General features: G+C 43.3%; 2 protein-coding genes across 2 annotated transcripts; one reads left to right on the plus strand and one right to left on the minus strand.

Moving 5' to 3' along the window:
- Window positions 1-2,162: 2,162 nt before the first annotated feature.
- PSTPIP1 (proline-serine-threonine phosphatase interacting protein 1) lies at window positions 2,163-63,049 on the plus strand. Its single transcript, XM_026109460.2, has 15 exons — window positions 2,163-2,737; window positions 22,036-22,136; window positions 26,235-26,309; window positions 38,401-38,435; window positions 40,142-40,248; window positions 42,152-42,214; window positions 44,172-44,270; window positions 46,087-46,132; window positions 46,945-47,024; window positions 49,842-49,940; window positions 50,673-50,769; window positions 53,836-53,920; window positions 55,443-55,513; window positions 58,038-58,138; window positions 60,728-63,049. Exons 1-15 carry the CDS (start codon window positions 2,705-2,707, stop codon window positions 60,857-60,859), a joined length of 1,224 nt encoding a protein of 407 aa, XP_025965245.1. The 5' UTR covers window positions 2,163-2,704; the 3' UTR covers window positions 60,860-63,049.
- Window positions 63,050-74,943: 11,894 nt separating this feature from the next.
- TSPAN3 (tetraspanin 3) lies at window positions 74,944-101,385 on the minus strand. Its single transcript, XM_064517572.1, has 7 exons — window positions 101,183-101,385; window positions 87,348-87,539; window positions 86,199-86,273; window positions 82,586-82,687; window positions 81,550-81,702; window positions 81,161-81,244; window positions 74,944-75,886 (listed from the first exon to the last, which is right to left on the minus strand). The coding sequence occupies exons 1-7, from the start codon at window positions 101,243-101,245 to the stop codon at window positions 75,794-75,796; spliced, it is 762 nt and encodes a 253-aa protein (XP_064373642.1). The 5' UTR covers window positions 101,246-101,385; the 3' UTR covers window positions 74,944-75,793.
- Between the last annotated feature and the right edge of the window lie 1,266 nt (window positions 101,386-102,651).

Below are 102,651 nucleotides of genomic sequence, written 5' to 3' on the forward strand. Positions count from 1 at the left end.
GCCAGCAATGCCGGCATGCCCACCTTGCGCTCAAACGTACGCTGTGGTTAGACTGTGTGCGGTAAAAGGGGTTGCAGGGAATTATTTATCTTACTGGAGATGTATAACTGTCCTAGCAGAAACATCCATTCTAATGGCCTCTTTCTTTTTCTTTCATTTTTTTCTTTTAAGAGGATCTTTGTTCTCTGAAGCTCTTTATTTCTCCATCACTACTTCCCATCACTCCTTAGAGAAAAAGCTGAATAAGAAAGAGTCAGACCTTGATTCACAACAGCTGAGAAAAGCTTACTGATTCAAGAAGGACCCGGGTTCCCAAACCTGCCCGTGACCCCGGCCCTGCTGTCCCTTTGGCTCTTCCGCAGCGGTCAGCGGAGGCTCCCGGAGGGCCGGAGCTGCCGGACAGCGTGCTGCCGCCAGCTGAAGAGCTCGCTACCAGCCGCTCACCAGCGCTGCTCTTGAGCCTACTGATGGCGTTTTTACTTCTGCCATTAGAAACCTGCTCCTAATCGCATCCTGCAAACCAGTATTTGTAGTAGTCCAGCTCAGTGCTAAGTTTCTTAGATACGCGCTGTAAGACTTTGAGACAGTCTTTGGTGCTTTGGCTTACGGGAGAAAAGGAATTTCCCCCGGGACAGCGTCGGACAAAGCGCGTGCCCAAGAGCCCCGCTCCATCGGAGCCAGCGGCTGGCCCTCGCGCCTCCGGCCGCAGCAGCCCGGCCAGACGCTCGTGCTAGGAAGGCAGACGCTCTGGAGGCTGCTGTGGCCGGCGGAGAGGGGCAGGCGCTCGCGGAGCAGACCTGTCCCCGGCGCAGCCGCCCGGCCGGAGAGGAAGCCCCACCGCTGCGCTCCGCCGGGGCTGCCGGCCCGCCCAGGCGTCGTGCGTGGGACAGACCCCGCGCTGAGCACGGCGCTAGACCGGCTCGGACGGTTGGCTGCTTGGTGGGGGGCCACGCTGAAGAGGATGCAAAAACAGCAAATCATTTTGGACCGAGCAAAACACATTTTCGCATTCACCTAACGCATTTTTTTATAAACGCCAGCAGCAGCAAAACTCTGTTTCAAAACAAAGCTGTAAGTTGGAAATAAAATGATGAATCCCGTGGGTTTAGAAAGACTTAGATAAAACATTCTTAAAAAGACTTTTTTTTTTTTTTCCACAGATCAAATACTACCACTATTTCCCGTGACCTCAAAATGCATTTTTTCAGGGCATTTGTACTCCTGGAAGACAGCTTCACTCATTTCTCCTCAACACCCTTTGCAAGCGAACCCTTGCTTTTCCCTCGCTCCCTCGCTCGTGTGACGGTGCTTTTCTCCCGCCGCTCGTGGCAATCAGAGCAGGTTCACACCTCCGGCCTGGCAAACGCCTCCCTCCTTTCGCCCCCCTCGCCTTTCCCTTGGTTTTCCACCGCGAGGCCGCTGCTCGCTCCCGGTGCCCGGCGCCGCTGCTCTGCAGCCCCTCGGGAAGGGGACGTGGCCGCCCTCCGTTTTCCAGGGTGTCGGTTACAGCAAACTGCCGGCGCAGCGCCGACGCGTAGCTGCAGCCGCCGGCGGCTGTGGGATCTCTCTGCGCAGAGCCTCGCGCCCAGGCGGAGCGGGGGAGCCTGAGGGACGTCCTCGCCCCCAGGAAAGCTGCCCGGGGCGGGCGCGGCGGGGAGGCACGGGCATCAGCACGGGTTTGAACTCGCTGCAGCTACCTAAGTCCTGACGTGCTGTTGGCGTGGAAGTGAAGCAAACACCACGAAGACACACTTCTTCATAGACAGCTAAGGTGGGAGGCTTCTCCTTCCTTTTTTCCCTTTCATTTTTCCTGCCCTATCAAAATTCACGTAAAAGTACAGAATCCTTAAAAAATTCTGCGGGGGTGAAGACAGACACCCCCTCTTGCGGGACGGGCGCGCTGCGGAGGGCTTCGTGGGAGCACTAGACGTGTCTCGCTGCTGTCGCTTATCTGCAGACGCACGGCGACGCAGCCGTCGGCCTGCTCAGCGAGCTGTCGGAAACGCGGTGCCCGCGCGGCGCCGGGTGCGGGGCCCGGGGGCTCGGCTGCAGCCCTGAAAAGCGTTTTCCGTTGCAAAGTGCAGCTCTGCAGCTACGCTTCCTGTGCGTGTGCGTGTGTGCATACATGTACATATATCTATACATATATATATGAGCCTCTACCCCCCTCAGAAGGTGCTGGAGAAATGTGGAACGTACTCTTTTAAATCTTTGTAACACCACAGGGTCATACCACAGTTTGACTCTGATTTTATCTGTTTGCGTTGTGCTGGCTCCGTCTGCATTTTGATCGCTCCCTCTCCTCCCGTGGCTGATCAAAGCGCATCGCTGCGCTTCTGCCTTTCTGCGCCAGCCGCGCACATGCACACACGGCAAGGAGCAGACTGGCATCACTTGACATCTCCCGGCTTCCTCATTTCAGTATCAACTGTTCACCAGAAGAGAAGCAGGTCTGGGGCTAGGGCGCTGAGCGGGTGCACGTCTCCGTGCGCGAGCAGGAGGTCAGCGCACGGAGCTGCCTGAAACTGCCCAATGCTATTTTTCACCAGCTTGGCTTTAGAAGAGACAGGTCTGTGGATGTGTTTCACTTTCCGCTTCGGCTGGGCTGCAGCAACAGCTTCAAAGCTCACGGCTGGTGCTGCTGCTCTCCTCTGCGAACAAACTTCTTGCTGAAGGATTCCTTCCCCTCCGTAAATCGATAATAATGACAGAGCTGCAGTTTAAAGATGCATTTTGGGTAAGTGAGCATTTCCTCTACATTTCCTCTGTTAAATGTGCCTATATTTAAAAATAATTTAAAATACAGCTTAGCTTTAAATAGAGTTTAAATCTAATTTAATACTTTCCTGTATTTTAAATTTAGCTTAGTAAAAAAGCAAATTTGCCTCCATGCAAAAACACACTGTCCAGGTAGTGTAAGTATTTGGTGTTAAACAGAAGGATGCTTGTAAAGAATGATGTCCAGCTCACACTCACTACTGACACTCCTGATCTCTAAGCTATGTCTGAAAACTGTTTTTGGAGCGGACATGGATTTGTCTGTCTCAGCGTCCTAACAGCACTCGCTTGCAGGGGGTACCCCTGTTTTTTAGGAGTGGCTCCTCCGAGCAGGTGACCTGCTGCTAATTACTGCATGAACTCTCTAGTTCTAGTGCTCGCACGCAGGATTTAGCGGCACCAGCAAAGCCAGCCAGCGTCACGCCAAAGGTCACTGCTCACCCGCGCCTGTTTTTACACGCAGAAGGGTGTGCGGGAGGCCTTTAGGTGTCCAGGAGTCCCGCGGCACCGTAGGTGGAAAAAACTGGCAGTGAGGTCCGAGCACGAAGCCCGAACGCTCACAGCTGGCTTAAAAACAGCGACTGCTAAAGCATGCGGGTGCGTTCGGTTCTTGTCATTCGACTTGCAGTTGCAGGATCTTTGGGCGTCATGTTTTCGCGCTCTTTCTCTGCAGTTACAAGAGGGGAAAAACCCTAGTCGTTCATCTTGCAAGTGTAACCTGAGTCTCTTGTAACTGCTTCTGGAGCTGGGGTTTTAAGGAAAAACCCAGCCAAGTTGGGAATACGGGGTGTTCCACGGGTGCCTCCCGTCCTGGCAAGCCTTTTTCCGATGCCAGGGACTGGCATATAAAAGGACACGAAGGCAGGCGAATTCCTCCTGCCATCTGCGCAGTAAGCTGGGTCGAACGGACCCTTGCCGGCGTACGTGCTTTTGTGCTGTTCTTCCCGTGCGCCCTCCCTCCGGGATAAACTCTCTCCTGCTAAGCAGACGGGCAGACCCAGGACGCGTTTCAGTAAACCACCTCCCTTCAGACGCTTCCAGGAATCCTCCCCGCCTCCCCTGCAGTGCTAGGCTTGAGCGGCTAAAAATAATGTAATGAGGAAATGCCGAAATTAATTTTCATTAGAAGAGCATTCACGGGTTCATTAGTTTCCATTGTCACCACACCTACAAGAGATTCTGCACACCTGTTCTTCCGCGGGGCTGCTGACCGCGCGGGCAAAAACACGGGGCAGCGGATAAAACGTCACCCAGCGCTGCCACAGGAACTGCAGCTTTTGCGTTTCTCCACTTCCTTCCAAGTTGTGCAATCTTACTTCAGAACGGATACATTTTGTATAGTTGCTGCGTCCAGTCATGGTGGCGAGAGCATAATCCCTGCTCAGCCCTGAGGTGCATGCCGTCTGCGAAGGAAAGCATCTTCGTTTCTAACGTTGTGTGGCTGGAAACTTTACATTGCCAGGCTTGATCAAAGCGGGTATGATGTACCCGCTGCACTATGGTAGTCATAGCTATGCAATAAACAGCATGTTTAAATGAAAACTTACAGGATATTGCACAATGTGGCAAAAGAGTACAGCTCTCCCCCCAGATCGCAAGATCAGCAGTTATTTTTGCATTAATAAGACTCTGTTGCACCCGTTAGTAAGACGGAAACGTATTTGCTCAGCCTGCTTCGGTGAGTAATTACTTCCTTTATTCAATCTCTATCATGAATGGAGACTATCTTTATGATTAAAAAACAAAAAGTATATTTGCATCGTAGTAGATCACTCAAAACAGATCCCCGATCTCTACAACCTGCCTGAGGACAACACTACCCCCGCCGCGACGCAGCCTGGCTAGGTATTCCTGGGCGACCACTCCCTGCTTTTATCCTCAGTAGGCTTTTAGACAGGCAGAAGTAGCCCGCGTACCCATCACACCATAAGATATGTACATTTTTGCAGTGAACACAAACCGTAAAAGCAGCAGATCTTCCCCGACTAGCAAAGCAATTGCATCCTTCATTCTCCTCCAAAGTCCCTGAAACTTCAAGAATAGGGCGTGCCGTCTCTCAGGAAAATGTAAGCCATTGCTTGTAACTGGCGTAATGCTTAATTTCTCTTTTCCCCTACTAAGTGTAGCAATGATAGGAGTGTACTAGAAGTTTTGCACTTTATCATGGCCTGTGCAAAAAATGCTGTATTTTTATGCTTTTTTTTTTTTTTTTTTTTTTTTTTTGCTTTTACATCCTCCACACACTCAGTAATGGTTTAAGGGAAGGTAGCTCAAAGCCCCCACTAAAATGTGTTCCTTCAGTGGAAGTTTCCATCCTCTGATAATATTTTTTTGAAAATTTTAGGGAGATTAAAATAAGAATCAGTTCTGATAGCCAGTGCAGGGCAATTACTAATAGATAAATATTCTGCTGTGCTGCTGTATAAATGCAACAGATGTTACCTGTCTTCTCTACCATCATATTAGACAGGTAGGCAAATTCCCACATTAATGAGGAGCATGTCTGCGATACCAGCTGAGTTTCTTGTTAACAGGGTGATGTTACTAGGCGGAGATCTGAGCAATGTTCAGTTTACTGTTACCAAAAACGGTAACCAAGATATTTTTTCCCCTTCTGTCATAAATACTGCCGATCTCCTTCTTGGCCTTGTTCCACATTCTGGTACTGGCCATTTGCTTTTCCACTGATTTTTTTTTCATTGCCTTTTCCTTCTATTTCCTTTTTCCCCAAGATTCTGCTCAACACCCCAGTTGCAAGCCTGTGAAACCTAACTGTTTCGGGCCAAGAGGTGGATAGGGCATTTACTGGCATCCTTCATCGCTTTCTCTTAGCCTTTTGGGAAGAAGGAATGAGGAAGACTTTTGGAGGAGGCATTTGGTTTTTGGGCAGGATCCAAAGTGCTCTGAGTTCAGCGGGAGCAAATCTATTCCCTTTGGTAGCTTTGAATGAAATGTGAGTGGCCAAGTCGATTCTGAAAATGTGTTATCAGCTCTTAATGCACTTACGATTTAAAAAAAAATATGCTGCACAGTGTGAATGCGTTTTCTTCCTCAGCTGTGGAACAAGCACAGGACTTACGGATTTTGATAGCTCAAATTTAGAAGCACTAGTGAGCTGGAGATATGGGCCAGCAAATAGGACACAGGCCTTGAACCTGAGATAGGAAGATTATTTCCTTGTCCTGCTGTGGACTTCTCTTCTGGCTTGGGTCAAGTTGCATTCCTTACCTCTCAAATAGCAGGACCCTACCTCCCTGAGCACTCTAAGATAAACCAGACCAAAGATTATCGTCAGATACTCTAGTAGTGGGAGCTGTCTAACTTCCTGAGATAAACAGCCTGTTATAAACAAAGATGCTTTCTTAATCTCTCTTATTTTGACTTTAGAGTATGTTCTATGGCAGGTTCAGCACAAAACCTGCTTCCTAGGTGAATCTTCCAACTGTTACTGTAGCTTTTTCACACAACGGTATGTTATACATGCCCCAAAAGATGTAATTAGTTTCATGAAAATTTTCACTTCTAATGAGACTGTAACCTGTGATACAAAAGCACAGAAATGACCATAAAAGATCCATAGAAAGTTATAGCAAAACTATTTTTTACGACTTACTATGCAATATACCAAAGAAATACAATAACATCAACGTTTTACTTAGAAAAGGAAGTCCTTTTTATACCAGGAGCCACTGCGCTCCCCTGTAGAGGCTGTATTGAGTTCAGAGCCCTGCAAACGGTTATGTTTAGTGGGGCTGCTGCTTGGGGCCGGGTCTGCGGGGCAGGTGGCCTGGCAGGTCTGTCGGCAGGTTGGGACCGGGTGCTGGGCTGGGGTCCTTCCCAGCCTCCGTCTCGCGGGGGGGGCTGAGCCCTGTAAGGGAAGGACGTCGTTCCCAAACATTTTTGTGCTGGCATTTAAGCCTTGCAAGTGGTTCGCCATTAACTTCTATTGGAATTGGAGTCTACCAGTTGTAACCGTATTTACTGACATGCGGCAAACTAAAATAAGTGATGTCAGGGCACGCTGGCGTACAGGCAGCCAGACGCTGTTGTCGATAGGTGCTGCGTCTCTCTGGACTGGAGAAAGCGTGACTGGGGGCCGATCTGTGGCCGTGCAGTGGCCCTGCTTATATCTAGAAGATGCCATTGGTGGTAGAGGTGTGTGGAAATGGAGAAGAAAGTGGGCACTGACTTTGAAAAGCAGAGCTGGCTGTCCAGCCGAAGGCTGTTTGTTGTGGGGTCAACTCCATCTCCACGGATTCTGCTGCTCTATCCATGTTTTACATCAACTTTCTTCCTACATTCCCCCACAACGGGAAATAGCTGATCTAGGAAGGATCTTTGCTCCCTGGGACAGCGAGAAGCATCCTGCGAAGGCGATTGCAATTTCAGAACAGTCACTGAAACCACGAGAAATCACAAGAAGGAAACTTGATTAGTTGTTGTGGCTATGGAAATACTGGTGCTTTCAGGAATCACTTCTGAGCAGAACACAACAGAACAGCTGAAATGAAACTCAAGTGAACCAGCGCTCCCAGGACAGGTATTAACAGTGAGACAAGCACACCGACGGCTACGTCAACCTCCCACATTCCTAAACCACCACCTAGGAGGGTGTGCAGGGGCCCGAAGTGCAGCACATCTAGGGTGGTTCACAGAATCACAGAGTAGCCGAGGTTGGAAGGTGCCTGTGGGACCGCCTGGTCCAACCCCGCTCAAGCTGGGTCAGCTAAAGCAAGCTGCCGGGACCCTGCTCAAAGTCTCCAAGGATGGAGATTCCACAGCCTCTCTGGGAAACATTTCAGTGTTTGACCATCCTTACAGTAAAAAAGTTTTTTCTTATGATTAAATGGCACGTCTTGGGTTTCAGTCTATGCGCGTTAGCTCTCGCCCTGTCACTGGATGCCACTGAGAAGAGTCCAGCTCCATCTCCCAGCGCTCTCAGCCTCTCCTCGTAGGAGAGATTCTCCAGGGCGAATCTCAGATTCTCCTTGTGAATCTCATTTCGGCGTATTTTTTCTCCCAGGATTGGGTGATTCATTGGCCTTCCCTTTCCTCCCTCGAGCCTTGCACAACGCAGTGGAGCAGAGCAGAACAGCACCAACCCTCTTTTGTCAAAGTCTGCAGTCGCTAACCAGGGGCACGAACCTTTCGTTGCTTTGCAGGCATGGTGGAACGCTCTGAATTTCAATCCAGTTAAATTTACTGCATATTTGTATGGAAGGCAAAATAGGCTGCTTTGTAAACAGAATTTTTTGTTTTGTTCTTCAGCTCCTTTGAGCTCAAAAGCACCTTGTTCTGACTTTACTTTCATGCCACAGTGCAGCAAGGTATTTTCTGGCTGGCAGATGGCACATAAAACACTTGTTTCATCCCCTGTTTTATCTAGTTTTTGTAATAAAATATTTCTCAGCAGCCGCAGTTCAGTAACACATGAAGTTCAGGGTGTTGTACAGGCAGAGTTTCCGGATTCGAGTCTGGGATGGGGTGAGGGCCGGGGTGCAAGGCTCTGCGCTGGAATCAGCGTAGCTTAGGGTGTCAAGAAAAATAAATGTTGAAAACATGCATCCAGATCCCAACATCTTTTCAGTTCCCCAAAGAATTTCTCCTTTACTAAAAAAGGAGTTCAGTACTTCTTCAATGTAGTGGGAAAACGTCACTGAACAAGATTGAGGAATTGAAAAGTTCCATAGCTGTTGGTAAAGCGCTCTTGGTGCAACCTCATTTTTGCTTCAAACGAAAGATCAGTGGTTGCTGATAAGCTATAAGCCTTGAGAATTAAAGACTGAGCAGCAAAGGGTTCAGGCTGATTTAGAGACACTAGCTCCTGTTTTTCTATTTAAATACAAGAATAAATTAAAACCAACCAACAAACAAACTTTTTTCCTTTTAAAAAGCAGCTTTTCAAACCGAGATGCTGTCCAAGCCTAATTAATTTCTAAAAAAGAAGAAAAATGAAAAACAAAGGATGGGGGAAAAGGCAAGAAGGACTGGGTAGATGAAAGCTGATGGAGGAAGAGGCAGAAGGAGAAGCGTCGTGCCCTGGTGGCTGCTGCTCGCGGGAGGGAGAGCCCAGGAGCATCGGGAAGCCACCGGCAGCCCCTGGCCCTCCTCGGCCCGGGGCACGTGCAAAGGGAAGAGCTGACGCAACTGAGCTGCTGCGGGCAGAGCTGGCCAGGATTTGTGCTTCTGAAAAAATGTTTTGCGGAGAAAAGACCTCAGACGAGGCAGCAGCCTGGTGTGCTAGGTGCTCCGCGGGAAGGGGGGCGCGTGGCTTGGCCTGGGAGCTGGAGCTGGTGCTCCTGCAAGCTGCCTCCCCCGGCTGGAGCTCGGGCAGGAGCTCTCCCTGCTGCGGCAGGTATTCCCTCATACACTAGTAAAAGAGCTAGCGAACAGAGAGATTAAAATAAAACCCCTCCCTACATAGACAGCAGACGGTGGCGAGGGTGCCAGCTCAGGCAGGGGGATGTCCCAGCTGGAGCTGCCTGATCCACAGCAAGTTTTATCTTTAGAGCAGTGTGAGATTCTGCCTTTTTTTTTTCTTTTTTGGTCAAGAGGTGAAGCATGGACATTTTAAACATTAAAAAACCAATTGCAGGGCATGAGATCTGTTTTTCAGCCTGCTCTAGTAGCGATAGCAGCTCATTTCAGGCGAGAGAAGCTTACGGGAAAACAAAACACGCCTAAGGCACGTAGTGCTCAGTGAAACACAGATTTCCTTCTTGCTGGTTAAAACACCAGGCAATTCTGCGTGAACGAATACCCTTGGCCTCGCCGTAGGGCTAAGGCAATAATTTTAAGAGCTTAAATGGTATGAAAGTAAATGTGGTTAGGCTGGTGCAATCTCTTAGTGTGCATCCGCTTACACAAGCCGGGCCCATTTTCTGTAGCCTGGGAGCTCACGGCAGAGTGGGGTACATCCAGCTGAATATCTCGCTGATTGAGAAATCCCTATCAAGACAGAACTAATTTATTTTGTATTATTTGTGTATAAGGCAGGAGAGAAATTTATGGAGACTGTGCTTGCAATCACAGAGAAGTATCTTCCAGAAGCAAATATAACACTGATACAGTTGTCCCATCTGGACAAACTGCTAGAACTGAATTAAATGAACCCCCTTTGGGAGCTTCTACAAGTCTAAAGTTGATTTTCTTCTGTCAGATTGCACAACCCCTCCACCCCAAGTCTGTGATATGCCATCCTAACAAAGAATATGTTGCATCATATTGAGTAACAGGATATGTTGAAAATGATTGTTTAGGTGGTAAAGATCTCTTGTAAAATGGAATTGGCAATATCTAGCTATCCAAATAGTCCTCCCTAAGAAATGAATTAAACCTTTAATTTGTTCCCCTTGCACAACAAGACTCTGGGAAGATCTGCTGACGCTTTGTCCTTCCCCTGCACCAGGGAAGGCCACCAGCAGAACGGCCGGCTCCTCTTGCCAGGGAACCGGGGAGCGTGCGTGAAGCAGCATGTTGTATTCAGTGGCTTTTTCAGGACTAACAAGAAACTTTTGTAAGTTTTCTAAGACAGGGAGGAGGAGGGCAGATAGGTTTGGTACTGAATTAATGAGCAGCTAAGCAGGTCTGGTTCTAGCGGCTCTACATGGCCTTTAAACTCTTGTCTGTGGACCTGAACCACCGTGCGGTGGTTTGGGCCTGAGCCCACAGTGTTTGCAGGAGGAAAGAAGCTCTCTCACAAAGCAGAAGAGACCTGCAAGCAAATAAACTAAAGAGGAATAGAAACAGAAATGTAAAAATGATTTTAAAAGTCCTATAAACTCTGCCATTATTTTGTATAAAACAGAAGTATCCTCTACTTCCAAAATTCTGTTTCTCTTTATTTTGCTTTCAGTTTCTCTCATGTAGCTAATGTTATTCAGTAAGAGACTCGAGAAATATCTGATCTCACCACTGACATGTTTATCTATGTGACTCGGGAAGGCACCAAGGCAAACCAGCACAGTGCTTCAGCCTCTGACTACAAAAGAAAGGTGCAAATGCTCTTGGCAGGTCTCTCTGTTCCCCTACTTTATGAGTTAAGCTGATGCCTAAAGTCACCACACACGAAAAGTTAAAGGGATGCCACCACTTCCAATAGGTGCACTATAGACCCTTCAAGCTCCGATTTAAAACTGGTGAGGGATTTTGTTTCCTCTTGTTCCATTTCTCATTATCTCCATCATAAAGCTGTTCCAGAAGTCTTTTATACCAGAATTTCCTGAATGGATTCTTAACATTTTTGTCCCACTATTTTTGTGCTGCACATCTGGCTGCTGGCCTCTTTGTCCTGTTGCTAGCACAGGAAAACTGCCAGGGGTCTGGACTGCTGGGTGACAGGAGCACGTCGTGCCCGAAGGCGGTAGGGAACATCCGGAGACCCTCGAGACCTGCAGGAACTTCAGGTCAAGGCCAGAATCAGTGGAAGCGGAAATGGGCAAATAAAAGCATAATCCGAACCTGCTAGAACACATGCAGCTCAAGAGAGGCTGCATTACGTTTTCCCTGGCTGCTTTGTAACACAACGCATTTGGAACAAAACAAGACACGACAGCATCACAAAACAAAAAACGATGCACTTCTTTGTGCTTCTTTACTCTTTCTCCTGCTTAGCACAAAGCAGGTGTTCTTATGAGAAAGGTCAGCGCAAAGTTTCCACTTCCTCACTTTGCTGGTGCTCTTTGTGGATGATTCACAAGTTTAGGCATTAGGAGAGATGGGCAGGTGGGTAACCGAAAGGATGTGATATTATGTCATGTCTCTGTTTCTGCCTTCCAAAAGCTCCCTCCACGTAACATTTGGAAGAAGCTGGAAGTTCAAAGATCACCCTGTCACGTTCTCCACTCCTCCGGTAAAAACTGGGAGGACTGATTTCATGGTTAATGATGTTATGAAATTAAAACCACTCCTATCCAAAAAGAAACAAAACAAACCAAAAAAACCTAAAAAACTAGCAATCTTTACAAAAAGAACAAAAATTAACCAGTGGTTTTTCTTCTCTAGGAAACTTTGTGCATTCTCAGACTGTTATTCAAAGTATTAAGAGAGAAGGCTAAAACACAGGTAATGAGCTCACGCAGAGTCCTTATTACACAACGGCACTGAGACTTCCCCAGTCTGTTCCCAGTTTGCCATCAGCTCCCAGCCAACAAACAGCCCGCAAAGGGCGAGGAGGCTCTTGAGAACTGTCACTTGGTAGCTGCGCAACCAACAGGGTGATTAAAATTTGAAAAAGCCAGACTACATACTATGACTATAAGAATGCCTCATACACGAGACATGAGCAGCCCAGGACGCGAGCGAGGCGGGGGAAGGCTAAGGAAGCTGAGGAGTGAATTCCTCCGTCAGCAGAGGTCTAAAACAACAATTTCCTTCTCCGAGCAAACCTGCAACGTCCCAGAGAGTGAAACACCACTGGGAAACTAATAGTTTGCTCAGTGCTGCCAATTTTGCAATGCTGCCATGAAGTTTGTGAAATATCAACTTAAATTTGTTTCTGGAAATCTTAGCTCCTGCAGATTTGGAGTCTGATGAGAATCTCTGCTTTCATTTTAAGATCTCTAGCCTAGTTTGTTATATAGAGAAGTGCAAAACTGTAATCTAGCAACTCAGCAACTGGAACGGTGCAAATCCGCAAATCCCATGCTTTTTCCACCTAATTTTTGAAGGCCTCATTCAAGATTTGCGTCTGTGCTATGTTTGGCAGCACTGTTTGCTCCCCATGAAACGTACTGCATAACAGATTAGGTAGCAAAGGCTGTAGTGTAACTGCAACCTAAGCCTCGTGTTAAAAATGCCCAAGTCAACCTCTGAAATTAGCACAAAAAAGTCTCCAGATCGTCAGCTACATCCTTCACACACACCTATGATTCTGAGGTGCAAGGACTGAATTTCCAAGAAATGAAAGTATTTGCGACGTTAGTTCACCCCGCTCCAGCCCGCCCACTGCTCTTTGCTCTTTTCAGCTTACGTGAAAAAAATATTTACTTTTAGAAGAAGTATTGTTTTTTAAATCTGTGTAAAAGCTGCCGTGACTTCAGTCTTGGAAAGCACGGACAGCCGTGCCCTTTCAGCCGATTCCAACTAGCTCCAGCCAGTGGGAAAAGGAGCTCCCATGCTGTAAAGCAGCAGGCAGCATCGACACGTGCTTTCAGACTCCCTGACTGGTTTCCACCACACGACGATTTGCACCTAAGGGCTTGCAGCACGCCAAGCACGGCCCGGCGGAGACGGCCTCGGCTGCAGGCTCCCGCGGCAGCGCTGCTCTGTCCTCCGCGCTGGTAACCGCCCCTTGACGTGTGCTCGCCTCCGAACGCGATCGCACGGCTCGGTTCTCAGCTGCTGACCCCTTCCAGGACGGGGCAGGCGGAGGACCCGGGTTTCTGCTGGGCAAAGAGGCTCTCTGCCGCGTGGCGCGAGGCGGCGCGGAGCAGCACCTCGTGGTGCGGGAGGGAGGCAACGCCCCGCGGCTGCGCGTGGCGGCCCAGGCCCAGGCCCAGGCCCAGGCCCAGGCTGAGGTCGAGGCGCCCCTCCTCAGCGCCGCCTCGCAGGCCGGGGCCGCGGCCGGCATTTGAACGGTGACTTGGACATCGCCTGTTCTTGCTGAACTTGCTTCATCCATCTCCACGCAGCTCCAGGGGTGCTGCACGCTACCCGTGTTGCATCACAAGCAGCGTAGTCCGAGGGTGGCCCAGGGAAGGAGCAGTGCATTTCCTAAACCACCGACACGGGGCGTGTTGTCATGTGAATAAATCCCTAGCAATGCTAGGAAATTTTAAAGCATCCCAGAAAAACATACAAAACAAGTGATTCACTTACAGTGGAAGACCGTGACAGGATAGAAAACATCCAGCCCACTCGAATATACTTTGAGATGACAAAGCTCGTTTGACTGCTGGCTATGAAATGTGTTTGCTGCTCTCCTACGGTACGTACCCAGGCCGTGGTAGAGCACCTGAAGGGGAGAGAGGCAGAAAAAGAGATCAAAGTCTAGAAACACTCCTTTGAAGCAGTGCCATTAACAGTAATACAACAGAGTGATAAAATTCACTGATACAACTCCGAGAGAGCAGCTCTCCATCTCTGCAGCCTGTCACTGAGCTATCGTGTACGACACAGCTGCGGGCAGCATGGATTTTCCCCTGACGAAAGGAAAAGGTACCGGCAGGACGATGCTTGTTCAAACTCACTGTCGCCAATTCTCTCTAAACGTCTTTCTCACAGCCAATAATTATTGCATTTATAAGCCTGTAAAAACGAATCTTGACGTTTTGTTGTACTAAAATGGTCAAGATTTGAATCGTCACCTAAACCAGATAAACTATGATGCAAACAAGAGTGGAGTGGAGTTAAAAAAAATTTCTTTCTTTCCTTTTTTTTTTTTTTTTTTAATTTGTATGAACACTTTATTGAGATGATTTAGCAACATTTTTCATTCTCAGTCTAAAACCCATCCTGGTAATACTTCTGATAAAAGTCTTGGGAAAACGCCAGTAAAAACAAAGAGTAGCAATGCCCTTGTAGAGGTAACTATTTTCAAAATTAAGACTTTTTAAAAATAATATTTGCAGATAACAAATTTCAAGTAATTCCTAAATGAAGGACAGTTAGGCTAAGAGAAAATCTGATGTCTGTGCTGTAACTGTCAGGGTTAGTGCTGTCACTGGCAGCAGTCCGACCCTCCCCTAGACGCACAAACCAGCTCCATGCAGCTTTCGGTATCCTCTTTACCGCCACGGTAGCTCAGCGCCATCCTGCCATGCATCACGCAGCGCAATGGGGGTCTGCCATGTAGATCTTTCTTTTCCAGCCCTTCTTTCCAGCTGCTTTCCAGGAAGGGCAGTGCTGTGGCCCTGTCGCATCGTGGGGGTTACTCTCCCTGCACGCCAGCTAGGACGCAGCTCCTTGCAAAAAGCAAGGGAGCAGAGAAGGGCGGGTGGAGGCAGCGAAGAGGCCGCTCTTGCTGACAGCCAGAGCTGCAGCTCCGCTGAGCAATGCAGCAAACGGGGCTGAGAGCAGAGTGTCATTCCCCAAAGCACTTCCCGGGGGAGATGTTAAGGTGCTGGTAAGCCAGCACGTCTTGCGGGAGCAGGCAGAGGTGTGAATGGCGGTGAGTAAGCTATCTCTAGAAAAGCTCTGGGTAGGCATGCCAGGTCACTGGGACGGCTTTAGAAATGCTCTGACAAAACCAGAGCAGCCCCCAGTCCTGACAGCACAACCAGAACGACTTGATCGATTCACATCACTTTCTGAACATTAGTAGTCAGATGAGCAAGTCTTCCAGTTTAGCTAGTGCTTTGCACAGGAACCTGGATATTTTTGCTTCAATTCAACTTATTCTAACAGCCATGTACCAAAACCATGTTTTAATTACCAACAAAGTATTTTTAGTATTTTCTACTCCGTATCACTGCAATAATACCCTTCAAAATTTCAAAACACAGACGCTTGCTCTTCAAAAAATCATGATGCAGTCACCTTCTAAGCACCCAGCAGCGTAAGGCACAGAGAATAGAGCCGTGAGGCTCATTCTCAGTTAGCTAAAAACACAAGAATTAGCACAAGATTCCTCAGCTTTAGGCCACCAGGAGGTAAGAAAACCTCTCAGCTATCTTCATACTGAACTTTCTAACCTGTGGGCAGGGAACTGACACCATCAAGCTTCCCACTTGCAGCCTTCTTCACATAATCAGAATCCTCCGAGCCCCTCTCTAACGAGTCCATATATCATTGCACACCTCAGAGCCACTGTGAATAATCTTTCCCACAATTAACTCCTGGGGTTTACCTGTGTGATTGCCTACGCAGATGGAAAACCATGGCTGCAAAGCACCTTTCTGCTCTGGTACTAATGTGCAGGAGCAGCAGCATCTTTAAGCTGCAGGGAAAAAAGAAATGGAAAGAAGAAAGTCTATCCCAACGTGTTATCGACACCTCTGCTTGCAGTCTTCCATGCTTCCTCTCACATCCCGAGGAAAGGCTATTCTGGTTAAAGTACAGCATAAAATTTGTGCTTTTCAGTCTCATGCTCCCTTTCACATCTCTCTCATCTCCGAAGGGAACAGCATTGCTCATTGCCTTGGAGGGAAGCAACTCTTGCAAACACAAACAGGAGAGGAAATAAATGCTGCCTCTCCATTAGCTGTGATTCTCCCTGTGAGGAGAAAAACCCTGGGCTCTAGTGCAGAGACCAAAGTGCATACAAAGTACTAATGGAAAAAACCCAGAACAGTACAAATCTGCCGGTAACACTGAAATCCTTTTGTCACGCACTTTTGTTATTAGTGATTACAGGTCTGTTGGACAACGCAGCTTAACTAATCCTTTTTGTTAAAATGACAATGAGTAAATCCTCTTTCATATTCATGCGTGTTTTGACTAAGTGGAATCACTTTCTTAGCAATGAGACAAATTACTGATGGTGATTCAAATCACTCACTTCCAGGCCACTATTAAGAATTTGTTGCAAACAACATTTTACACGTTTAATTAATTTATTTATTATCTAATTAAACCGTTTTTCCATTTTCTAAAATAAATTAAGTAACTCAATTAGTTCATCATTTTAACACAAGGAAGTATATAACCATCCCAGAGAAGTAATGATCTCTATAATTTTCAATTAAGAAACAAAACTATTATTCAAGTATATCTGTTCCATTGCTTACGCCATTGTGAGACTAGCAATTGGAAGCAGGAACTCTTAATGTAGTGAGGTAGGTGGATCTCCTAGCACGTTATTGGCAAGAAAGTTGATCAGTTTATTTTTATACTGCATATTAAAGGATTAGTTAATATTGAGCACCTGGACAATTTAGAGTGACTTTATGAATGAATGATTTTTGGACATCAGTATTTTGTCATCCTAACTGTTTATCTTCAACATCAGGCTGACTATTTACAGGCTCTGCTCTTCATCTCCCGTTCAGGAACTTCAGTCAGAGATCTGAAAACCAGGGTGGGGACTATAAACTCTCTCAACGCCCACAAAAACTTGAGAACCCCAGGCCTTCTTTGGCTGTATTCTGTACACATAAGCTTTAAAAAGTAACTTCACAACCAATGCACTTCAAGCAAAGGTGGCTGCGGAGAGCAGAGTCCCTTCCCCCTGCTTCTGCTTGCCCGGTCTCCTTGACGCAGGCTGGGGAGCCTGTTGGCCATGGTCCGCTCCTCTTTGGCTACTCGCTAGTTCTCGTCATCACCACAAAGCCGCAGCTGAGAGGTGCCCAAGCACTGGGCAGTGTGGCTTTAGCAGGCTTTACAAAAACAGGTGAAGCAAATGCTAATTTTGAAAGAAAACGGAAAATGGAAAAATAGAATAAAAGCAAGAGAGCTCATTAGGGCTGGGTAGCTGGTTAACTCGAAACCACCTTGCTGCCTTCAGAGTTCTGACAAAGGAAACGTAGAGTCTATTGGGCTGCTACGTCGGAAATCCTTAAGAAACTAGATGACAATCACAAAACAGGACTCTGAATAGACAAAGCCGGAGAGCGAGAACGGTAATGTAGGTAAGGAGCTTGTTCTGGGGGAGATGCTGGTGGCTTGTGCTAAAATGGAAATCCCTGAACTGGGGGAAGGGACCTCAAGAGCTGATCTCAGGACTGTTTTTATTCAGTATATCCACTGGAGACACTGGTATAAGATGTTAATGATATGCTGACCACATTTGTTGTTAAGACAAACATAGAGAATGAAATATTGTACAGGAGGTATCTGATAACCTGAAAGCCTAGGGTAAGAGATAGCAGATAAAATCAGTTTTTCAAAGTGCAAAACCAGGATAAGGGGCCAGTAGCAAAAAAGTCTGATACACTCTGGGACCTCATTAGGTAAAATGGCAGGAGAGGAGAAAAATCCAGGTAAAGTGATAGATCATAGAACAATTAGGTGCCACTGCTATGCTTTGACGATGGAAGAAAGCATATATGAACCTCTGATCTATCAAAAAAGTATTTCCTAGAGAGAAGACATTAATGCCACAGTACAAAGCATCAGTTAGACTTTACTAGGAGTAGTGTATCACCCATGTTCAAAAGAGATTATTTCAGCCTCGAACAGGTAATATAGGAACACACAAGAATCACACAAGAATCAAAGGAATGAAGAAACAGTATCACGGGAAAGGGCAAAAGAGATTCATTTGTTGAGGTACAACAACAGGTTGAGTGAGGGTTCATTTATGAAACATATTACAGAAGAAAAAGATTTTTCTTGGCCGTGCAAGAAAAGGAAGACCTAAATGAACGATGGCTATGTTGTGGTTGGAAATTAAGAAGAAACGTTTCAGGGTGTGAGACCACAGCAGCTTAAACCCAAGTTGCCACCGAGCTGCTTGCCCTCCCTCCTCGCTCTGGTGGCACACACCGTTCAGCGTTCAGCCAGATCAGCTCCCTGCAGCAGCTCCCTGGGGGCCGAGGCAGCCCTGGTTCACAGTGATCTCAGCTATTGTGACTTCTTCAGGAACACATAACGAGGACAATAAAGCAAGTTTTGGGATGGAGCCCTAAAAAATGAAGAAAGGGATTAAACAGATGCTTGCAGTGGCAAGAGAATTGATTTGACACTGGAGGTCCTTCATTCAGCAGAGACCTGCATTTAGCTGGGGCCAAGTCCCTCTACAAGGGCCAGCTACTGGGACAGAAATCAAACAGCTCCAGCAGGCAGGAACCGATGCATCAATCAGAGCAGATTCTAGCTCATTCATCTGTGGCTGCGCTAGCTCCATTTTTAACATGTTCAAATCATATTTTTGTTCGCAGGCGACAAACAGGAAGCAGCTCTGTTGAGTAAGGCGCTGGCTTCTTTGTTTTTTGCATGCATACGCACACACAAGCACACAGGATGAATAACGAGAACACTGCTTCCACATCCTGCCTGGTAGAAAGCCTGTGATCTAGGAATGTGCAAATGCTATTACAGATTTTGCATTCATACAGAAATCTTTCTATTTGCATTAAAGGGTTTGCAGAACTCCAAGAACTCCAGGCCACAGCACGCGACGCTGACTACCCACGTCAGCGTAGCTTTGAAAGGATCCTTTGATTCAGACTGTGACAGTATCGGTTTAGACCTGCTGCAAAAATCATCCTCTTCCTGGTCACCAAGGCAGAGGGGACAGTGACGTGGTTTTTAAGATGGCATTGCTTCTTCCCCTTCCACGTTAATAAGTCAGAACAGAGAGTCCAAGCGGCTGAATCAAGCCCGGCAGGTAGTTTTGTTGGGTCCCTAGAAGGGTTGCTGGGGAGCAGGCTGACCCGCTGGGTACTGGGAACTGCTGCGTTTCTGCGCCTGGGTTTTTTGGCTGGCGATAATGAGTAGGTGTTATATTCTCTGTTCAGGGAATTTAATAAGTGATCCCCAGATGCAAGGAATTGGCCATCATTTCATTATAGCAAGTGCTGCAGTTTAAAAGCGGGCGGGGGGGGGGGAGATATTGAGTGAATTTTAGCACTTACTACAGAAAGAGATATGTTGAAGAGACATAGCAGAGTAACGTTACAGCCTGGTTATCGCTCTCTGTCTGTTACTCAGGCAGTATGCCTGGCTGCCGGGGTCATACAAACCCGCGTGATATTTTTGCTCTCCTTTGGCCAGCATTTCTGTGACGAGGAAGCTGCGCACACAGCTCCGGGATGGAGCTAATTGCATCTGGTAGCTACAATCACGTTTCTGGGCTGTGAGCTGGCTGTGGAGCATCTGAGCAGAGTGGGGCCTGCCAGGCAGAGGGAAGGACTGATGAGAGAGAGGCTTGTACAGCTACCGTGCCTGCTGCCATTTGGGATGCTCTCAAAGAAAAAGGGAAAAAAAGGAAAAAGGGAAGTGGGGGAAGTGACAATCTGTTGCCAGAGTATTATCACAAACCTTTCCTACTTTCCTCCATGAGTGCCAAAATCTTGCTTTTTCTCATTTATTTCACAGCAGGATTCCTCCTTGGGATCTGTGCGTGCGACTTGCCCTCAGAAACATTAGGAAAATTCATTGTTTTTTAAGACCCTGTTTCTTCAGGGGTGATTATGCGTGTCAGACGAGCATATGTAATCCTTCCAGCTTCCTGCGGCCGCGACAGCGCTAACACTGGGTCCACTGTGCTCGCTCTGCACCATCTCTTTTCTGCTCTGCTGTTCTGCCTGTCTCGGCAGCACAGACGCTGCTGGCGGAGGCATTCGTCTGTGTCTCACGCTAACGGTTATCCCACTGTCTTTCCTGTCATCCCACCGCTCTTGATAAGAGTATCCGCTAGGGAAGAAGGAATTGGTGCCATCGGGAAGCTATAGTACTGGAAACATCACTGTAACCTACAGGTTTACAAGGATTGACTGCAGAAATTTATCTCAGCGCTTGAGGAAGCAAGAAGAGGCGCTCCGGTGTACAGAGCCGTGTTCCCCAGGAGCACTGCGTGCTGAACGAGCAGCACCGCGGCGACCGCACCCCGCCCGGCCGCGGCCAGTCCCTCCTCGCGCTCGCCCCTATTCCTCTCCCATCTGGAGAGATCGGGAAGCAAGACGGAAAAGTCAAGCATCCGAAAGGCTGCCTGCCAGAGGATCCTCCCCGAGTCCCCAGCCTCAGCAAAGAGACTCTCTTCTCCACCAGCACGGTGGAAAGCAACAGGCTCATGCATTCATCCCGTGCTAACTGCTCTGGGGATGGTGGATAGATTGCAGGCAGTGTATTCAGTCTGTATGTGAGCACTTGTGCTGTACACAGACTTCTTAAGGGGAGGAACATATTCATTCTCTTTATGGTTACACAGTCCGTGATTTTACCATAATGCTGTAACGTAACACTCAGATAACATTCAGCGCTATGTTTTCAAAATCATTATTACTACAAACCTCAGGTTCTCAAAGTAAAATTGGCTTGTCTGGACCCCACTGGGAGTCAGTGGAAGGACTGGTAGTGGAATACAGAAATCCTCCCTCAGTGCCGCGCTCAGAGCATATCGCAGCGATATTGCCCCCCTTTCCGGGCTCCTAGCATTTCCTCCTTTCAGCAGCACCGAATTCTTTGTCACTCGGGTTTACCATTGCTGCAGTGCAAATCCAGAAGTTGGTAAAAGGATGAAAGAAATGCCAGGCTGATAGTCTAGGGACCAGTTAATTATTTTTCTTTCCATTACTCAGATTACTCATACGTTTTGGTCTGAGATGCATGAGCATGCTCCGTTGGATCATGCAGGAAGGGTTAAGCCTGGTGCAGGGACTTGTGTGATGGGGAGGAAACTGCAGTCTTGGACCACAGCAGAGGAACATGCCCCTGAGCAGCCGAGAGCCCAGAGCCTTGGCTTCAGGGCAGCAAACGCCATCCAGCTCCAAGACATGCCCTGTCAGATGGGGCAATCTGTAAATCAAAGATCACCTTGGCTGGCTCCATCTGTCACATGGGGTCATGGAGCAGGACAGGCTGCAGTGCTGCCCTGGAGAAATACCCAAGGCCTGGGCAGCTCTGATTGCTGAATGCAAACGCAAGGGAAGCAACAATCATTGGCAAGTATTCTTGGAAACAGAGACTTCCAGTTTCCTATAGATCTAATGTTCACATTCTTAAGCTCTCTGCATGCTTATGTTCCACCTTTTTAATCCTGTCATGTTGAATTTACACCAGAGACAGACTGATTCAGACAGTGAAAAGAGTCTTTACAGGTACAGCAGTCCCACAGTAAGACGCAACAGCACGTCAGAACCCAGCTCTGTCTGAGGGCAATGCCATCGCTGCACCATGAATCCTTCCATTAAAACATCCCACCACTGACAGGATGGCCCAAACGCCACCGCTTGTATTGACATCGATACAAGCACAAGTTTTCTACAGTTTTCCACTCACACCGAGACAGCAGGTTACTGCCTTACCAAGAGTCCTGCGGCAGCGAGTTGCCTCTGACCGTTCTTTCTAGGAAGCGGATGGGAAGAGGAGCTGTTGCCCGTGAGAGCTGCTCTGCATCCCTCTGCAGTGCGTGAGTCCCCAGTAAAGGCAGCTCGTGCTGCTCTTCCCACAGCAAAATTTGAGATCCATTTCACTCTTTCATTATTAAAAAAGCAATCTGATTTAAACAAAAGTTAGTCAGATTTTCACTTTGGAGAAACCTCACTCTTATTTCCTGCTCCCTCAGTCCTGCCCCAGCTGCCACTGCCCTGGACAATATGAAGGCCCATTTGGATTTTTCCAAAAGTTATATTGCTCCGTGTGACTGACAGTAAGCATCTGGAAAACCTGCAAACTATATTCACAAATCAGCTCAGCTGTTTGTCTTTCCGTTTTCAGTGCAAGGACTTCACTGTGCACACTGGCTATGAGGTGCTGGTACAACGACTGCTGGATGGAAGGAAGATGTGCAAAGATGTGGAGGATTTGCTCAAGCAGAGGTAAGAAAACGAGTGAAAAAGTGTGAAAAGCCTCCATTTTCTCTCCTGCTTTGCACCTGGAAAGGAGCAGTAGGCTGCTTCCTAATTTCGTAGTGATACTTGTTTAAACAGAATAGCCTGAGTGATCTGAGTCCTAAACTGGTCACAGCTGTGCAGGCACCACGTAGTTAAGTGAATCAGTGAGATTCATTCTCTGCCCCCGTACTCATGGCTATTTAGACAAATCCAAATATAGAGTAAATTCCAAAAACGAAACAAAATAAATGAGAACTTTATGCTAGTTGCATCATAGGAAGGAGAAGGGAGATGGTAAATGACAGAAGTGAGCAATGGGGGGGATTATCAGGTCCCCCATTTTCTTGGAATATGATTTCTCTCAGAATATTAATGCAGCTTTTCTCCCTTAGGATAATCCTTAGCCTCTTGACATGATTTGTGAAGGTAAACAGCAAATAGAAACTTCAAAGATTTAGGGGAAAAAGGGAAGGGTGAAACCGTCAGACATGCAGAGCTCCATTAAGGCAGTTATCGGTCCATAGCTACATGGTAACACATACATCCACGACAGTTACTGAGTTTCTGCTATTACAGAAAACAAATGATTTGCACATTTTTCTTTTTCTTTAAACATGCTGTTGCCACATGCAGTGTTTCAGTTTCCTGCAACTACTGAAAACACATTATTTTTCAAATACAGACAAAGCCATGTAAGATACTATCAAAAGCCTTTCCCAGACATCCAAGATAGTCCACATCATTCGCCCACCTTATCCGGTTCTATTTTCATATCCTCTTTGAACAATAATTTTGTACTTTATCTCCACCCCTTACATGCTTCTTGGGGCCCCCTCAGCTGCATCTAGGGAGAGCCAACATTCTCCTGGGTGAGCAAGTACATTTTACACAGCTGCCCTGACTTCTTTGCCATTCATTTTTGTACTTCAGACTTAGAAAAAAAAATCTGAAATTTAGTTCTGATTTTAAATGGCTGGGTTACCAGTTTCAGCACATAGCACAAGGGACATGCTTATGTAAGACCACACGGTATGGATTATATGTATACCCCAGGTAATCCTAGAGTGGTTCATCTCAGAATTGTCTCTCCATGCCTATTGCTCTGCTTTCCTTGATCACAGCCGGCACTTTAGTCCCATGCAGTCCCCACCCAGCCTTCTGGGTTTATGTCAGTTTTCTGAAGGCTTTCAAATACTGGGACTTTCACAGGGGTGTGAGCTATCAAACTGAAAATTCATTAAGTCATGGAATTGTGAAATCTCCCATCAAAATATGAAGCTATTTGAATTGCTTTTCTTGACCACCACTGGGAGCATATTTTATTGCCACATGTCACACAGCCCTGAAGTCACGTCAGCCTGATGGTATCTTAGCGTCTTCTGTTTAAAATAGCTCCTTTGTGACTCATAACTTACAGAGGTCACAATTAAATTGCAGGTTTCAGACAGGCTGTGTGCTACAGCTTGCATCTGATGCTATATAGGTCTGTGTTTTTTTCAGAACATATTAGAGGAGTTTCTGCAAGCTGCAGGATAAGGTTCTTCCTGCCTTGTGGTAGAGGCAGAAAGGACTTTTCACAGAGATGAAAAAGTACACTTACAGCCATTTTGCAGATAAGAAAGCTGAAAGAACAAATTTTTCCATGAACTTTTGCATACCCCAAAAACATTCCAGTGAATGTGCACATGTGCATGCGTTTGTGTGCATGTGCGTGTCTTGAGGAGGAGAAAGAGGAGAAAAGATAGCAGCCACAGAGATGCAGAGAGAAGGTATCGTTTCCAGTTTATTTCTGGAAGTAGCTTCTTTCGTCTTGTCCGTGTGTCATTCATGGTAAAGGCATGGGATGAATCGCTGCTCTCAGCGGCTGCCTGTGTCACTGGTTTGATGCCAGAATTTCAGCAATGACTTCTGTGGCAGCTGCCCTGGGTTTGGAAACCAGCTGCCCTGGTTGCACTAACACTTAATGAGTTTTCCACCTAGCTCAATTACTGTTGCCCACAAATACCCCAGCCTGGTGCAGAGGAGGGCTTAAGAGCTTCGGGAGCAAGAAAGAGGTCATCTTCCAGAACAAAAGCCTTGTTCAAAACCCCAAATATTTTCCAGTTCTGAGCTGCTGCAGGGAAATATGGAAGCTGTGTGCAAGAGTAGCTAAAAGCGAGAAGGGCAGCACCAAGGTCTGAAAAGATGGTGTCAGCCCCCTGCCATACCCCTCGGACCTGGGCTAGTCCAGCTCCAGGGAGATTTGACCCGAGGGTTTTGCAGGAGCTGGGATTTGCTCAAGAGCAGGCTATGCCCTTTTCCCTCGATACAGCATGTATAAAGCAAGCAAGGCAGGACTGTGGCACTGGAGTTATTCTTATGGCTGGCTGTATGTCTACCAGTGCCAAAGTCTCTGTTGCAGAAGTTACTAAAGTCAGACGAATACAAATCTAACCTACTTTTGCAGCTTTGTGCATCTCTTGAGCATATTTCCACTTTGATGAAACTTTGTTCATCTAACGTGGAAATGAAGTGATACCTCTGTGTGGTCCTGTCACCCTATTTTGCACCAAATACTCTTCTTCTAGGAGGAATCCCAAATCAGTGATGTACGAACAACTGCCATATGCACATGGCCCCACGAAAACACAGCTACTTCTAGTGCAGGATGACAGCAATTAACTAGCTGCACATGCAGTGTTAGACACATGGGGGACACGGACACAGGCTCCTGGCACGGGAATATTGCAGGACTGGCAGCGCTATTCCACCCAGCCTGTGGGGCTCCCTTGGATGGGGCAGAAGTCCCCAGGTTGAGTCTGCCTCAGGTGTCGGACCCCAGAAGATGGTTGCAAGCGTGTGCAATTTCACCAGGACCACTGGCACGGCCGGCTGCCGAGCAAGGTGCTCGCAGCCGTCGTACGACGCAGAGGCACAGCCCACAAGCAGGCAGGTACGCTTTAACAGCCAGCCAGCCAGCCAGCTGCCGTGGGGCAGGCCCCGAAAGTCCAGCCCTGAGTAAAGCCCTTGAACTCAGCAAATTGCAATTAAAAAGCAGTGTGGCAAGTGGGAAGACAGAACTATGGATAAATCAGCAGGACTGTGTGGCCTTGTATCTGCATCGAAATTCCTTTTTTGAACAAATAACATGTTTCTCTAAGGTGCCAAGTCTCAGGCTCAAGAGCATTTGAAATGCTTTGAAACCACTGTTGAAAACTGGACTTACTCGAAATACCCCGTCCCCCCAGTTCCTAACGCAAAGGTGCCTGTTGATTATTTATTATCGGCCATTCAACAGCTTTAACAGCCATACAAAGGCAGAAGACTCAGTTCTGCTCCTGGCCTTGCACCCAGGGGAAAGGAAATAACATATTTAGTACGAATACATTTTTCTAAGCAGAGATTTAAAAGAACTTCTTCCAGAGCTCAGAGAGGGGAAGATGACAAAAGAAGAAACCACTGTATTTCTTTATTAACCCTCGAAACAGAACTACTCTCCTGAGTCTCTAGTTACAGTTCCCCATTAGGTGAGACATCACATCATATTGTCCCCCCCCTAAAACGGACACAGCTTCACCTTATAACTAGCACGGTTACTTCCCCCTCTGCTTCTGCTGCAGCTGCTCAAGCACCACCTCATGTCTCTAATGGTTAAAAATTTTCCTCTTATTTCCAGCTTCCATGTATTCGTAACCTCCTTTCAAAGGGATCATTTGAATCCCGCTGTTCCAGCCTTTATTTTGGTAGGTCAAGTCAGCCATATTCTTTTAGGTTTCTTCTGCAAAACAGACTCTCCATTTTCCTGAGCATCTGCAAAACAGTTCTCTAACACCTCTTCTAGCTGAATTCAACTTTTTGGGGACAGAATTTTACATGGCATTCCTCAGTTTCATCAAGGTCATGGAGATGGGCATTCATTTTCCCTCAACTCTTCCAGAAATATCTCACCCAAAATATTTTAGATGTCCTAACAGCACTAGATTCAATACTAGAATAAGTATATTCTTTCTTATGTTTTATACCTCAGAAGCAATTACAGTGAGATTCTTGTAAACATGATTCTAGGACCACTAGGAGAAACTGAGTAACTTTTTCTTTTAACAGAGCACAGGCAGAAGAGAGATATGGGAAAGAGCTGATTCAGATTGCTCGAAAAGCAGGAGGACAAACAGAAATCAAGTAAGGACTTCTTTTATTATTAGTGCAAATGAGAGCATTTGGGAAGCAACATCAGACACGTGGGTTTTCCGAAGGAATGGGGTCTTAAGCTGCTCAATTCACAGTGAATTACACAGCATTTCGCAATATTCAGGAAAAGCGGGGAAACACCATGGTCGATCAAAACAGGACTTGTGAAATGTCTCTTTGGGAATTGCTGCTAGGCCTTTACTGACCAAATTTTTAATTTCAGGATTACTAACAGTGTTTAATACTTGCTTCCAAAAGCGAACTGAGTGATGGGAAAGGAGGAAAAGGAAGAGGGTGGGAAAAGTTTGGGACAGTGGCTTGGCAATTCTGGGAAGGTTGGTAAACACTAAGAGATTGTGACCGGGCAAACAAAGTGTAAACACACGCAATATTAGCTCTGCAGCAGGAAAAGGGCTTAGCTTTGAAACACAAACTTTAACCTCCTTTGAAGAGACTTTACTCGAGACAGATCAATGAAACTACTGAAATACCCTAAAATGACATCTATTTTTCTTTGTCTGCTGTACTATTATCTTAGGTCATATATAAATTGTGCTGGAAGGACAAGATATATGTTGGCATGGAATTTAACTTAACAAACTGCTAATAAACTGCTGCTATTATTGATCTTAGTAGCAATAATGAGACATTTTGCCATTACTGTAACAAGTAATAATACAGTAATAAGGTGGAAGAGGATGAAGATTTGGGGTCATAGAAGATAGGTCTGAAAGAGACCTCAGTCTAAACAAAACAGCTCTATCAATCCCCAGGGCCCACTACTTCCATCCACCCCATACCTCATTTCGTAATTGCAGTCTCCTTTTTAGGCCAGTTTATCACCCTCTCTCAGCATGAGCATGGTTTCCTGTTCATATTTTATTGGAAAACTTGATCTCAAACCCTTGCATCATCAAGACATGCAAGTCCCAGTCAATCACCTGTAGCGCGGGCTATCGTTTCTGCGGCACATCCAGGCCAAGAGGGAAACTGTGGCACTAACCCGAGCGCTAAGCTGGCAGTGCTAAGCGGCGCTGAGGCTCACTCCGGAGCACATGCAGGCCTTTTTCTTCCCCAGCTGCCCCGTCTCTGCCTTACCCTTGAACAGCGCAGCAAGGTATAACACGGAAAAGCAGTTACTGATGTCTCAATTCACAAAGTTAAACAGAGAAAAGGAAGGAGAAGAAAAATGATATCAGAATTAGAATAGCAGATTAAGGATGGATGGCTTCTTCTCAAGCCAAATGCCAGATTAGCATTTCAGGATTAACAGAAGCCTCCATCTAAATTTCTGTACTGTCAGTGTGGGGCAGGCAGGGCAGATGTGTTCAGAAGCAGACAGCTTTGGCTGCTCTTCTGTGACTTAGTGGATAATTCATGGGTCTGACTTCTCCTAAGGGATTATCCTAGCCTGATTTGGAGGCTGCGCCAAGTCCCAGAGTTGCAATATGGATCCAAGTTCCTCTGAAGTTGGGGAAATTTGGAGCCAGGCCCAGCTCTGCTTTGATCCAGCAATTATACAGCTTGGCGTAGAGAGGACACACTGAATATACCAACGCAGCAAACTGCGGAGCTGATTTACTGTGTTTCCATAAACCCACACCTGGTCTGGGGAGCGACCAGCTTCGCGCTGATATTTTTATCAGAGCAAATATCTCTCTCTATTTGGAGCAGAAAGAGAGAGAGGACACTTTACTATCTGTCGTTCAGCATCTCTCTGGTTGTTTAAGGAGTTATGCAGATGGACAGTGAAGGACATCGGTCCAGAGTACACAGCTTTAAATTGGAGAAAACAGGTCTCTATTCAGGGCTGAAACAACTCATGAAATAGTTGGTTTTAATGCCTTAAACGTTTTGACATGGTGTGAAGTTGGTTTGTTTATATGACTACACTGACGACAGCAGTTCTGCTCCCAGGACCAGGCTCAGGGATAGTGGAGGGAGAGAGCCGACACACCACTGAGGCAGACGTGCTTCCAGAGGGACGATGCTGCAACGAATCGCGTGCATTACTCCAAGTCTTTCCTCTTTCCTAGGACCCCTCCTTGCCATACAGCACACCGTATTGCAAATGCTTGATGACAGGTTGAACAGGGATGGTCGCATCTTTGAATGCGGCTTTGGGTAGCAGTATTTATGAAGCAAATTCTAGCTATGGAGTCGTGCAGATATTCGTACCTGACACTTGCATTTGACAATCACCGGGACAAAGAGTAGCTTCCACTTTTTTTCACAGAATATTTTCCAGAACTTCCTGTGCCATCTTACAGACTGCAGAGGGAATTATAAATTTCAAATCACTCAGTCATTTTCTTGCTAATGCAAAATTATCCCCTAATCTTAAATCCAGTCACCTTTTTAATATATTGGGTACTAGGGCTTTCTGTCACCTCTGGGAAATTATTTCACAACCCAGTAGTTCTCAATATCAGGAAGATACCTGATACGCCTTTTAAAAGCTGATAAAAAGGAAAAAAAAACGATAAGCAATAACCGCCCATAAACTTCCAGTGTCAGAAAATACTCAGAAGATCCTAAGAGAGGATGTGCAAGGCCAATTAATTCTGTGTAGCATATTGCAAACAAATTCTGAAACGAAGGGACTGGCTGCAACCCCCCCGTGTCGCTCCGCCGGGTCAAGGCGAGGCTCTGCCGGGGTTGCGGGAAGTGGGGGGCGAAGCAGCAGCACGCAGAGGGCCGCGGGGCGAGGCGCAGTCCCTGCCAGCCGGCCTGCTTGCGAAGCACCCGCAGCAGTCGCGCAGCCGAGGGGACCTGCCGCAGGCGGGGCTGCACCTGCCCAGCGGAGACGGCCGGCACAGCCGCTTCCCGCAACGAGCGGGCCGGCAGGGCTTTACTTGCCGATGTCCTCGCGGTACCGGTGTAAACAGCTTTCTTCAACTTCAGAAATGCTATTGGAGAAACGCTACTGGAGATGAAAAAGCAGAGAGAAAACCTTCCTATCGCTTCCTGTGCTTGGGGAAGGAGAGGGTCTGCCCAAAGCAAAAACGAGCCAGCGGGGAGGAGATCCTACCCAGGTCCTTGCTTCTGCCCAGCCAGGACTGGCAAGAAACATTCAAGGAGAAAAGCATCATAAGCAACGGGGAGAAGGCTCCCCATAAACCGCTTGCCTTCTCCCCATCCGCTGTCCGGCCTGGCTGAGGTTAGCAGCCAGATAGCAGGAAAAAGAGGGGATCAGCTGAGGAAACACAGGAAGGACTAAACCTATGGGAGGTGCTTCGAATCCGTGAGTGGGAATCAGGCAGACGTGCAAGTACTGGCTTACCGGTACTCCAGGCTCTCCCCACTGCAAGCCACGTCAACCCCAAGGCAACCTCTTTCACAATTTCTGGCAAATTAAGATGTTTAGAATTGCTTTAAGGCATTTTCACTTACTTGTCCCAAAATAAATGTATTCCCACAGCGCAGAATAGTTTTTACAGGAGCGGATATTTCTGTGTAGCTCCTCTTGAAAACGATCTACTTTGTAGAACAGTGAAATAGCGAAACGTTTCTGGTCCCTGCTCCAAATCAGGCAGCGGAGGGACAAGAACCAGGGTCTTCCAGGCGCAGGTGGGTGCCCTGACGAGCGCAGCATGCGGCACCAGGCAACTGCCACACCGGCTCTCGTTCCCCGCATGGAGAATAGTTCACCCCAAAGCCTCCGCAAATTTAAAAGCTTTCCATTTGGAATCGGAGAAAAGAACCATTTGAACATTTTTCAGGCCCTCCCCTTCTCCTCCCGAACTTCTGCTTTAGCTGGAGCAAATTGCTGAACTCAACTGAGTGCATAAATTATTTCAACTGCCCCTTGTTATTTCCTGAAAAATACAGACCAAGGAATGCACTGCTGACTCAAAAAAGAGATAGCAGGGATGGCTTGCTGAAAGGTAAAGGGACCTCTGGGACTATCCGCCATTATTTTGAGAAAAATAAATGTGACAACAGCCACCAGGTTTCCATCTTGCACAATGCCTGGTGTTCCTTCCCTCAGCGTCATTGCAGACATTCAGTTCGATGCAAATACAGCACGTGTATAACTGCTCATCTTGATAGGAGAGGCTCTGCACTGCGAGAGCTGCGCAGAGCGCAGGCGGTTTGCTTTCATGCTTAAATTCCGATCAGAATAAATTCTCGGGGCAGACTTTTCCTCTTTAGGCACTGGTTTTGGCCGAGCTTCTCGGAAGAAAGGATTGTCCTGCACGCTGTTTGTGCCCGGGCCGCGTGTGTCTCAACAGCGCGAGCTGCCCTTAGGGTAGACACCCTGGGATCTCATCAGTGAGCTCCTCCGATGGGGGATGGACCCAGCAGTCCCAGCACCTGCTAACGCTTTGCAGAGACAGCTCCGACTGCAAGCCAAGGCTGTACGAGGACACTTCAGTACTGAGCATCAGCAGTAATATCATGTAGTAGCTTGGGAAAAGAGGACAGCGTTGTGCCTCCACTTGCAGACTCTTTAGCACTAGAAATGTGAGAAATGACCTTGGCTTGGCTGCTAGTAAGGGACGAGCTTTCAGCACGGCTGCCGAAGTGCAGCAGAGCGCAGTAGGCGTCAGTTGGGCCCTAACTGTTCTTTTCAAACCGGTATTGGAAATGGCCGTGCATGGCCTACTCCTGCAGAAAAATCTCTAACACCGCTAAAATCACAGGGGCTGGGGGACCTGCTGCAACTTTTTTTTTAAGCAAGCGCAGGACTTGTAAAAGAAGCTGGTGCTGGTTACAGTGGGCATAACAAACCGTGCACTCACTCCAGCGTCTATCTCAAGAAATAAAAGCTCTCTGAAAGTGCTGGCTAGCAGGCAAAGCACAGAATCGTTAAAGAGTACAGCCTGATTCAGACAAATTCAGGCCTTCTGGCTGCTTGCTCTTGGAGCACTGCAGCTGGGAGAAGCTACTTCCGATGGGGAAGGGAGGTGTCCTCTTTCCAACACATGGCACAGATCCAACTTGGTGGTTGCAGTCAGCCTTGGCCAGCTCATTCTGAAGTGCAGAAGGATGCACAGACTTAAATCTAAGCGTAAGACTATAGGGAGGGTCACACAGGCTCAGACCAAAATCCATTCAGCCTAATATCCTGTCCCCAATGCCAGATCCCTAGGGAAGAGTAGAAGAACAGGGCAAGCATATAAAGATATTCCTCAGAAAATAATCTTCTAGCCTTTAGCAACTGGTGGTTCAGGGGCTGCCAAGCCAGCAGCATCTTTGTACTTAATAGCCCCCAATAGTTTTCTTGTCTTTTTAGCTTTCTTTCAATAGTCTTCTTTTCAAATTTGTCACATCTTTATTCAAAACTCTGCAACACTTCAGCATCCACTCCACTAAGTCCTGTGGTAAAGCAATCTAATTTAATGTTAAGTGCAGCAGTGTCTTTCTGGTTTGTTTTTAACCTGCCTCACCGCACTTGCCGTATTAGATCAGACGTACACGACAGAGGCGGATTAGCTTCCTTAGAGCGGGGTTTCTCGCGGCATGTCTGCACTGGTGACCTGCAGTCCCACGGCCTATTCTGCTTCTTACAAACATATGGAGCTCCATGCTAACACCCGAAGTATGGAAAAGACTGTCTGGCTCCTGCTTTCAAGGTATTCACCTGCCTGTCCCTAGTAATTAGTCCTTGAGGAGTAGGACAGAGGCAAGAACCACAGCAGCTGGGATGGAAGGACAGGGCACATAATCAGGGATTCAGCCAGAGTTCCTGACTTTTGCACGCTGCACAGAAATGGATCTCTGGAGCTCACCGATCACAAGTTAGGAAGTCATCCATATCAATTTTAAAGCTCTGTTTTAGCCCCTATTTTAATTACAGCAGTTTTATATCTGAATCACGATTTCAGAGAATCTAGTTATAATACAAATTATAAGAAAGATATTCACAAAGCTGTAGCCAAGTATTTTTGGCAAAGGCCAGGTTACACCAACATCCAACGGGGAAAACAGAACTATATGTTATGAAGTTTAACCTGCTGTAGAGTTTTGCAATCCCCATATTCTGGCAAAAGTGGTTAGGAAAGAAACCCCAATATCCTTTTGTGTTGTATACATAGGAAAGGATGCCACAGAAAGTGGCGATTTTTCAGCTGAGGAACAAGATCGAGTTTGCACATGTTTGCTGGTAGCTCGCACAGGAATGATGTCTTGACACATTATAGATGATTCATAGCAGAGCTCATGCCTTTGAGAGGAAACTCCCTTTCAGGCTGCAAGGTGACGAGGAATTTCCATGCAGTGGCTTTGGGCGGCTCTGCAGCAGAACGGTAGGACAATGGAATATATTACAGAGCCCAGTTTTCAGATACATCCTCAGCCTCAGCGGAAGCAGAGCCCCGGGAGCTCAGGTCTTCTGTAAGATAACTCATGTAAACATGCAGCAGCTGGTTAAAGCCTGCCTAGTTTGACAACAACTATTTTTGTCATTTGCCCTTCTTGTCTCATCTCATGTATATGATTTCCTACTCTTTTCCTTCCCTCTTTTCCACCATCATCTCCTTCAGATCTCAGGAAAGAGTAGTTCCTTCAAGCTTGTGTCTGCTCTGCCCTTCTCTGCATGGCCTGAAATAACATCTTTTGACGAGCATGAGGTGAGGGCATCTGTAACAAAACACCAAATTGCTGCTACCTCTGTACAAATACAGCACATCTGTCACATAATATACAGAATTTTCTGTATTATTCACACAAAGCGAGCATTTTTGAACTGCAGCTAGAAATCATTTTAGAAGGTTACATTCTTCCATGGTTAGTTATTCTCCACTCAAACGTTCTGAACTTGCAAGGAGTTTATATACTTTCATTTTGAACTTGCAGGACCCTGTGAAAATGGATCCAAACAGGTACTATGAAAGATCTGCGCCTCTGCTCAGCCCTTGTTAAATCCAATCTAGATAAGCTCTCATGTGATGAGGACAGGCATTTTTTGTACTGTGCTGGTCTCTCTCCAGGAGGATTGAGGAAATTTAGCTTTATGTTTAAAAAGGTACAAAAGTTATTTTGATGGTTTTATTCTTTGATTTGAATGGTGGAGGTGATTCTGGAGTCATAGAGGATCTAATCTGTAGTCTACAGGCATAGATTTAGAGGGGGAAGAGGGAATGTGGATGTCCCATCCCACTTCTTGCTGCGATCTGTGCGTACTCCCAGTGACCAGCCTTGGCAGCGATGGTACCCCCCCCCCCCCCCCACTCTGTGTGGGGCTGCTGCCGCTTCTGACATACATCTGAAAAAATCCAAGCACCAGAAGCAAAAACTTGCATGGAGACACACTACAGCGTTAGAGGAACCCTCCACACTTGCTACGTTCACGAAAGAGATGCTCCAGCCTGCCCCTGAGCCCATCCTGCCTGCGCAGTACAGACTCCCCTAATGACAACACGGCCACTCACGCTAGCTAGTGCCTTGCTATAATTTACAGACAGGCAGAAATTTGGGCTCCAGTAGTCAAAGGAAAGGTCTGCCCATGCCTTTTTCCCGCTCCAGGTGCCTCAGACACTATACCACAGCTGGGACCTGTACAGATCTTTTTCTAGTTGCACAAAATGGTTTTGCCTTTCTGTTTATACCTCCTCTCAGAACAAGAGGAAAATTTCCTGGCAAAAGGAATTCTTTGATGTTTTCACCATATCTCCACTAAGCAACATCAGACGTGATTGTAGCATGAAATATTCGGCCATATGCCTGGCCTAGGACCTGGTATCGAGTTAGCTACCTCCCTTTTAAAAGAGCACAACCTCCCTCCCCACCGCTACTCTTTGCAGTGCAGACAGTCCCAGGTGCAAATCGTGCCCAGATGGCTCTGAGCTCGTTTCCCACACTTTGCCACCACCGCCGGGCTTCACAGAAAGAAAGTGCTGGTAAAACTTCACTGGATCTATCCTATATTGCAGGAGGAAAGACAAATGCTAACATGGCTTGAAAGGGGACTGCCACTGAAATGGTCTCATAACCATGTTATCAGGATCTAAATTATCCGAGGCAGAGGGTGACATGACTGCTGGCAGTGCTCTGCAGACTTCGTCTGACAGAGACTTCTCCCAGCTTCAGAAAAAATGCTTTAAAAATATTACTGTAAGAACAGAACACGGTAGACATTGCTGACGATATCAAACAAAAATCTAGCAGAGAAGAGGAAGGGGGTATTTTCTACTTCTATTCACCAAGCAAAGGCTAAAAGAAAAAAAAAAAAAAAAAGCTGTGGTTTTCCGGTTAGAAAAGCCTAAGTTTTACCTTCTTGTGTACAAGTTTTAAAGAGATTCTATGAATTACTCAGTTAAATCAGCCTCTAGTTGAGGGAGCAGGCAAAGAATTGAACAAAAATCTCCGAACCATCAAGCCTAAAGCTGCAAAAAGAAGCGACACGACAGCGCACGCCGCGGCCATAGCGGTGGGGTAAGCACTGGCGCAGGCAGGGCTCTGGCAGTTACATCTCTGGGGCAGCAACGCTGAGGCTGTGGTGACAGGGAAGCGAGGGGTCCCAGCGCTCCATGTGACACGCTCCATGCTCCGTGAAACGTGCAGCGTGCTCCCTGGGTCCTGGTGTCAGGCCGGGCTGCCCGGCAGAGCCTGCCGTGCGGCGACAGCACCGTTCCTTCCCAAAGACAAGGTCCAAAGGACGGCGGGGGAGAAGGCAGAGGAAGAGAGCGGGCGGGACGAGGTCCGTTCGAGAGGCAGCAGTACGCGTCCGTATTCCAGCTAACGGTCGGGATGGTTTAGCCACTGGATGGCGAAAGTCACCAGCAGTCGCTGCAGAACGGCTTTGGCACGGGCCCCCTCTGCTCCCCGTTCCTCCAGCCTGAGTCAATCCTTTCTCCATCAGAAATTCATTTTGACAAATCCAATCTTTAAATGTCCAAGGGGGAGTCTTTAACAAACACACACAGTAAATTTCTGTCCAACGCTATTTCAACGAGACGTCTGCAGCTGGCTGCACGCAGCGGTGCCCAAAGGGAAGGCTGCTGCTCTGTCTGAGGCTTGAGCAATTTCACAGTCTTCCAGGTTTGTCATGGAAACACTAGAACTGAGCAACAGGAAAAAAGAAAAAAGTGCAAATCTATAGTTTTGCTTGAATTATTTTCAACCTCAGTTTTTCTAATCTGGCCACAACAAACAAAAAATCCACTACTGCCACCGCGCTGAGCAGCAGAGCTTACTGCGAGGATAATGCGTTCGGTTAAAGGGACCAAAAGAGTGAGCCACCCTCACTTTGGACGCTTCGGGATAAAGGTCTTACAAACCTTTTTAGAAAGTCACACGCAGATGAACCCTAACGGGAGACGTTTTAATAGGTTGAATATATACAAAAGAGCACTGACAGAGTTAAAATTCACGTACACATCTCTGCTACATAGGTTACTTCCATTAAACCCTCCATTACTACACCTAGTGCACTGAAATGATATATTTCACTGGTCTAATCAGAGCGTCTAGCAGCGATGAAGAGCTCATCTGTAAGGCTGCTGCTGCAGCCCGCACGTCCCTGCAGCCCAGCAGTCATAAACGAACACCTGATGGATCCACGGGTCAAGATCTGATTTACTTATCCTCTCCCTCACATAACTTGGCACAATGACATATTTGCCACTCCCTAAAGCCCCATAAGGATGAGGGATCTGATTCACCGATTTCAGGAAAGTATTATAAAAATAAGGAAGGAAATGGCTTAAGTCTATTTCAACCTACTTACGGACTGTGGCCTTGCCCTAATCAGCAGCTAGGGAACTGACTGGACAAATCTCTCATACATAGAGCGAAAGGCCAGAGCTTTCTGAAACAGCAGTTAGAGACCACGCAGGGGGCAAATGGGTCCCTCAGTTGTTCATAGCCAGATGCATTATTATACCAGAAGACAGACCAATCCTCACAGGGAGCCAGCAAAAAGGAGAAAAGCTTCCTATATGGCTTCTGATCATGAAATACCCTAGTAGCTCAGATGCCTGGAAACTGAAAAAGCAGCAAACTGCTTTTGTCCTTGATGTGTACTGAGAATGCATTACTCTTCAGTATCCAGTACAGCAATTTTGCCAGTCTTGGCATAAACTGAATCACCAGCATCAAAGAAAAAATCTCTAGGAATAATAGATCAACACAATGTGCAAAGAGTATGTGCAGTTTGCGAGTGTCCTGTATTTTTGTGTTAAGAGTTCTGCCTTTTTAGCTTCAGTATTTACATATTTCTGGGATGAAGTTGCTAGCACTTTCCCCACCTCCCATTGGAAAAAATCCATGACAAAAAAGCTAATTTCATTCCATTCGTACACCACATTTTTCAAAAAAACTATTAGAGCTTTGGAGTGGGAAAAAGGCTAACTTACCTGGTGATATTCAATTTGTCTCTTAAGGTCAAGCTTTTATGACTGAACTGGAAAGAATCCTGTTTGTTTCCTTTCATTGTGAAAATTTAGTTTCTATCAGAATTTCACACTGGACTCAATTTTTGTGAACAGGGTACGGTAGGAAAGGCAAATGAACCTTCAGAATGTTCAAGGATTATTAGGACTATAACCCGAAAAATATTCAACCTACCATGTTTCCTCTGACTCATCTCAGGAGAGAGGCAATAAATTTAGTTATTTCCTTCAGAAGAAGCTGAAAGAGTCAAACAGTAAGGTCAATACCTGTCATTTCTGGCTGAAAGCCTTTTCCCTGTATTTGCACACGTAGCTACAAAGTTAGATTTGGATGTGGATTGCAAGGCAGTTATCCCTGAAGACAAATCCAGTCTTCCCCAACTCCTCTGCATTTCTCCTATGCCTGGTAAGGCAGTCTTGCTTCTGCAAGAGCAAGCTTTGATTAGGAAACAGATGTCCAGTCTAAAATAGCACAGGGCAATTAGAGTCCTTCATGTGTCTCTTAAACCTCCTAGAATGACTCAAGAGATACAGGATTTCCCTACCCATCTGTAGTCACACATGGCTGGGAAGCGATATGCATCCTTTCCTGGGCTCTCCCAGTAGCCAAGCTTCAGCCAGGGAGATTTTGGATTCTTCATGAACAAGCTTTCCTCCTGGGCTCCCCCATGGGCCAGGAAGGGGCTCTCTGGAGACCTCAGACCCTTTTCCTCCAGGGAAAAATACAGTCTGGGTTCTGAAGAGATGACTTGTAAATCTGAAACACCTCCAAATCACAGCATAACCCTGGCTTGTGTGTCTACAAGTGCCCTTCCAGCCTGCAAACCGGGAGCTAGAGCAGGTTGAGTTGAAAGTGCCTCATATAGACCGTGCTTTCCTCCCTCACCACCTCTGTGCTGGTCTTTCTGTTGCATCCTTAAAAAGGACAGAGGCTTGCACAAAATCAGGACACCAGGTGATCTATCGTTACCTTTTCATCACCTCCTGCAATGCTCCATTGTAGCACCTCTCTCTTAGTGGCGTAGGTTCATCAGACTGAGCAGCATAATGTCTCTTTTTGCTAATCTCCACACTCTGTTTCACAGCCTAGCATTGATGCCCCATTTCACAGCACAGTTTAAGCAAGCTGTGCTTCTCAAAGGTTGAAAGCCCTTAGGAGCATCAGGGTTTCAAAACCTAGGTAGGCTCTCTGAACCATTTATAATCTTTTTTTTTAAAGGACAGCGATCTGTACCACATGGTGGTGCTACAAAAGCATAGTATAGAGGATGCTGTGTAGCGTAGCTGCTGCACTGCATGGGTGACTGAGGAGGAAAAATTTGCTTGTGATGCATTCAACATAGAGGGTGGGGTTGTTTCCTCTCTACCCTTCAGGCTAGTGCTCCAAAATCCAATTCCACTAATCATCTTTACTTCACTCAGATGGCTTGTATCTATTGGCAAGGTGCAGGAACAGAGAAATGTCTGTTAACGTTCACAACTCCAGATACCATGGGATCAAAAAAGAGGGTGCACATAAAGAGTAGTGTAATTCCTTGCTTCATGGAGCATTTTATTGCATTTCCTCATGCTAACAGATTGATGCTATCGTGCCTGTTAGCACGGTCACTTTTTATGACAGGACTAATAAGAACTTTATTTCTATGTGGATCTTTGAGGTTCTGAGGGAAAGTTTTTCCTCTAGATTCAAAACCCACTCTGAAAAGCCTATACTAATGAAGTTGCATTTGGTTTTCACCCCACAGCACACTGAAGGCAGCATTTGAGAGCCTTAAGCAACGTAAGTATTTACATCTTCCTTTCTAACCTGGGTAAGACACCTTATGTGTCCACCCCCTTTGAGAGTTTTCATCCTCTTCCCCCTTTATTTACAATTCTTCTATTCCAGCCTGTACTGTGGAGAGCAGAGTGAAAGGACACTCTCTGGGGACACCCTCTCCAGGGCTGGGCATTGAATCCAGTCTCTGGTGGCAAAGAAAACTGCTCCTGGAAACTTTTTAGCTGGAACAGTGCTTGCTCCAGTCTCTTCCCCCCAAACTGAGCCCTCCAGGCTCTTGCTCTCACTCACCACCTCACTTCTTCTCCAAAGGGATGAAACAGAGCACTCCAAATCAGTTCCCTATTCAGGTCCCAGAAATCTTCGCGCTGGGAGCCCTCACTGCACACCCTCCTCACTTCCGAGTGAGGAATCAGTTCCCTTTTCCAGTGCAGAAAGCAGGTGCCAATCAGTTGAGCATGACTGAAAACTAATTAAAAAAAAAAAAGCATAACTGACTGATTAGAATATATTTGCAGCATGTCAGTCAGTGTCTCCAGTTTGCTGGATGACCATGACCAAATTCCCCAGGGCAGTGTCCCTTCCTTTCTGTCACTTGTCACTTCTGCGCTCCCCAGAGGATGGTGTTAAATGGAGACATAAATGTCTCCTAATGCTCTTGATTACGGATATCCCTGAGTGTCTGTAAAACACCCCAGAAATCTAATTACACTTGACTGTGTCCCCACAAAATACACTGTCTCATCTTCCATCAGGAAAAGCTGGTCTTTGGCAATTTTTTGGCTGGTTTCTCAAGTTAGTTTTATCCGGATTGAGTCACAGAAGATCAGCTCTGCTCCCTCCTCTACAAACCACTGCCATGGAAGCAGTACGCTTTCTGAACGTGCTCAAGGCCGAACTGAAAACCTCTCAGAGCCAGAAAATACAACACCATCATATCCAACAGGACAGTGTACCTGGGTACTAGCACCTGTTTTTTAGATAATAAAAACATCCTTCTGAAAAGCAGCTATTGAATTAAGGTGTTTTTAGAGCCTGGGTAGGGGGAGCTCAACGTTTTTGGAAAACGAAAGGTTCCATTTCAGAGGCACCAAAGCAAAAAACGCAGAGAAGTTACCAGGCCCTTCAGACAGTCTCAGCCAGACGGTCTGAAATTCAATCCGTGTTTGCTGAGCCTTGCGAACTGCCAGCATGCCGTCTCCTCTAGCAGCACTTGGGCCAGGCTGCAGGCGACAGGCAGGCAGCTCCCAAGAGCAGTGATTATGCAGCAGGGCAGCGGGAGGGAGAGCAGGGGGACGGGGTGACGGCAGAGGGCACAGCTCCTTCCTCTCCTGCAGCACAACATCTGACCTCCAGCCCCAGAAGGGAAGGGGGTGGCTAGGGGTGAGTGGGGCTATGAGGAAGCACAGCCGGGCTCTGTGCTTGCCAAGGCTGCTCCGAGCGGATGCCCCAGTCCTGCAGCGGGGGGTTTCACCGATGCAACTTGCAGGCGCTGAAAGAAGCTGCAACAAGCCCTGTTCAGGTTGCATGAACCCTCAGCAACATCAATGCATGCAGAAACATAGGGAAGCCCTTTTTTTTTCTTTTTCTTTTTTAAGGCTGCCCTGTTCATGGCAAGTCTGCCATGTCCTAGAAATACGTGCTAGAAAAAGTGACTTCATACTTAAAGACCTTTCCACTCACTGCATACCAATTCTGATCTGCCTTAGAAATTGAAAGCGTTGGAAATGCTCATATCCAGCTGGCAGTAATGCTGAGGGATGAACTGAAAGGAATAGAGGAGTTCCGAGAACGACAGAAAGAGCAAAGAAAAAAGGTGAGTAACTGTAGAAATGTTGAAACAGGTTGGGTCAATGGACAGTCCATTCTGATGTCCTGTCTCTAGCCATAGGCTGTGAATGCTGCAAAAGATGATAAAACATGCCCAGAGTGCCCTGTTCACTCCATGCATTTGACTGTGGAAGAAAATCTCTTTCTGATCACATTGGAAATAACATAATGCTCTGAAATGAGGAGACAGAGGCTTTAGTCACTTTTACTCTCTCTAGAGTAACTGCAGACACTATTCTTATTCCTGTAAGAACTTAATCCTTCCTTTTCTCTTATTTATACCCTTGCTAATTGGGTTGCTTTAGTAGGATCCTACATGATCTCTAGCATGCACTAAAAGAATGCAGTTACACAAACATTTGAAGACATAAAACAAACATCATGCTGAATGCAGCACCTATATATGGAACACCTTAAAAATACTTGGAATAAGTAGCATGCATCTAGCTGGTGTTGTATAATAAAGATTTGAGTATATTTAGGACTGGGCTTCATCCCCTTTGATCCTATAGAGCTCTAAGTCTCTTTAAAAGGTAGCTCTTAACAGAGACAACAATGATCACTTCTACACCTTCTCTGGTTCCATGGGCAGTTGAATCAAATTTCCAGCTAATTTAACACAAATTAAAAAAAGCATATGAGCAGCGTCCAACACAGCACACATCTCATGTCTACAGCCCTGACATGCAGGAACTTGGAGCAGCAGACAACTCTGGAAATGAGAGTGGGTAAAAACAGTTCTGATTCTGACAATGCTGCTGCTGAGATTGGAGGTTCACAGCTGTCCCACGAAGCAATAAGGCATGCGAGGACAGACGATTGTACATCAGCACCAGAAATGCTGTTCATCAGCATTTCTCTCTCCCACCCCCACTTTGTCACTAAGAAATCTGCAGAGAGAGAGAATCTCCTGTTGAAAACAATAAGCCCGTAACTCAAAGGGAAGCAGTTAGGGGGGTCTGGAAGAAAGGCAAAAACTCCTCTGGAGTTTGATCTCCTCCTTTGCAGGACTCACTGCAAGCTTCTTTGTCACACATGTGGCTGTGAGGGAGTCATCATGAGAAATGCTAGAAGGTGTCAGCATTTTTGGTGACCTCCCAAGACACTGCAATATACGTTTGTGCTGGCTCTGCTGTAAGCTTTCAAGACTGTGCTATTTAGCCTTATGTCAAGCAATCCTCCAAGAAGCCCCAGAGAGAGTTTTGCTTAAGCGGAATTTAAAGATTAAAGGACCAAAAGTCCCACTGAAGAAAGCCAGAACCTGCCAAACAGGAACGGACCTCAATGTCACATAAGGCTGAGCATACCACAGTTAAAGCTGTAAAAGAGAACTCAGCACTGTCCTTCCAGTGCTGACCAGACGACGTTGTGGAAATCAAATCACATAGAGCATAAATTTGCCAGAAGTAAAGCAATGGAAAATGAATTACACAGGAATTGCTCATGTTTAGAATGGACAAATACCCTCATTCACACGGGCAATACATTGGCTTGCTCCACAAAGATGTGAGATCAAGCTCTTCAACCAGCAGAGGATCTCTGCTGGCAGACTTGATGTGCAATGGGACTGGATGTCATGCTATTTAGTCTCCTTAAGAAAAAAAAAGGGGGGGGGGAATGGGGGAGAAAATGAGGATCAACATCCTCTCTGCTATTAATGGAAACCATTGAAGCAGAATTACCTTGGATTATTTTTACCTGGCACATTAATGCTCTCTGTGTCACTTAGAAGCCTGTCAGTTATAAAAGCTGAGTACCCCAGAGGCACGTGGCTCTTAGAAAGGCTCTGACAACAGTTTTCCTAATCCTGCCACTAAAAAAAGAAAAAAAGAAAGGAAAAGAAAAAGAATGCAAAGCAAGAAACGCTTACTTCTGTGTGTTTGTTACAGTACGAGTCTGCAATGGAGCGCACGCTAAAGACCAAGTTGTTGCATTATAAGAAAACAATGGAGGTAAGCAAAGAGCTTCAGTACAGGTTTCTCAGGTGCGAACTGATTCCAGTTTGAGACAGGATGAAATCTGCATCACACACACCTATATTTGAAGAAGGATTGAGTGCGTGTGCGTGTGTGTGTGCACATGTGCATGAGAGAGAAAAAGAGATGATGTGATTCCTGCTAAGAGGAGGAAGCTCATTTTCCCTGCAACACCACTGAGCAGCCTCCCAAAACAAATACCCAGAAAGTTTATGTGGAGGGAACACGGCCCCTGTTCAAATAGGATTTGATTCCTCCTAGGCAAGGATACTTAGAGAAGCAAATTTAATTTTTCGGCTTGTGTAAACAGGGTTTCAAAAACAGTGAGGGAATCCTGTAAACAGAACTTACAGGTACAGGAGCTGCAGGCAGCTGGTATGGTTTCCAGCAGGCAATTGCCCCTAAAGGGAAGTAGTTGCAGATCTGTCAGTGCTGTAGCTGGAACTGTACTAACAATTTTTATTTTAATATGGTTATTGCTAGCAGAGCTTCTAAGACAGGCAGTTCTTTTGGTGTAGATAAGGATTTGCTATGCTTCTGAGGACTAGATGACTGAAACAAGAGTCCCCAGACTGGGTTTAAGTCCATCAGTTGAACACAGTTACAGCTTCAATATTACATAGTATTACATGGCTCTTCCTGCACAAACAAGATCAAAACCATGTCTAACCTCATGTGGAGGAATTGCATCCTACCTCCAATAGCCATCACAGCTGGAACATCATTCTTTATGTGGGGCTTCACTGTAGCCACAGCCGTAATAGAGGGCCAAACCAAAGTGAGGTGATGAAGCATAAGCTCAAGGCTTGCATGAACAAAGCCACAGATTAATTTGGAACAGGAGCAGCGTAGATGCATAGCGAGGTTTAGCATGGAGGTAAGGGAGCTAAAAGGGTCATGAAAACTGGGCCAGACTAAAGAAAACCTGATACTGGTTAGCATAGGTTCAACAGGTCCAGGAGGAGGAGAGATTTATGAAAGACAGTTGCAGGACAAACAAACTTCCATTTTATTTGAAGTATGATCTTGCTTTAAGAACCGACAATGAGGTGACATTATGGAACTTCCTGCCTTTTATTCATCCTAGTGACTTCTGTGATGAAAACCTAAACAAACCCCCAAGTTAGAACAAACCAGAAACTTTCAGGAAGACGGATAATTCCATTTCCATACTGTCAGAATGGAACATTTTGAATATTTTAGTTAAACTTCAAAATTAGAATGAAATATTTGATTTCCAATGAAATAAAATAGTTGGGTACGCTTGATTTCTTTAAAATTGAGAGGAGAGGGGCAGGTGAAGGAGAATCAAACTGATAGGAAATGGTGATGGGATGGTTCGAAATGAAGGAGGAAGGAGTGGCATTTCATTTATTTTTCAAGCTGTGAAATAGAAACTCTGGTTCCTGACCAAATATTGAGACTGTTACCTCGATGGGGCTGGGTCTGCCTCACAGCTTGGAGGGGTCAGCAAGCCAGCACACTGACTTCAGCCACCTGATGCTTCAAGTCACACCGGGGAAGTGGCAGTACCCACTGGCACCCCGAGGAATGCAGGCTCCTAACGTTGTCTCTCTGCACTGGGCCCCGGGGAAATGCCTGGCGCACGGATGGTGCTAACGCTCCCTGCGTATCTGGCGAGAGCGCCCAGGGCAGGAGGCAATCTCTGCTGGGAGCTGCAATTGCAGGGCTGCAAGAAGAGGAGCTGAAATGGGGTCCCAGACAAGCTACCATTTACGCTGTCAGCCTCCCTCAAGCTTTTCAGCTCTATTTTTAATAAATATCTTCTTGTGGTGTCATTTGAAATTGTCCCCTTTACCATCCCCAAACTTGAGCACTGATACATTCTCTCAGACTGCAAAAGAGGAAACACTCAGGACATCAGCTTGGTTCCCTAACCCCAAACTGCCCATTTTATTTCATTCCAACGCAGTCAAAGAAGACCTACGAGCAGAAGTGCAAAGAGGCGGATGAGGCTGAGCAGGCCTTTGAGCGGACGAGCGCTTCCGGCAACCAAAAGCAAACAGAAAAGGTAACTTAGAAGACAGTGATATTTAGGTGATACTTCAATGGGAGAAAGCTGTTTTCCTTTACAAGGTACGACTGAATGCAGCTGAACAACCCAGTCTGGAGTATGCCAGGGGCTGCTGCTTTCTCTTCTAATTAGCCCCTTAGAAGCAAAATTAAAAAGCAGCACCTTCACAAGGAGGTCTTCCTTCACACATTTCTCTGGAAGGCTTGGCAACCCTCATCTTGTTCTGTGATAGACCAGGGATTTTTTAAAAGGTGGGGGAGGGACTGAGTTATCCAATTAATTTATCCAAGGTTATGATCTAATTGCTCTATGAATCCTGAAGGGAAACTGAATGAGATTTTTCTCTAAAATTAATCATAAAAAAGAAACAAGTCAGAAGTATGTCATTCAGTTAGTTTTGCCATTGGTCGCTTACATTAAGTAGGCATAGTATCTTACATTAAAATGCATCTTTTTCTCAACATTTCTCTCCTTATGGTTAGTTTAATTTCAACAAAATTTACAAACTCAAAAATAAATCATTGGAAATTAAGGCACTACAGTCCTTCATTGCATCGTCTGATACTTGTAGCTGACAATTCACTAACTTTTAATGGGAACATTTTATAGCGGAACAGATGGAGAAAACAAAATAAATGAACTCCCTTTGGCTCGATAAAATCAGTGCAGTGTAAGCAGAAAGGATCAAAAATCATCTCAAGGAGCGGGGGGATGGAGACTCTAAAAACAGCATCAGAAGTTTATATTTCATATCTAGCATCTCCAAATCCTTGATGAACCAAACCCCCCACCTTAGTTACAAAGAGGGGATGAAATCCTGACCCCACTGAAATTACACCAGGACTCTTAGCAGCTTGAATGGCATCAAAATCTGACCCAGCTCCTTTCGCGCAGAAGAATCCCAGGGTGTTTCATTGCCATTATTTCCACACACATGCCAACACGTTTGAAATGCATGGAGGCATCTCACAAGAAACATGTCAGCTGTTTAATTCGGCACAGCACTCACAAACAGTTTGGGTCAGGATGAGAATAAGAATGAAGCTTATGTTCCCAGCTTACTACACATTTTCTAGCCAGCTGTGATGAGGAATGTGGTCATGAGAACCCCTACCTGAGCACTGTCTTGAGGGGCAGAGGAGAAGAATGTGTTACGCTGATGTCTAGAGCCGTGCATTAATGTACTGTCATCACCATCTGTGCAGAAAGACCTAGAAGTCCAGAGCTGTCAATAACGTCTAAATTTTCATTTCCTAAAAGCTGCAGATTTTTTTTTTAAAAAGTTCTACTTGGAGTGAATTTTGCTTTTAGGCTTCTGAGTTGTTATGGGAAATAGGCTGGTATTTGCAAAATAGGTTAAAGGCTCACTGTGTGCATTATATGAGGAGCTCAGAAGATGAAGAATTTTAACTGCCATTTATTTTTGCTTATAAATACCTATTAGAAAAGCACATTGAAGACTCTAGGAAAAACCAGCTCAGCCAGCAGACAGAAGCTTCAAGCTGGATCATACTAGCACTTAACAGAAAGAGCTCCTATGGGAGGGGTTCAGGATGGAGGGAGTGCACACAAGAACTGCAAAGTGATGTCAACTGCCAAATTTCCCTAGGGGTCAGTGGCCCTGCAGCTGTGTCTATGAAATTCTAGTCCCTCCTTCTCAATAGCCCACGATCTCTAGAACAGTGCATGGAGGCGGGACAGCCAAGAAGTGCTTGCAAGCTTGAGCCTTTTCCCTGGAAGTTGGGGACTGGGGCAGAGGCAAAAAATATGGTCAGAAATTAAGTTGGGTTGTTTCTTTCTTTTCCTGTTTCAGAGTCAGAACAAAGCCAAACAATGCAGAGACGCAGCAAATGAAGCAGGTGACAATGTGTAACTGAACTAAGATTTTTCTTGACAAAGATCTACCAGCACACTGATTTTGATAGAGCATCACCCAAAACATCCAGGCTGGCCCTGTTTGAGGTCAGGTTTCCCAAAGTCACCTGTCCAAAGACTGATGAAGGAGCTTCTAAAGAACATGGTCAGCCTTTACTTTCCTTGAGGCACGCCGTATGCTCTCATTAGAGAATTAATGGAAGACCTCCGTTACGGACTTTACTCAGGAAAGAAAAAGTCTTCTTAAAGCAAGTTTGAAAGCGCAAAGAATGACATTCAAATTGCCCCAAGCCAACCCAAACCAGACACAAAGTCCCTAGCTTCACTGCACAAGAGCATGGTAGCACAGCTACATTCTCCAGCCAGGAACACAGTATATGTCCAAAAGGTCAAGCCAGCAAACACCTGAACCTGTTCGTGAGTTCAGACTTGTTCCTCACTGCTGAGGTTCACACTAAATCATGTGCTTTGCTGGACTTGTCCAGCAAGGAAAGTGCCTAAGGAGTCCTTAGCATGGCCCCAGCTCTTGCTCCCTGACTTGCCATCTTCTCTCCCCATTGTAAAGTTTACAGATGATTTGCAAACCATGCAGTGAGTTTCCTCACTCTAAAAAAGCTGCAAAGAAAAAACACCAAACATCCTTGCTCTCCATCAGCTTCAAGCTCACATATTCTTGTGAAGCCTGTGGTTTGCTAGAGTAAGAGCCACAGCAAATGCTTGATAGGAGGAAAAGGAGAAAGACTGCGTCATTTTTGCCTAACTGCTGGGTGTCTATTGTGTGTGTCTGTGTTTACAGAGAAGGTGTACAAACAGAACATAGAGCAGCTGGATAAGGTCAGGACAGGCTGGGAACAGGAACACATCAAAACCTGCGAGGTAAACATTGACTTTTGCTGCAACATATTTGTGCACTCTTTATCTTATCCTACTAATATAGATCAGTCTAGGACCTGAGATATTGTCTTAAGGGTTTTGCTGTTTTCTTTATAGGGAGTGTCAGTAGATGACTTTTGCAAAAATACTGCAAAAACTAGAGTGGATTTAGACACAGCTCCTAGCTGTCTCACTTACACTCTCCTTGCTTGTTCAGCGTATGTATGTACATATAAAGGAGGGGAATTAAGTGCAGAGGTGTGAGAAGCAGAGCAGCGTATGAACTAGTGCAATCTAGCTGCAATCTACTTGCCAGTTTTCACCCACAACATAACATATGAATACGCTAGCTTTACGGCAGATCTTCCATAAGAGCCAAGACGAGCTTGTTTCTAAAGTAACTGCTTTGTGACAAAATGCAATTTGAGCAGAAAAAGAACAGAAATGTAGACATGAAAATTCATTTTTAGTTCAAAAGAAATTTTTAAATTGAAACAAGAATTTGATTAAATGAATGAACAAAAATCTCCTTTAGATTATGTTTTGCAAAAGTTTTTCAGAGTGGGTTCTCATTCTAATGCAGGATAATTTTTTGAGTTTGTTTCATTGTTTTAAATCTCAAGTTCAATGGAGATTAAAAATTTTTTCTTGGTAAGCTATACATTGTAAAAGTATGTATTGTAGCTTTCTGAGAGCAAAGATATCCAAGCCACACAGAATCTTTCTGTGGTCTACAGCTTTTCTTTTTGCAGAGTATTTTATATTTGCTTTCTACCATGGAGTAATCTTTCTATTGAAAGGTGAGGGAAGGGGGGTGTGGAGGGGGAGAAGAAGTCAATATTTCCATTATGCTCAGCATGGACAAGGAGATTTGCAGTCGGCTAGTAAAATTTGCACAACAATTTACAGGAACTGGTTGACATCTAAATCTACCATACATTTTGTCATATTGGTCCTTCTAATACATTTGTCCATCTGCTAAGGTCTGATTTTGCTATGCTTACTTGTTTCAGGTTTTATTTCCACATAAAATGAAATGCCAGGAGCATAGCTTTCCAGTTCTCCAGTCTTTTAGATCTTCCCTCTCTGGGAGCACAGGCAAGTCCCACGCCTGGCACAAACAGTCCATGGAAATTGTGCCGAGCCTGAATTTTGCCTGATGCATGTTTTTCCCTTCTTAAGGAGCCAACAAACAAGCAAAATATTCCTAACCTAGAACACTATTTCTCCCACATGGCTAAACTCCAAGTACTGTACACCTCATGTGTGGACCTTGTGACCTGTCCACCGCTTAATTCAAACAACCGTTCGTAACAGAGTGGCATTTTTAACTCCTTCTTTTAAAAGTACTTGTAGGTAGAAGAACTGATAGACTTATTGAGACATTTTAAACTAGTAACTAGTAGAAAAACCATCTTAAGCTCCAAAACTCCTGGCTGCACAGCAGGGAATCTGGAAGGTCTCTTAGGCCCGCAGCAGAGTGCTGGACATCCACAGCCCGAAAATCCTGGATTGCGAGTGCAGGCACTGGGACAACCTTCATCACGGAGGTGGTGCTGTATTCCTGGGCACTAAAAGCCCAGGTTTGCAAGCAGTTTGTTAGCAAAGCCAACAGGGCAGGTAGGATATGTCTAACACAGCGCCCACCTCTAATTTGCAAAGGGTTTGACAAGGCCTAACTCACTTTGCTTCCCTCTTTGATGAGCTGCATTTCCCGGCAGGATGCTATTTATCTGGAAAATTCCCAGTCAGCTCTAGCTCTAATTCACTGGCCACTGAAGGCTTAGCTTTAGACATAAGCTTTTTGCTCTGAATGGATATTGAAATCCTTTTTCTCCTCTCTTCAGGTTCTCTTTAAAAGCTTTTTCTCTGAGAAACTGGTCCTGACATCAGTTGACCCTTTCTTGACTCTCTCTCTCTTTTTTTTTTTTAAAAGATTGTAAGATATTAGATGGCATGCAGTATACCCAACTGAACGTTTTGTTGAATAGTGTATACATTTGTGGTATTCTGGACATAATTACTAGCAAATGGAGATGGAAACAGATGGCTGGAAGCATCTGAGCTTTTCACACCTTATATAAAACTGAAAATTGATGTTCTACTTGTAACAGCACAACTTGGAGATCAGCTTTTTTTCCCTCTTTTAAGTTTTTAAAAGAACAAGTTTACCTGCCTCTTCCTCCGTCTCAGTTCACAGTCCTCCTTTCTTTTTTCCCCTCTTCATTCCCCCAAACCTAGTCAGCTTTATAACAACATGACAAATTCTGGCAGATGGGGGAGGAGAATCAATTCTGAAGAAAGACAAATGCCTTTTCTTTACCATTAAAAAAACCTCAGAAATGAACAGAGGCAACCCCAGAGAACCCCAAATAGCTTCAATATAGAAAAGTTTGGAAACACATTTCAGAGGGCAGAGATGGATATTTTTGGCTCTACCTCTAATGTAAATACAACCCTCTCATCACAGCACTCTTCTGACTTCTTTAGCATCAAAGCTGCAGTACAATGGGTAAAGAGGACCCTCGCTGAAATCATTTGCTGTAGATAGCATTCAAATCCAGATACTGATTATGTTCCTCTGCTTTATTTTTATCTGTATAACATAGCTTTAGTTTGGTGCAATGACTTAAGAAAACATCCCTGAGCATGAGTGAGTAGACATAGTTTCCCCAGCAGCTGAAAAGACATCCTCTGTGAAGCATCCTTCAGAACAGTTTGCAGAAGAACTTGGTGCAGAGGAGTCCCAGCCCCACCACTGCCTGCAATATGAATAACTAACTACCCCGACTCTCCCTCACATCTCTTCTCTGGCTTTAGGTCTTCCAACTCCAAGAGTGCGACCGCATCACCATCCTCCGAAACTCACTGTGGGTTCACTGTAACCAGCTCTCCACAGAGTGCGTGAAAGACGATGAGGTAAGGGCACCCGCCAAGGACTTTGTGCGTGGAAGAGTCCTTTAACAACACGGTACTGGCCTGCCCTTCCCTACGTGTACTGATCGTCTCCAGCAAACCGGCTTCTGTACTGCTCTGGCATGCTCAGTGAGGGGAGACCCTGCTGAATCAAGCTTGTTCCCTGGATTTAGACAGTCTGTGTTGCATTTCATGACACACTGCCTCCTCTGCTCAGTTTGTCAGGGAATGCCTCCAACTACCAGGCTGATAAGTACTCAGTCAAGTATATTTGGGCTCAAGCACAACCTTCAGAAAGGCATCCAGTCACAGTCTCAAAAATGTGAAGACATAGAGAATACACCAATTCATGTTGGTATTTTGCTTTTTGTTTCAAACTTTGAATCTCATTGGAGAGTCATGGCTCACATCATTAAAAACGTGGGTCTTATTCCTAATTTGAGTATGTCTGAGTTTTAACTTTCACAGTGGTTGGTTCCTACTATAAATTTCCTTACTGCATTGAAAAGCCCTGGACTGCCTCCTTCCTCATCCCATAAAAGGATGTCCAGAACACAAGTAAACAGTTGTGTTACATGTAAAGAAGAATGGTTGTACCAGAGACAAGCCAGGGATCCATCCAGATCAGACACGCCAAGTGGAAAATATCTTTTAAGGGGAAAAGTATTAGAAGAGAATTAATCGTTAACTCAATGCAAAGTGTTGAAATTTAAGTTCTTGGTCTCTGTTTTGTAGCTCTATGAAGAGGTTCGGGTCAGCTTGGAGAACTGCGTTGTAGAGTCAGACATAGACTACTTCATCAAGACCAAAATGACGGGGACACAGCCTCCAGGTAATTGTTCTTATGGGTCTTGTCAGATAAGTCACCTGTTAAGTTTAGGCTGCGGTTGTGCAGTACACCTCCTTCGGGAATGAAGCCCACTGGAGTTCTTGCTTTCTCTCTGCTCTGGCTATTCATTCCCACCCACTGCAGTTCACTTCCTCCTCGCTGTGCTGCTGCCATCAGTCGCTGTGCAGCACTCTAAGTGGGATTGCTGAATGAGCTGAGTTAAAAATAACTCTCCAAAAAGGAAGAATTTATTTTGGTTTTTAAACCAGGCTCATTTCACAGTACAGCTGAACCAGCACAGCTAAGGAGGTGGCAAACTGCCTTGCAGAGATGGCATCCTCAATTTCCCGCAGTGGTGACAAGTCAGAGCCAACTTATCACGTAACTGCACCCTGGTGTCCTCTTGACAGAGATGCTGCCTCTTTGTTCGCAGCACAGAGAAGACCAGACTTTGTATTCTGTTTTATTCCACCTGTCCGATGGGGAATAACATCTGCTGACCTCTCAGGAAGTTGTTTGTATAAGGGCAAGTCTCTGGCTGGGGGAAAATTTGCATGAAATTGACTTTGCTCCAGAATGCGGAAGCGATGCAAGGTTCAGAGGTCTCTGCCCATGCAAGCCAAAGGAGCCTTCTCCTTGACTTCAGTGATCAAAACCTTTGTGCCGAAATGGAGACTGGGAGAGCAAGACCTAACAGCAATCACAAAATGAGAACACGCCACTCCAGGGCGGGAGTTCTCTGAACACGTCACAGAAATGAGGCCACCTAATGTTTCACACACCCCAAACAGGAACCACACCCTCTTACTTCAACAAGCCGTATAAGCTATTTACAGACTAAGTGAACGCCTGCAGTTCCCTGCAGCTGCTGCAGTAAACAGTAGGATTTACAGCCTTTGGGAAAAGAGAGAAAACCCCTATTTCATCTTTCATTAGCTGAGGATGTACGTATGTACCTATTCCGAAAAGATCTCCTTCTCCCTCATTTATTTGTGCATAGATGCTGTTTCACTTCTGCTATCTGCTGTAGCACCATATTGCTTTGTCAAAAAGGGAAAAATCCCCTTAGTGTGGTCTCACTAGTATCAGCTGAGCTTACTTCCATTCAGAGTGGGCAGGAGGCTATGCTGGGAGAAGGACATTTGATGCTAATACAGCCTTCCATACTAGGAATTGCACTGCTACCAACATCAGTGGTACGAATGCCCCCCAGTCCTCCAAGGGATAGTTATACTGGTACAAGAGCAACCTAGAGCCCTTTGATTTCATTGCAGGGCTCAGAGCTGGCAGCATCTGCACTGTAGTAGCCCCTTGGGCAGAGTGGATGCTGTCACTAACCCCAGCATGAGCTGTCTAAGGCCTGGTCTTCACTCAGGCTTTCCACCATTACACCTATGACAATTAAGGGTAGAGTTTTCTGGATTAAAAAAAAATGTATTTTGATAAATCAATATATTGATATTGTTACACTGGATGCCATTTTGCTGGTAAAAGTTTCTTCTTCTTCCAATAGGGGATTTAAACTTGACTAATATAGGAGCATTTACCCAGGTAAAACTACATTTTCACTGGGAGAAGGGAGAACTGTGCCTTGCAACAGTGTGAAACTTCTACATACAAGGCGGCTCCAATTCTCAGCTAGGCTTTTTACACAAGATTTCTCATTCTCCAGTCGCCTAGGCAATTTTCTGAGAACAGTTCTTGGCTATGTCAAGACTCATTTCTAATAAGAAAATAGTGGGGAAAAAAACCTCGAGAGCTTTGTAAAAAGTGAAGGAACAACTGACTCTTGCTTTTTTTTGCCACCTGCTAGAAGGTGACATGTTTTAGAAGTAACATCATGGTATCTCCACAGCTAATGAGTTTGCAGAACAGCGCACAATAAGTGGTTTTGCACTGTGTAACCTTCATACTGACAAAAGCTTTTGGTTTCTTCAGGTAGAGCTGTTGCTCTCTCTCCTCTTCTACCTAATCTTAACATACATCACAGACTAGAAATCATACCAGGTGACAGTCTAGGAGGGTAATAGAAGGAGACCCTTAAATTGGTGAGAAAACTCCCTAATTACTGTGAGTTATTTGTAGTGATCACTCCATACTCCACATAAACGCTCGTATGTGCATGCTCTGCTTATGAACTTGGCTGGCCCAATGTGAGAATACTAACACAGCCCTTAACTCAGGTTCCCATTTCTTAATTAGAACGTATCAGAACAGAACTAATGTGGTCTCACGGCTTCTGAATCAGACTTTGCTTGTGTTCATTTTGCTTTAACGCAGAGAAGGCAGAAAGGGTGTGTGGCCACCTGCTCTAAGCAACTTCACTATAAAGCTAGACTTTGAAATGGTCTCAATTTTTCCCTTAACACAACCATAGGGGAGAGGGAAGGTGCTGTAACATAACTGTGACTGAGAGAACAAAAATCAAATATCTGTGGGTAAACAGCAAGTCAGCTCTCAAGGGGTGGAGGGGGAAGATAAGAAAGGTAGCAAGTCACTTATGCACAAGCACAGACCAGGAAATTGCTCATTATTGCTGCAGGCAATAAACTAAGAAATTTCCCCAGCTCTGAGAAAAATTCCTGATTCAATACATTAAAAAAAAACAAAAACCAAAACCAAAACCAAAAACACTAAAATAAAATACAAAACACCCCCAAACCACTGCAGCCAATTGAGTCAAGGACATGGTCCCAGTCTCGCAGTGGCCATGCTCTGCTCCTTAAAGCTGAAGGGGATAGAAAAGGCAACAGAGAAAACAGTCATGGAGGAAACTGCCTTCTGGATTAGGGTTTAGCCACAGCTATTGGAATGGTTCTCTAGGACCTTGACTGTGCTTGTGTCAGCTCAAAAATACCTTTCCACCAGGGACACATCTGCATGCAATCACTTGAATGGCTTTTGTTGAGTCCTCAGGTCCTCTGAGCTGCTCCAGTAAGCTAAAGGCGAGTGCAGATGCATTGTAGTCTGCTCCACCAGGCCCTGAACACCTACACTATCAGTAGCATACTGGTGGAGAGAGATAGATTTTGCCTGCTTGAACATCTCGTTTTTATTGTCCTATTGCAGGTGCAATAGGATATGAGAACTATTACGACAGAGAACCAGCCAGAACTAACAGCAGCCCGACCCAGTCTTGTGGGATGATGAAAAGGTGAGTGGCAAACCTTGGCTCCCAGAACGGGAAACAGGATCTGGACAGTTGTTGCTTTAGCTAGTCAGCTGTAGCTGACTGCTGTAACTGCAGTCAGAGTAATTTTGCCATGGCCTACTGGGAAGAGAGACAGGGGACAAGTTCAGAAAACAACCAGCAATAGAGAGCATTCACTTATTTCCTCTCTTCCAGTGCGTCATGGCACGCTGCAACAGAAACACTTTGTGCAAGAGAGGGCAAAGGTGATCCTTGCTGGGAGTGAAGGCTGGGGAGAGCTGTCTTTTTCAGTAATGCTTCCTGGCTGACTACACCCCACCGCCCAGCCGAGCAGAACAAAGAGCTGTTCTCTGTATCTAGACCAAAGGAAAAAAAAAACACTTGGTGGAATATCTGTGATGATTAGGGAGTCAAAAAAAATTTTTTTCTAATCTATTTAGACTGGTAAATGCTTTTTAACATGGATACAATTTTATCAGCAGTAGAGCATGGTAGCATGGTTTAAATATGTTATACTAGAATGCCTAATTCACGGTGGCTTTTTAAAGCAGATCATCTTTATATTTTGACAAGCCTCATTAGATGGCAGAGTCAAGGAGGGGGTTGTGGTTTCCCCTTTAAAACATACATGGTCCAGGCTTGTTAGTTCACTGATAAGGTTTATACAAAATACTTTGTTTTTAGTCAGAAACTAGATTTTCTGTAATAACAAGTTCCTCTGTTGCATGCTGTACAATTACAGAAGACAATTGCACTGCAATTCAGAATACAACCATGCTCTGCAAGGGCAAACAGCCTAGAGAGACTCATTCCGAGTTTTTCGGAAACTGCTGAGCTTGGATATCCAGTTTGCAGAAACACTGAGCCTTCACCAGCTGAAAAAGCAAATCCTTTAAAGTTGTCTTAAGCAGGCAATGCTATTGCTATCTGTGCTTGAGAATCCTGACCCATATTCTCTCTCTGCTTGGTCTCCAGTATCAAGCTGTGATGGGGAAAAAACATCCAGGGATAGATTAAAAAAAACAAGACAAAACAACAACACCCCCCCCCCCACACAACCCTTAAGACTAATAGTTTTTAGAAAGGCGTGTTATAGCTTTTGTATTTTAAATTGTATCAGTTTTTCTTAAAGACAAAGGGATGGTAATCATATAAACAGTCAATAATCAACTGATAATAAATTTAATTATCTCATTATTCAGTTTATCAGTTATCAAATTGTGCATCATTAGCCTTTAGATCAACAAAAAATTACAAGATGTATTTTGTGCACCATTTAATAATGGCTGGAGGTTTGACAGGTTCAGTATTTTGTGGTGTTTCTTTTAAATATATTTTTATCTGAAGATAAATATATCTGCAGCATAAATGAAAATACATGGCCACAGGAAGAGGTGACATCTACTTAGTGCTGCAGCAGATGGAGGGGAAGCTGACTCAGACAGCTGAGACTTGCAAAGAGCAAAGAACACACATGCCCAGTCCTGCTCACTCATTTTGTCATTGGCTTTTCTTGGTTCTGCAGATTCTCTGGACTACTGCATGGAAGCAGCAAAAACAACGGGGAAACCGTCATTCCTTCTGCCCCTCCTCTTGGTAGGCCTCTCCAGGAAGTAAAATTACCAGATGTGTTTGTTTAAGATCACGTTGCTGAATGAAGCTTTGACATGCAGCAGAAATGGTACAGCAGGCATTCACATATTGGCAGTCAAGAAGAAGAGCGAACTATAAACTAATTTAGCTCAGATGTGTATTAAGCAACTTCCCCACTTTAAAATGCCAAATAATCCATATAAACTTTGGGTCATGTAATTTTTCAGAACTCTCCCTGGGCAAGGGAGAACTGTAATTTCTGACACTGCCTGGCTTAGATAGTAGTTTTCTTCTAAGGCGGGATATGCTGCCTCTAAGAAGCACAAGGGAATCTCTTAAGTTTTTAAGCAGATCAGCTTCATGCCCTGTGAATGCAAATATCCATGCTGTTTCACAGTTACACTGTCTTATTGCAACCCTTGTGGCTAAGCATTTATCAGAGGACATTTAAAACATGGTATTTTGATTGCGCAGAAAGTAACAGCTTATGACATTTTTATTGGCTTGATATAAAACAAAGAAATTTTAACTGTGATTTCTGCCTAAAGAACCAAAAACGCTGTTTAGCACAGCTTTAAAACGCACCCAAATCAATTTCCTGTCTCAGGCCTGCCTGTCTGCTTGGACACCCAGAAACGAAGCGCAGAGGAGCTGACTTGTTGCATTTGGCGCCCAGCCAGGGGAGACTCTTCAAAGCTATCAAACACCAGCTGGACCTGCCAGGCACCAGCCGCCTCCCGCTTCCAAGGGTATTCAGAGTGTCCATGCAAATATAACCTAAGGCATCCAGGCCCTCAGAGCTGCATCACAGCTGCATATGTACTAGTATATTAAGAAACAAACAGCACTGCCACACTGAGTGTGGATTTAACAGTGGCTCTAGTCCTCATTCAAGTAACCAGTCAACATCTGTGGTGGCCCCTTTTGTTGAGGCCTGGTATAATCTCCCTGTAACTGCAAAAAAGCCCTACAGGCTGCCTCTCCTTTCATTAGGATGTTACCTAGAGCCTGGGTACATCTCACTGTGCAGTTAACACACCCTCATCTTTACATTCTGGAAAATCCTTGACTTTGATCAAGTAGTGTTTTTAACCTGGGCTGATCTACCAGGTTATTAGTATGTAATTAGAGCCCACCTTCCCCTTCCTGTTTAGCAGAGCCCTGCAGCTTAAAGTTGCTGGGAAAGAAGCCCAGCATGGAGAAACAGAGGCCCTGACACATTTAGAGCAGTGCAGAAGTGAAGCAGGCAGAGGTAACACAGTTTAGGGTAGTTACTCCATCTGAACTTCCTTGGGCTGGGGACAGGAGGGCAAATGTGTTCCTTGAACGAGGCCCTCAGGAATGGCAAATACCATCTTTGTTCAGCTTTTTTGCCTCCTGCCACGCTGCTCTTTCAGCCTCTCAAAAGTCAAAGAACTGACAGGGCTCCTTAGAGCGGGATAACTAAGCCAAGGATTTACTGCGGCAAAGTTTACAGGGATCCTGGCCACTTCATCCTCTGTCAGAGCACTATCACCTCACTGACACAGAGGAGTTGTACACAGGGGAAACAGCTTCATGCCCCAATGGCAGGAGAAAGCTCCCAGGCAGAGGGATAGGAAGAAAGCTGTTCTTTCTGCTTCTCAGGCCCAAGTCAGCATTCCTTGATTCCGACTACATGCAAACTGTATGGCTATAGCATGCAGAAGCATCATGATATTTGCCTCTGGTAAAAACACTTGGTTTTGACTCTATCTATTGGGATGTTGCTTTTAATCAGAGTCATGGCTTCAAGGACTCTTCAAGGAGTCAGGCAAACACCAAGTCCCTCTGAAAGCCCTCCTGCTCCGTACTGTCCGCACAGTGCTTTGACCAGGGCTTTTCACCTGTTGACGCAGCTCTCATGGGCTTGGTCCTGCACTCCCAAAGCTATTTTTAGGATAATCTTTCAGCCAGATCTACCCTCACAGTTGCACTCTGATGTCGATGCTCTGGTATACTCTGTATCCCCTTAAGAGAGTTTTCTTAATTATGACAAGCTGGATTGAATCAACATATTCCAAAAAGGTCATGTTAGTGACAAATGGCTATCCAGGAACTATATAAGCTAGTGAAAAGAATCTGACAATGTATTGACACCATGTTTCCTATCTTTCTCAAGGGAAAAAGAAAGGCCCATGTGAATCAATGTACTACTAGAATTTTGCACCTGCAGTAGCAAACATTTTAAAACAGTTTAATCATCATATTTCCTTTTTCAGACCATTGGGATCGTGTTTTATCTGGGTAAATGTTTTCCCCAACTTGGATGAGCCTAAAGCTAGTTTCTGGCCTCCCACAAAGTTCAATGGGTGTATTATCATCTAATCAATGGGACACAGTTTTTGTGCAAAACTTTACCTACATTTCACAGCAGCTTTTCTAGACATGTACATCTCTGCACATAGAGAGAACAGAGACCCTTGTGTTTGTGAACTCTTGCATATGATCCCATGTATTGATAAGCACGTGAACTCTTTGTTTCTCTTTTTTCCCTTTTTCCCTGCAGTAGAGAAAACAGATGGGGTCTATGCATCCATTTTTGTAAATGATCAAGCAGGAATCACATCATCACAGGACTACAGAGTACTTTATGACTACACAGCCCAGGTAACCAAAAGCTTAAGAATGAATATTTCATACAGTGCCAGGTTTAAAATAGATGTCATCAATCTGAATGTCTTGAAAGTGGTAATTCTGTGAAGGAGGTATTACTTTAACTTCACAGACAGGAATACTTAGGGAATTATTGGTCAAGGTCACGTGTGTAAGCCAGGAATCCCAACTGCAAGTTCTTGGCACAGATCACTAGACCATGCTGCCTCAAGATGAAACAATAACATTTTTTGCAAGTGATAACACATTAGCATCATATACCCGTGCCTAAATCAGGGCTGGGCTGTTGCAAGCTCCTTCTAGAGACATGGAGGACTCATGGAACACATGGAAAACTTTATTTTTTAGGTGATGATAGCTAAGTATGCAGTTTTACAGGCACAAGCATATGGAATGTCCCACTGAAACTATTACAGAACTTACTTAAGATCCTGCTCCTGTGCTACTATATGCTTATGCGAGCCCCATACCCTGAAGAGACATATCAAGGACAACATATCCACACAGAATATAATGGATATAGGATTAGTATGAAAATGTTTTACTAGTGCTTTAGGAGAACAAGTGATGAAGAGCACTGGAATCAGGTGAAATCAGAGAAGTTTGGATTAGAAGAGCAGAGCTGGAAACTCAGTAAGACAGCAAGACTGTGGTTCTGCTAAAAATGACGACAAGCTCTTCGCTGATTGAGTGGTCAAGATCTGGTCTCACCACACCTCTGAAGAACATCACTTTCAGACACTATCATGCAAGAACTAGACAGCAATGTGAAGAGCAAGGCAGCATCAAGTCCTGTGCCTTCCAACTTTCCCTCATTATGACCTTACATTTTTTGTGAAATGTTCTCCTAGGGAAAGTGGCTACAGATCCCTCATATAAAATTTACTGCAGCTTTATAGCAGAAGTAAGGACATACCACAGATGCCTATCCAAGAACACTTTCCCATTCGATCTCCCTTATGAGGGAAGTCCTACCCCAGATTAACAGCCTGGCCTTAGCTGAGGTCTCCTCCAGGTTGGAGTGGACTGAATCCCCACATTATAAGGCAGCCCTTACAATAAATCATACTGTTTCCCTGTACTTTGATGTTGCAAGTTGCAGAATCACAGCCTTGGCCTCAGCTGACTCACAGTCTGTGCATGCCCTAGCATTTGTAGCATAAGTATTTTTCACCTAAATGATCTCCCGATGCCTTTTTTTTTTTTTTTTTTAAATGAGCTTGTAACAACATGAGGTGTGGCATTTTCATGCTACTCCAGTTCCTGAGTGGTGGAAACACCTTGAACTCATATTGCTTTTAGCTCTGTTAAACAGACCTGTAAGGGGGGAAAGGAAATCATTATTGAAATCAAAAACAAAAAAACCCCACAGGCTTTCGGAGTACCAGGTGCAGAGCTTCAGTTGTTTCAGATAGTCAACTGGGTAGTCAAACAGTACAAACTGCATTCTCCCCATGGAAATACCCAGTGCCCTGCCAACTCTTCCTCATCAGAGCTGGTCTTGGGAAAAGGCTCACCAAACAGGCCATGATGATTTTGACCTTCTCCATGGACCAGCCATAAATGGCCAACATTGATAAAATGCTGGTGTGTGACATAAACAGGTAGCCAGACAAGTTATGAACGCAGAATATGTGCTGAAAGGAGAACATTCTCTTAAGTACAGCAGTGTTCTGACCCCTTCTAAATGTACTTTGTTTTGCTTTGTTTTAAACCCTCTTTTATTATCTGCTTGAAAGTCCATTCCAGTACAGCTGAAAGCACCTCAGTGTTTGTGGCAGTTCCCTTTAGGGGACTGCTGGATCCCTTTGTCAAGGAAACAGATCTCTAGTCCAGGAGATGACTTCCAAATATGACACACTAAGATTTTTCACTGCTGAACAAGAAGCCTGTTAGTACTTTTGGTCCCTACATATATTGAGGCTTCTCTCTTTTTAAGTCCATTCTTACCTGCTCAGCTGCATCAGCTAAATCTAAATTTAATGCATCAAGCCCATTTTTGGAAGCCTAAGTTATCCCAATTTCTATTTTACTACACTGTGGGTAGCCAAATGGTTTCCCAATGAAAAATAGGATGGCACTGAGAGCCAGAATTGCTTGCAACTACTCTGTTTCAGAGATAAAAGTTACTTATTTCAGGAGTGGTCACTATACCTCCACTGGTCACCACCATTTGGTATTAAGAGACCTGAGAGATCTATTTAAGGCCTGGATTAGTGGAGGCACTGTTTTTATCTCCCTTGGGATTTAAGCCTTGTACTATTTTATTTAGCAGCACCTACAGGCTAAAGAAAGGTCAGGTTGGCTGGTTTAGGAAAGTCATATTTAACCCTTTCTGGCCATCCCTTACAATACAGAAGTCAATTCTAGGGAACATGGAGGCTTGGGAAGTTTCTGAACATTTTAAGGAAACAGCCTGCTCAGTAAGCGCATAATCCATGACTGTCTGATAGTACAGGCTCATTGCCAACCAGAAGGACATTGGGAGACTGTTGATGAAAGGCAGGGTAAAACACCTGATGCTTGCTCAGGCCCTCCTGCGCTCTCAAGCTAACCAGATTTCCATTCCCTCTCTCCTTTCAGAACATGGATGAACTGGACATCAGTGAAGGAGACATTGTAGTTGTCATTGAAGAAAGAGAGGATGGCTGGTGGACAGCAGAAAGGAATGGGCAGCGAGGCTATGTGCCAGGGTCCTATCTTGAAAAGCTCTGATGAAAAGTAGTTGCAGTCCTCAGACTTCAAAAATATTCTACTACTGAAAGAAATAGCACACAAGGTCTGCTTCAGTTGATCAAAGGCACTCCATAATATTGTCCTCTACAATTATTAGTCAGGAAATAACCAACTGACCATGCTTTTCTCTTCTTCCTCTTCCCATGCCCACCTTTTGGCCTACATTGCCTGAGAAAATTTGCTTCACCTCGGAGAGGCTAGAACTTGTGTTTCTTACCAAGTTCCTTCACACCTTTGGCACACTGTGGTGCCAACAATGTCTCAAAGCTTGACAAATCCAGGAGAACAACCCTGACCAGAACTTTACTGCACTAAATGAAAAAGATCCAAGAGATAGATGTTTCTCCAGGATGGGGGATCACCTCCAGCCAGCCTGTGACCCACTCATGGTCCCAGCAGCCACATTCTCTGTTATCAGTCCTCTAATCTAACTGCACAGGCCACACAAGCATCTCTGACGGGGGGGGGGGGGGGGAAATCTAGAGGGCACACATATTCCACGGGCAGATACCTTTGATGGTTGAGGGTCTTAGCTGTACAAAGCAAGGCAGAAGCTCTTTTAAGTTCCCCTCTACAACACACGGGTATCCAGGGAGAAAGGTGGGGAATCCTCGGCTATTCTTTATCACAGTCAGTGATAAAAATATGAGAAACAATGAATGCAGCTAGACAGAAGCACCTGAAGGACAGAGACACACACTGGTAGGAAGAAATCATAAAGCCATGCCCACCACAGTGATCTAGCACAATGAAACCCATGTCTTCTATGGCTTTGCTTTGCGCTGGATTCTGGAGCAGCAAAATAAGGACAGATGATGAGCCCAAGGCTGGCTTTTGCTGGCTGGATAGTTTACCAGACACCTCACTAGCATTTTTCATATCTAAATAAAAGGAACTAAGCAAAGCCTTCCAGCAGCGCGGCACTGCCCTGATCACTCTCCTCTGAGAGAACTGCCGATTATCTTCTCATGCAACCTGCATATAAATATCATCAGTTAAATCTCCTTCCAGCTCACTTGTCCACCTGACTGATCATTTCCATTTCCTTTTCTTCCCACAGGCTTTCCTGGCTCTTTAAATGCTATCTACAGCCTCTGCATCTCTGAGATGGCTAGCACAGGATTATCCTTGTTCCTTTCCAGTTACTCACCCTGTGCTTGCTTTTCAACAAACTCTCTTCACTGAACCTGCACAGGGCAACTTCTCTGTATTTCACAGCCTTTCAGCAGTATCAGTCTTTTTATTTTAGTATGTAGGACTGTTTCCAGCTGCCACTGCACTTACCAATGAACCATTACATACTTTCAGCCACTCCTCTCTTTTCAATATTTAGAAGTGGTTTAAAAAAAAAAAAAAAAGAAAAAAGAAAAAGAGAAAAGAAAAAAAAGAAATGAGTGAGGTGAAGAGATCTATTTCTGGGGACAGAATGACCTTGTTTGCCAAAGTTTCAGATTTTAAAACTGAACCAAGTCAAAGAAAACGAGTGAAAATTGTTACCCAAAAGGCCCAGAGGAACTGTTAGCTAAGTCTCAGTGAGGAAACCAAAGAAAATCTAGAGAGAAGACAAAGCCATAGTGGTCAATGGGATTGTTCCTTAAATGAGCTACAGTAAGGGTCAGAGACATTTGCAACATCTTATTCTAATTCCTTGCTTCCAGAGTGGAATAAAAATTGCTGTAGGTCCTTTCTCCTCAATTTTCCTGCAGTCCTTTGCACAGGCACACTTGCCCTTCCCACACTTCCCCATGCTACTAAGCAGCGTATCTGCAGTGTCAAAGCACTCTGTACCTCTCATTAGCAAAGGATCAGTAGACCTGCAGAAACCGAATGGCATTTAAGGCACTATGTTATATTAACAGTAGCGTTCGTGCAGGTTGAGGATGCCAACGACAGGTTTCTGTGGCCAAGTCTGAATTTGCCAGTGATAGAAACATGGTCCACAATAGCCTTCAGTTAGGCCACTGCACTGTAAATGGCAGTTGTCAAAGACAACTGCAACATAGCTAGCTCATCATGTACAGCATGAGAGGAAACTTAAAGTATGATAGATTTAATATATTTGCATCTTTATTACCAAGTCTTTCATAAACAGAATTGTAATAAACCAACAAATACATATGTATAGGTAAATATTTTGCAGATGATCTTGATTAAAGGGAAAATAATATACTTTCGAGATGCATCTCCTTTAACTATGACACAGGGATTCTGCTAAGACTCTCACTTCTCTGGGGGCGCAGACAGCCTCACAGCAGCCACTGCAAGACCCAGTCCTGGTTACCTTGTGACCTTGTTACAGATCGTCTTTGCCTACATGTACCATAAGGTCTGTATTAGCTGACAGACAGCTACTGGAACGGTAACTGCTGTTTCTATGCCATCAAAGCATTTCATATTTTTGCTGTTAAACTCAGGAAACTGGTTTCTTTCCTACGTATCTTTTCTTCTATCAAGTAAATACTGTTGTAAGTGGAAGAGGCTATAGACACACTGTTACAGCATTTGGGTCCCATATGCTAACTCCAGACTGTTCAGGAAATGAAAAAGCAGCAGCAGTGTTTTCTCATGATTAAATTCCCCTGCTTTACACTGAAGAATTTGTCTGATATGTAGTTACCAAACTGTATCTCTGCAGTTTGCCCTATCCGTGTGGCAACGCTTGTCAGAAATAGAATAGAGATCGAGAGATACCCATGCCCTCTGAGTACACCCACACTTTAGGTGTCATCCACCCAGGCAGCAGGAAAAGCAGGAAGGTCAAATGTCGGTTACTGCCTTAGATCCTCTCCAGCTGGGTAACACTTTGGCAACAAGATTGGTGCATTCAAATCATTTAATTTTCAGGTAAGATGGAAAACTGGAACAGAACTTTTCCAGTGGAAGTCATTCTTAAACCAGACTCCAACATTTTTGGTTGAATTTTTTTGATAAATAGTTCTGATAAGCCTCTACTTTCATTTTGACAGGTATTTTTTTTGGCAAGGAGGTGCAAAACAACAGCTGCGGACAAAGCTGTGGGTTTGTCAATCTAACTCTTAGTTCATAGCATACTCTAAGTAAGCAGAATACCTCTTTACTTACACTGCCAGTGCTCTGGATGAGTTCACACACAAGAAGCTGTTCCCAGAGCATGAGAAACATGCTTTTGCCAGTTGCTCTGCAAGAGGGTAACCTAATTACCCATTTATAGCCTTTGGCTACTATGTATATATGCACAAACTAATTAAAGAGAAGTTTCAACAAAGTTACTGAGCTGTTTTTGACTCAGCATTGCAGAGTAGACTTTAGTTTGCACAACGCACAACTAATATTTCATGCTGAGTGTTTTCGGACTTGTAACTCTTAATTCTAAAAACCTTAACAAGGCCATGAGAAACCTATAGCACCTTCTATCCATTAAACAACATGGGCAAGAAAGACTGGGAAACATTTCCTTCACAGTATCCAACAGAATAGAAAGGTTCATGACTAAGGTTCATGTCTGCTGCTCTTCTAGAGGGATTCTGGATTTGAACAACATGGTCACAAGACTGCTGTGAAAAAGCATAGCAGTAATCTGTTCCATTATTCCTTTAACAGGAGCAGGAAAGGAAAGTTGAAAGCAGGCAATCCTTCCCAGCAGTGCTCTTACACAAGGCTCAAATATGCATGCAGTTCTCCTTTACCATGTTATTAAGAACAAGAAGCAGAAAAATCTGTTTTAAAATAACATTTAACCAACAGCAATTGTATGTAATTAGACAGCAAATGTCTACAAGGGCAGCGTGAAATCCATCTCTGCACAGAACAGACTTCGGCTGCTGTGTGCGGCATTAAGACTCCACAAGCCAGACACAAAACTTGGTCAAAGCAGCATTAGACTAGAAAGAGAGGAATCTTAGACATAGTGCTAGAATAGCCAACACGGTCAGTTCTTAACCACGCAGAAAGGACCTCCTGACAAGCTTATGGATCCATCATTACAGAGAGATAGCTTCTAACATATTTTACAACTAGTCACTCAAAAAAGGTACAAATCAACCCCTTCTACAGTAGGCCAGCTGAGCAGTCAGCAACAGCAGGAGTGGTTGCTTGAGGTTGTGAAGTGCTTGTCATCTCCTTGAGAACCCTGGCTTGAACTCTGTGTTAGGAACAAACCTGGCATACTTCAGCCACCATGTTGACAAAAGATATACATGAGACATGAGCAGTAGTTTGCTTGGAACTTACCTTGGATTGCTTCTTGTCATGCTGGACAGTTACATTTCTGTACCTCTCCAAGAGATGCGTTCCAGCTCTGAGCTCCTTTTCCAAAGGTAATTTTCCAGGTGAAGACTCCCAGTCACAGCTCAGTCCTCACTGACTACTGAATGCAGTTTAAGTGGAAGCACATGGAGGCCAAGAGGAGATTCACTACAAGCCAGGCATCAGATACTGCCTAGCAGCATCCTGCTTGAGTAGGGGTTGAGAAAGGTCCAAACAAAGAGCAGGTAGATAACTAATACGCGTGTTTCTCTGGTACTATGTAACCTCTTGACTATGTTAGCTTTGCCTCCCACGTAGGAGAGATGGTTTGCCCATTAGTGTGAACGGTGCTGCCCTGGCCATCAGTGCTCATTGACTTAACTATGCAGGGTTAGAGAACCCAGGCTATTCTTCATCAGTAGTATTTAAATGCAGTCTACTGAACTGAAAGGTCACTGTTAACCTGCAATCTGAACTAACTTGAAAATCAACCTCCACAGCTCCAGACCATCTTCTTCCTGGCCCCCCCCCCCCCCATCCTGTTGTTCTCCAGCTTGCACAGCTGAGGCAATCAAAGCAAGGGCAATTAGGGGCCACACAGCTGCTAGCACTTAACCTGAACTCAACAAACCATGCTCCTCGCTAGTGAGCAAGGAGAACAGGAAGGCACCCTTAGCTTTGCCTTCACCCCTTAGGGCCATGCCTGCTTGCTACCATGGAGTTATTTGCAGGACTGAGTAGCCAAATCCCTTTGGAGGTAAAGCAGAACTGGCTATTACAAAATAAAACTAGAGAAAGCATCAGGATCAGCCACTACCACCCATCAGCAACATTCACCATTCTCCTAAATTAATACCAGTACTGATAGGTGCTGCCACCTACACATCATAGGTGTTTTTATATTACAGCTGTGGTATGTTGGGCATGCTCAGTGTAGCTGAGGCTAAAGGGGAGAGAATTGCTGTGATTTTGCTTCACATCCCTTCAGCTATCAGGAAGGATCCTGCAGAACAGTACTTAGAAGTGTTTTCTGAGGAAGGAAATAGAGGGATACTAGGCCACACTGTGCTTTCTGGAAAGCAAGTGCCTGTTAGGGGGTCTATGGGGGCTGCTGGGTTGGTTTCTGTAAAATACTTGTGTGGGGTAGCTAGATACTGGCAGAGGAATAGGAATTAAGTGTCCTGTTTGTGACTGGGTTATTAGTGAAATGATGATGCCCCAACCACTGAGAGAAAGCTGAACAATGGAGAGGAAAAAGGAAAAAGAGCTTTTAGTCTGTGTTTATAGTTATCTGCTCATTGACAATTATCTAATTCCAAGTGGTTAGCTCACGTTTTAGATGGGAGAAGCTCAGGGCCACGGTTAGCTCCATATTTGTGCATTTTTGCATCATGCACAGTGAAAATTTGATCTGTTTCTGGAATGGCTAGATGATCACATTTCTATCAAATTAGCTATTGCACACAGTACAGTGCATATCTCAGCTTTCTACCAGCTGTTGAAGGACAGATGATACCTGATCTGGCGCAAAGCCTCTCGGTGCAAAGTTAAGAGCATATTTGCAGCCTATCACTGCTGTGTGTCATATGGCTGCAGGATTTCTGTCAGGCACAAGGGTCCTAAAGCCAGATTTACTGTGCGGCTGTACTCTGACCCAAGCCATAGACTAAATCTTGCTTCTAAATTTAAAACTGTAAGAGCTGAGACCTCCCTAGCTATCCTCCAGCAAAATCAGGAAAAGTCAGACTTCACGTGTTTGAAATTTCTAAGAGGAAAGGAAAAAAAAGAAAAACCCTGAGCAAATAAAATTGGGCTTAGAATGTAACTACCAGTTATAGCCAGGCATTTCCACATACCCTCTTGAAGCTAAAGAGGGTGCAAAGAAACTTGGGGGGGGGGGGGCAGAGGGGGAAGAAGGCAGCAGATATCCTAAGAGGTTCTTTGAAATCAAAAAGAATTTTATTCATCAGATCAGAAAAAGCCAGTGCTGTATGCTGCCCACACCATAATTCAACTAAACCACCAAACTGAGGGCAGGCACATGGAGAAGCAGCCATCACATTAATCTGTGCAATACTGAAATAATTGTAACTGCACCAGTGGTGTTTTAGCTTAATCAAACTTTCTTTGCTTTAGCAGCAGAAAATACATTTTGGCATTTACTGCAGCCCCTGCTGCAGGGGATATGCATGGGATATGGGCAAATGGTACAGTTAGAGAAATTTTAGCCTAAACCTGAATGAAATTTCCTGAGTGTGGGATTAGACTTGGATTGTTTAAAGACCTGAGACTAAACCCTTTATTAAAAAGTGACTTGCTCTATGATTTTGGAGAATTCATCATACATCAGTTTCCCCATCTGTCAGGGGGAGTTTGTGAAGCACTTTGACACCACCTGCTGAAAATCCTTCTGGCATGCTAAGTATTTTGGTGATCATTCCATCCCTGACTCAATTTAACAAGCGAGCTTTGGGTGATGGTCAGATCAATATTTGCAATAGAAAATCTTGTACAAAAGAACAAATTATATTGTGTACACAGTGCCCTTGCTTGTTTTGCAGTAAGACTGGATGGCTCCTGGTAAGGGGGGGGTGCAGACATAGATAATATTCACACTCAATGTAGTGGGGGAGTTTTGTACATTCCCTTCCATTTCGCAAGCACACAAATGCTCAACAGCTGCATCTAAGAAAGAATTGTTCTGAAATTTTAAGCTGAAAACAGTCTGTGTAGGAACTTCTTGGGAAAGTGGTGAACTTTAACCTTCCCAGGAGAAGAATGTTAACATAAACGTGAATGGACAAGCTTTCAATGCACTGATAGACGTGAGAAATGCTTTGTCTTTAGAGAAGGGCTGCAGAGCCCTTCTTGTGTCTGAACTCACCGTGAGGAAGGGAGACATGAGCGACAGTGACTTTGTTCTGCTAAGTGGCAGCTAAAGATTTTACTACGGTCACTGCTCAATTCAGCAGCCATGTGGGGATACAAAACCAAAGAGAAGTCCTTATTCTAGGGGTAGAAGGGATCTTAAGAAATGCACCCTTCCTGCTCAGCTGGGCCATGTGCTAGCTTTTTTTAAACCACAGCACATAATCAGCATAGGCCCTAAATTTAACTTACATTTGCTCAGTCTATGTCCAGTATCCTCAACACACCATTTCTCAAGGCTGAGACCTTTGTCTCCCACCCAGGCCTCAGGTGTACCAATACTGCCAGATTAAAATGATGGTTTTCATGCTTTTAGAATAGACATTGTATCTGAAGCTCAAGAGCACATTAGAGCGCTGGGCTATCAACAACAAGCATTCATTGCAAGGATGGGGCATTATCCAAATCCTGGAAGTGCCTTCAGGAAACAGCACGGCCTGGTTCTTCTACAGGAGGTACTGGGACAAAAGATCTTGCCTATTACCCGTATGGTATTTAGTAGAGGCCTGGCAAAAAACTTAGTAAGGCAGTCTTTGCCAGTGACAGTTCACCTCTCTTGCACTTAATTGAAAGCATATGAACACTATCCCTGTTCAACTGATTTGCTGGCAGCCTTGTTCAATGGCAAGTATGATTTAATTTCATACCCTTCTACTTCCTTTGTCCAGGTAGGAGAAAAACTTCAAAACTTTGCTTAAAAGCAGTTTTCTAGACTGGCTCCTTTCCTACATCGGTCTGCAAAGCAGACTGTTCTGCATGCAAGCCTATCCTAGATGCTCCCAAACAGCTGAAACTTAAGTAGTTTGCTTAAGCACTTGATGTGCATGGAGAAAAGGAGTCCCAGTTCTTCACTCACGGCCTGATGCTAGCAAAGGTCAGACACTACAGTCACCTTGGAAAAAGCTCGTTACTCTCTTAAATAGGGCATGAGCCCCCTTGGTGAAAGGGGCTGTTGCCCACTGAAGCACCACACATCCAAGATGAAAGCAATGCTGTCCAGATTCTGAAATAACCTCAAGAGCAACAGCTCTATGGCCCCAAACTCTTGTGGCACAGTTACCCATTTCTGCAGGCTTCCCTCTAGCAAAGAGAAGAGTTTTCTCAACTCAAAGCTTTGAGGTGAAGCAAAGCATTCAGGATGAGCTGGTATAAAAGATGAATGTGACAGCAAAAGTGTAATCTATTGTGTGTGTCCATTTACCCCCACACAGCTATGTAGGGTACAGGTCTTTTCAGGGCTACACCCACACAAGCAAATTCTGACGCTGTCCTGCCCAAAACAACCCCTACCTAGATATCCAGCAAAGCAGCAGCTACATAGCTCTGGTATCCATCATTGTAATTTTGCTCTCTCCTGAACAGCCCCACTGCTGATCAGCATCAAGCTGAGTTGCACAAACAGCAAAGCCATTAAAGACACCATACAATGGAAGCGAAAGTGCAGTGCTGAAGTAGCCTAGTAACATGAGTAATGATATGTGAGACAGTAGGAAACAGGATAAGACTGCCAGTATCTTATCACTCAACAGCTGCACACTGCCCATAGTAACCAGCAAACGCTGTTTCCACTTTATAGGTCACTGCATCAAGTTCAGCCAGTTTCTCAGACAGAGCAAGTTTTGCTTTGTGGTACTGCCAGTTTAGATGTAGTGCAGATACCAGCTCACACTCCTTAAGCATATATCAAATTTTAAAGGATGGTGCCCTGAAAAGAGCTTTTCATCTACTCAATGCAGTTTCAGAGAAGGGAAATCAGCTGTGAGAAGGTGGAGATCAGCAGAGAGAAGATTAGTAAGATGAATTTTAAAAAGAGTTAGAAGAAAGGGGCTTATTATATGTGTGTTTTTTTTTTTTTTTAAATGTAGAAGGGAAGATGTTTGGCGGGGGGGGGAGGATTAAAGGCCCAGCTGGTAGTCTAAGCACTACATCCATCCAAGTAAGCACACATACTACAGGTTATAGTGCACAGGATCTGTAGATCCACTTAGGCTAGAGACTTCTATTGCATTTCACCCTTAAAGCAACTTTAATCCCATATGTATTAAAAACCTTTGGATCAGGTCTGGCTCACTGCTGCAGGAAAACTACATGCTTGTGCAGTCCAAGTAGTACACACACATGTTCATTCAATCACTCTTCGAATTGCTTCTTGTGCAGCCTGCACTAGAACCTAGTTGCATCTTCAGCAAAAGGCACCAGAGGCAGATGCTTTGGATAAGCATTCATTTCAGCTGGGCAAGTAGGGTGAAGTAAACATGCTGCTAGCTGTTTGAAACTGGAACCTGAAGTACTGTCAAAGCAGCATAAAAGATCCACCCGTCCTTTAAGTTAAAAGCACAAACTTTTCTCTCTTCCCAAATGCCCCAATGTTGCTGGTATTAACAGCTTCACTGGCTGAAATAACACTAAAAGTAGTAGCTGCTGAAAATGATTTCATGGATAGCATTACCAGAATTTGAGAATGTAGTTGAACATGAAAGTGTAATCAATGAACTACAGTATAATCAGTCCTACAGGCCTTCTATCAAGTCTGTCAATAGGGGAGGAGTACCGAGAGTCATTTACCAGCTCTGTACTTCCTCTGATGCAATAGCTTATTGTAGGAGAGCTGAATTTTAGTAGACTGCACTACAGGAGGAGTCATATCAGATAAAGGAAGTAGATAGGAGCATCTTACACATTGTTTATTCAGAACAGTTACATACACAGAAGAAACTCCTTGAGAGAGCAGTCAACACAATTATATCCAAAAACTTAGAACTGTGACATTTTACTTATCAAGAAGGAGCAGGACTCTCTTGTTCCCCACTACAAGATAACTGAGAGGAAATCCAAAAAAGTGAAAATCTCAAACAAAGCAGTCAAAGAAAAAAGCTGGAATGAACTTAAGGCATTCCCTATGTCCTAAAGGACACTTGGCTTTCCCCTCAATCATCTTGGCAAATACTAGTCCATTAGAAAGGCCAGATTACAGAGACTCTAATAGTCCTGTACAACACAATCCAGTGATTACACTTTCTGTAAGGGGGGGGGGGGGAATAAAAATAAGAAAATCTTTCCTGATGTGTCATCTTGGTATCTCTTGCTGTAGTTAAAGTTCATGATTTCTTGTCAAGACAGACACAGCAAAGATATGCTTCAAATGCATGAAAGAACTCCCAAAGAAGGTAAGAAGCTATAATCTCTGTGTTTCCTTTGCTAGAACACTGAATGTTAAGAATACTCAAGGCATGTAGATGCTGTGCCTAGGGGGAAAAAAAAAGATTAATCAATGATGCTAAAATTGATAGAGAAATCAAGAAAGGAAATCAGGTTTTAAATGTTAATGAGAATGTGCTCAAAGCTCAACTTTGAGAGCATAAACTAACTAGGGGAACACTGGAAAAGGGGAGAGTGGTGAAGATAAACAATCATAGCACAGAGCAGAGGTACTGGGCAATTCAAATTAAGATGCAGCTCAGGCTATGTCTACATTGCAGACCACAGCACAGAAATCTTGAGCAAATCAAAGTAGCTGGTATTGGAAGCAGTGGATCTGTGTATCACTAGTGTTAAGCACAGGCTACTTTACGGTACTTGGCCCAGTACTATTAAGGAGCCTGTACTAAAGTTTGTGTTCCTGTGGCTTAATCACCTCCAGTACTGAGCTTATCTTAAATTAGCCAGTGGGGGGAACTTTGTACCATACCACAGACTAGAGTCCTACACTAAAGAGTATTCATCAGTAACAGCTAGAAAAACAGGTAGAGGATGAAAATCTAAAGGAATGGAGAAGTCTCCCATCTTGCTCACACTTCAGTTTTTATGCATGTGTGGGGGAAAAGGTTTTTTGGTTTTTGTTTTGTTTTTTGCTTTGTTTGTGGTGACAATGAATTATCACCTTGAATGTTTACAGGAGCCTGAGATTTCATTATGATACCCTCATCTAAGAGGAAGGAGCCATAACACAATTTTCAAGAGAGAGAGAACCTGCTTATCACTAGAGTATTACTTGATAGACCCATGCTATTCAGATTTTTCCACTGTTCTCTCCAGTACTAATACAATCCCTTGCTCAACAACAAAGAAAGGCTCTAAGCCTCCCTCCCCCAAACACACACCACAATGAGAACCAACTGACTCAGGTGAAGAAAAAGCCCAGATGCAAACTTTGCTTAAGACAGTTTAGCAATAATCGAAGCAAGAAGGCATACAGTTTCACCAGCTGCTAAAAGAGAAACAGTCTGCAATAGCACCATCTTTTTCACCCACAGGACAGAAGTCTGGTTCTCTGCTGTCATTTTTCTTGGAACATGGATAATTTGCTAAGAGCAGAATTTTATTAGGAATGGCAGACAGCCTCAATCCAACATGCATGGGAATTCAGCCAGAAGACTGGTAAATCAAGAAGATCCTCTTAGATGCAAAAAGAGCTGTTAGAAATGCATATCATTTAGATCAAGGAGAAATCAAGTCTTTTGGTAAAAGCAAGAAATATTCCCTCACATTGGCAGCAAGAAGCTTGGAATAGCATGATACATGTTAATACTATTGCTTTAATGTATTCACCACATAATAAGTTATCTTTATATATATAAACACAATTATAGTGCTGTTTTACCATAGGTAAAGTTAAATGCCAAATATACCATGATTTTTATTGAAAAAGACACAGAGAACAGCACTTCCATAAATGAGTGCAAACTACACCTAAGATGGGTTTTATAAGGCCAATGCACAGTTACAGCATCCCCTTAACAAGCAGTACAAGCTGTTTTGCTCTCATTGTTTAAAACTTAACAGGACAAAAATATGAACTACAGCTAGATAAGCCTCACCTCTGCCCCCTCCCTTTAATCTTCATTCCTGCAGAAATGGAGGCAGTTTGATGTTAAATTCCAGTGTTATACTGTGGGTCAGAGATTCCAGATTTCAGAAGCCTAACAAATTAGTTTGTACTTCTAGAGTACTAAGCAAGACAGATTTACACCCAATCCAGGACTTTCAATACTACAGTAACATTTGATATTAACTGAGCTAAACTATACCAAATTAGTTACACATAATTAAGCTCTCCTGCTTATAACCACATTCAGAATTCAGGAAGTCTACATAGCTGGTGCTGACCAACTGATGACCAGAGGTATTAGTGGCACAGATGAATAGTATCAAGAGCCCTATATGGGAATTTGGGTATGCCTCCTTATTTGAGTATGAGTCCCACTGTTTGTACCAGGTAGCACACAGCAACCCCAGCACATTTATGATACAGTATCATTCAGAGACTGCAGGTAGTAAAACCAGTTAGCTCATGCTACAGTGGTATTCAGATATCTAACTACTAAAAAGATACCACTTGTTCATGGCTGGAATCAGACAGTCATACAAAATGCAACAGATGAGATTCTTGCTTTTTTTCTTTTTATTAAAAAAAAAGAAAAATGGCTACCCACACATCCAAGGAATCATGCAAGGCTGTCCCTAGTTTCTAGAAATACTGCATATAGGTAATATACTATGTTTAAGAGTCCATCCTTAACCACCCCAGCACTGAATTCAAAGAGATTTATGTCTTTTCATACCCTCATCTCAGCAGCTCCAACACATACCGAAGATACTACTACATGACAAGCAGGATGGACTTCAACTTTAGCACAACAGTTAGAAGCTGGGTTCCGTTTAGACTTTTATGTAAACAAAGCTGTAATATTTGATTAGATTTTAAAAAAGTTTCCATGCTCTGACGTTAATTTTCTGCATTTTCTAGACAAAGCAAGTGGAGGCTTCTCTGACCTACCAGCAATTATTTAAGGCTATACACTACCAGTCACCTCTGCTCCAAACCTATGCCCTCCAGCAAGATTTATAAGTGTGTGCACTGTAACAAAGTTTTCCATAACTATACCAATTTCAAAAGGTACGTTAAGGCTCCTCACTGAGAGGCCTAGTCCTGCCTTGTAGCTAAGGAGAGCTGACTATTTTTCTAAGCAGCCTTATCTTTATTTTGTGGGATACAGATGTTGTTTTAAATCTGCCCCGTTCCGATTCTTAGACACTATGGTCCTCTCTTTCTCTTTGAGATCCTACTAAGCATGTCTACAATATGCAATACAGCATGATGCAGATCTTAAATTTATCCACTCTTCTCAGTGTAGATTCTGTTAGCAGGCTTGCTACTATACTGATGAAACTTAACGCCAGAGTCTCATGAGTCACTTGCAATACTAAGAATGAAAATCTAAGCCTCAAGGGCAGATCACCTGAAACACACCTTTATAAATTAACAGAATTCCCAAAGCATACTTTTACATCTGTGTAACTCTGTAAATAACTTAAATTCCTTAAAAGATGTATTGGCCTTAACAGAAGATTGTGCATGTTAAAGTTGTATTTCCCCTGAGCGATGTTTCTTTGGATATTTGAGAATATTATGTAGCTGTCAGCTTGGCTGAACACATCTACTTTGCATGATAAAGCACTTCAGCAACTGTGACAGCAATTCTAAACATTCCTGACTTCTTCAAAGAACAAGGCAACTCAAGCCAAGGAAAGCAGAGCAATGACTAAACATCTGAATAACATCCAAGAGACTAATGTATAATTAACATATGGCAGTTACAGTATGGCTATTCATTCTTTACCCACTTTTGAGAGGTGATGGATTCTTATCTAGTTATATTCAGAAGATGTTGATATTCCACCAAGTTTAATTTATTGTTCTTTAATTTATTGTTCTGCTGCAAGTTTCTCTGATATTGTTTCAAATACAAAGAACAAATCTAATACAAAGAAGCTTCCACCAAACCTTAAGTGCCTTCACTTACATACATCTGTATTTAAAACTGGTGCTTTCACATTAAAGCTTACACTTCTAGCATGCCAGGACTCTGTTTGAACTCCAGTGTATCTGTTCAAATGGAAAACAAGACAAGTTTATAGGGAGGATATACAGAGATTTTATTTAAGCAGGTTTACTATTTACAGTTGAGATCACTTTCACATACTACTTTGCTACTCTACATGGCTACAGTATTTCCAAACCAATTTAAGATCTACAGTCTAACAGTTCACTCAACACATAAAACCGCTCTTCATAGAAAAATGAAATATTTCATTATAGAACAGTAGTGCATACATTATACTCCTGAAAAGCCAGCTCGTATTTTAAAACACTAACGCTTCGAAGAATCGATCTCTGAAGATCAAAACTGCAGTCACATGATTCTAAAATTTTGGTTAGTAGTCATTTTGTACAATTTTTATATATATAAAGTGTACTGGACTTCACCTAGGTGTTTTAAAAAGTGACACTGGTGAGGGGCAATATTAAAACATTATTTCTCAAATTAATACAGCTGGCTTCCTTTGTACAACTTTGGCCAAAAAAGTTCCATGTAGTAAAGGCTAACAAGTTCTCTCTATATATGCAAGAATCAGTCAGTTAATGCTTAGAGGTAATCTACCAAAATAGGCACACATCCTTTGACTTTCGTGTCAACCAAATTACACTTGCAAATGGTTCTGAAATTAGAAAGTTTACTAGTTTACTAAAACATTTAGATACATGAATAGCTGGCTAAAACAGTGAAAGTCACAGGTAATTATAGGGGGTGTGTGGAAAGCTGAGTTGCTTTGCCCATCACCAGTGTACATTACAGCTGTCCTCAACTGTGAAAGGTGTGCTTCAACTAATTGTAGGGCTCAAAAGCTATCACAGTAGACCTGGCCCATTCACCTTCCACATAAATGAGATAAGATTGAACCTCATGTTCGCATTCTCTTCTAGGCATAGGTTCCGCCAGTGATGAGAAGTTCGTAAGCAGGATCCCGACTCCTCCTACATAGTACTATACAGGCACACAACATGCCCAGAAGCTATGGAGGAAAAAAGAAAACAAACTGAGTACAAAGAAGATACTTCAAGAGACTTCATTTCTGCACAGAAATTGCCAGCATCTTTCATAATACTGTAACTGTCCAGAAGGTAAATAGTAACAAACATTTTTAAAAAAGCTTCACTTTCTGCTGCAAAAAGTGGGGGCCACAAATTCCAGGCGTATTTTCTTGCAAAATTGTCTTAGACATCTTTAACAAGACCTGTTTTGGTCAGCTATTTGTATTCAACTATTCAAAAGGATGAAATAACGTTTTTTGAAAGGCAGAGCTTTAGATACTGTATGTGGTGTAAAAGATGAAGTCAAATTCAACTGTATTTATTACCCCTTAATTGCTATGATGAAAAAGGGCAAAACTTCAGAGTTTCATGAACCTGCTTCCACCTTGAAGCTTATTTCAAATGCAGAATCTCCATTAACATGGCATACTAGAAAGTTTAAGTCCATTCTGAATTATTCGCTTTTAGAAATTCTCCTGCCACTAAACTTTGCAGTACTGTGACTATGCTGGCAAGTTTGCCAGAAATTCAGGCAAATTTATTCACATTTACAAGACTGAAGTCAGAAGAACATAATCGGGGACTTAGGACAAACGATATCATAGAAATGCTGCATGCCTTTAGAGGGCAGGATAAGACTGCACCTACTAAAAAAAAAAAAATTATAGTGATGTGTTCTATGGTCTACAGTAACTGGCAATAGCACCTGGTAAAGCAAGAGATTGTCTTGATTTGTTCATATGCATACAGGAAGAAGTCTACTCACAGATGCAAATACTTCAAGATGCTCTGTCACAGATATGAATTATAAAGCATCACCCAGCAAGTAGGTAAATTCCTTTAGAAAGACTTGAACAAAAAGTGAATAGACAATGAAATGGGCAGCCAGACAACCAAATGCAAAGTTTCTTTATTCGATACAGCAAAAATCCAGTGAAACCATATCACTAGGTTGGATGGAAAACTACTCATTTTATTAAAAGTTTGATGCAAATGCCACATGCATAATGCTTGTTAAGTTTTAAAACAAAAGCTTAAGTGCTAGGCTGAATGCACAGGCAGTTAAGCTTGCTGAAAGACTGAAACGATAACAGTTTTTAAAAGCTTAAATAAGCCTAAAGAAGCAGCGATTAAAGAGAGGCATGATGAAACTCTAGTATGAGCTTTTAATTTCCTGGAAAGGAACAAGCTGTAAAGATTAAAAATATTCTGTCTGGAATGCATTCTCAGCTTCAGACCTAAAGGTTAATTCAGCTCAGGTCCAGAAAAAGCATCTGCAAGATAACCTAGAGTATGGCACTCCAGCTTCTTGGTAAAACCAGCACTTTCATCATTTTTCATCACTCGGTGCTTCAGCTCACAGACCAACTCCCAAAACAAGCATATTCACATCAGGTTCAGAGTTCCAATCTTTAAAGTCGCCAGCAAGGAAAAACTGAGTTATGTGATAGAATGTCTCTTCACGGCCAGAACCTTCCCTTCCAGGGAAGGAGGCGATATCCACGATTTAAAAAACAAAAGCCCCCAACCCACTCAGTTTGACTTGTGAGATGGAGAGTTTGTCATAGTTGCCAGTGGCTACAGAACCCTATGAAGAAGGCTTGTTGCCCACAAGTATAAAGATTTCATCTTTTTCCCCTGTTCATAACAGCAGTAAGATGAAGCATGCATTGCAGAGGAAAACACCTCTGTTAGTCTTTGCAGACTAAAGATATACTAATCAGAATCATATTCTCCGTTCAAGCTTCCCCTCTAATATTAACTCATCCAGGCAAAGCAAAACTAGATATAACCCTTCTGAAGTAGTTTTGGTGATGGTTCAAGCTTAATTCAGTTGATTGTATAGCCATTAAAATTAAAAGCAGAACCATAAGTATTTCTTACCTGATATGTCACGGAAATCAAGTCATTGCTATACATCATTCTAGCCATGTATTTCAAATACCAAATACCAGGAATCCCACTACACTTACAGTTATTCACAAAGATAATCCTAGTCAATGACTCAAAGATACTCAATTTATGTATACAAAGTTGTGCAGAATCTGAAACAGTATCAAGCACTATAGTACAAACTCATGAAATAAACTATCAAATCACCATTTAAACCATTTACGTATTTTAGCAGGTTAGTGAGCATATTCCTGGAATTCACTGTAAACACAGAAATGAGTCCCCTATTTCATCTTTCTCTACAGAAACAATTTAGCATGACAGCTTGGAAAATCTGCTAGCACCTCTAATAAGCCTTCTCTAAAGCAGTTGATTGTGTCTCTCTTCAGCAGTTATTTAACAGAAGTTTATATTAAAGACATATCCATACCCCTTTCTAAAATATGAAGAGCATTCATTAAAAAATTAGAAGCTTCTCCCACAATCACAAGTGGGAAATTTGCCTGCAAACAGTAATACATCAAGTCTGCTTTCATATGCACCAATTTGCCTTTTGCTGGGGTGAGGGGGAAGGGGTGTACAAAAAAAAAGCTAGTTCACTGTATTGGACTAAAAGAATACTAAATGGAAGCCCATGTCAGGAAACTAATACACGCACCAAGTTTAGCATATTGTAAGTGATCCCTACTTAACCACAAAAAGCTACCTTTAAGAATGATTTCTGTACCTACTTAAGCAGCACTTTTACTGCTTTTCACTCTTTTCAGTTTTCCTCCAATTTAATAATAGTTTTATGGTGTCAGTATGGCTGAGACCAGAGGATTGCTGCATGCTAAGATTCCCGTGGTAATTAAAATACAAACACACCAAAAATGACTTCTATGCAGAGAAGTTTTCCACAAATCCCAAGATGTGCAAAAATTCTGCCATATTCTACTCACAACTTTTTTGTTTTAGAGAAAGTATTCAAGGCTAGATTTGCTGAATTTAAGCTATTAGAGATAATGAGCTTCTAGAGCACCTTATTATATAATATACTAAATAAAAATCGGGTCAGAGCAGACTATGATAAGTGCTTACAGGAGTAATAATAAAATACACCAAATTATTCACCAATTATTTTCCAGATTATCAATCCACTAGGTTTTCAGGATGGGTTATAGGCCATTTGCTGAAGATTATCTTCTTGTTTACATTTCAATTAGCCTCTACGCTGTTTTACTGAGAAACAGACTAAGCACATACTTAAATTCTCTATTACAGATGAGAAGATGTCACAACCACACTGAAGACTAAAACATCACCTTATGTCTTAACTTTTAGCAGACAAATAATAGATCATTCAAAATGCGGTTTAATAAGAACTCAGCTGAAACCAAAGTCTTTTTTTTTTTTTTTTTTTTTTTTTTTTTAGAACAGGCAAATTTACAGCTGGAACCATCTGAAGGGTGTAACAGAGACACTACAATATGACTTCTGACAGAGTTTAGTGTGATTATTACTCAGTGAACATTACGTAAGAGAAGTCTCAAAAGTATCCCAAACAACCTTTATTCTATATTTATCTTTACTTTATTCATTTTCCAAACAGGTGTCACATAACTTGCTTCAACTTTAAGCAAAGAGATTTCAAACTCTATGTTGCAGCACTAGCAGAGAAACTTATCCGATGTTCTTATTTTCTTGACAAACTGTTTATACAATATGGACTTTCTGCCAATAGCTTGATTACTGACATGTAGAGACAAATCAAGAAGCACCCACTGAAGAACAGATACAACCAGCATATTTGCCTAGAACTGATGAGCCAGGAAGAACCCAAGGATGCCAGCAGACACATTTCCATTGCAAGTGCATGGCACAAATTCTGGCTCAATCCCAACTTTTCTTTAAGAAAAACACAAAACACATACAAAAAACACCACAGTGCTGCATTTTTGGGGAAACCATTAGTTAACCTCTAAATTCCAAGATTAGGAATAATGCCTCTTTTTGGCACACAGCTCACCCTGTCTCATAACATATTCTTCCTACATAGAGATTTGCCACAGAAACAGGTATGGAAGAGAAGGTATGGTTACAGTGAATAATCTTCATTTTAATTACAGCAAAATATTTACTCTGCCTGAACACTGAAATATAGCTTTAAACACCTGAAGCCATAAAAACAGCAATTTAAAAAAGTATTTTCCTGCAGGACACTGAACGCAGATCTCACCAAAATTAAAGTTTTGCATCTGAAGTAATCCAGTTCTGGACAGTTAAACATTATTAGTGTACAGTGCTAAATAAGTTTGAGCATAGCCTTGCAGCACTGAAATAGAAAATTCTTATTTTCAGAAGTTTGTTTACAAAAGAGCATTTACTCTCAAATATACAATCCAGTTCAAAAGCTGGTTTTGAAAAAAAAAATGCCTGAATTGTTTGACCTAACCAGTACAGTGTTTTCTGAGTTCAAATGCTATTAAGGGCACAAAATTAACTTGAACATTAGTTTTCAGGTCTCTCAGGATTCAACATGTGTAGTACATTTCTCAGAAATAGAAATACTACCACAGTCCAAAAACATTTTGTGTACTAAGCCTTCTGAACTGATAAGCATTCAAAATTCCAAATATACAGACATCTCTGGAAGACACCCCTAGTCTTTCTAAAAAAAGAATGAGTAAATACTGAGACACAAATTAGCCTTTATTTCCTCAGTTACTTTTTATAACCCAGAAAACTGAGAATAATAACAAAGACTTCAGTGCAGTCTGTCTCCTGCATAAGCAGGCAGGGTTCTCAACTTAGAACTTTTTTCTGCAAGTCTAGCAATCAAGACATCTTCAGAACACAATGTAAAGCTCAATTTAACAAGGGCAGAGTGTGCTGTCAAAGATGCTGGTATATCTTCTGGGTGGTTTTGACATTACTCATATGCCATGAAACACACTTAAGTTGATGTGCCTCTAAAACGACATGAGGTATGAGCTATCTGTGGCAAAGCAAATACTTTATGTAAATTCAAGTGCTAAATGCCATCAGAGCACATTCGTGAGATACAGGCACCTGATGCTTAGATATTTAGTTTTCAACATAATTTAGCATTTACACTCTAGTAGATTATTGCATGTACTGTTTGGACTGTTCAGCCTTCTTCAAATCTAACAGAACTTGCATCCATGTAACAGCAGTTTTTAGATCATGCATGACTGGAAAGTTCTGTATCAGAAATACTTAGATTCTTTTGACTGCAGTCCATTTATCTCCAAATCAAGTAGGGACTGAAGTTGTTAACAGCCTGCACATACCTATAATAACCTGGAGAGCAGTTTAGAATTTCATTTGAGAAAAAGGTTACAGCTAAAAAAACCTCTTACCTGAATAGCAGCAAAGGCTAGTGCTGCCCAGATAACATACATCATGATCTCTTGTAGCTTCTTTACAACCAGAGCCTCACAACCCTAGAACAAGTAAACTCATTATATATCCTTCTGGCAACCACACAGGACAGGCAGGAAGACCCCCATCTTCCCCTCAAAACCTCAGACAGTACAGAAAAATAATGCAAACACTAAGACAAACGTTAAAAAGAAAAGTCAGTACTGACAATACACAAAATAAAAACTCTTTCCCTCTCCTTTAGAAACCATGTTTATTACCTGATAAACCAAATACACCCAATATTTCATACTCCCACTAAAAAGAAAATTTAATTGTTGTCAGCAGATCCACATAATTAAAGTTCATATTTTGTTGGCTATCTTACCTCAGAATAAAGGTCCATTGGGCGGGTCAAACTGCCAGTACAATTGCTGAGAGACGCTTTGCAACAGCTAAGTGGCACACTGTTATTTTTAGTTTGTTTGAACCAGACAGTATTCTCCCAGTCTGAATAGTTATGGATCCCACAACAGCGCAGCTGAAAAAGATACCGGTAAAGAGCCACTGGGTTTACCAGTAAAAAAGTGGGATGAGACAGCAGTTCTAATTCCAACACCAAGAACACACACGCATTAAGATTAGGCTGCCTCTGTTACTTAAGTAAAACAAATTATCTGACAATAACGTTATTTTATCAAATTATAGACGGAACGGTTTCTAAAATTTTATAGTCACATGTGGCTGTACAGAAAGCCTTCAGGATGCTCAGACGACTGTGGGCCTTGCAGTCTTCCTGTGTGCGGTACAGCCTCCAACAGAGGTACCAGCCAAAGTGCTGAACTACCAGTTTGTTGCCTTCACTTTTTTCCTTTCAGCAAGGAATCTTGGCAAGGTATCAATTAGTAGTACCATTGATTTAAATGCATTAGACATTGAAATATAAAAAATACCAGACTTTATTGATGTAATTGTAAGAATGTTGAAAACTCCTGAATGTTGCCTCACTTTGATGGTTATTTTTGCCCCAAAGCAGCAAAACCAGAAGCTTGCAACACTGAAATTTAGCTAGAATCAAAAATGCTTTTTTGGCATGTTCTAGATAAATCTGTGCAGAAATGAAAGCATTCTGCAATGTCCCATCACAGAAAAATAAAAGGGGAGAGAAGTACTAAATACCTGGATCCAAACACTGATTATAGATAGCCTATTATGCAGCAAAACGCATCTCCCCATCAAGAATTTCATGATTCCACTAGCTGGTCAATAATTAGTTTGAATTGTTACAATCAACTGTTTACTAGATTTGTCAAGACAGGGGAAAGGATCTTACTGATGCTGCATTGTTCTGCTACCTGTGTATTTCAGAGATAGAAAGGACTGAAAAGCTTCTACAAAAGACTTCATGTGCCTGGCTGTCTCACCTGCCTCTGTACGTAGTCAATAGCACGACTGGCTGCATCAGGATTTGTCCCATTATATCCATTGTATACTTTCTGAATGCTGTGATCAACTTCATCCTCCACCTGTGAAGTATAGCAAAGCATCCACATTAGCACACCGATGGAAGCAGCAGACGCCTAGATATTATAATCAGAAGTGAAACTATTGTAATTCAGTAAGCAGAGATAACTTCCTATCACCTGAAATTAGTATGCTTTGGAGATGCAGCTTCTTAAAGTTCTAAATCAATTTTTGCAAAAGATATTACTAGTTTACAGCTAATGGCAAAAAAAAAGCCACATTAGTTATCTTATATAAGATTTTAGACAAAGCAGCTTTGAAGTGTCTCAGAAAGGAAATTGCTTTTATTATGATACTATGGCAGGTACATCATGAAGTTAAGAGCTATTTGTAGGAGTATGCACCCTCCCACTTCAAAGTCCCAAACCAAAAAATCACCCACTGTATAACCATCTGGACTAACTGATTGGGTTTGGGACACCAATGAGTTATTGATAACTCATATCACCCACTTTTCCCATTCTGACTGAAACACAGGTAAATTCTCAAAGACAAGGCCTTTTTGGTGACTATTCTATCCAACAGCGACCAAGCTCTCTGTTCAGTTTTCTTCCTCTCCACCTCCTGGGAAATGGTGATGGCAGTACATTGTACCTAGCAACAGCTACTGGAATAGCTTCCAAAGCTACTGCAGATGAGTCAAGCTGCTAAAGATGCTGCCAAGTATGTGTGTTAGAAATGGATGCCACCCAAGAATCATCACTTCTCCCCCAAAAGACAACTGATAATGCCCGCTTCTGGGGGAAATATTTCTGAAACCTTTTAAGAAAAATGCTTCACTGTAACTGTAAAAACTTTCTGTGCATTTAATTAACAAGTTTGGTGTAGCTAAACTTCAGTATCAGAGTAAGAAAAAGAAAAATGACAATTCAGAGCTAATCTATCACATGCAACAGGAATTACTTGCAAGGACTGTAATCTGAGGACTGAGTATTAACTAAGCACGCATATTCTTTAGTAGACTTGCAAGTTACAGTAGCAATGCCAGTTATCTTTGCAAGTAGATCTGTATGAAGATAGATATGAATTAAAGCCAATTCAGCCTGCATAGGCACTTCTTTCAGACTAGCTTAAACCAATTGTTTAATGATCTGATTTGATTTACAACTCTCTGATTCTATTTAGTCAGTCACACATAAGAAAACAGACCAGTTTGTTATATAGGTTTTTAAATCATTTATTTTAGTCTGTGCATGTATACCATTTGGCTTACAGTTAAACCAGGACAGTACTATGCCTGAAAGCCATGCAAATTACATACAATGGAAACAAGAAAAATCTTGACCTCCAGCTAACTGGCAAGTTTGGGGGCGGGGAGGGGAGGGAGCCTGGGATGGGGTTTGGGCGGGAGGGGAAGAGGGGAAAGAGTGAATTAGGAAATATCCTGTACCCAGGAAAGCCTACAACTCTACAACCAACCGATAGCTTGTTTAATTCCTGCTGTCATTTTACAGAAAACCTTACTTTTACTGTTAAGGACCAAGACTAGCAGATTTTGCAGCAGGTCAATCTATCACAATATGGCCTAGAGGAGCTTCACATTGTTGTGAAGGAGTCTAAACTGCATCCATGCACATGGGTTTACAGAGGCATACTGGAAAAGTGATTTAAAGGTCAGTTGTTATACCCTGATTTGAAAAGGCACAATGACACCTCATTGAGGCAACACAGCATTAGACTTGGTCACATTTGGTACCAACAGTTTTGACAACTACTGCCATGACTTTAATCCATCCTTTCATGCGAGTTTGTAAAGACTACAACCTAAGTAATTCTAATATGATCTGGGCACCTTGTTTTTCTTAAGATCCAGAACATACCCCCTTCCCCCACCAACAAACTAAAAACAAAACACCAACAAAACCCTACATATACCATGTCTGAAATGGAACAAAATAAGAAAAGCACAGAGCTGCCTTATTTGTCCTGGCAACAATAATCAGAAATCCAGGCTGATTTCACCTCTCAATTAACTGTTAATAACTTTTTTTTTAAACACCCTGTTGCACTTCAGAACAGCAATCTAAGACACTAAATAATGAAACATAGTAGAAAATTGCATTTTTACTAAAAAGACCCAAACTCTGTCTCTTCTTTTGAAAGATGTAAGATTTAATTTTCAAACATAGGCTTTTACAAATGCTTTATGTCAGCATAAGACCATGCTGCCACTAAAAAGATACTATCTTCCCTCTTCTCCCAAGCTCTGACCCTGCATTAGTGTTTGTGAAGCTGTATGGTAGGTAGCAAGGCAAAAGGAGGGATGACAGCAATGTGCAGCTGGGACCAACCCAGTTTTGGATTGGTTTAAGGGTGTTACTTCACAGATGGGCTAGGTAGGACAGACACACGCATCTTATTTCATCTGCTCTGAACGCTATTAACTGGAAAAAAGCAAACCACTAAGATTAGAATCTAGAAGCGAATGAGATGACCAACACCCCGTTCAGATCAGATCCATAGTGATGGCTGAATTATTAGACAGTAACACACTGTGCCTCTGCAAGTACTGCAGCAGAAGGCAACCATTCAAGTTATGTAATAATTCAGGATGATTTACATTCTCCAGGAAGCCTATCACTTTTCTTAATTGCTTGTAAGGACTACTTTTACTACAAGCTACAGAGAGTCCCATCTGAACAACCACCCATCTTCAAGGCACTACCAGGATCCAGAAACCAGATGTAGACCATGAGAAAAATATATCCTGAATTTAAATATCTGATAGGGAATTTCTGTTGAAGCAATCTATTCCAATTGTTGCTAAGTTTGATGTATAGTACACTGTTCAAGGTCCTCTTCTCAGCTGCTTGAGGCAATTTTCTTTCAGTAAAGCAGGCAAAAACTCTGGAAATTTTACTTAATGGTTGTCTCACCACTTCTTCCAGAAGAAAAAAAGAAAAAAAAAGCAAGCAAGCAGGAGAAAGCCAAACTAGCAAGACCTGGCTTCTATGTTTATATAACCACAGAAAGCCAAAAAAAGGTAAATGCTGCCTTAATTCAGCCTCCTATTAAAACATCATTGAAGCATCCTATGATGCTGTCATACTGCATGCCACAGATAAAAATGCAGCTATAACAAAAGCCAGCAAAATTGCAGAAGTTTGAAATTCCTTTTTCTTCAAACTACATTTTGATATATCCCTAATGTTATGTGGTATATTTCTAACATGCATTTTGCTGGTAGAGGTATAATTAAAGACACAGGACCAGAAAAATAGGAACAATTTCATTCAATATCAGGACAAGTCATAACTTCTTCAGCCATAACCTTGTTGACCACCAGTAAAGCTAAACTATATCTATAATCATATTCAATCTACTTGACTTGATTTATTACACAGTATCAATTTTCAGATATTGGCAGTTCAAATTAACCCACTTATGAGGGTTTTTTCTTTAACAAATAGCCACTAACAGTTCTACAGAATCAAATAAAAGACAGACTATACTATTTTTGTATTTTGGTCACAGTTCACAACAAAACATTTATCAGAATTGAGAGATTATTACCTTTGCTCTGTAGATGTATCCAAGAACCACCACCACAACTTCAGTGATAAAAACCAAGAGCAGAATGATCACAAACTGTAAAACACAATCCAGAGTATTTGTGAAAATAGTTTCACCCATCTACTTTCTAAAAGTCTCAACTGAGCCTCTGAGGATTATAATAAAGCAACTTCTCGGGCAAGGTTTTAATTTAGCAAATAACAAAGCAGGCAATTAAGTTGACCAAATGAGTCCAGAGTTAATTTCATTCAAGAAATTAAGAGTTCATTGCTTCACTAAGTAATAAAGAGAGTTAGAACTGCCCAGATAGGCAAGTGCTGACCATTAGGAATGAAATACCACACTGGGCTGGTTTAATCAAGTGCTTCTTTCACTCTTCTTCCTATCAGATAAACCTCAGTGTTACATCAAAGAGGCTACCTGGGTTGCTACTTCAAAGCAGTAGGTGGACTAAGAGAATGTTTTGTTAGATTAAGCCCTGAAATAACTGACAGAGGCAGAAAGTTATGCACTGACCTTGGTATATTTAAGAGCACTCTTAAACGGTTAAACAAGGCTACAAAGTATCAAATAAAATAGAAAAGAAACATGGGAAAAAGTTAAATAGTGGCCTCTCTCCTCTTCTGCTACTCCAATTCTCCAGCTGAAGTTACAGTTAAAAAAAAATGCATGGAAATAGATAACCTAAAATACTGGAAACAAGATGTCCAAACTAAGCCACACTGATAAAATGTGGGCATCATAACTACCCTCACCTTCATGCAAGACACTTAAACCAAACTGGCTCTTCCCACCCCCCTCCCCCCCCAATTTTAGCTGTTCATCTAGAAGAGATAAATTTTAAAATGGTATCAACAAATCATGACAGTTTTAAAGCATCACTTTTAAAGAAAACACCCCTGTTATAAAGGGATATAACTGGGGAGTCTTCCACTGCAAGAACCAACTAACTTTGCACCATTATTCAGAAGAGAAAACTGCAGTAACAAAAAACGGATAGAACAAAACACAAAGGGAAAAAATGTATAGTTGTAAAACAAGATCAAAACAAACTTAAAAAACCATACATTTTAAGAAGTCTATTAAAAAGGAAAAAGGCTAAATATACACAACAGGCAATCATCATCACACAGGAACTCCGCAACTTACAGTAGCAAGTCCACAACGACTTTCTCGAATCGTGGCACAGCACCCAATTAGTCCAATAATAAAGAGAAGCGTCCCCACAGCTATGATAACAACTGCTGGAATGAGCGTGTAGACATCTTCAAAGAAGTGATCATAGTCGTCATATGTGATGAACACATAGGCTCCCACGTAGCACAGTATGCCTGCTGCTGCCTACAATAAACACAGTAACTCGGTCAGTTTCTTTGAACATCAAACCCTCCCTTTCTGTAAGACTAATTTGGAACAATTGTTTTACCAAGGTCCATAAAATAGTTCTCCTCAGGAATTAGATATTTTGAGATTGACATCTTTGCTAGGTTATAGGGTATGTCTGCTAGGAATATCTCAAACAGAGGCTAGCTAATTCCAACTTTCAAACTACATTTAATCTAGGCAGATTTAGTCTGGACGACGCTATGGAAGCTTTCCCTGAGGCATGTTAGGAAGTGAGGGCAACCGTGCTACGAACACTAAAATCTTGCTGCCTGTTCTTCCCCAAAACTTCTCCCCCACCCCATGAACTAAAGCCTTCACACAGTCTAACACTCAAAAGTATGAGGCAGCATGTGAGAACAGGATTCCAGCCCAACCAAACAGCAAGCTATTTGCAACTGAAACACTTTTTGGAACGTACGTGCAGTTACTTTACCTGCTTTTACTTACTTATTCTTCCATTTTGCTATCTACCATATGTGATCTAACATTATAACAGCATTTATATATGCATACCAAGCTTTGACCTCAGCTAGAGGGACAAGAACTGAAGACAGCCTTTTTGAAATGTTCACAGCATTTGAACACCTGACTCTAATCAAACAAACCAGATAAGAACTAGTATAAAACTCCAGTTTATTGAAAGACTGAACACATCCTACAAGACTTAAGACACATCCTACAAGCCTTTTCAGTTTAAAAGATGACATTCTCAAAAGGGTCATTGCACAAAACAGTCTTTTTTAAAGGAGGAAAGTCACTTTGTAAGTTACTACTATTAATAGCAAGTAAGGCCCGTAGGATAAATCTGCAAGACTAATGCCACTTCACAAATCTAAAACTCTAAAGTGGAGCGCATGTATCATTCCGAGGTGCACTTACCTCCCTCAAAATTACTGAGTTTCCTACATATCAGTATCTTCAGTAACTTAAAGCTGCACTGAACTAGTGAAGGACAGACAGCTGATGCTTGAGAAGCCAGCTCACACACATTTATTTGGAAATAAATCCCCTTATTTCATCAACACTTGCTTTACAAAAAGCTTTTATAACCATCTTGCCATGCTTGCTGCGGAATGAAACAGTCCTGTTAGGCATTAAATGTTTGATTTCCTCTTTAAATGCCCCATTTAATTATGCTCAATTGATTTGCAATGAAAGACGATCATTTGAATCTTTCATGATAGAGATACTTTACTGGTATCCCAATACACAAGTTGCATTGCTTTGTTAGGCTAAGCCAAAACACTCCACTCAGGAGATGCAAAGACCAAGCCATGATCTGAGGAATTTCACCTTGCTGTGAAGGGTACAGCATCTCTACTACAATGCAGTCTATACTTCAGATGCAAAAGTTCACTCAGCTGAAATATTGCACACTTCAGCTCTGTCCTGGAGAAAGGAATGCGGCAGGCTGCTTCAGCCCTTCCTCCCCACTCAGAGGCCTTGTAACTACCCCATCCCTGGACTGGGAAGAGGAAGGCAGACAGCTGCATAGTGCTAGCTCAAGCAGGTAGAGGCTGGGACACCCTATCACAAAATGAAAGAATCAATGAATAATTCAGGCTGAAAAGGACTCAGGAGATCACTTAGTCCAATTTCCTATTCAGAGCAGGGTCAACGCTGAATTTAGACCAGGTTACTCAGGGCTTTGTCCACTTCAGTCTTTAAAATCTTCAAGAATAGGGATTTCACAGCCCCCTGGGCAACCTGTTCAGTGTGACTCAGAACAAAACAAGCCAAAAGAATACTGGTACCTCATATTCCAGCATTGTTTGCTACTGTGTAGTTTAGTACCGCACTGTTACTGCGGCTCCTTCCTGTAGAAGGGCACTGCATCATGGCTGCTAGAATAATGCTTTAAATATGGAACAGCCTCTGCAGCACTGTGTTATAGAAAACACTATCTCGAAGAGCAAGGCATTAAGACCTAACTCCAAAGTGTCTTCGGTTCTATGTGCTCTATTTGAGCAATGTATTTCACCTCTGAAAATGTGACTACTCCACAGGAATGTTAAAGCATCCAAGAAGCTCACATGCATCCAGTAAGAGGTGGTATGTAGATACAACAGTAGTGAAACAACTGAAAAAAACAGTAATGGTCACAGACCAAAAGTGAGACATGTTCACCAGACAACAAATTCTGAAGTGAACAAGCTATTAAAAAATATTAATATATATAGAGAGCCACTTTGCACAAGAGACATGTAGAAATGCTACTCCAATTCTAGAAATCATGTCTAACCATGTAAGCTAAAGCATGGCAAAACGCAGACACAGTTTCTGTATACAAAGCAAAGATCCAAAGTAGAGTCACTGAACAATGGAATTATATTAGCTGTTGCCTAGTGATGAAGCATGTGAATGATGGGCTAGTGATGTCATCTCCCACTTCTAAGAACTAAAATGCTTGTCAGAAAGGTGGCATTTTGCAAGGTGGCAGGGGAAAAAAACACAGCTGCAGTTGTCAAAGTATAAAGCAGAACTGAAATCAGAACCATTTGCGAGCCCATTAGTTCTCCTCTGCTGTGTTTGAATTGATGTTTAGGGGCTTCTTTCTTTTCCAAGAAAAATCTGGTTCATACAAGTAGACCTGATATTGTTAACTGCATGAGCAAACGCATTTAAGACATTTGGAAGAAAAAAAAGTTTTTTTAAACAATTTAAAAAAAAAGCTTAAACTCTCTGCAGATGTTAATTTTCCTTTGCTATTTTGAGAAGCATGTGCCTTTTAGAAAACTTTGCTCTTCCAGTATTGTGCCCGACAAGTTAAGTCTAACAAGCATAAGTTAGGTAATCTCTCAAGCTAAATGAAAAACCACACTGTGCTAAAGAAATTAGTATTTTGTAATTACTAATGGAAAGTCAGATTTTTCTTCAGACTTCTCAGATTAAAGCAACCCAGCCTGAAGTCTCAACTAAATCCTTTTCACACATGGTACAATAATGACTAATCAGCCATGACAGCATTTATCCTTAGGTTTACTTCTTTAGGAGTTGTAGAACTAGCTTTTCTGTGTAAAGAGCTACAGCATTTCAGCAAGGACTGTATATGTTAGTCTATCTATAAAACAGAAAACAAAACTTGCAACAAGTGCATAAGAAAGTTAAAAGACATTGCCTCTACTTGCTGAAGTGGCCATATCCTTATCAGTAAGGCTACCTCTTCCTCAGAGTCACTTGAGCAAATAATCTTCTAAGAAAAGCCCTGAAAACAAAAGTACCTGCTGAAGCTTTCACACATATCAAAGCTCAAAACTAGTAAGATGAAAATCCCTTTCCCTTGAGTATTACAGCTTAAAGCAATTTTTGGATAGGTATCATTGCCCAGTCTATAGAAAAATTGTAAAAAAATAGCAACATTATCTAGTTAGTTACAGGAAGGCTATTTCAAATGCCTTCACTTTTCCTTCCACATCACAACCATTCTTCAACCTGCTCTAAACCAGCCAGGGGGCATCTACACCAGCATTTTAGTTGAGATTAGGAGAGTGCTTCAGAAGCAATCCTTTTTGCTCATTTGCTGACCATTTTCACTGACTACATTTTGGGTTGAATCACTGAGTGGTCTTAGAGGGAATAACTGGACTTCTTTTGGATGAAACTAAGCCAGAAGATGAATGCATTTAAGCACACTAACTGCTAACAGGTGTTCAGTCCACTGGGACCAGACTAGCCTGAGGTCCTTCCTCACAACCCCCAGTGCAGTACTGTCAACAGCTGGTCCTCAGCACAAACTACTTCACTCCACATCTGTTGTCCCATGTATATGCTCATGTAAATAAAGCTCAAGTACCATTATAGCAGATAAAGGCAAACAGGTAGTTCTACCTATGTTAAGCTACCTACACTGAACAGTGCTGTCTCAGTTAAATGCACATTTGAGAAGTTTTAATATAACATGGACTTATTCCAGGTATGATCTGTTGCATTCCAAGAATAAAGTTTAATATGTGCCTTTTTAAAATACATAACAGTACCATGACCTTCCATCATTTGCTTCTCAAAAACAGAACAAACCAAAAGAAATTGAAATCTGTATCACAAGTAAAGACACAAAGATCACTTAAAAAAAAAAGCAAAGTAATTCATGTCTCAGTGCTTAGGATTCAGAGTAAACAGTAAATCTGCAGAAGTCTGGATTTGCGGGAGTCAAACACAAAGGCATTTGAATAAAAAGCAAGTTCAAGTAAGTCTCTGATAAACAGGACTTGAAACTTCATCTTCTCAAGGCTCTGAATACAGATGACAGCAGCTCCTGAATCTGCACCAGGTCACGTGCATGCTCCAGGGAGATGACTGGTTATTCAGCATTCACACATTTCTCTACAGTTGTTTGCATCTCTCTTGTAGTGCCCAACCTGAAGTAGCACACTCATATTTTAGGATGCAATAACCTTTAAGAGATACTGCCAAAACAAGTACAGCCAACATAGACAGTTTCTTGCAAAAGGCTTAAGCACTTAGCCTTCCCTTTCACCAGAGCAAAAGTTTAAGAATGCACAGACCTCTTAGTGGTCAGAAAAGCTTAGCAGTATTGCTTTGGAATGGACATCTAAGTAATTATTAAAAGCAGAACAAGTATGCAAGTAACTGGAGAGGGGAATATTGAAGAGCTAATGCATGATGCACATGATGACAAAAAGCACCTCTCAAAATATCTTAAAGCGTATTTAAAATTTGGTTCTTAGAATAAGTGAATAAACTTCCCCATGCCTTTGGGCTGGTCTCACACAGACTCCTATGCATACACCTATTTCACAGAAGTAAACCGAGAGCTTTCACCTTTGACGTGCACTGAGATATACAAGGCTTCAGGTTTTCCAGACTTACCCTGAAACAGTTGGCAGTCTGCAGATAAACATTAAGAACTGTTTTTGTATTTTTAATGTTTCTCACACACAGCAGTAGTTTGAAAGCTCAAACTTTTGCTGGCTAGAAAGATGAATGGAAAGCAGAGCTTGAAACTGTTTGTTCTCTTCATTTAGTTAGCAGCCACGGACATGGCAACTTCATTTAAAAACTAATGCTTTCTTATACTACCCTAACTGATGTTCACCCAAAACAGATCTGGAGATGACTCCTACAAGGAATTTTTGTACGTACAAAGCACTGTCACTCATGTTACTTGAGCCGTTTGCCTGTCTAGTGGCTCTTCTGCAATTTAGGGCCAAAACAGAATCCACAAAAAATTTTGACGTTTTTTTGGTACTCTTCTAATTAACTGGGCCAACAAAGAATATTTGAGCCCTCAGAATCTGCATTTTATTCACTCGTTTAAGTGAATAAGCAAGTGAAAGTAGCAGCAAAATATTGTATGTGAGGAGAAAATACTTATACCTTCTGTCCAAGTAGTTAAGAAAAAGTATTTCACCTTTTTGGCAAGGACACTGAACACTGGGGCAAATATGACTTCCCATTAGTGCCAACTTTACCATCAACTGGAAAAACTTCAGTAGTAATATAGATGCCATCCTAAGCATGAGTATTTGTCATTCCATGAGAATCCCAGTCTTGAAACAGATGTTTTAGTAAAATGCACTATGGTACACTCAGATACACCATCTGTGTCATCTTTGACTAAGAGAGAGGCAAGTAGAATTGATTTTCTTTTTCTTGCCTTCCACACTAACAGTCCCTCACTTTTTCTGCCTGGATGTTGTCCAAGGACCATCTTCCCAAACTGTGTATTGCTCTCCTTATGTTAACCTTAAATGAATCTTCACGTTTCCACAGCCTTTCTATGTGGGAACATATTTTTAAAAAGGCCATATATACCACATGAAATTTATGAAGATGTACAGTTTTATCAGTTTCTTTCCTCATAATAATTACTTTTCCCTAATGCATGCCAGCATCTCAAAATCTTCTACCTGTAAAAAAAAGTAAAGTAGGGACCTTGGTATCACCTGATTTTCTACTCAGTTTTTTTTCCTACCATCTTCAAAGGTAGTTTTTCACACTACTTTTTCATTATTTGACTTCTACTACTTTATTCTTCTGATATTTTCAATTCTCTCCATCACTAGAATATTCACAGCCTGATTAATGTCAGATATAAAAATGGTGTTCCTGTTCTGAAGTTCTTCTTCTGGCTTTCTGCCCTTCAAAATCTAGTTTCTCACTTTTAATATCAGAAGTCCCGTAAGAGCTCTCTGCTATTTATGTCTCCTTACACTCTTTCCAGTACTTTGCTTCTCCCTATCTCCCCCACATTTCCCTCTGAAACAAATATACATGGATACTGGAAGTTATTTTCTCTACTTGCTTAAGCAGGTGCTCATCCACCTTGGACTCCAGTGGCTTCCTGACACACACTGCTTCATTCTCCATGATCATTACCTGGCACACTGAGCTGCGAATGTCTCATAAACCCTTTGTGAGAGGGAAAATTAACAGTTCTATTCAATTTTATAACACAGTTAAAAATATTGTAAAGGCTTACAAAAAAACAATAGGATATTCAATCATAAGCCGTATTTTATCTATACTAGCCAAGTTCAGTTCTATACTAGTACACATTAAAGAACTCTAAATCAATTGCTCTTGCAAGTGAAGCAAAAGGCTGAGCTAAGCTTCTTTTGCATTACATGTAAGTGCATTCTTTGGCATTACACGTAAGTGTCACTAATTGCAACAGTGCACCAGTAGATTGAAGATTATTTTTTAAGAGAAGAGATCTTAACAATATAACCATACTTTTATACAAATTCTGTCATGAGGGTTGGAACGCGACCTGATGCTCCACCGTTTCCAGATTCCTTGCTCTGCACAAGAACAATAATTATTCCATTCAAACAAGTTGCTTGCCAGTTAAAGCAGCATTTTAAATTCCACATACTACTCAAAGATATCACATTTAGCTCTGCAAGTTGTTTTTGCTGCTATTAAAAAAAAAGAAAAAAAGCTATGTTTTTAAGAAGAAAACCCAATGCAAACAATCCCAAAAGATCTCATGAACTGAAGGCTTAAAACTCATCTGGTACAGGCACATAATACTACTACTGTGTTACTTAAAAGGAAATCAAAGCCTTTACAAAATCAGGGCCTGGCCCATGCTTGCTACTTCAGAATTTGTGTCCAAGTACAGTAAAAAAAAAAAAAAATTGTTTAGAGAGGTCTTGATAATTTCAGGGGTTGAAAAATCCTAATTTCTAGTAAAAAAAAAAAAAAATCAATAAATATCTTTAATGCACTGGATTCTAAGCCATTATACTTTCCTGAAAATAAATTCCTCATTTCACTGCCAGACCACCAGCAGCAAACTATAACTTTCATATCCAGAAATGACAGTCCTTCAAGGAAAAGGTTTCAATCAAGTAATCCCTGATGGGAGCCTATTGGCTCATCTGTCAGTTTTAATTCATGAGTACCAAGGAACACCCGAGAATTGTCTTTAGTACTTCCTACTCCTTGAAAGTTCAGAGCAGAAACAATTCTCAAGCTCACAGCAAAACAGAAAAAAAAAATTACTTGGCTGATTCTTAAACGTAGAGGCAAGTGAGCTCTACCTTTTTTAGATGATCTGTCCAACACTAAATTTCACTGAATTTTGCCGCCCTTGGGGTGTTTTCTTTCTTGTTCTCCACTAGAAACCCACAATACATCACACACCGATAGCTACATTTCCTTTCATGGAGAGCAGAGCTATTTTCTATGATTTAATACTACATAATTGCTAACACTACGGTTACTGTATGGTAACAGGTATGTTTAAGTTGTAAAGGGAGTACAGAATTGTAGGAAGTATTCATGTTGTATAGAACTGGAGTCTTGAGCTTTCTCTGAACAATCAAACATTACCAAAGAATGCTTTATAGTAGCTTAGTCAGACAAACTGTAAAATTAGCGATTTCAAAACAGCTGAATAATTGCAAAAGCAGTTTAAAAAGTTAGTTTGCAAGTACTCAGCAGAAAGTACCATAGAAGCAGAACCAGAGTTCATTCCATTTCTAGGGGCATTTCAAGAAGCAGGTCATACAGGTGAAGGGGGGGGGGGGAGACAAACACAAGGCAAAAAAACAAAACAAACACAGGGCATTAGGTACTGTTCTAGTGGTGCAGGCTGTCAAAGCATGCCTTGAAATTACTTCTCTTTCCTTAAAGCTATACAAATAGGCAGGCTCCCTTTCTGATGCAAGACTACTAGTGTCTTCAAATATTTCATCTTTCAATCCAATATCCTAAACATAAGCCTGAAAACATTTCCCTCCAATTTTTGTCTTGGTCCTATTTCTTCAAACTGCTTTTCACCAAGTTATGCAAGCCACCTACCTGATAAAAACCTTAATTTAGCAGTTAACAAAATAAGTGCATTTGACATTATCCTCTTAAATATTTATTCCAGGTAAGTTTATTTCTTCTTCTTCCTATCAATACAGACTTGTATTTTTAACACAAACTGCTTGAAAAAATTTATTGTTCTCAAATATTTTATGTGTATTTGTTTGTAAGTGGGTTTTTTTCCCCCACTCTATCCTCAAAATATATTTCTGATCTTTAAAGTGTTAAAATAGTACCTGACAGACTACAGTTCAACGCTTTCCTGTCAAACTAGTTATTCTCATCTTTTTCCACTGGGGCAGGGGGAAGACACCATTTCCTAAATCCTCAGACATTCTAGTGTAGGCATTTCCACTCTATCAAAGATATTTCTGAAAATATATCTACTAGAACTTTTATCATTTCTTTCCAAAGATGCATTGTCTGTCAGTTCACAATTACTTCCTACACAATAGCTTTCCTTGAAGAAAATAAATTAATACCATCTAAATGAAAATGGACTTACTTCTTGACCAAGCAGATCTCAGGCAAACATAAGATAAAAGTCAACTGAAGTATGGCTTTTTCTCTGCGACTTCTCTTCTCTACTCCAAAGTTAATTCATAGCTAAACACTAAAGCATATTAATCGGATCTCCGTTTCTCTGATCCTTCTGAGAAGGGCAAGTTATAGCTGATGCTTCCTATCAATGTATGTCCTTGTGAAGTACCTTTGAGTTTCAGCATGCTTTGCTAAATTATCTAAAATTCAAGTACTGTTAATACAAAGGATCTCCATCATATTGCTCTGTACAATTACCAGTGATGATGCTGGTTTTCTCCAGTGCCTTGATTTTAAGGTAATCTGTGAGTCCACAGTAGACTTCTTTAATGCTTGTTTCCCTTGCAAATAAAACTCAGCTAAACTCTGAGAGTATCACACTAGAAACTTGGAGAGGTGCATAAATCCCATCCAGCTTTCTAAATGACAAACTAGTATCTGTTCTGCAGACAGAAGGCAGTTTGCCCAGCCCCCTTCTCAAATAAAGAAAAAAAAAATCCTGTAGCACATAAGAAAAACATAAGGGAACAGAAAGTTAGTATTAAAAATTACAGAGGAAGCAGGGAGGAAAAAAAAGAAAGAGTGAAAACAAGCTGTGGCATTTTTTTTTTGGTTTGTTTTTTTTTTTTGGGGGGGGTGGGGGGAACCTAGCACAAGACTTTTCCAAAGGAGACCAATTTGTAAAGTCACTGGCAAATTGGGTGGCATTTATTTATATCAACAGTCACAGATGAAAGAGTGAGCAAAGCTATGACCTGTTAGCAAGTCTGATCTGCTCAATTCAGATTATCTGAAAGGCAAACACTGGAATTGATTACATAGAGCTGGTACATAAAGTGACTACAAACCAAAGTCCAATATCGAAACAGAAGAGAATGTTATTTATCATGATTTAAGAGGGCTTTGGGGTACAACTAAGGACACTCCTCTTGATGTCTGTTACCACAAATGGGGACAGTTTGCATTGGCAGAAGTCTTTAGTAGTACTGTTTAAACTAGCTTCCTTTCCTCTCTGTGCAACAATCTGGAGCAGCAAAAAGAACTTGCCATTGCCAGTTTGCTCACTCCATTTTAGTTTTATTTGCACAGCCATGTCAACTGCAAGATTTGTTAACATGAGCCACACCTACACCAACAAAGCCTAGACACAGAAGCAACTTTCTTGTTGCTTGTCTTTTTTAAAACTTATCCATTATCAAACACTAGTATCTCACCATCTCTGTGAATTAAAAGAAAGTAGAAAATAGACAATGTATGAATATATACATAAGCCTGAAGTAAACACATCTCAGAGTACAGTATAATGAACTCATACTGAACAGCAGCAGTACTGCAGCCTCAAGCAAGAGTAAAGATGCCATCAATGAAACGATCCACTTCAGTTGGTGGGGGGGGGGGGGGCAGCCACGGGAAAAAACAATCAGACAACACTCTTTATCTATAAGGAAACAGAACAGCTTTGGCTACTCCTTCTGTTCACTGAAAAAATAAGGGTGCATTTTGATATTACTATAATGCTGCTCTAAGAGACCTAGCTGCTGCTTAAAGCATAGCCCAGTGCTGAGCCCAGCTTTCTCTTGTTTCTGGCTCTTTCTTTGCACCAGTGCTTGTGTCCATCTGACACTTGCTACACCAGGGTCAGGAAGCTGAACAAGCAAAAGTTTTCATCTTTGTTTTAGGGCTGGTTTTCTCCTGGACATGGAATTCAACTAGTCAACTGCAGGGTCTAAAGAACATCAGTGCCTGCCCAAGGTGAGCAGCAAAACACAGCCCCTTTTAGTAACAACTGAAAATTAGACTCGCTTGGCTGTGAATCTTCAAATTACTCTGAGAATGGCAGAAATCAGCTGGTGATAGCATCACAAAAGCTGAAAGACAAACTAGATAAGAAAATTCCAGCTTTCTTATCCAGACAGCATTAGGTTCAGCCTGTCAGAAGAACAGCTGATAAATATTAAATACTCTTCCCTGAACTCTGCTCTAGACTAACATCCCACTAGGGAATTCAGGCCACATACTACAGAGAAAGTAGTACCAAAAGAAAAAATAAGGATCAACATACTTAGCAATCGAAAACTTGGAATATCAAGTTTTTAAAAGTTACATTCATTACTGAGAATTATAACAAAACCCACCTTTGCTTTTTCTTCAGGCAACAAAAACAATAAATTTTTCCAAGCATCTCATGGACATAAAGCTCTGAACTATCAAAGTGCTCTGAACAGTCACATCACCCTATAAGGGTCAGGCAAACAGCAGTGGTGGTGGGTGGTTATAATTCACTTTTATCAGCTAATCTAGCAGGTTCAGCGACTACAGCAAACTCTTCTTGGTCTTGAATCTGGAAGCCACTTGCTATTACTACAGACCATGAAGAAGATTATGATCATAATACATAGGATTTAAACATTGTATTCTGCAGAAACAAACTTATACAAGCAATTAAAGGAGCTTTCAAAGTTACTTGACTGATTACAGGCACTCGTCTACTGTTAAAAGTCTCAGTGGAAATCTGGATGACCTAGACATCAAAACTGGACCTACATATGGATGACAATCAAAAGATTTCTGTAATGGCATGGAAGCAGTTATATAGTCAACTAGAATGGTACTAAATGTTAACATACACATTCAGATCTGTGAACAAGTGAGACATGCTAGATCAAGAATTGAAAATCTTCTTTCTCTTCTGCCATTTAAAATAAGGTTATGTACTACTTTTGGTGAAAATCCGTAACAAAAGAGGACACATCCATTCTTTCCTATTTCTACAGGATAGCTTGTCAAAAAGAAAAAAAAAAATATCGATTTTATTATTCTCACTTTTTTGAAAACCTGCCTGATTCTACATGCAGCTGATCAGCAGTATGGTTGCTTCTGCACGAGCAACCCAGCTGCCTCCCTGCCAAAAAGCTATCAAGAGAAGCTTGACGACTTCTTAGACTGGAGACAACTTACAGCACGCAAGAACAGGAATATTTTAATCTGACGAAGTATTTCCTCTCTCACCGCAATCCGTCCATTTTAAATGGAGTCAAGTTTGTCTCAAGCCAAAACAGTCACTGAAAACTATAAAGCACTAGATTCAACACTACACAAAATAATTTCCACCCCTGCCTCTACTTAAGCTGAATAATTGCACAAACTTTGATCACATAGTTAAATTACCAAGCATAGCAGATCCCAGACAATCTCTTTCAGATATATAAAATGAAGACTATCGCCAAACATTTGGGGTTGGGATGGGGTGAAATTGCATAAAGAATTTGTGTTCATATATGCAGAATGGAATCTAATTTATATCAGTAACTAAAGGAAAAAAACCCACCCTATTTTAAGATGTCACCAAAAGTACAACTCACAACAGCTACATATCTAGTCATAAAGTTTAAGTATCACGTGGCAGCTATCAAATTGCTTTTTAAATGCCAGTTGCAGCTATTTAACTAACACAAAAAGCCACACCCAACAAAAGGGGTTCCAAACAGCAATACTAAAAGATTGATATAACTAAATAACACTTCAAAGATAAGTAAGCAAGCCTATATACCTCAGTCAAAACTATCAAGTCCTAATATGTATTGCTTCAAGTCAAATATGCCTCATATTTACTGCTCATCTCTCTCTGAACTCCAAGTTTGAGACACAAAAGCTGGTGAAACAGGACAGACATGCATTTTGACAGACCGTGATTCATTTTTAAGTATCTAAGAAAGGCATTTCTTTGTAAAAAGTTAAGACAAGAGCATATACCATGCAACACTTGTTAGATTTCACAGGGCTTACAGTATCAAATAGAAAAACATAGCTATATATAGCTATATTGTTCTAATAGCCTATCACCCACTACTCCTTTTCAAAGCCGAAATTTTTGAACAGCTGGGACAACAGATCTTCTGTTCCTGGAGCTGGGATTAGACGATGGAAAAGACTGTAGCTCAATCCAGAAAAAGCAATCATAAAAAATACACAGTGCTCTTAATTTTGGTTTAATTTATTTAAGAGTTATATTGTTCCCACAAGGCAATTACACCAGTGAGTATTATATCCAACTACAGCCTGCATGTCCATCCTCTTTATTCCAATAAACCAAGTTAGCTTTTGTCTCACTGTCAGCCCGGTCTTGGTTGTGGCAGTTTGAAGCAATACATAAGGGCTACTATGCAACTGTGCTTACTGGAAGAAATGAAACACAAGGGTGGCTTTTAAACGTATCACGATTTTATGTTAAAAAAGATAGGTGAAAGGAAACAGTGCTCCACGCATATGGCTAAGTACTTGGGACTGGCATCTTAAGCAGAAGGCCGAAAAAACAGATGTCTAAAACAGCTTTACGAAAAGTAAATCGGGGAAGACCTTCACGCCTCCACAGCACAGCGCAAGCTGTGCTCAGTTATGGAAGCGCCTCCACCTCGAAGGTCTCCGATGCTCGCTGCACTGACGGGCTACCGATGCAGCACGTCCAGCGCCCGCCACCTCTGAGGCCGGGGGAGGGGGGGGGGAAGGCCGCTGAAGGTCCCGCAGCGCCTGTCGCGGCAGAGAGCGGTTAGGTCCGGACAGCGAGGCGACGGCGGCTCCCCGCGAAGCCGGGACGGCGGCGAGGCGGCGCGGCCCGGGGCCCGCAGCGGCGGCCGCGCCCCGACGGCGCCGCCTTCACCCCCGCGGCGCCTCAGCGCCGGGCCCTGCCGGCAACGGCGCGGCTGCGGGAGAGCGGCCCCCTCGCCAGGGAGGCGCCCGCCGGCCCCGGCCCCGACCCTTCCCCGCCGCCCGCGGCTCACCCAGAAGATGAGGTTGAGGAAGACCAGGACGGTTTTGGAGGAGGTGATGCCGCACTGCCCCATCGCTGCTGCTGCTGCCGCCGCCGCGCCTCAGCCCCCGCCGCGCGGCTCCGTTCCGCCACCGCCAGCCGGCCCCCCCCTCACGTGACCCAGCCGAGCCCAGGCGGCGGCGCGGGGAGCCTAAGATGGCGGCCGCCCGCGTCACGTGGTGGGAGGGGGAGGAGGCACCTAAGATGGAGTACGGCTCCTCCTTAAAGGGGCCGCCGCCGCACCGGCGCCAGGCCGCGGCCTGCGCAGCCAGTGAGGGGAACGACAGGCTTGCGCCCCGGCCCCGGGCAACTGCGGGGCTGCCCAGGGCTGCCCGGCCATCTGCAGAGGCAGGCTGGGGCGGCAAGTTCCTCACATGGAAATTCTGAAAAATTCTCTCCTTCCCTTTCCCGACGGGAAGAGCGCCATTTGGCAGCCTAGAGAGGAACGGGCCGGTGTTTCTCCTCCCGCCCATGGAAGTCCCCCGCCGCCAGGGCTAACAGCGCCGTTGAGCAGACGTTTCGATCATGAAGGAAAAAAAACGGTTTAATTATCACCTAGGCAGCTGCAGCATGGCAGGACACTGCCGTTGGGAGACCGAGGCGTAGCGGTCAGGGCCTGCCCAGAAACCTTCAGTCAGTTGAGCTAAACATGGCAGGAATTACAGCGGTGTCACGGGGAGCTGTGGTGCGAGCTTTGGGAGGCAGCGGCTCGGCTGCACGCGCAAAGGTGCCGGCCGCCCGCAAGACACGTCTCCCTAAACGCCAGCCGTGCGGAGCGGCCGGCTGCCTGTCCTCCGTACCGGCTACGAACGACGCACTGCCTGGAGGCTGTTTTGCCTAGGAAGAGGCCTCTGTGGGCACCGCTGGGTTTTGGAAGGGAAGGAGGATTAATTTATGAGGGAGGCAGTGGGATCCCCTCGCGAGACCCCCCGTACGGCATATCCGCGTCCTGCCGCCGTGCCGCGGGCTCTCGGTGGCCGCGCTGCCTGCACGCCGGTCCGGCGGGACGCAGCACAGCTTCCCTGGAGCGTGGGCACGAGGCTGCTGTTGCACAACTGAGCGAACGGCAGGGAGGGGGCAAACCTTGGTGATGGCGAGGACGTTTTGACTTACCCAGAGGAGGGTGGATTTCCAACAACGGAAACGTAACCTAAGGAGCGGCGAGGAGAGGTGTACAGTTTCTGCCGGCCGCGCTTTCTCACAGGAGCCAGGGCGAGGTAATCGCCACCCAGCACTTGCTGCTCTATTTATAAAGTTCTCCTTGGCACAACCACGATCCATCGCAAGCCGTGAAGGCCTTGTTTGCCATCTCCCTGGTCAAACCAAACCCCTTCTCTGCCATCTTTTCTGGCATCAGTGTCTTCCTTCAGGATCTTGCTTTTATTTTTCTCTCTCCTGCCTTCTCCTCTGGAACGTTGCCGTTCCCGAGCTGCTCCCCCC

This window comes from Dromaius novaehollandiae, chromosome 10 (genome assembly GCF_036370855.1).
Source record: "Dromaius novaehollandiae isolate bDroNov1 chromosome 10, bDroNov1.hap1, whole genome shotgun sequence".
Taxonomy (NCBI): Eukaryota; Metazoa; Chordata; class Aves; order Casuariiformes; family Dromaiidae; genus Dromaius; species Dromaius novaehollandiae.

Excerpts from the sequence above, each read along its gene's own strand:
- PSTPIP1 (XM_026109460.2), top strand. The coding sequence starts at position 2,705 with ATGACAGAGCTGCAGTTTAAAGATGCATTTTGG. Across the intron at positions 26,310-38,400 it reads GGAGGACAAACAGAAATCAA|CACACTGAAGGCAGCATTTG; the intron begins GTAAGGACTTCT and ends TTCACCCCACAG. Across the intron at positions 38,436-40,141 it reads ATTTGAGAGCCTTAAGCAAC|AAATTGAAAGCGTTGGAAAT; the intron begins GTAAGTATTTAC and ends GATCTGCCTTAG.
- TSPAN3 (XM_064517572.1), bottom strand. The coding sequence starts at position 101,245 with ATGGGGCAGTGCGGCATCACCTCCTCCAAAACCGTCCTGGTCTTCCTC. Across the intron at positions 86,274-87,347 it reads GTCGTTGTGGACTTGCTACT|TTTGTGATCATTCTGCTCTT; the intron begins GTAAGTTGCGGA and ends TGTGTTTTACAG. Across the intron at positions 75,887-81,160 it reads TAGCCTTTGCTGCTATTCAG|CTTCTGGGCATGTTGTGTGC; the intron begins GTAAGAGGTTTT and ends TTTCCTCCATAG.